At 36.2% G+C, this 132,878-nt stretch overlaps 7 protein-coding genes and 3 long non-coding RNA genes across 10 annotated transcripts; 5 read left to right on the top strand and 5 right to left on the bottom strand.

Annotated features, from left to right (window-relative positions):
• The first annotated feature begins 2,080 nt into the window (after window positions 1-2,080).
• Window positions 2,081-3,301, top strand: LOC108677527. Its single transcript, XR_001931266.2, has 3 exons — window positions 2,081-2,162; window positions 2,703-2,809; window positions 3,120-3,301. It is a non-coding gene; the product is annotated as an uncharacterized LOC108677527 (long non-coding RNA).
• Window positions 3,302-6,892: 3,591 nt separating this feature from the next.
• LOC108677503 lies at window positions 6,893-21,410 on the bottom strand. The gene is made up of 14 exons (XM_018165730.2): window positions 21,305-21,410; window positions 17,776-17,955; window positions 16,347-16,479; window positions 15,754-15,881; window positions 15,107-15,250; window positions 13,567-14,628; window positions 12,616-12,936; window positions 11,070-11,119; window positions 10,426-10,532; window positions 9,783-9,890; window positions 8,983-9,104; window positions 8,065-8,171; window positions 7,435-7,563; window positions 6,893-7,030 (listed from the first exon to the last, which is right to left on the bottom strand). Exons 1-14 carry the CDS (start codon window positions 21,408-21,410, stop codon window positions 6,908-6,910), a joined length of 2,820 nt encoding a protein of 939 aa, XP_018021219.1. The 3' UTR covers window positions 6,893-6,907.
• A 7,771-nt stretch (window positions 21,411-29,181) lies between these two features.
• Window positions 29,182-29,742, top strand: LOC125178850. Its single transcript, XR_007157047.1, has 2 exons — window positions 29,182-29,244; window positions 29,559-29,742. It is a non-coding gene; the product is annotated as an uncharacterized LOC125178850 (long non-coding RNA).
• A 9,833-nt stretch (window positions 29,743-39,575) lies between these two features.
• Window positions 39,576-52,428, top strand: LOC108677522. Its single transcript, XM_047883577.1, has 4 exons — window positions 39,576-39,729; window positions 50,560-50,655; window positions 51,490-51,668; window positions 52,047-52,428. The coding sequence occupies exons 1-4, from the start codon at window positions 39,673-39,675 to the stop codon at window positions 52,099-52,101; spliced, it is 387 nt and encodes a 128-aa protein (XP_047739533.1). The 5' UTR covers window positions 39,576-39,672; the 3' UTR covers window positions 52,102-52,428.
• Window positions 52,429-68,143: 15,715 nt separating this feature from the next.
• On the top strand, window positions 68,144-69,458 carry LOC108677481. The gene is made up of 3 exons (XR_001931260.2): window positions 68,144-68,182; window positions 68,864-68,949; window positions 69,199-69,458. It is a non-coding gene; the product is annotated as an uncharacterized LOC108677481 (long non-coding RNA).
• An 8,816-nt stretch (window positions 69,459-78,274) lies between these two features.
• LOC108677534 (endocuticle structural glycoprotein SgAbd-2-like) lies at window positions 78,275-79,616 on the top strand. Its single transcript, XM_018165765.2, has 3 exons — window positions 78,275-78,339; window positions 78,621-78,838; window positions 79,088-79,616. Exons 1-3 carry the CDS (start codon window positions 78,325-78,327, stop codon window positions 79,491-79,493), a joined length of 639 nt encoding a protein of 212 aa, XP_018021254.1. The 5' UTR covers window positions 78,275-78,324; the 3' UTR covers window positions 79,494-79,616.
• A 324-nt stretch (window positions 79,617-79,940) lies between these two features.
• LOC125178852 (endocuticle structural glycoprotein SgAbd-1-like) lies at window positions 79,941-83,021 on the bottom strand. The gene is made up of 4 exons (XM_047883578.1): window positions 82,974-83,021; window positions 82,438-82,722; window positions 81,783-81,919; window positions 79,941-80,600 (listed from the first exon to the last, which is right to left on the bottom strand). Exons 1-4 carry the CDS (start codon window positions 82,980-82,982, stop codon window positions 80,408-80,410), a joined length of 624 nt encoding a protein of 207 aa, XP_047739534.1. The 5' UTR covers window positions 82,983-83,021; the 3' UTR covers window positions 79,941-80,407.
• Window positions 83,022-85,913: 2,892 nt separating this feature from the next.
• On the bottom strand, window positions 85,914-88,399 carry LOC108677544 (endocuticle structural glycoprotein SgAbd-1). Its single transcript, XM_018165776.2, has 4 exons — window positions 88,344-88,399; window positions 87,456-87,863; window positions 86,830-86,987; window positions 85,914-86,514 (listed from the first exon to the last, which is right to left on the bottom strand). Exons 1-4 carry the CDS (start codon window positions 88,350-88,352, stop codon window positions 86,436-86,438), a joined length of 654 nt encoding a protein of 217 aa, XP_018021265.2. The 5' UTR covers window positions 88,353-88,399; the 3' UTR covers window positions 85,914-86,435.
• Window positions 88,400-116,876: 28,477 nt separating this feature from the next.
• On the bottom strand, window positions 116,877-121,953 carry LOC108677570. The gene is made up of 3 exons (XM_018165805.2): window positions 121,917-121,953; window positions 118,195-118,371; window positions 116,877-117,721 (listed from the first exon to the last, which is right to left on the bottom strand). The coding sequence occupies exons 1-3, from the start codon at window positions 121,926-121,928 to the stop codon at window positions 117,308-117,310; spliced, it is 603 nt and encodes a 200-aa protein (XP_018021294.1). The 5' UTR covers window positions 121,929-121,953; the 3' UTR covers window positions 116,877-117,307.
• A 10,142-nt stretch (window positions 121,954-132,095) lies between these two features.
• On the bottom strand, window positions 132,096-132,858 carry LOC108677492 (the record flags this gene model as incomplete). Its single annotated transcript, XM_018165719.2, has 1 exon — window positions 132,096-132,858. A coding segment is annotated over one exon (417 nt), but the record flags the coding sequence as incomplete, so codon positions are not given.
• Between the last annotated feature and the right edge of the window lie 20 nt (window positions 132,859-132,878).

The following is a 132,878-nucleotide window of genomic DNA, read 5'->3' as shown; positions in this document are numbered from 1 at the left end:
TTTTGAAAGAACGCAATTTTCCCTCAGCTACCAATACTACAGCCCGGCTTCAATAGCTGGTCAATAAAACCTCGTCAGTCGCGGTCACTCATGAGATGAATATCAATAGAGCTGCTCAGTCCTGACTGCTTATAAATATAGCCTTTTACTTTTGGTCGAGATCACAGTTACAAAAACGTGTATTATTTGCCATAATTGTTTTCTTCTCTGGCATTACTTGAAAATTGCTTTCGATTTTATTTTCTCCTCTAAAAAATTTACTCGAGTCACCGATTTATTTGAAGACATTATCCTTATTTTGTGCTTGTAAACTATTTATTATCATGAATGATTATCAATATACGTCAGGCCTATTCAAATACGTGCATGAGACTAACATTGACCTTTGTTTTTTCAAGTAATTTATCTAAATTTTCTCAGTGCTACAAAAAATTTTGACAGTCGAGTAGAAATGCAGTTCTTAGCATTGAATGCTTCTTGAACAAGAACAAGGAAATGAAGTTTTTTTCATACTTAATACTATTCCACTCACGTTGATTTTTAATAGAACTTTAATGTTTGTAATCAAGGTTGAATTTTAGTGATTAAATTTTTATCTATTAATATATATTTGTTAGTTAATCATGAAGTAGAATTGTAACAGGTGATGCTTCTTGCTCATAAATACCCTGACATATGTGGAGTTTATAAGCTTTAATACACGCTCCTGCATAATAAAATATATTATCCTCTCACCTTTAGTGATTCTGTGGCCACCGAATTTACCCCCAAGATTTCCATGTGGATCGTTTACATGCCAGCGTCATCGCAGGTGTGAACTCCCAGCCTCGCCTACGCAGACCCTGAATTATTCATCAGCGTTGAGGTCACCAATCAGAACGCCGACTATTTTTGCACAGTAGAAACCTGAGCCTTGAAATCAACTGGTTTTACTGACGTTCAACTGAAGCAGGTATGCAAGAGTTCATGTCCAATACACTGCGCAATTTAAAAGTTCATGTCCAATACACTGCCCAATTCAAAAGTTCTTATACAATACACTGCCCGGTACAAAACTTCCTGCCCAACACACTGCCCATTCAAAAATTCCTTTCCAATACAATTGCTCAATACAAAGGTTTATGACCAATTCACTGACCGATATGAAAGGTCAAACCTAAAACATTGACGCAAAGGTTCATGCTTAATTCACAGCCCAATGCAAAAATTCATGTCTAATTATAAGGTCCCCGATACAAAGAAGACGTAACTGTCATGCAAGCGCGAAAAATTGACGAAGGAGATAATCTCGGCAATTTGAATGCTCCTCAAGATTTATTCGAGGGTCAGCGAAAGGAAGATTTCAGCGTGGTGCAGTCGTAACGAATTCAGACGTCAATGCACAAGCTTGTCTGTAATTGAGAATGCTTCTAATTAAAAAGAGCCCGTGCCAATATATATGCAATGCACTTCAAAACACCTTGCAAAATTTTCAATATAGATAATTACATGGAGCATACTTTCCTTTGTGATAATGAGACCTAAAATAACACTAGCAAGCGTAACTGAGATTTGTTTGAACTTAGATTTGTTTGGATATAGAATTGATTCACTCCAGTATTCGGAACACCGGAATTATAGTTTACGGTTAGCTATAAGTATAAGATTGTCTCACAGTTTGCTGAGTAAGAATTAAATTTGCGATAGATCAAGATAGCTTTACATTTTTAATAAACTAAATACAAGGCTTTATCTATTCATGGAAGAAATTGGCTTTTACTAATTCGATTTTCTTTCATGAAGTGCATGTTTACAATTTTTAGTTTGCTTCGATATTTTTTGTTTGCCTTTAATTTCGTTTCTGGCAGGTTTAAAACCGTCTGTTTTGTGTTCTAAAATGGCGTTAGGTCAAAGCCATCATATGTTACTCCGCGTTTTTCATGCGAATACTTAACTCCAGAAGGTCATGACTAAATCCTGGTAAGATAATTATAGGTCAAGAGCAGCCCGAAAAACTCCATATTAAATTAACAAATTTCTCTCAGACGAAGGTCACACTTCCAGGTATAAATAGGAGGTCTAGTATTTCATGTCTACCAATTCTGCCATCGCCCCAAAGTGGAGAAGTGAACTCGTCTGCGAAACATTCTAAGACCCCAAACACCAACATGCAGTTCAAAATTGTGAGTAATAAGTCTGCCTATTCTGGAAGATTATATGGAATATTATATATATTATATATATTATATATATTAGTATAGCAGGAGTCGTTCAAGTCACGATAGTAAGAAACAAGCAATGCTGTCAAGCACAAACAAATTTCTTGCCAAAGATGATCATGCCAAAACGAATCGAGTTTTATCAGATTGTTTCTATTTAATATTATTACGACTGTGGTTATTATACTTTCGTGTTGCTTACTTGCTCAGCATGAGGGACTCGATCATTCATTGCACATTAAAGTAAATTATCAAGCCAGAAATGCAAAGTTTTACCAGAAAAATTTCTGCAAGCCTAAACTTTTTAATATTGGAGGAAATAGAAGCAAAGAAGTATTGGAGGCTAGGTGAATCGTTCAGCGCTATAAAATTATTCGAATCTCCAGGAGAATTTAAACGATATTTCATGACTGATTACAATACTCTATTTCTGCGCAGCACGAATTATCTATGGATCAGTTTGGTAGTATTTTTCCATGACAATCATCTTTGTTTTTACTTCAGTTATCTCTGCTGGTGCTGCTATTGTGCGCCTTGTCTGCAGTCGCTAAGCCCAAACCCATCATCATCATCTCGGTTGGGACAACAACAACAGTTGCTACACCGACAAGGTAAAAAACTGCTCCATCTACCATCATTCTTGCCAATGAAGTAAATATTTTTAAAAGCAGATTTAAAATAGGAATGAGTCACGAAAAGATTTTTTATTGTAATATGATTCGCGAAACGTTTTATTAGGACTGGCATACCAAGATAATCGTACTCCTTTATTAGATATTCACCCTAATTTGCAATAAAAAACCATCTGTGGCGTGAATCGCTTTTTAAATTCTACTTGTAAGAGATGGAATAGTAAACTGCAAGCAATAATATTTCATTTTTTTTAATTTATGTCTAATACGTATTATTTTTTTCCAACAGTTTCCCTTCAAAGGGCATCAGCATTGGATTCGGCAAAAAATGAGCGGAGTTCAGCAACAATCTTATTTTTTACTCTTCACTCAATCGCTACGCTACTAGTTGAATTGTGCTCCGTTTTTATTATAATATTTCTGTTGTTTTCTACCCAATGTTTCCACATTTATAAAAACCCATGAAAAACACTTCCTTTTTTTGCTACCTCGTGATCACATTCTCATATATCAAACCTGATTTCATGATAGGAAGTTATAAATAGCTGCTAATTAATATGTGTCANACCTGTCTCTTATACACATCTAGATGTGTATAAGAGACAGGGTCAGAACAGTGTGTAATCCATGCTCAGGTTAGCAATTTATAATTCGTTGATTAAGGTATCTCCTACTTTCTACAGCGAAATGAAAATTTTTATACTTAATTTTTTTCAAGCAAAAGTGAATAAAAGGATTTGATTTTGAGGTAAAAAAGTTCTTTTATAATAGTTCAACAATAATTTGTATTTTTTTCATACAATATATTATAGCAATAGCAGCATATAGGTAACTATATACATTTTATCATACCAGTTATTTCCGGGGCATTGAGCTCTGACTTCTAATCTTGACACTGCTTTTTAGTGCATTTCCTCATTTATGGAAAAAAAGGCGCAATTGTGCTCGTCATGTCCGTCCGTCTGTCCGACCGTGACCACGTTTTCATCGACGAGAAAATGCGCTCTCTGTCACTCACTGCAGTGAGTACTGAGTTATATATACATATATATATTTTTTTGTTTTGATTAAAAACAAGTTTTTTGGAAGGACTGGTCTGTCGCTCGATCTTACGAGAAACTGAAATTTTCTACTATTATCTCCCAACTCTTCTCATAGCGGTATCAGAGATATGTATAAAAAGGGGTCCGAGAACTTTCAGTTGGAAAGAATCACAGATACACTGTCTCAATGTTCCTTTCCAACCAATACTAATAGTGGGGATGAACACATGAAAAAGGCTGAATTTATTCCATTAAGAAATGCCCAGAAATGTATATCGATATTTTAATAACTTTTTGTGTTTGGTTTGTGCGATTTTACGTATTCATGCAGCCTTGCAACGCAAAAACATGAAATATTTGAGCACGCAAGGCATAAAATAACTTAAACGAAAGGATCGGACCAAAAAAAATTTGATTTCCAAATTGGTAGTTCTAAATGTAATTAAAAAAGTGTAAAATAGTTTACTAGTATTTTGAAACGAGAGTCAAATGGGAGTTCTTTGTTTTGTACCGTGTAGAATGTGGGCTTGTTAAGGTTTTCTTTTAATTAAATAAAATATATCAGCTTTATTATTCTTGTCCATATTATCAACGAGTTTAGGAACAACAGGAATGACGGGATGCCCAATAACGGAGCTTTGAAATTGCTGATATTATTGAGCCTGTCAGCTCAACCTGCTGAATGAAACATTTCGAAATATTTTCAAGGAATGAAATAGAATTGAAACTCATTCTATTCTTGGGTTCAAAGTTATTGTTGGTGCATGTTGCTGAACATTTTTTTACATGTAAGTATCACTTCGAGGATTCTTATAATGATTCATTTAAACGTGTGTGTTGCTACTAAAACATATAGTAGTGAAACTGACATTATTTTTTAGGACTTGATGTTAATTTGTTAATTGCTATGACTTCCTTAGTATTAAATAGCAAAGGGTTTTATTATATAATAAGTTTGACGACGTCTGAATAAATATTCAGTCGGACATCTTACGCGTGCAACAGACGCCTTCGAGGGGGCCACAGTTGTCGTTAGCGGTGGCGGGGGCGGCAGTGCCCCCCGAGAACATGCATGTGGCGAGGTTGACGCAGGAACCTGTGGGGTGAATGTCATCCCTGTTGCTGCACAGCGCGTCGTACGTGCTCGACATCGCTTGAATCTCAGCCTCGCTGCCTGTCATCAGAAATTCAGGAGTAAAAATTCATTGCTATAATGAAACTTATTCTATAAATGAATTGATAAACTAGAATGAAAATTCGACCGGCTGCCACAGTCGCCAGGAAACTGTAAGTAAATATGCATGTATCGCTATATTGATATATATTCTATAAATGAATTGTTAAACTTTAATAAAAATTCGACCGCCTGTCACAGTCACCGGGAAATTAGGAGTAAATATGTAAAATATGTAGCCTGATTTCGTATTAAAAATTAGTAGATTTGCTGTTAGGAAAGGTCGTAGTCTGTCTCTTATACACATCTAGATGTGTATAAGAGACAGCTATAGTGCTTCGAAATTGCTCCGAAATNGAAGAAAGATAGAAATGACTGAGCCAAACAGGAGCAGAAACAATGCAAATAAAAGAGAAATAGAAGTGTTTTTAGCATGATAGAAAAACGCAGTCGCCAAAATTCCCAGCGGGATAGAGTACAAATGGAAAACATTAGTTGTAGTTAGAAAGACTTAGACTGCGTGAATTTACGAAAACAATGTTCTCATGTAGCTTACGGAAATTTTTAAGTACATTTTTATGGAAAAAGCATTTGCTTCTGGAAATGACCGGAACGCAATTAAATTTTCAATTCTGTGTCATGTTTTTAAAGTAGCTGCTTCCTGAAAAATTCATAATTTCAAAATTTTCTATTAATTTTTTTTTTCTGGGGTTATAATATAATATAATGGATGTTCTATCGAATCCTTTAAAGTCAAAAAAGTAATGCCATTGTTAGTCGTCATAAGTCATTATTACAGACTGACATATTCTCGAGTTCCGGATCCACGTACAATTCTTGAGGACGTTATTTCGTACACTTGCGAAATTATTCCTTAAATTACTTGAATTAAAAAGTCGCCAAAATTCGTCTCATATTTTTTGGCGTTTGGCATTTAATTATTACGATTTCTTTTGGTGACTAATACAAACAGCAATGCAATGAATCTAAGTTCAAATTTTCATCAATAGTATCGAATATGATTCGTGAAGCATCTCTCATTCGCACACGTAAATTCACATGAATTTCAAATTAGAATTAGATTTGCGATTCCAACTAACTTATGCCCGATAAGTAAGACTTTCATTATTTAGCCTATAACAAAAATCTGATTACAACTTTTTGATTATTAGATTGGTATGAATTTACTCGTAAAAAAGTTACTTGTGTAAACATATTAAAGTAAAACATTGTGCCACGTAATGATAATTGATAAAAAAATATATTATCAGATCTGATAAAAAAATATATTATAGCGGATCTGATAAAAAAATATATTATCAGATCTGATAAAAAAATATATTATCGAATCTGATAAAACAAAAATATTATCGGATCTGATAAAACAAATATATTATCGCATCTGTTAAAACAAATAAATTATCATGTATCTGATAAAACATATATATTTTTGCATCTCATAAAACAAATATATTATCATGTATCTGATAAAATAAATCTATTATCGCGTATCTTACCTCTGAAGAGGTTCCTGATGGGGTTGATGAAGTTCATCTGAGCGACGGACTGCAGGGATGTCGAGGACGGCAGCCAATTCGACAGCGGCGACTGAGACGTCATGATCATGAAGAACATGATTGTGTTATAGATCATGATCATGAAGAACATGATTGTGTTTGACAACATGATTACGAAAACGATTGAGAATCACGAACCTTTTGACACCGACGCAATTATCGCCATCGTTTATAGACGGTAATGAAGCTTATAAAAGATCACCCAAATGCCCACCTTTTGACACCCAACGCAGTTATCGCCAGTGTTTAAAAACATTTATACAGTAATGAAGCTTATAAAAGATCACCCAAATGCCCACCTTTTGACGCCGACGCAGTTGTTATCGTTACCGGACGCTATGCCGATGAGGCGAGGAGGCTTCTCTTCATCTTCGAAATTAATCACGACGGGGCCTCCTTGGTCTCCCTGAAACATCAACAGTTTTTATTATCTTCATAGGAAAATTACCAATTAGTATAATTTAAATCAGACTTAACATTCGTCGCTATTTCCAGGTCTGTTGACGTTTGAGACAATTTTTCATGTATACACACACATACGGGAAATAAGTTATTAATGTAATGAAATGCCGATCCGATGTAAAGAGAATCCTGGGACAAACATTGTTCTAAATTTCTGGAATTATTCCTAATACATTTTCATGTGCCTTATGGGCCTCTATGTATATCATTAAACATTGCCTGGAATGAGCAAGAAATCTGAAAGATGGTTATTAACACGATCGGAAATGCCATGACTTCTGTCTTTTTATTTGTTCATTGGAAAAAGAAATTCTGGGTTTAGGAATAACAAATGAAGCCTAAACACACCTCGCAGAGCTGGATGCCTTTAGGGGTGAGGATGCAGAGCATCTCAGGCAGGATGAACTTGTCGTGGTAGAGCTTGCGCTTCATGGGGGAGTCGTCGTAAATTTCATTACAAGCTTCTTGGTGCAGGTACTGAAAACAGATGAATATGTCGTCGAAACTAACACTGTAGGCTATTATTACAGTTAAAAGTGTTATTTTGGTACTGAATAATAGAAGTATTTGATGTGCTTAACTTAATGATACTCCTCGAGTAGGAAATCATTTTTTAACCTTCATGAGACTAGCTTATTTTTGCTCGAACTTTGCTCCAGGAATAAGTTTTCACCTTAAAAAATTTAGTTCCGTAAAATTTAGGCAAACATTTATAGCACTCCGACTACAATTTGGACATGTTTTACGGCAGAGGCAGGTAAAATTACGGGATCACGATGATATAATGCTAAATATAATGCACCTATATAATGCTCTGAAATTTACCAGAATGATCGTATGTCTATCGCTCCATGAATGTCATGGTGAGCAATGTCTTACATGAATCAGTAGTTTATTAATAATGAGGTTTGAGTTTACTTTCACTTATGTTCGTCCGTGTTATATAAGTACTTTTGACATCACACAACACTCCCGCACCCTTCCATTGATGTAGGTGAGGTGACGTTCGTACGCAGCGAAGTTGAGCAGCGGTGTAGGCCGAACTCCGTGCCCCAGCATCGTGATGTCCTCCCCGACAAGTTCCGCTACAAGCAAGAATGTCGCTAATGAATCTTCAAGTTCTAAATTTATTTTATACCTTAAAGTTTCAGCAATGAAAGAGCACCGATTTGTAAGTTTCATGATCATAACATTTGTAAAACAATTGGAAACAACAGCTTATTTCCCACAGTAAACAATCAACAATGGTCAGACTTCGGTCTCGGCGTGAGGGAAAATTTCTGGGGGTAGACTAAATCCGATAAATTTCCTGCTAAGGAAATGAATTTAATGTAACAAGAATGTAGCTAAGAGGGAGGATGTTCCCCATGTAGATCTTCTTGATATGTGAATCTAAATGTTTGCGATGCGACTATACATATATGTTCTCGAGCACAATTCTCGATAGTATACGTCACTGATCCATAACTAACATAAAATAGTAAGCAAGAGAAGCTTGCTCCAGTGGCGGGCAGGACTGCCTGCCACCAATATAGTCGTGGAAGACCCTACAGAAGGTCTCAGTCCAGACCTTCTCGTAATACATAAAAAAATATAACTTAGCACTCACTGCAGTGAGTGTCGGAGAGCGCATTTTCTCGTCGACGAAAAAGTGGTCACGGACGGATAGACGATCAGACGGACGGACAAGATGAGCACAATAGCGTCTTTTTAGCTCATTTTCTCATTTATGGAAAAAATGCACTATTGTGCTCGCCATGTCCGTCTGTCTGTCCGTCCGTCCGTGACCTCCAGTTTTCTTCGACGAGAAAATGCGCTCTCTGTCACTCACTTGAGTACTGAGTTATAATTTTTCATAAATGTGAAAATGCGCTAAAAATGTCATTAAACACTCACTGTCAGGTCGAGCAATGCTGACAGGCGTGCACTTGATCATGTCCCGCTCTAGCTTGAGCACCGCCAAGTCGAAGGCGAGTTCGCCGTGCTTGTACATGGGATGGAACACCGTCTTGGAAACTCTGCCAGTTAAAAGACAATTTTATTCTAATATGTGCAGTTTAGCGTGTTTCAAAGCTTAGCTTATATCCGCTCTTGTTATAACAGAGACCTTCTTTATTAAACTTTCCTGGAGTTTGTTTTGAACTTACAGGGTTCATTGATATAATAGATACAACTCGATTTCGGAAGGTTTCTAATATGATAGTCTTCAAATTTTTCTTGATCGGTTTGCCACATTTCGTTAAAGATTTTTCTGTAAATGCTATATTTATTTCTCAATCTCTTGACACATATTATTTATCAGTTCGATATTATACATTTCTTCAATTATTTAAATCAATCTCAGATATTTCTCGACTTTCTTGCCGCATTCGGAAATGAACGCTGCTCTTCATCAGATTATTGCGAGGAAATGAGCTTCATTCAACATGAGTTGTGTCACCAGTTCCTAATATTGTACGAAATGTCTTAGCTTCAAAGTGATTTTTTTTGTAGATGTTATATGTAAATGACTAGATATTCTAGTCTAATCTTCTCGTCAGTAAATAATTTTTGATCTTCAGAGAGCATTTCATTCACGATAAAGTATTGCCATTAATAACAGTCGTTTAGATTTGTAGTCTTAGAAATAAATGTTTCACCTGTTTGAATATGCATCATGAATGCGAATGACATCAGAACAATGTTTTTTCACGCACCTGACGTGGTGGGTTTTGTTGAACAGCGTCTCGCCAGAGCGGAATCGTGGGTCTCCTAAGTCATCTTGGTTGAACACAGCGTGAATTCTGTAGTTCTTAGTTTCGAATCTGTAGAAGTTAAATAAGAATTTCTATAAAATCTCAAGCCACAAAAGCTGCCCGGGACTACTAATTATAAATGAAAGAAACACGGCTTGTTTTATTATAGACTTTATTTAAGTCTACCATATTTACATTATAACCACTTGTGATTCTCTTCACTTGCTGAGGATATACTGATTTTTAGTGTGACAAAATGCGCGATATGATGCCGTAATTCAATTTTAATAATCAGAAGTTGGAACGAAAACCGATTGCGTTAGATTGAAATAACTTTGATACGTAATTCGAAATTGTATTTCTTGTTTGATTCTCGTTAGTTGGGCCGGCATGGTTTTAGAATGCTGTCGTTCTTTCATGATTCTATTATAAGATATTTTTGTGCAATTTATGACTAAATTTTCCTTGATGGTTTATCAACGTATTCCACAAATAATGAAGGGGCAAGTTCATATATAATAGTGAAAGTTTTTTATTGAACTAGACACCTGGACCAGGTTTGTTACGGACCAGGTTTGTCTGTAACATCTCTGAAGCCACTCACCCTTTCCTCATGACGCAAGAGGCTGCCGTAAGAGCGAATCGAGGGGAAATGAGAGTCGCGGAGCAGAAGAAATGTTCACCAACCTCGTTTCGTACGATCAAGTACCCCTGAAACACAAGAAATTCAATAGTTTATCACTATCAAGTAGCTCTGAAACTCGTAAAATTCATTAGTTTCTCACGACCAAGAAGCCTTGAAACACGTCAAATGAAATCGGATATCGCGATCAAATAGTCCTTTAGGCGTATCATAGTAAAATGTAAGACGGAGGTCTGAACTGGAAAAGATCCTCCGAAAAAAAATAAATCCGAATATATTGATCAGGAACTATTACATTTTATGCTTTTAACTTAAAATTTTTCACAGAAGGAGAACTTATTTTTCCTCGCTGTGACATTCCAGAAAAATAAAAATAATGCTCTCAATAAACGAGGTAATTATTAATCTCCCATTACAGATTATCTATTAATAATAATTATAATTACCTGTATTACTATAAGAATGTATTGTTTTATGATTCCACAATAATGTTTAGTCATTTAGAAAAATGTGTCACTGCAGTTTTAGTCACTCTACTCAATTTTAGCCATGGAACAATTTGATTAGATTTGGTCCTTAAAATGAGCTGCACTGAAATTTCTTACGTAAAATGATGTGTCTTTTTCTTTCGGTGAGCTCTGCGTTGTGGAGGGACCTGTAACGAACAAATTAATGAATTCCTGTCCAATTCCGGCATGATTGAACTCAATCAAAATTTAACGTAATCTTTAGAAGATAAAATTCAAGTTCTATAAGTAACGATTGCATCTAGTCACTCTAAAAACACGAAAAAGATACATCTATTGGTGCAAACAATTTACCTTTTTAGACATTTCTGTAAAATTATATCGATTCTATGTCCAATCGACCAGCGCAAATAAAAGAATATTCGAAACCGCATCTAGACATGGAGATATATATTCGTATAAATATTCTATTTTGCAATTCTGATTTAAGTTTAAATATTCATAAATATATTTAGATAAAATTCAAAACAATTATGATTTTTCAAGAAATGAATAATAATAATAATTCTCGATGTAGTGACTTAATCAAGCATATAAATTATTAATAATGCATAATTTCTACTTCGCATCAATTAGATTTCAGTGGAAAACAGAATGTGAAAGAGATTAAAAATTAATAATTTCTTTTCTTATGTATACATACGTGCTTGTGCGGCTCCATTGGCTCTGATCTTTACAATAGACTAGAGGAAACTACATTCTCATTTTCGCTTTATGATGTGTAGATGTGTAAAACTCACCTTCAATTTCTCTATTTATTATTAATGTTAAAGTTGTCATGTGGGCAGTAAGTTTTTGATTAAATGTAGGATAGCTTTATATGAAGGTTAGAGTTAAATAGTTCATTCGTATTCACAATCAAAATTTGTTGAAAGTTAATAGGAAATTTAAATTAATTTAAATTAATTGGAAATTTAAAGAGAATGAGCCTTGAAAGTACCACGTCTATAAGCAATAATACATGAGTCAATAATTTATTGAAAATGGTCAGTAACGTGTACCTTTATATCGCCATGACCTGCCACCCATTTAGCCTCATTTTGAACGATCTTGTAGCACACATGAATAGAAAATACAGATTGTTCCCATCTTCACCTCTAATTATTAACGATGGACCTAGTAACTAACGTATACAAACATTCAGGCACTTCAAAATAAAACACATTATCGAGGCTGGAAATTATGGAAGCTAAGCAGGTTTAAATCAGCACTCTGAACTAGAACATATCAGCTAGTAGCCCCAAAAGCATTCCTTACACAGGTTTATACTTATTCATAATTTTGCTGAAAGCCGATGATTTGTTATTCTGAAAGTTACCGAGAAACAGTCCTAATAAGGAATAGAATTTACAGTTTGTTGTTATAAACTGGCTTAAAATTACCACCCACATTCAAAATAGTAATTCAACCTGATTATTCATGTCAAATTCTGGTCTAAGCAATAACTATGTTGTTGATAATGTCACTCACACTAGGCTGAACTTCTTTGGGAAAATTGTTTGTCCTAACACACAATGTACCAAGTTTCACATGAATAAGTTGGCATATGAGGGTTAATTGATGTGTAGTTGGCTGCTCCGGATGTGCTCATGTACATGCAAATCTGGACGAAGATGCCACGTACTTGGACCCTGAGAAGTGACATGATCAGCAGTATTGTGCACTCCTTGAGATTGCCGAAGATTGTTCAAGAAGTTGGTTGCTGCTAATTTGCCTACGTGTTGCGCCAGGGCATTCAAATCGCTTCCGGAGGCCTGAGGCTCCTTGTTGGCATTGGGAGCGTCAAGCGGGGAAACTAAAACCACGAAACCATCATCAATTAAGCTGCTACTCGTCTGTCCGTAAGATGAACGACGTCGAGGCAAGGAAAGCCCGTCGCCGGAGGCTTTTCTAGCCTCTATTCCTTCTTCGACGACTTCCTTGAGCTCAGCAACACTGATGCTATCTGTGATAAGGGCATTTGAATCAAAATAATCGTTGTGGACACCAGCAGCATATATTTCTTAGTAATATGAAACAAGAAATAATGCCAAAATTTTGAGAGAATCACAGGTTCGAACAGCGGAGGGTAAAGGTTTCTATAGGGAGTGGCTGTTGTAAAATTTCTTTCAGCGAGGAGAAAAAAATTCTTGCCAATGTATTTATGAATTACATTGGGGCTTTCAAGTATCTTGTGACGGTCCAATATGAGAGGTCGTCAGATTAGGGTCAGAGACTGAGGGATACCCGCAGAACAACGCTCTTGGATTAGTTATTGAAGACATGAGCTATTGTGCAGTAAAATCGTCCATGTCTCATATCGCCGAACTACTAATTTCTCTCAAACATAAGGGCTCTACTTGCTGTATGTAGCTACGGTTAAATAAAAACTCTGCAAATGAAAGTAATAATTTTTTCCACACCAACCAATGCATAATCGTCAATAAATTATTTTGTACACATCCTAAAATTTTAAACAGTTTGGTAACCATGTTCATTTCATTCATATAAACATTAATTAAATCACCAAAGGAGTCACCATAGTTCAGTACTCTGTCTCCAATATGGAATTGTTTATTTACAAAAAAGGCCAAACCTGCAGTTGAAGTCGATTCGCCAGAGAGTGTTTGCAAGTCAGATTTGTTAGTAGGTGTTGGGCCTGTAATGTTCCCAAGAGTAGGAGAGTAACTTGGTTCAGTAGTTATTGTTACAGTGTCATTTTTAAAATGCGATGACGATCCGTTCATGTCCGTTGGTGACTGACCAAGGAAGGCTAGTATGGATTGATTCTTATCAAAAATTTCAACCATTTTATTAATTTTGTTCTCACTGTTAGCTTGGTTTTTTATCGAGCGATCAGGTAGCCCGGCTGGTAGTCGAGTAGCTAGTGCTTCGAACTGACGATTATCTTGGGGCCGAACATGAGGGTTAGTTTGATGCTCGAGTTTTGGAGCCGGCAGGGAATTCGAGTTCCTCCGGAGTTTAGGATTGGTGGGTCGGAGTTCAGAATCTGCATCGGGATTAAATTTGTCACCGAACAACTGTCTTATGATTTCTTGATCGTTTAATAATTGCGAATTTGTGTTCTGAGGTGACTTCATTGATAAACTTGAGCTTGACGGTCTTGTTAACAATGCTCCTAAGGAGTCTGAGGAAGCCGTACTACTCCGTGTTTCGCAACGAGAGACTCTTGGGTCACAGGCAGATTTCTGAACATCGGACTTCAAAGGTTGCACCACAGCTGCAGGCTCCGAAGAATCCAATATATTCCCAAAAGAGGGTAGTGACGACACCATGTTCCTTAACCAAGTCCATTGACCCAAAGTCTGTGTATTTTGTAGCTGAAGAGTGTCTTGAGGATTCGGGACTTGGTCAGGGAAAAAATCATTTCTTGACTGTGAATCAGAGGAGGTTATCTTTGCTTCCTTTTCTCGACGATAAGTTTGACGTCGCACTCGAATAGGAATCTTTTCTTCTGGGTTTTTTCTTTCATCTTCTACTGGGTTTGACTGAGGTTCTTCGGTTGTTGATGGTTCATCCTTGCTGGGCGGTAATTCCGTCTTAACATCTTCTTCTTTTACGCTTTCAGATGTTTCATTCGTAGATGTGAAAAGACGTCCACGGGGAGAAGTCCTGCTGTGCCTTCGGCTGATCTTAACTGTGAAAAAATATCGAATAGAGAGCAGATAAATAATTCGATAGATATCTTTAACACGAAATATTAAATTCAATGAAGTTAGTAATGAAGGCTCACATCTTTACTGATATTCGCTGATTAACACGGGGAAAGTAGCTTATTGATTTTGTAATTCGGTAGAAGAGTTGTCTGAAATTTAAATTGACTAATACAGAACTGCAAGTGCGTGTTGATAGTTTGACTGTGATTTTCATGCACAAACGTTGGAATAAGACACCAGTAATAAGTATGCACCTATATTAACCATTTCTATTAATTAATAAATAGTAGAACGATTTGCATGTGCTTAAACTTTGAAGAGAATTTCTTATATATATATCTTCAATTTCCTTTATCTCTCAGTATAACATAAATTTTTCCTAACAAATGCATGGTTAATTTGCCCGTAAAATTAATGAACTTGTTTTCATTTGCGCGCGTTCAAGAACGCGATACGTACTTGGTGAGATCATCGATTGGTCGCACTTAATTTGTGTAAGCTTTATCAAATACTTGTGCAGTTTGTCTTGCACGTCCATGTGCATGACCACGTCCTGGTAAACTCTGAAGACCCCAGTCATGCCTTCACGAACTTTGATCAACGCTGAAAAAAAACGCACAAGCGAATATACATTTAATTGAAAATTTTGGCAATTTGTTGTTGAACTTTGATGTACGCTGCAAGCAAAACACACACACAAGCGAATAAACTCTAAAAAGAAAATTTTGGTAATTTATTGTTGCGGTTGATAATTTTACTTACCTTAGGGGAAGACTTAATTTATATATCATCAAGAATTTCGTAGCATCTTAATGTAGAATTCTTCATTATACTAGTTAAGCCTTCTACAATCAAGGCTGAATATTTTAAAATTCATGATGATTCACATAGTCTTTATTTTTCATAGTGGGTAAAATATTCACTCATAAATAACAAAACATTGTTTGAATTTCAATTGATATACTGTAGTTACATGCGTTTTCAATCCTAATCCACATTTTTAGGAGCTCATTCCATTTTATTAATAATTATTAACAGATCACGATTATTTATCATATTATATAATGTAAAATATAAATTATATATTTTCTTAAACCGTCACTCACTCTCGTGCTGATTGAGGTTGCCACAGAGCACGCCGCTGTTGCCCTCTGCCTGGCCTGAGATAGTGAGGGTGTTACCCTCACATATGTCGACACGAGGAGCCGTCAACACCAGGTCAATAAACTCGGCTCTGCACAGGAATTATTTAAACTATTATTTGTTTTATTAAGCAAAAAATTAATATTTATATTATTAGAATTAGAAATTATTATTTTTTTACGTAGAGAAGTGAATCAAGGAATATAATTCTTGTTGAAGTCCAATGTAAAACATTAAATGATTTAACTGTAGCTTCCTCCGTGCGACTGTAACAAGAGGTGACAAGATCATTAGAGCTCGGGTGCCATACATTCTAATGGGTTTACTAGGACAAAATGACCAGGAGATCAAGCAGTGGGCAATATTGACTCAATGAGTTGCTGGTTCTAGACCCATCTAGCAGTAAAAATTCCGAGACATCTCGAATCGGAGACAAAATGGCCTAATATTCAAGGCTGAAACCACTTTATTTTTAAGTCATCAAATTATAATGTGTAGGCTTAACTACGGGTTTCAGAGACCCTTCATGGAAATGCAATGGTGAAGAATGGTGTACCTGATGTAGCAGACGTTGCGGTTGGGAGTGATGTTTATAGTGCAGCCGTCGGCTCTAGGGGACAGTGCAGGATATTTCTCACTCTCCCAGAACGCCACACGACTCACCATCGTGTCACCACACGACAAGTGATCTGTCCACACAATTATTGTATGTTACATAGCAGTTCGTGATGTAATAAAATGTTTTGAATATTTTCCGGATGTTTATTTCCGGATGTTTATTTTTATTTGGGTTTTGAAGTAAGTCTGCAATCAGAATTCTAATGCGAAATAATCTTCACATCATCAGAAAATAACGGCGAAATGTGTACTGATAATCGACAAGAAGTAAGATAATTATTGTAACTGTCCAAAAGAGCAAATGTATTAAATTTTTCGATGTGAAAAACTCGTTAATAACAAGAGAACAGATCTATTCAGGAACCGCCGTCAGTTATCTGTCTACTATGGCAGGACTATGTATTTACAAAGGCATCAAAGGTGTAATGACATGACCAAATACTTTTAGTAATTTGAAGGATAATATATGGAGAATTACCATATAATAAAAGGTTATGTTACCATAATATGGGACAGAAATACCATATAATAATATGGTATTTCTACTTTATTAGGTACAGGCTGCCTTCAGTACAAAAAGTAAAGGCTATGGCCGCAACACGACTTTATGTATTTCAGCGTCACAAAAACTTAAACAGAGACCAATGTCGTTTAATGATTAAAAACAAGTTTTTTGGAAGGACTGGTCTGACGCTCGATCTTACGAGAAACTGAACTTTTCTACTACTATCTTCCAACTTGTTTATACTCATAGCGGTATCAGATATATAAAACGTGGTCCGAGAACTTCTAGTTAAAATGAAACTCAGATACACTGTATCAATGTTCCATGTCAACCATTGCTAATCGTGATATGAACATATTTCGTGAACATATCGTGATGAACGTAGATGAATTTAATCTATTAAGAAATTCCCAGAAATTCTTATAAATATTAAAAAAAGCACCGCAAAACTATAATGACTGTTTGGGCATGCAAGGCCTTGCAAAACTTGAAGGAGAGGATCGGACCAAAAATAAAAATTTTATATTCAAATTGGTAGTCATAAATGGAATTAAAAATGAGTAAAATAGTTTCTTTCGTATTTTGCAACGAGAATCAAATGAAATTTTTTGTTATTGTTGTTATTATTATTGTTGGTGCATTTTACTGAATATGTTTCTACATGTTATTATCGCTTCAAGGGTTCTTATGGTGATTCATGTAAACGTGTGTGCTACTATTGAAACATATAGTAGTGCAACTGACTCCTTCTTTTAAGAACTTGATGTTAATTGCTATAACTTCCTTGATGTTAAATAGCAAAGAATTTTATTTTGTAATAGGTGTGAAGTCGCATGAGTCAATATTCCCTTGGACATCTTACGAGTGCAACAGACGCCCTCGAGTGGGCCACAGTTGTCGTTAGCGGTGGCGGGGGCGGCAGTGCCCCCCGAGAACATGCATGTGGCGAGGTTGACGCAGGAACCTGTGGGGTGAATGTCATCCCTGTTGCTGCACAGCGCGTCGTACGTGCTCGACATCGCTTGAATCTCAGCCTCGCTGCCTGTCATCAGAAATTCACGAGTAAATATCTATTGCTATAATTATACTTATTCTATAAATGAATTGATAAACTAGAATGAAAATTCGACCGGCTGCCACAGTCGCCAGGAAACTGTAAGCAAATATGCATGTATCGCTATATTGATATTTATTCTAGAAATGAATTGATAAACTTTAATGAAAATTCGACCACCTGCCACAGTCACCGGGAAATTAGGAGTAAATATGTAAAATATGTAGCCTGATTTCGTATTAAAAATGAGTAGATTTGCTGTTAGGAAAGGTCGTAGTTTCAAGCCGATAGATTGAACTTGACCGAATCATCCGCGATAGTTTTGAATAGGAAATATAAATTACAATGTTTGATTAACATTTTGAGATTAACAGCGACAGTCCTGAAATATATAGAATACCATCTCGTGCAGCTATTTTAAGGCTTAAATATACACGCCTCTTTGCCTTTTGATAGTTAATGATAGGAGGATTGAAATAAATTTAGCTAAATAATAATAATAAATAATAAATAATAATAATAATTTAGCTAAATAAATATTATATTGATGAAACTACATATAAACAGTCGAGTCTTGCGCCTCGATTCCACTTGCAGGGACTTAGCCTCATGCTTGGTAAAAAAAGTTCTACGAGAGAAAGCGGTCCTCCTGAAAAAGATCAGAAGTCAGGGCATTTATTTGCGAGCGCACTTTCGCTTTCATCAAACTGTATGCTGCAATACCAATGAAAGGGGGCATTTGCTTCAATAAAATCTAGAATACTCAATTTTTTGAGCACAAAGAAAGCAGGCATTACTGAATTAGCCGTGCATAGGATCTTTTATTGCTGCATGTACATGAAATCTGACAGAAGATTGCTTGCCAGGCGATATTTAGTCGAGACCAAGAGTTTAAATGATTCATGATCCAGAGTTTGTATATTTATTTTGTGTGTGTTTGAAGGCAAATTGGAACTAAAATGCGTATATTTTATATATTATATTATATAAATAATAATATATATTATTATATTATGTATATTATATTATAACTCTATTTTGAGCTCTATTTTCCCACAATTATGACAACATTGAGCATGGGAAGAAAATATATTTTTTAAATAATGGATTCACCATACGCTGTTTTCATTTAATTTTTTCTGCAAGTATGACCACATCGATGGCTGAAAGTGAATGGCGAGCATAGGAAAAAACAAGGGTTTCTCCTTGCGAACCGTCGGCATGGCGTGGCCAAGACGACACTGTCGAATATTTAGAAAATCCGGTTTGTGGTCGCATTCGCAACCGGTTGCCGCACTCAGGTCTTGCGGGAAAAGTTTCCAATCTTTCGGAACTAAATTGACATTGATAGGTTGGTTCGCTTTTTGTGATGAATTCACTTTTCTTTGTTTGGCATTGCTACTTTTTTTTACCGACGCTATAGAAACGTGTCCACGGGCAGGCATGAAGCTTTGAATTCCGAGAAGAAAGATAGAAATGACTGAGCCAAACAGGAGCAGAAACAATGCAAATAAAAGAGAAATAGAAGTGTTTTTAGCATGATAGAAAAACGCAGTCGCCAAAATTCCCAGCGGGATAGAGTACAAATGGAAAACATTAGTTGTAGTTAGAAAGACTTAGACTGCGTGAATTTACGAAAACAATGTTCTCATGTAGCTTACGGAAATTTTTAAGTACATTTTTATGGAAAAAGCATTTGCTTCTGGAAATGACCGGAACGCAATTAAATTTTCAATTCTGTGTCATGTTTTTAAAGTAGCTGCTTCCTGAAAAATTCATAATTTCAAAATTTTCTATTAATTTTTTTTTTCTGGGGTTATAATATAATATAATGGATGTTCTATCGAATCCTTTAAAGTCAAAAAAGTAATCCCATTGTTAGTCGTTATTAGTCCTTTTCGCAGACTAACATATACGAAAGTTCCGGATCCACGTACAATTCTTGAAGAGGTTATTTCTTAGACATGCGAAATCCTTCCATAAATTACTTGAACTAAAAAAAAGTCGCAAAAATTCTTCTCATTTTTTAATTTAATTATTTCGATTTCTTTTGGTGTCTAACACAAACAGTAAGGAATCTAAGTTTCATCAATAGTATTCATCAATGGTATCAAACAGTTTCATCAATAGGATCAAAATTTCATCAATAGTATTGAATATCATTTGTGAAGCATCTCGCATTCGCAAACGTAAATTCACATGAATTTCATATAAGAATTAGATTTGCGATTCCAGTTAATTTATGCTCGATAAGTAAGACTTTCGTTATTTAGCCTAAACAAAAATCTGACTACAACTTTTTTGTTATTAGATTGGAATGAATTTACTCGTAAAAAAGTTACTTGTGTAAACTTATTAAAAGCAAAACATTGTGCCCGTAATTATAATAAGCCCACGGGTACAAAATTGTTTTTATTCTACAGGGGTAATATTATTATTATTCTATACACGAATTTTCTTACTATTCTTCAGGATTATGGTTAAAACCAACAATTAACTACAGACGCGATTGGCCTTCGCGCTAGTAAATCACATTATAAAATTGCTAATTTACTATACTCAGTCCGCGTGGAATTTTTCATGCCATTCAACCAGTGGAAAATTCTTCAGTGACAATAAACAGTTCGCAGAGCACTCGACCATCTGGCATCCATGAGCTGAGGCAGCATGACATTACATTGTGGCCTATATTGTCAACTTTGCAGGTTTTTAATCTTACGATAAATTACTAGAAATGACGAAGCAACTTTCTTACGATGAATTACTAGAAATGACGAAGCAACTTCCAGTGTCCTCTTACCGACATACTCTGAGTAGGCATAACTGTTATTCGAGAACATAACTCTATCAGTTGTGCTTCATAATTTAATTCTACTAATGGATTAGAATGAATCATTCGCCGGTATAGGAGAGTAATTGTCGTCTCTAAAATTATGCATCTGCTATACGTTAGTCGAGAAAATGCTTTCATAAGCTTTTAGATATTAATAGCGAAAATTAACTGAAGATCTAGGAATTGGGAGTATGCTTATATTCACTAATTGAGTTTAATTATCAATAGACTTTAATCTACTCAACTTTTATTTTTAATACTTATAATCCATACTACATCGCCGAAATTGTAGCTCATTTGAACGGTACCTCTCCTATTAATTTTTATCATATCATAATGTGTCTAGAAATTGTTATTTAGACGCACTATTGAACACATGTAATCATTTGCCCTATATTGGCAATGAAAATTCAAAAGTGATCAATAATTTCATTAAAGTGACAAAAATTCTGTCTTGGATTCAAACATTTTCTAATAAAACAAATCTATTATCGAGGATCTTACCTCTGAAGAGGTTTCTGATGGGGTTGATGAAGTTCATCTGAGCGACGGACTGCAGGGATGTCGAGGACGGCAGCCAATTCGACAGCGGCGACTGAGACGTACCCATGAAGTTACTTGTCATAAATATGTAGGTGCTTCTATTTAAAACTGTATGAAAATTTTGCTTTGACTGCGGCATACAGTACATCTCCACATTTGATGTTCTTGATGAATAGAGGATACGAGTAACTTCTAACAGTTATATTTTAGGTATTCAACTGAGTTCGATTTTCAACTGAATTATTATTTTAGTTTTTAAAATAACAAGTTGGATGGTCGTGTTGAAGGTGAAATTTTGAATTATGTATTTATTACAAGTTTGAACCCATTATGTTATGGTGGGTCGATCAATAATAAGAAGCTGAATCAAATTCGCTCACTTATTCACATATTTGTGAGGGTTTGGGGAAAATTAATTAGTAATAATACATTATATAATAATGAAGGAATATTAATTATATATTTTCTAATTGATGGGGCATTAAAATTTTATGGAACGATATTTGCCCTTGCTTAATTACATTAGTGAATATTCACTTACTGGTACCTCAATGACTCAATATTTTAGCTAATAAGGCGGAAATGGTCCAATATCTCACACAAAATAAATATCAAGTCATTATAAAACATTCTACATAAACAATAAAATTCGGAAACATGAGAGAAAAATTAGATTTTTTGTCGAAATGTTCTAAAATAAATCGATTGCATTTAATTGCATATTAGTTTCAACTTAAATAAATAAGCGTACGCCATAATCAGTTAATTACTCACCATAGGAGCAGCCAGAGCGGTGATGAGTACATTGTTGTGGGCTCAGACGCCGCTCTAAACAATCACTTCTTGCCAAATATTTATCTTCTTTGATCTCGTTTAGATAATAGAATTACTCAGTTAGTGGTTTCATCACGGTAATGATATAGTAAAGATAATAAGATTACTTAGATAATGATTTCATCCACGTCATGATTTTACCAAGGTACTGATTTACTCGAGGAAGTATTGCTAAATTGTGAACCCCTAAATAGTTAGACCTCAATAAAGCAGTTGATCTTGACCTCCTGTTGCCTAGATACCGACGGCGCTATCAATGGCAAATGGTAAAAACTTTCTTACCACAAAATTAAATACCTAGAAATAAGTTTTCCGTCCAGATAATTGTTTTAATCACACTAAAAACTTTTAAATTTTTTTGTTTGTCGCAAGATATTCTAAGGAGTTTTCGCTTAATTTTTACAATGAAAGTTCCCACGTTAAGTACTTTGTCTGCGAATTTGAAATTTATTCCCTGAACTTAATTCAAAGACGAATTCCATTATTATTCCAATAATATCTATTTTAATCTGGCATCCAAAATTGTAAAGCAAGGGAAACTCTTAGTAAATTCGTCATATCTCAATTCATTAGAGTTCTCTTTACCTTTAAATTCTCAGAATTTTTAAACAAGCTTAAGATACAAATGCTTTTGTATTTTTCACCGAAATTCTCTGAACCGCGTGCGGGAAGAGCGGGTAACCCGACCGGGACGCCACCACAACCCAGACTCCGGGCAGATTTCCGACGGTCCGGCATTTGCAGCAGCCGTCCGGGCATCGTTCCGTGGCACGCAGGCAGCCCGAACAAGAACGTCTTCTTTGCGCATGCCAGTTTTTGCGCACATTTTCACTTGCACTAGCCGGACAGTCGATATTAAAGCCGTCAAGTAACTGGATATTTATACGAATTTTTTGCTCTAGCACGCTTACAAAACTAGTATTGCCGAAAGGCCTCGATTTTACAAACCACGTAATAGTTACAAAATTGAGCCACGAAAGGACGATGGGTTCTGCAGCACGTGTCTCCGCCTCGCCGTACTGTAGTGCAAGGGAAACTATGATAATGAGGGAACAAACGAGTTTAAGTAAGCATGAGCATTTATGATCGAGTGCTTGTAGTTTTTCCTGATATGAAAGCATTTAAGGGGCAACACTGTACGAAAAGATCCCCTTGGGTGCAACTTCGTTTGATGGCATTGATAACAACAAATATTATATAAAACATTTAATATTGTTATAATACGCTAGATGTACTAGGAATTCTCCCAGTTAATCTACTCGCAATACTATTGTATGTATACATGATTTCAAAATAAATAAATGGGGAAAATTTTGAGAAATGACCCGAATGTTGAACCATGTTCCGTTTTTCCAACATGCATTAGTGATAAGAAGTTTTTATCATATATCTATGGCCAAGACTAAATGCACGTACCTCATATTAGCGGATTTTAAGGTTCCGTTTTTGTTCCCATTATCAGTAGTTTTCTTTGCCTTGGGTGAACTGAACGAAAGTTAGCAGTCGTATTGTCGAAAAAGCGGACTCGGCTTTTTATGTAACGGTATCTTCCCTCCGATGGATTAATTATTATCTTTATTAAAATGCATATCAGTGATTTGCCTTAAAGAGGAGTAATGCTTTCACGAAATTTAATTCAGTAGCGAATTAAATGGATTGCTCAAGGATATAGCCGGTTTAATATCTTGTAAAGAGAGTTCTTTTATGGAATAAATGGGTTCCCTCTTACGGAATAATTGGGTTCCCTCTTATGGAATAAATAGGTTACCTCTAATGGAATAAATGGGTTGGTCTATGGAGCAAATGGGTTCCCTAAGGGAATGAACGTTTTCTTCTATGTAACAAGTGGGTTCATTAATGTAATAAGTGGAGACTGTTATGGAACAAATGGTTTGCTTAATGACGTAAACGGATTTTTTTATATTTAAATGGATTCGTAAATGAGTTAATTAGATTCGTTAATGAAATAAACGGATTCTCTTATGTAATGAATAAAATTGGTAATTGAATAGGAATGAACTCATATGGAATGAACAGAATACATTGCGGAGTGAATGGATTCGTTGATAAAATAAACCTACCCTTTTAAGTAATGTAAAGGTTCGTGGTTGAACGCGTTTGTTTCAAACAAATGCGATCTTCTCACTTGATACGAAATTTAGACCATATGACTTCTAAAAAAATCAGGCGTACCAGTTCCTTTGTTTCAATTCAGGGAAAATACGAAAGAGTTGAGTCATAATTTATAATCATAATATATTCTCTGGAATGACAGCTAGAGAAAACTTCAACACCACAGCTTTACTTGCATCATCAAGTTTTTAGCCTTCAAATTGCGGAGAGACGTCGTTCCATCGAACCACATCGTGGCGTCAAGTTAAATTCGGTAAGATTTCTCTGTAACCTGCGAGATGATAGGGACAAAAACCCGTTCTTCTTCTCCATCGCATTCACGAGGACGAGGTTGGGAAGCTTTACATAAATGAAAAGCAAGGGCGAAAAGAGTTGGCTTATGAGTGGAACACCGACAGCCACCTATAATTCACCAATAATTGAGTAAGTTGGGTTATGCATGTATAAAACTGTATTAAGAATGTCGGTGCTCATATTATTGCATTTTCTTAAAATCTTTTAGTTGTTGATGAGCATATATGCGAAAAAGAATAAAATTCATAAAGAATATCAGCTGATTGAACTCGGTTACTGGGTTTGTTTGCGAATATGTCGGATCCATGTACATATACATATGTACAAAAATGTTCGCTTCCAAGTTTGTGTTTCTGTGAAATTGAAGCCTAGCGCGAACAATACAAATATGTTTTCAGGCGCGTTTCTATAACTTTTAAATTTAGCTTTTCGTGGTTATTATCGAGTTCAGAAATTTTATTTCGGCTGGGGAATCAGGTGACATTACAAAGCCGATATTAAAGAACGAGAATTATATTTTTCACTAGGTACTTCTCGATTTTACTTTCAATGCAAAATGACTTTTCGTTTTTCAAATGACTAACTCAATATTATTCGTTGCTGAAAAGCCTAATCTATGAATTTAGTTGCATGTTGTTATAAAAGGTCGTTTATTACCCATAAATGCATGGGTTCAAATTAAAAATTATTAACGGGATTCAATGTAGTAAATTTTCTGTTAATATCCAACCCGAGCAATGCATGCCGGTTGAGCTCATGTGTTTAACTAATATGATGAGATAATAACTTCTGGATTAAATGCCAAGAAAAGAACAAGATAATTGTTTACCAAAAACATCAACCGATCCAGCAAAGTTTGAGTGGAATTTATTACGATTGTAGTTCGCAGAACGAGTTTGAAAACTGGTGCTCGAATGCGGTTTTTACATTGCATTTTACACCTCAGCGTTAGAAGTTAATGTTCCCGTGAAACCTGAATTAATCCAAGCACGAAAGAATAATGATTATAGGAGACATTTTGAACGTCAAGTTAAAGAAGGAGCTTCTTCATTTCTTGCAATAGAAATTGACGGGTCAGTCTTGGCCGAAAAACATGCTGGACAGACTAGCTCTCGACACGCGATTCCCTTACTATCAAACCACGTGGAGAAAGTAATTCTGTTGTAATGGTTTTTAATGAGGTGAAAACCTGCTTTGCTGAGAACATTTCTTCGTATAAAAACCACACCTCACTAAATCAAACCCTGGAAGTTCCAATTTATTCCCGGTTATTGTAATAGTCTCATGCCAAGGAATTTATAACATTACAAAGCTGGTACGACCGACGTTGGCCGTGATCGCACATAATTCCTGCAAATTGAGAATATCGGAATCGCAAATCCAGTCGATCCACATCCCCCGTTATAATAATAAAGCAGTTGTATGCAAATGAGATTATTAAAAAACTGGAATGAAATGATTGGAGTAATAAGTGAAATTCGATTTCTAAAGTGACATATTTAAATTTACATTGAAAATAAGGAACTTTTTTCCTACTCTTAAACCATGGTCACTCGAGAGTTCTATGCGCTCGGTAAAATGCTGGTAAAAACGTTATATTATCTCATTATTACACAGCAGCTTCATTATTATTATGAGATTCAGAATAAAAAGTTTCCGAATCACAAGGATTAACTAGTTTAGGCAACGCCTGGCAAGCAAACTAGTAGAACACAAAACTTGTATCTATGACACTTGATAAGTCTCGGGGATACGTGCACATCGAACAGCCGTGGATAAGCAGGTGCGATGATAGGCGCCCATGCATATATTTGTGGTGCCAGGCTTTAAACACATACAAACCCACAAGTATTGTCGAATAAAGAAAGATTTTTCAAAGGATAATAATGCATTGTAAACCTTTCAAATGCACTGAAATTTTATGTGTAAACTCAATGCGAATTCATTTTAATTTTAATTAGTGCTCCTTATAGTGCCCCAACGTTGAAGAATGAATGAAATTACATTAGTTTTATATACAGTATAGACGACAAATTCTCAAAAACAAATGTTGCGTAAAAAAATACATGTCGCTGAGTTCGTTGAACTAACCAAACCGGTTGCACAATAGGTTCAATGTTCGCTTGCATGTAACTTGCCTGCATAGAAAAAATGAACGAGTTTCTGTCAACCTGAACCCCTTTCCTTTCAAATAATTCGCTTGTTGAACGTAATTGGTTAGCCTCGAGGGTGTCTCTCAAGTTTGAAGCTTCCTTTCATTTCTGTTCCATGCATAAGCCCAGGGAAAATTCTGGCCTTGGCCTGCTGGCTGTTAAGCTTAAATTTATAGCTCGACGCACTTGTTTCTCTTGGTTCAAGATGAACAAATAAGGATGGCAGGTCGTAGACATTTTATCTACAACCTTCATGGCTGTTAGTGGCGGTTGTCGAGCCTTGAATGTATATCTAGTGCATGGGCAGTCTCCGTTGAACTCTGTTAAGCATTTCAAACGAAGAAGAAATGTCAACCTAGTTAACTACATTGATATTTTAACAATAACTCTAACGAGAAGAACGTCCTACAGGGGAAAAAACATTTATTTAAAGTATACATAAATTGGTTCAAATTGAATTATTTATATTAGACTAATTAGAAAAATATATTTTTAAATCAGATTGTGCCAAAAGCAGTAAAAACTATGCTACATAAGAATAATAAGTAAAAAGAATTCTTTCGAGGCTTACTAAATGAAATCAGTTTCTTAATACGTAATTTACATAAAACTGTGTCAAATTGATTTTTTATTTCACGTTTGAATTTGTAGGCAATAATTCGTGTTGCATTCAACGATTTACATTAGAAATTTAAAAAAATATGATTTATTTTTGAGGCATAATTTATTCGAAACAATTAATATGAATCTGCACGTAAAGATAAGTATCATATTTGAGGTCGCATTCTCACACGTTTTAATGTGATTATAAGTTCCATATAGATCGTACCATTTAAAAAAATCGTTTGGATTGTTTTGAAATAAATGGCAATAACTGTCAATCCTTAAATAATTTTTCAAGGCCTGATAGTAACTGGCCGGTTAAGAAACAGCGTCGCCAATATTTATTGGACTTCGTACCCTGGTGCCCTGAATATCTGGATATTAGTTAGGTCACTGCCATTACCTCGCTGTTAAATGCAGAGTAGACTAGCACAGAGTGCGCTTCATGTCGTCAATAATTTCGCTCTTGTGGTATTAAATTTTTGAAAGAACGCAATTTTCCCTCAGCTACCAATACTACAGCCCGGCTTCAATAGCTGGTCAATAAAACCTCGTCAGTCGCGGTCACTCATGAGATGAATATCAATAGAGCTGCTCAGTCCTGACTGCTTATAAATATAGCCTTTTACTTTTGGTCGAGATCACAGTTACAAAAACGTGTATTATTTGCCATAATTGTTTTCTTCTCTGGCATTACTTGAAAATTGCTTTCGATTTTATTTTCTCCTCTAAAAAATTTACTCGAGTCACCGATTTATTTGAAGACATTATCCTTATTTTGTGCTTGTAAACTATTTATTATCATGAATGATTATCAATATACGTCAGGCCTATTCAAATACGTGCATGAGACTAACATTGACCTTTGTTTTTTCAAGTAATTTATCTAAATTTTCTCAGTGCTACAAAAAATTTTGACAGTCGAGTAGAAATGCAGTTCTTAGCATTGAATGCTTCTTGAACAAGAACAAGGAAATGAAGTTTTTTTCATACTTAATACTATTCCACTCACGTTGATTTTTAATAGAACTTTAATGTTTGTAATCAAGGTTGAATTTTAGTGATTAAATTTTTATCTATTAATATATATTTGTTAGTTAATCATGAAGTAGAATTGTAACAGGTGATGCTTCTTGCTCATAAATACCCTGACATATGTGGAGTTTATAAGCTTTAATACACGCTCCTGCATAATAAAATATATTATCCTCTCACCTTTAGTGATTCTGTGGCCACCGAATTTACCCCCAAGATTTCCATGTGGATCGTTTACATGCCAGCGTCATCGCAGGTGTGAACTCCCAGCCTCGCCTACGCAGACCCTGAATTATTCATCAGCGTTGAGGTCACCAATCAGAACGCCGACTATTTTTGCACAGTAGAAACCTGAGCCTTGAAATCAACTGGTTTTACTGACGTTCAACTGAAGCAGGTATGCAAGAGTTCATGTCCAATACACTGCGCAATTTAAAAGTTCATGTCCAATACACTGCCCAATTCAAAAGTTCTTATACAATACACTGCCCGGTACAAAACTTCCTGCCCAACACACTGCCCATTCAAAAATTCCTTTCCAATACAATTGCTCAATACAAAGGTTTATGACCAATTCACTGACCGATATGAAAGGTCAAACCTAAAACATTGACGCAAAGGTTCATGCTTAATTCACAGCCCAATGCAAAAATTCATGTCTAATTATAAGGTCCCCGATACAAAGAAGACGTAACTGTCATGCAAGCGCGAAAAATTGACGAAGGAGCTAATCTCGGCAATTTGAATGCTCCTCAAGATTTATTCGAGGGTCAGCGAAAGGAAGATTGTCGCCAAACCCATCATCATTATCACGACTGGCACAACAACAACAAGTGCTACGCCGACGAGGTAAAAAATAGCTCCATCAACCATCATTCTTGTCAATAATTCAAATATTTTTAACATCAGATTAAAAATATGATTATGATACACGAAATGATATTTTCTTTCAATATGATTCACGAAACATTTAATTAGTACTGTCATATTTAGAGAATCGTTCTCCTTTATCAGATATTCGCCCTGATTTGCTAGAAAAAGCAATCTGTGGCGTGAATAACTTTTTAAATTTTACTTATAAGAGATGGAATAGCAAAAGAGGAAGACATAATATTTATTTTTTTTTATAAATTTGTGCTTAATGCATATTATTTTTATACCAGCGGTTTCCCAACGAAGGGCATCAGCATTGGATTCGGCAAAAAATGAGCGGAGTTCAGCAACAATCATATTTTTACACTTCAATCTATGGCTACGTTTTAATTGAATTGTACTCCGTTTTTATTGTAGTATTTCTGTTGTTTTCTACCCGATTTTTCCACTTTTATAAAAACCGATGAAAAACTCTTTCTTTTTTTTGCTACCTTCTGATCATATTTTCGTACATCAACTCTGATGTCATTATAAAAAGCTATACATAGCTTCTAATTAAAATGTGTCGAGGCCAGTATACTATACTCACATATGGCAGCGGGTGGTCAGATGCAGGCAGGTCGTTGCATCACTGACTCCAGCAGAAAATTTGCTGCAGTAGAAATGTTTATAAAATCTGGCACTAAGTAGATTTTAATCTAAACAATACTAAGGCCACTTAATATGAGGGTGGTCGTTTTGTCATCATCAACAGTACCTTGATCATTACTCACAGATAAAGTAACGAAAGCCAAACTTGACAATTCGAATATAAAAAGTAGGTAACTTTTTAACTTCAATATAATTCAATTTAATTCAGCACAATTTATTTATTGATAAAATAGTGCTACTAGCCTTAAAAAACACGGAAAGAGCGTAAATTTTATTGTTCGAGTCAAATCTTTCATTTAAATGCTCAAAATTTTTATATTGGCAAGATACGAAGTAATGTTATAGCCTCATACAAGTGCATGGTCAGATAAATGTTGATTGGCAGAGACATGATACCGCAGCCTGAAACACAATTAATGGAAAACACTAATTAATTTTCAAATGCTGCTCATTCGCCAGATTATATGTAATGTTGAACAACTTGCAAGTTTTTTCACTAGTTTCGACAGTTTCGACGGCACTGCCCTCTATTCAATAATTCAAGAGATTGAAATTGCAAAGCTAAATTAATGAACTCAATTTTTAAGTCAAACATTTGTCAATTATAGCTTTTAAAACTGGTGCACATATTTTATTTTAAACTATATATGCGTTGATCACTCTTCTAGAGGTCGCCAAATAACAGTAACACACTTTGCAATGAAAATAAGTTTTGCAGAAGTAAACACTCATCAACGATGTTATTTTGAGATGAATTCTAAAGAACATATATTTGAAAACCATAAATTGCCATAATTACAGGTAAAATCATCAGGTTTGCTACTAATTAATAATAAAGGAGATCAAGGCTCTAAAAAATATAACTCAGTACTCACTGCAGTGAGTGACAGCTATAGAGAGCGCATTATCTCGTCGACGAAAACGTGAAGTCACGGACGGACAGACAAACGGACGGATAGACGGACATGGCGAGCACAATAGCGCTTTTTTCCATAAATGAGAAAATGCGCTAAAAAAGTTATCTGATAATTTTTGCTAGGATTAGGAAATATCAATAGAGTGAGCAAGAATCTGCACTGCTGGCGCCTCAGGACAAGATCATAGAAGGGGTCCTGATAGATCACCATTTCCTCATGTGATTGGAGGTTGCGGTTAAATTTGCCTATAAATAAAGATACACGAGTTCGGTATGAGTCATTTTATTGCGGAGCTTTGACAAATTGAATAATCGAACTCGGCTGAGAACGTCTTTGGACGAGAACAATCGGATGCAACAGGCAGGTCAGAACAGTGTGTAATCCATGCTCAGGTTAGCAATTTATAATTCGTTGATTAAGGTATCTCCTACTTTCTACAGCGAAATGAAAATTTTTATACTTAATTTTTTTCAAGCAAAAGTGAATAAAAGGATTTGATTTTGACAGTGGTGCGCACAGTCCGATAATACGCTAACCGCTAATTAGCGAAGATGATCTTTTCCTTAGCCGGTATGTATAGTCAGCCATCAGTTTGGCACACCGGCTAAGGAAAACGTCATCTTCGCTAATTAGCGGTTAGCGGATTAGACGACTGTGCCCACCACTGGATTTTGAGTTAAAAAAATTCTTTTATAATTATTAACAATAGTTTTTAATTTTTTTCACACGAAATGATATTATAGCAATAGCAGCTTATAGATAACTATACACATTTATCATACAATGCATTTCTGAGGCATTTAACTCTAGGTGTTAGTTAACTTTTAGTTATCGCTGCCGTGCACCATGCCGGCTGTCGGTACCATTACCGCCGTTGCCACGGTCCCGGTGACATGGGTGCAGCGGTCCCAGTATCGTTGATGCAATGGCCGCGTTACCGTTCATGCTTCTATTGTGGCAACGGTGAGTTCACGGTCCTGGTTTTGTCAGGGACTATACTTTCAAAACTCGCTAAGTGAACGTAAGTACTTACGCTCTGTTTTCTTGTCTGTGGTTGGTGGATTTTGCTTGAAAGGCCGTCAATGATTGGCTGATGAACTTACGATCTCTTAACTTTTTTTGAAAGTATAGGCCCTGGTCCACGGTCACATATCGCTGATGCCGACGTCTCAGTACACTCAGAGAAACGGGCGAGATTTAGTCCGAATAGCGATGCACTCTGAGCATTGTTTTGGTCATTCTGACCCAGTTTCCCTCCAGAAAAAGGGCGTACAGGTGTTATGTGCTAAAAGTGTGTCATCATTTGTATAACATGACCCTTCACTTTTCTGAGTGTACTTTTGAAGCATAGGCAGCGATACCGTTAATGCTTCGGCCTCGCTATCGTTGTTGCTACGGTAGCGGTATCCATGCTTCGAGAACTAACTGCATATGGCCCCGGACATCTTATTTTAGTAGCAGAAACCACAACAAAATAAGGACATCAAACAAACAGAGGAAGTTTTACATCAAGAACTCTATAAGCCTGTGTGATGAATTATAGCTAGGTGCATGTAATGCTCAATTTTATAAATGATATGTTTTTTACTTAGCCATTATGATACAGAATCTTCTTTTGTCATGTGAAGAACTAATTGGTAAGATGAAATTCACTCAAATGAATTTTTTTAATGAAGTAAACCTTCTTCTACAACCTTATTTTATCCTCTACAAATAGAATGTAAAGGGCATCACTCTATTTTATCCTCTACATCTTGCTTTAGTAGCAGAAACCGCAACGAAGTAAGGACATCAGAGTTAGTGATGCTCCTGCCTAATATAATTCTTCAGGTATAATAATAGGTAAACAGAATCAGCTAAATAAATTTATTGATCGTGTGCTGTCATTGATCACGGGACTTACAATACGCGATGCGCCAAAAATGCGGTTAATTTGTTTCGAGTAGCTTTGAATTATTGATGCATGTGCTTTGGCAGCATGGCAGCACTTCACGTGTTTATATTGTTCCGCAAAATTTACTTGAATTTTCACAGATAGATGCACAATAATTAAGGTACGCTGTATGGATTCTAGGCAATCCATTGCCAATCTAAAATCTCTCGAACAAATGTAAATCCTTAAAATGCAGGAGGTTCGAGTAACATGTAAGGTTTTAGGTCATGATCTGACACGAACTGCTCAGGACCTGAATATTCAAGTGTTATTGCCTAACATGTCATTCATATTACGACTGAAAGTCTTTTGCATGTTACTTATATGTATATAAGCGAGACTTGTTCTGTTGTAGGCACATTCGTCCAACAGCCACAGTCGCTCGTACAACGAAACCAAACGATATTTTTCTTCTTCGGTGCCGTGACGACGATAGCAGCATGCAGTTCAAAATTGTAAGTGAATTTTAGCCTATGTAGCTGATGAATCTGTGTGATTTTACCACGTTTTTCTTAGTTTCGCTTCGTGTCCGTCTGTCATCAAAAAAAGCAAACCATAATTTAGAGCACTTCTGAAGATCCTAGAAACATGAAAATTTGGCATGCATGCTTATGCTGTCTAACAATTCAAGATTTGATCATCAGAAGTAATAATTTAAAAAAAAAGTTAAAAAAATAAAAAAATAAACATAAAAATTTGCGGTTTGGGAATCGAGTTTTTTTTTGTCGAACATCCAGAGTTGCCAACCCTGGAAAATGATTTAAATTGCTAAACTAGAAAGTAGAAAGTAAACTAGAAAGTAGAACTAGTTGCTAAAATTGCTAAACTAGAAAGTAGAAAATAAATAAATATAAAAAACAATTTTAAAAACCACGTTTTTTCTGTTGGTTACAAAACTAAAAACAATGAAATCAAATAAATAAAAAACTTAAAAAAACACGTTTTCTTAACGGACAAAAAAGAAAAACATTAACTCTTACATAATTATTCTTACAATAAGGTAATAAAACGAGGTTGAAAAATACATTTAGATTATAATAGTGCGAAAAATAAAGAAGACGACTCACAGATTGTGGCATGCTGTTTTTTCTCAACAGGACGGGCACTCTGTTCCCCAACAAGCCCACCATCACCGTGGGGCGAAAGTAAAAGTAATTCGGTACAAGCGTCTTCATGTATTTTTACAGTTGCCTCTAGTAAGTTAGCGCCATATAAACCTAGAGATGTGGCTTAATATTGTTGCTGTGTTAAAAAGTTTATATCTCTGGAATTATTGCCTATTTCCTACGGTAATTTCTATTTAATTTTAAATTGGAAAAATGTTATAATTTGAAACTTACTTGGTAAGCACCACAAATGTCTCAGTGTTAACTATAGCATATCTTGCTGGAAATGTTTAATTCTAATTTAAAGTTTTCCAGATGGTTGCAATGAAAAATTTCTGAATATAATTATCTCTCGAATAAATTCTATGACATATACCAACGTTCACCAATTCACCCAAAATGATTTAAAATGTAAAGAAAAGCATCCAGAGTAATCAATTATAAGTAATTTTTCTTTTCCTCAGAGAGGCAAATAAATTACTTTGGTATTGTTTCAATTTATTAGTGTGAATACTCTAGTTCTCAAGAAGTTAACCCATTGAAAAAATCATAATTTCCAATCGCGCGAATAAATTTTTATGATATTCATAGGTCGGTAATACTTGTTTATTCACGAAAGTAATTATGTTTAAGTAATAAGTTTTAAATGTCATATGCTGAATGAAAATAAACATAATAACCGATTTTCAGGTTTATTTACCACAATGGGCCAGATGAGGTGATGCAGAGCGTGCCTCATCTGAGATTTTTTTTTTCGACAAAATTACAATTAAAATAAAGAAAATGTAATTTAAAAATTACATATTTATTTACAATTAAAAAAATTGCAAAAGAAAAACGACAAAATTACAATACAATACGCCGAAAAAATCGTATCCTATTTTATTAGTCGTATGTAGACAATTGAGGATAATTATTGTCATGTTATAAATAAAAAACAATAGGAGCACGATGTTTTACCGTTTTACTTTTGCTCCTGAATAGAAAATCAACAGAGATACAATAAAGTTCAACCAGAGTATTTTTTTCATATATTTATGGACAATTGAAAAAGATTTTTTTCATATTATCATTAAAAAACAAAAGGAGCTCACTGATTTAAACTGAATATGAGCAGAAAACAACCATTTTAAGCAAGTTCTAGACAACAGTAGAGCCTCAAGCTTCCAGCTGTAGTTGAACATTCAACTTAAATAGCGATACTCAAATTTTTCATATCAGCTTTTCTTCATATTGGACAAAAATATTATCTAGAAATTCCCAGTTATCTTATCACGTTTACTCTGCTACACTGAGCGTCTCATTCACTCCAGGTTGCCCAGATAAATCAGCTAAGTTAAAGAAACCTGTTACATGTGTACCTGCTTTACCTGTACCCTTTACCTTTACCTGACCTGTTGCCACAGACCAGGTAAAATTGATGCTACGGTCCCGGTATCGTTGATTAATTAATGAATGCAATGGAAGTTTTACCGTTCATGCTACTATTATGGCATAATTGAACCCACGGTCTTATCATCGTGTGGATTTGGTTCCGGTATAGTTGATTCTCAGTTACCAGCATTGCTAACGCCAACGTCTCATATCCTGTTAATGCAATGGCTGAGGTACCGTTGATGTTTCGCTATCGTTGTTGCTATAGTACCGGTATCCATGCTACGGTAATTAACTGGCCCTGGAGATCTTGCTCCAGCAACATAAATCGCAACTAAGTACGAGAGCATGAAGTACAGATGGTTTTAATTTAAAACTGTCCTTATCTCGACTGCAAATAGAATTGGATTGAGAAAGCTGTTGCTCTAAAATACTTGAAAGGCTAGTGGGCAGCTACCATAATCTATAATAACTTTGATTTGTATCATACATACGGGGGGGGGGGGATTTCACTGCATCAACTGTAGACCTCAGGGGTGCATTTTAGCTCTCAAAATGCCCACTTAGAGCTTGATTTGAATATTTATATGCATTTTACAAATTGTTAAAATATATATAAAATTTTTTAGCCTTATTCAGAATTAATCTCGGGTAGGAATATTACTTCACTGCATCAGCTGTAGACCTCAGGGGTGCATTTTAGCTCTCAAAATGCCCACTTAGAGCTTTATTTGAATATTTATATGCATTTTACAAATTGTTAAAATATATATAAAATTTGTTAGCCTTATTCAGAATTAATCTCGGGTAGGAATATTACTGCAATGTATTTTTTAATAAAGTGGACCTGTTTTTAGAACATTCACTTACCTTCTACATGAGTGTGCATAGCCATTATTCCGTCTTAAGTGAAGATTTAATTCAAGTTAGATTAGATCAACTTTTCAAAATTAAAATTCTCGTAAAGTTCCCGTTCAATAGATTTTTTTAAATTAAAAGAATACGCAAACAAATACGTTTAATTAACTCTATAAGATCATTAATCACTTTACTCGCAACACACGATACACCAAAGTTACACTTAAATTTCGTCGTGTATCTTTAAATTATCGTTTCACGTCTTTCAACAACAGTTGAAATTTTTATATATTTACGCTATATTTCTTTGTATTAACCCAGATAGATGCATGATAAGCTCCGTAATTCGCCATCCTTGCAATCCATTCGCAATCTAATTTATCCAACGATTATATATCCTTTCAATGCAAAAGGGTCAAACAACATGCACGATTGATGTCAGGACCGGCAGAAGACATAAATATTCAAGGGTCATTGCTAACGTGTGGTTCGGTTCATACTACAACTGAAAGTAATTTGCATGTGACTCAGATATAAGCGAGACTTGTTCCTTTATCTGCACACTCTCCTCGAAGCCTCTGTTGCGCGCACAACCTAGCTCGACTTTATTCTTCTCCGAGGCAGTGAAGACGATAACGCAATGCAGTTCAAAATTGTAAGTGAATTTTAGCCGATGATGCTGATCAAGCTTCGTGTATTTAATAGTGATAATTTGATAATTCCAGCAAGGCTTTGGTTTAATTTCAGTTATCGCTGCTTGTTAAAACGTTAGGTATTTATAAGGTCGTAATATTAGTAAGGTTTTGTTTTTAGCTCGTGTATTGCAGCGGATGAAACGATGTGCATTGTAGTTTTTCGTAATATCACAAGGCTTTGCCTTCACTTTAATTGTAGCTGCTGATAAAACTGTGACTCGTGATTTTACATAATATTAGCAAGGCTTCTTTTTTACTTCAGTTTTCCCGGCTGATGCGGCCGAGCTCAATGTAGTTTACTATGGTTTCAGTATGACTTCATTTTCACTTCAGTTATCCCTGTTGCTGTCGCTGCTGTGCTTCATGTCAGCAGTCGCACGCCCTACCGTCACAATAACACTCCCGACCACTTCAAGCACAGCCACATCAAGCACGAGCATCATAAGTGCGCTAACAACAGGAACAGGGGTATTCCCTATAAGCACCGGCACCACCTCAACTGGGTAAGTGGCGAATGATAAATACTGGTATATAATATTATACAATTATTGTTTTTATTATTATTGTACAATTGATACTATTACTATTATTATAGAATTAGTACTTTTGTTATCCATGCTATTACCACTAGATGAAATAGGTCAGAAATACACAATTCAGTTGATATTATTGGTAGTTATTATTGACATTGTTAATTGTGGATGTCAATCAGTTAATATAACAATCTTGGTATTCATTTCATAGCTCTTCATATTTTATGATATCAGCATTTTTCGCTGGAAATAAGACTTATAATTCCAAATGTATTCCTTGCAAATACTTAATGAAAAGAAATTATTTATGATAGATTTTCTACTTATGCCAACTATATGCTTTCGGATTTTCAAGTTTCTTACGATGATTTTTCACAACGAAGGTAAAACATACATTTAGGTTATAATAGTGCGATAAATAAAGATGACGATTCACAAATTATTTTCGTTTTGTTTGCATTTTTTCCCAACAGTTCAACCTCTCTGTTCCCCACCAAGCCGTTCACCGTCACCGTGGGGCGAAAGTAAAAGTAATTAGGTAAAATGCGTCTTTATATACATTTTACGGTTGCCCAAGACATGTTTAACGCCCAATAAACGTATGAATGTTGTTACTAGAAGGTCTCTGGAGTTATTGCATATTTCCAGTGAATTTTAAAATTTCTCATGTGATTTCTAGTGAATTTTGATAATCGAGAATTCTTTCATATGAAACCTGCAGAGTAAGTTACATAAGCAGCGGTGCTCGTTTATGTATACTTTTCTAGAAAATTTCCAAATATAACTGCAAGTTCTCTAGATTGTTGTAATAAGAAATGTTTCTTTCTAATAAATGTTATGATATTTTTCAACGTTCACTTATTCCCGAGTAATTAATTTTTTATAATCAACTGAAAGACAAATATCTTTTTAATTAGCTGAAAGGCGAAATAAATAAACTTCTATCGGTTCAATTTAATAGCAAAAAAAAACTATATTTATCGAGAAATGAACCTGTTGCAAAGATCGGAAGTTGCAATTGGATGCGTGAATAAATTGTTAAATATTCATCGGCAGTTAATTATTTGGCTCACTCATGAACTTGACTTATAATAAAAAATAAATTTTAAAAGATACATATTCGATGAAAGTAAAAATCATAGGTGATAGTCACGTCAGCAGCGTACGCTTTAGGCGAGTTCAGCATTTTTCTGAAAGGAATAACGACAAAATTACAATACAATTCGCCGAAAATGTTCATATCCTATTTTGATCGTCGTGTACGGACAGTTGATGATTATTTTCATATTCATATTTATCGAGGGAATTCAATAGAAGCACGATTGTCTACGGATTTACTGTTTAAATTATTTAAAAACTAAAAAAATGCGATAGAAGGCAACCGATGTGTTTTTCTATTTTGATGGACTATTGACGAAGATCATTGCTATATTATCACATGAGTATAAAAAATCCCACTTATTTAGAATGAATATAATTAAGAGAACAAACATTTTGCTCATATTCTCGACAGCAGTAGAGCCTCAAGCTTACAGCAGGAGTTGTACATTTCACTTAAAGAGAGATGATCAATGTAAGGATGTACATTTACATTTCTGTAATAGACTTGTTTTTCAGTCCGTCACTTAGCTCAGTGCTGGGTCTTTTGAACAAACTTTCCGGCCAAGTTCTCCTACTCTGAGCAGGTGAGCAGCGTTGTTCATGCTTTGCTATTACCACTATTGAAATATTATTTAATATTATTACTATACAATTATTGCTTTTATTATCCTTGCTACCACCACTGGATGAAACAGGTTAGAGATACATAATTCCGTCGATATTAATTTAGACGTTATATCTTGAGCAGGTCAGCTACTATGGCTGAACTTTACTGTAGCGGTAGCGGTAGCACTCGCTACAATCTAGTGGGTGTAGCGGTAGCGGTAGCGCCCGCTACAATTAGAGCATGTAGTGGTAGCGGTTGCGGCCGCTACATTTCAAAGTAGAGCTGATCAGCTCTGGCTACACGTTGCTATATTCTTACAACATTCGGATGCTACACTGGTGCATGAAACGATCATTCAATACATGATGTGGAAAGTCATGAATATTTGAATAAATTAATTAACATTTGTAAGATTTTTCCGTTCTTATTCGGAGATTATGTGAAGTGAAGCATGACACATTTTCATAAGCAGGAGGAAATTAACACCAACGAATGACAGAAACACGATTCGTGCAATTAAAGCTTAGGTACAATAAAAATACGTTAAACTCCGGTGAACGCTTTTTAAACGATCAACTTCCCATGACTCAGCACAACAGACATATAAGACTGCATTCCTGGCATGCTTAATGGCTGTAACTCGGCGTAAGCGCGGCTGTAAACACTTCGTCACGAAGTTCCTGCAAGTGTTGAAGGTTGATTATTCAACATTCTTTCATATAACCCCTTACTTCCAATAGCAGGATGAAATCCAATAGCAGGATGAAATTGTAAATCAGTCAAAAAAAAAAAAAGTAAAATTTGCTTTAGGAATAGGCTTTGATTTTAGGCAAATTTACGCCGAAACATTTTAGATGAAAATGTCCGGACGCCTGATGTTGTCAGGATTAAGCGTTATCCGTAGTGATTTTGACCTTAATTATACCACGAAAATTTATTTCATGTGTTAAAAAGTTAATTTTAATTTATAATCATTTTTATTAAATTTTACTTCAGGTAGGATTATCTGCTAATTCGTCAGCATACGAGACTATTAAATATTTTTATTGATTTCATGTTGAAATTTCGACTTCTGCAACTAATTATTTCGTTCCTTCGATGACGATTCCCTTATTTCAGTTATCTCTACTTGTGCTGCTGTTGTGCGCCATATCAGCGGTTGCCAAGCTTAATTAAGTGCATCGTTATCTCGATGGGCTCTACATCATAGATGACGGCCCCAACGTAAAAAAACACTTTATGTGCAGTCATTGCTGTTCCTAAATTGTAAGCAAATTATTGATGGAATTGATCACTGATCCTTGTTACGAACATTCACGTTTCGAACAATACTAATACGAATAATAGAATTTTTCTTGAACGTGGCGGATGAAATGGCATGTAGCAGGTAAATTGGAATTCTAGCATTACAAATAATTTGATACAACTTAATGACTAATTCATATATTTTTTTATTAAAAACAGTCCAACAAAATGAATCAGCATCTGCTTCCGCAAAAGATGAATGCGGGGCAAAATTACAATTTGCTCTCATTTTTTATATAGTCGCATCTGGAATAGGCACCTAATATTTATCCAAGCATTTCTGTTGCTTTTTTCTAAGGATTTCTAAAAATATACGACATGACATATATCTCCATTTTTTTGCTACCTTGTTATCATGGGTCATTTATTCAATACTAAATGTAGGGATTTAAATTGAATGCGTAAGGCTTGAAAAAATTCACCAGTATATATCTACAGATTTTCGAGTACGGTACTGATCCGCAGCCTGCATTCATGGCGATTTAATTTGAAGTTTGGTGCATCCAACATACGTCAAAATATGAAATGGAGCTCAAGATTGGAATCAATTATTAAAAATGTTGGCGAAAAACTCGATAAAACACATATTAATATTTGGTAACAAGAAAAGCCTAAATCATACTTGAATTCAACTGAGCGATAATTTTTTCAATGATTTTTGTATATGAAACAAATTTGGAGCATGTTATTTTGAAGTCGTCAGTCAAGTATTTAAAGCATTTTGCACAATTAAAATTTTACAGCTTTTTTTCTCACTTCTAAAAGTCGTAGGGGGTGACACAAAAAAATTGGTAACTGTAAAGGCTTATAACTCAAAAAGTATTAAACGTAGAAAGATGAAATAAAAACCGCATGAAAGAGTATAACTTTAAGATTTATTTGGTGTCCATGTTACCAAAGTTCTCTATATATTTCATAGTTAAAACTCATTATTTTTTTAAGATCAAGATTCCCCCTACAATGCAGCTAAATTCTGAACAACGAGTTTTCATTGTCGAACAATTTTACCTGAAAACTTCACCAACCAAAATAAAGAGAGGTTATTTCACCAAATACAGACAAAAAGTTAGTCTCAACGCAATCAAGAAATGGATACGTCACTGGAAAGATATAAGAACGATCTTGAATCAAAACAAAGGTCATTCTGGACGGCGAAGAACTGGAAGATCAGAAGAAAACATTGCCATGATTGAAGAAATAATTAATGAATCTAGTCAAAGTTTGAGGAAGCTTGCAGCTGAAACAGGATTAAAAAGAGACTCTGTAAGGCGCATTTTAAAGAATGATCTAAAATTAAACTCTCGCACTTATTGACCATGATACCTTGTCTGTAGTAACCGCAAATTTTGAAAAACATATTGAGCTGTGTATTTAACAGCGAGGAGGTCATTTTGAATATTTATCGTAATCTGAATAAAACTTGAAGTTATACTCTTTCATGTGGTTTTTATTTCATCTTTCTACGTTTAATATTTTTCGAGTTGAAAGCCTTTACTTTTACCAACTTTTTTGGGTCACCCCGTACAAGTCCGAAAAGACGTTTATCGTGCACGAGTCATTGGCTGCAGTGACTTATAAATTAGTATAATAACCGGTTTCTGAAATCAAAATTGACACCACCCTCACCCTAGATTACGAACGTGCTCACGAGTTAAGAAAAGTGCAAAGAATGAAAAGCTTTTTGATTGAGGTAAAAGGCAAGACACCCGATAATGAATAAATGCAGCACCCTATATATGGGCTTTATGCAGTCCCTGACAGACGTAGATAATGTGTATGTTGATGGAAATCTTTGTGCCGAGGAGTTACCCGGACATCTTAAATCTTCCATCCAATAAAAAAATTGTGCTATTAAAGTTGATGTATCGTAAAAGAGGAACGGGTCTGGGAGTAAATAGACTCAGTTTTTTGTATGTATGCGCAGCTACCTTAGCTTTTTGTCCAATAGCTTTTTCGAAGAGTTTATGTCAGCGCAGAAATGTCATCACGTGCTTCATTATTTGTAAATTCTAAAAACATAAAAATCGGCGTCTTCGGCGATAGCTTGCATTTTGCGTTAAAAGATAAGGTGATTTCATTTACAAAAAAAATAAATAGTATAGTTATAAATTCAACTCTTTCGGTGAAATAAACTCGTTCAATGCCAAGTACAGCTCTCTTTTTGAAAGTTATGAATCAAACAATAGATAAAAAGGCCTTATAAAGCAATAAAGATAGTGTTTGCTCTGGAAGATTTTACGATTCACACAATTTTTGCAAGTCAAAGAAAAGAGCATAACAGTAATCATATGAATTGAACGCTGTAAGGGGGTCTTGAGCTTTGTAAAATTTAGTTATTGTCAATAGGTTATTGTCTATTGTCTTGTAGGTTATTGGGAATTTGGCGAAAATTTCGCCAAATACACAGAGAATTGTTTTAAAAACATTGTCATGAAAAGGCAAGGTTGATGTTAAACGATAGTTAACGACTTGCGTTATAGTTTTTCCATAATTGTTTATCAACAAATTTTCATTTTCTTTTTCTTATACACAAAATGATGTTTTAGTACAAGCAGATAATAACTATAGGTATTTTTTTCACATCAGCTCTCTCCGGGGCATTGAGCTCTCTCTCTTTACATCATGTCAGTGTTTTTGTTTCTGTTTTCGCTACTTTGTGCCTGTCGGCTGTCTCTATCACCACCGTCTCTGCCTTAGGGTCGGTATCGTTGATGCCGCGGTCCCGGTATCGTTGATGCCGCGGTCCCGGTATCGTTGATGCCACGGTCCCAGTATCGTTGATGCCGCGGTCCCGGTATCGTTGACGCCCCAGACTCGGTATCGTCGCTGCTACGGTATTGTATCGCTNCCAATCTAAAATCTCTCGAACAAATGTAAATCCTTAAAATGCAGGAGGTTCGAGTAACATGTAAGGTTTTAGGTCATGATCTGACACGAACTGCTCAGGACATGCATATTCAAGTGTTATTGCCTAACAGTCATTCATACTACGGCTGAAAGTCTTTTGCATGTGACTTATATGTATATAAGCGAGACTTGTTCGGTTGTAGGCACACTCGTCCATCAGCCTCAGTTGCTCGTACAACGAAACCAAACGATATTCTTCTTCGTTGACGTTACGACGATAACAGCATGCAGTTCAAAATTGTAAGTGAATTTAAGCTTATGAAGCTGATGAATCTGTGTGATTTTTAGTTTGTCATAACACTAGAATGTCTTCTTTTTACACCAGTTGTCACTGCTTATAAGATGTATGCCATTTCGCAGCGGATGAAGCTTCGTGCCTGATAGATTTCGTAATATCAGCAATTCTTTATTTCTACTCCAGTTATCGCGGCTGATGAAACTGTGTGTCATGTATTTTTTCGTAATATCAGCACGGCTTTGCGTTTACTTCAGTTATCGCTACTGATGAAACTGTGTGCCTTGTACTTTTTCGTAATAACAGCAAGGCTTTGAGTTTACTTCAGTTATCGCTGCTGATGAAACAGTGTGCCTTGTATATTTTCGTAATATCAGCACGGCTTTGCGTTTACTTCAGTTATCGCTGTTGATGAAACAGTGTGCCTTGAAGTTTTTAGTAATATCAGCACGGCTTTGCGTTTACTTCAGTTATCGCTGCTGATGAAACAGTGTGCCTTGTATTTTTTCGTAATATCAGCACGGCTTTGCGTTNGCAGGCGGTTTTGCAATCACCTAAGCGATCCGCACGAAAACATGCATCTGCGCTTAGAATTTCCGATCGCACAGTTAGGCGAATTCTGCACCAAGACTTAAAATTCCACCCTTACAAACTGGCAGTGGTGCAAAAACTAAATCCACGTGATTTTGTTTCACGACAAAGGGCATGTGAAGCCATCGTTGAAAACTTGCCTAACAACGCACTTGTGTTTTTTAGTGATGAAGCACATTTTCATCTGTCAGGGTGTGTGAATAAGCAAAACATGCGATATTGGAGTGGTGTGAACCCCCGAGAACTTCATGAGAAGCCCCTTCATGCAGAACGAGTGACTGTTTGGTGTGCCTTATCCAGGACTGGCATCATAGGCCCATGGTTTTTTGAAGAGAACGATAGGGCAGTTACAGTCACTTCTGAACGGTACATTCAGATGATTCAAGAGTTTTTCCTTCCAAAACTTGATGAACTTGGTGTAAGAAATGTGTGGTTTCAACAAGATGGGGCCACGGCTCACACAGCACGCGCTTCAATGGCTCTCTTGCGCGAACACTTTCCACAACGCGTGATCTCCTTAAGGGGCGATCTCCAGTGGCCAGCGCGCTCGCCGGACTTAGCCCCCTGCGATTATTTTTTGTGGGGATACTTGAAATCCTTAGTGTACACCAATCGTCCGAGGACCCTAGCTGAACTGAAGAACAACATTCGCGTTGCTATTGCTGACATTGGTCCAGACATGCTTGAGAAGGTGGAGCGAAACTTCCGATCTCGTCTGACAAAATGTATTGAACAGCATGGAGGTCACCTACAAGATGTAATATTCAAGAATTAAACTTGTAAGTAAACCCAACGAAACTTTAAATGTAGCTCTTTGTAAAAAAGAAAGAATTAAAACGCTATCTTTAATACTTTTTACTTTGTGATTTTTTTAAAAGAGTAAGTTCCCACGCCGCACCCTGTATATGGTAGAATCATCTCCAAACTTGGTACACATATGTAAAATCAAAAATGATTACTATTTTGTTCGTGTGAATTTTTTGAAAAAAGTGAAAGAAAACGTGAAATTCATAGAAAACGGCAAAAAAGGGGGTACTATAAAAAATTTATGACTGTTGCAAATTATATGCTACAACATCGAGACACGTATCATTCGATGCGTAAAGACCATATCTAGCGATTCTCGAAATACTTTTTCAATTTTTTCCTTGGTTCTCTTGTTATGATGATTTTTCTGAAATTTTTCGATTTTTCAACAAATTTTTGAAAAAATGCAAGTAAAGTGTTTTTTATTTCATTTTGTTGGACTATTGACGAAGATTATTGTTAGATTATCAACAGAGTATCAAAGAAGCCCACTTATATAGAATGAATATAATTAAGAAAACAAACATTTCGCGCATATTATCGACAACAGTAGAGCCACAAGCTTACAGCAGGAGTTGTTCATTTCACTAAAGTAGAGATATAAATGTATAGATGTACATTTAAATTTCTGCAATAGACTCGTTCTTCAGTTTGGCACATAACTCAGTGCTGGGTCTTCTGAAAAACTTTTCGACCAAGTTCTCCTACTCTGAGCAGGTGAGCAGCGTTGTTCATGCTTTGCTATTACAACTATTGAAATATTATTGAATATTATTATTATTATACAATTATTGCTCTTATTATCCTTGTTACCACCACTGGATGAAACAGGTTAGAGATACATAATTCCGTAGATATTAATTTAGACGTTATATCTTGAGCAGGTCAGCTACTATGGCTGAACTTCCTTTCCACGAGTCAGAATTTCATTGTCATTCATCCACATAATCAAATCATATTTCTCTTTCATAAATCTGTTATGTTCTAACTGCTAAATACTTGCAAACTTAACTTTGTTTGCATACCACCTCAAATGATGATTTGAACCTAAATTCCTTGACCATCAAATTTTCATTTCAGCGTTTTACCACATTGGATAAAAATTTTATCTATAAATTCTTAGTTATCTTTCCACGTTTACTCTGCTACACTGAGTGTCTCATTCACTCCAGGTTAACCAGAAATGACGTGTAAATCTGCTGCATCCAGTAAACCTGCTACACGCAGAGGTGGTCATGTAGCGCGCTACATTTTCAGTAGCGGTAGCGGCGCTACATTTAAGCAATNAACACATAATAAAATTTGCTTTAGAAAAATGCTTTGATTTTAGGCAAATTGACGCCGGAACATTTTAGATGAAAATGTCCGGATGCCTGATGTTGTCAGGACTAAGCGTTATCCGTCGTGATTTTGACTTTCATTGAACCACGAAAATTTATTTCATATCTGTTAAAAAGTTAATTTTAATTCATAATAATTTTATTAAATTTTATTTTAGGTAGGATTATCAGCTAATATTTCAGCATATGAGACTATTAAATATTCGCATTGATTTCATGTTGAAATTTCGACTTCGGTGACAAATTATTTCGTACCTTCGATGACTATTCCCTTTCAATAAAGATGTCATATTAACGGCTGATGCATTTTAACTTTCTACTTAATGGGCAGAATATAACTATCTTATTACTTAATTACAACTGACGAGCTGTCAGAGTATGCCTAAAATCCATTATAATGACATTGGTGACCATTTTCTGGGAGACATATGTTGTATCATGTTCATCATTGTCAGTATCATGTTCATAATCTGTCTACATTACCACAACATTTTGTTGAAGAACATTTATGACGAATTTTGTTCACACATATTTTTGATATACTGATATACGACTACTGATACATCCGCAACATTTAAAACTATTGCACTAGCTACATTATAAGGCATGTAGTTAAAAAATTGTAATAAATTATTCGTACAGGTCGTAATTATAAGTAATAAATACAACTCTGGATTTCAAAACATGTTTCAAAATTCTGGATAACATGTCATCGAACTGCCAGTCGAGCAAATCAATATTGTAAGTAACGTTGAATCTCAACCATGTTATAGTAGCGAATCAAGCAACTCAACATTGTTATAGTAGCGAATCAAGCACCTCAACATTGTTATAGTATCGAATCAAGCAACTCAACATTGTTATAGTATCGAATCAAACAACTCAACATTTTCAACATTGTTATAGTAGTGAATCAAGCAACTCAACATTGTTATAGTAGCAAATCAAGCAACTCAACATTGTTTATAGTAGGGAATCAAGCAACTAAACATTGTGAGTTATAAGTCATAAGACTCGATATTGTAAGCAGCACATCATGCAGTTCTAGATTATTGGTAGCAAGAGTCGCGCAAGCTGCGAAAATAGGTTAACGATTAACGATTATTAATAATTTGGATTCAGGGAGCTGTCTAACACAATTGAATTTAATGTCATTAGTGATCAAACTAATATGAATTGATCCAAATTAGTCAATCTCTCATAGAAATTGAATTGTAATTATTGCATTTTCATGTCATGCAACTAATTTCTAACTCATCACACACTCGCAACATTTTTCTTGTATATAATAAAAAAATTAATACAATGAAGAACGCCCATTTGTTCGGAAATTTCTTCTAAGCCTCAATTGCTAAGCCTCGAGAGTGAAATGCTTGAGAAATTAAAGGAATTGTGCCTGTATCATCAATAACTTTACTATTATTGGAATATCTACAGAAGAATATATCAATATTTATTCCACTAAATAGTAAATATAAAATTTTTCCGTCCACAATATGAAAAATGTTCTGTCTCAATGCCATGTAATTTTTACCGACCAGGCTTTTTTCATTTATTTCAGTTATCTCTGCTTGTGCTGCTATTGTGCGCCATGACAGCAGTCGCCAAGCCAAAGCCCATCGTTATCTCGATCGTCTCTACATCATCATAGACGGCCCCAACGTAAGAAAAAACTTCATGTGCAGTCATTGCCGTTCTTAAATTGTAAGCATATTATTGATGGAGTTGATCACTGAAACGCCTTATTTCGTACATTCACGTTCTGAACAATACTAATACGAAAACTAGAATTTTTCTTGAATGAGGCGGATGAAATGGCATAACAGCTAGGGAGCCTGAAATTTCGACATTAAAAATGTTTCGATACAACTTTATGCCGAATTCATATTATTTTTATACAAATAGCCCGACAAAGAGAATCAGCATCGGTTTCCGCTAAATATGAACGCGGAGCTAAATTGCTATGATATAATTTTTTTATGTAGTCGCATTTGAAATAGTCACTTCTCATTTATCTAAGCGTTTCTGTTGCATATAAATTTAAACGTTTCTAAATAAATAACAATACGGAATAGGATACCTCTCAATTTTTTTGCTACCTTGTGATCAGGGTTATTTATTCAAGACTAAATGTAGGGATTTAAATTGAATGCGCAATGCTTGCAAAAAATCACCCACGCGTAAATGGCTAAAAATTTTCGTGTACAGTTACTGATCTGCAGCTTGCATTCATGGGGAATTGGTGCAGCCTAAAATATCAAAATATGAAATGGAGCTCAAGATGAAAATGAATTTTCAAAGATATAGCAGCTTTGTTCGAAAAACTTGACAAAACACACGATCAAATTTGATGACAGTAAAAGCCTAAATCACAATTGAATTCAAATTAATTCTGAGCGAGAATTTTTTCAATAAATTTTGCATATATTGAGCAATTTATGTTGAAGTCATCAGTCAAGTCTCTCAGGCCTTGTGCACAATTAAAAGTTTGCATTTTTTTTATTTCTAAACTTCGTGGGGGCACTCAAAGCGTGTGTCCCAAGAAGTTCGGAAAGTCGTTTATCATATAAAGAAGTCCTTAATAGGATACAGTGACCTATAAATTAGTATAATAACCGGTTATTTATGTTAAAAGCGACACCACCTTCACCCCAGATTACGTACGTCCTCAAGAAGTTAGAAAAATTAAATGAATAAAAATCTTTTTGATTGAGGTAAAAGGCAAGACAACCAATAATGCATACAGCACCCTATGGGCTTTATGCAGCTCTTGACAGTCGATCGTAGATAATGCTTTTATTGAAGTCAATCTTGATGTCGAGCAGTTACCCGGGCATCTAAAATCATCCATCCAATAAAACAATTGTGCCATTAAAGTTGATGTAGGATATAAGAGGAACAGGTCTGAGAGTATAGCCGCAGTTTTTTGTCTGTATGCGCCACTAGCTAGCTTCTTGTCTTATAGCTTTTTTGACAAGTTCATGCCAATACAAAAATGTTATCACGCGCTTCATTATTAGTAAATTCTAAAAACGTAAAAAACGGCGGCTTCGTCAACAACTTACAATTTGCGTTAAAAGTTGAGGTGATTTCATTTATAAAAAAATGAACAGCATAGTTTTACATTCAACTCTTTCGGTGAAATAAACTCGTTTAATGCCAAGTACAGCTCTCTTTTTGAAAGATATGATAATAATATAAAAAAGGCCTTATAAAAATAAAGGTAACTATAACTTGGACTAGGTAAAATTTAGTTATTGTCTTGTAGGGGCTCTCAATGAGAACCAATTGCATGATTATCAGATATTAGTGAGAATTTGGCGAAAATTTCGCCAAATACACAGAGAATTGTTTTAAAAACATTGTCATGAAAAGGCAAGGTTGATGTTAAACGATAGTTAACGACTTGCGTTATAGTTTTTCCATAATTGTTTATCAAAAATTTTTCATTTTATATTTTTTTACACGAAATGATGTTTTAGCCGATCAAATTATAACTATAAGTATTTTTTTCACATCAGCTCTCTCCGGGGCATTGAGCTCTCTCTCTTTACATCATGTCAGTGTTTTTGTTTCTGTTTTCGCTACTTTGTGCCTGTCGGCTGTCTCTATCACCACCGTCTCTGCCTTAGGGTCGGTATCGTTGATGCCGCGGTCCCGGTATCGTTGATGCCGCGGTCCCGGTATCGTTGATGCCACGGTCCCAGTATCGTTGATGCCGCGGTCCCGGTATCGTTGACGCCCCAGACTCGGTATCGTCGCTGCTACGGTATTGTATCGCTAAAAGTGGCTCTGGAGTCTCATAAGATTTGAGACACCAGTGGACACATGCAATTATCCATTGCTTTATCTGGGGTTCCAACCATGCATTAATATTATTACGACAGGAAGTTAAATAGAAATGATTCAAATTGAATCGATCTGATTATTCTCATACACTTTTCCCGATTCATTTTTTCCCAATGCAATGAAAAAAAAAATAGAGTTCAATTTTACAATGAATATTTAAAGTGCTGTTCTTTGCTATTATTAGCTCATCAAATCCATCATATAGATTGATTGAAACTAATTTGTATTAGTGAAGACGGAATCATAACAAATATCTCAGTACTCAATCTTTGCAAAATACTTACACTCAAGTAACAAAGGTTGTTGGATGTTGGTTGGTATGAGGTGTTGGTTTCACACAGCGTTTCACTTTTGTTTGCGGTCAAGATCTGACATGATCGGCGGGTGATATAAGTGTTGTCAATACATAACACGTCGTCCACATTACAACCGAAAGTTGTCCGCATGTGGCTTATATATAAGCAAGACTTGTTCTGTTATAGACGCACTCGTCCAGCAGCCTCAGACGCGTGCACAACAAAACTCATAGAAATTTGCTTCGGTGCGGAGCAGAAGAATATACAATGAAGTTCAAAAACGTAAGTGTGAGATGCACAATAATAAACAGTAAACGGTCAATTTCCGAACCGCCATTGAAATACATATGTATTCTTTGTTGTGATATTGCTGACCTCCATTGAAAGTGATTTATATATTAGAAACAGAACTAATTTAGAATTTTTTAGCAGCATTTAAGGAGATTTTCCGCTTTTTTGTAAAATTTCAATACAAAAAATACATGTCTGACATGTATTATCTTGTGTTTCAAAGACGGCGAGTATTATAGTCCTGTGACAATGTGTGAAATTTAGTTCTTAAGATTCAGAACATCTTTGGATCACCATGACTTATAATATTAAATTAATTTAGTTAATGACTGTTTAATTTGTTATATCGTTGAAAAATTAGATGCGCCTATTGCAAATCTTGATACTTTATTGAGCGTTTTTATATGAAAATTATCGACAGCATTCAATTTCCATTAAATGATACAACGAAAAAATGTATCTACATTTCAATTCCCACTTCACCTAATTTTCATGCCTAATCACCATGTCATCAGCCAAGGCCAAGCCACTTGCCATGATCTATATTTTTATTACAGCTGTCACCTATAGTGACTTGACATAATAGTGATCATAATCTCATTTGACATGTAATCTACCATAAAATTTATTCAAGTTACAAATGTCGCTTCTAAAGCTGCGCATGATCACTTTCTCATCTACCATGTCCACCGCGTCATCTATCATTTCTCTGATATTTCTTTCGCGAAGCCTGGATGAAATTGGTTAAATTTAAGCTGGTGTTATTTGCGAAGCTGTGCACCTTGTGGTCTATAATAGCTCCACCGTGGCTTTGTTTTACTCCAGTTATCCCTGCTCTTGCTGCTGCTCTGCGCCATGTCAGCAGTAGCTTTTCCTTCAGGAATCCAGCTGTCGCTCCCGTCACTTACAAACACAGACACCTCAAGTACAAGTATTTGGAGCGCACTGACATCTGCGTTGTCTTTTGGAACGTTTGGAACGAGCACAAGCACAAGCACCACCGGGTAAGAGACGACGATGGAGTGAATATTGAAAATAAATGTGAAAACTTAATGGTTGAATATAATATTGATATATACCGCTATATTTTATCAGTAAATCCACTGTCTTATTAAATATTTTCTATATTTAGGTTTTACGTCTTCATTCAATGAATTTTTAGAGATGAATATGGCTTAAGAATAGTTTATTAAGCCATGTAAAATATCGCTTTATTTACCATTAATTCCATTCCTCAATTCAACTCTTTGATGGGGACTTTTATGTTTTTCATAATGAAAATTCAGACATAACTTAAAAAATACTATGTGGAAAGAGTGATGAGGAATAATAACATAAAGATAACGAATCACAGATTATGGCATTCATTTTTTTCCAAACAGATTGAGCTCCCTGTTTAGCACCTCCAGCAATCCCTACACCATCACCCTGGGGTGAAAGTAGAAGTAATTTGGTAGCTGTAATTGTTATGCATTTTTTGTTGTTACCTCTAGCAATTTTACCGTTGTGTAAATCTAGGAATATAATATATGACTGTTATTGTTGTTGTGTTAGAAAAATGTATGTTCCTAGAATAGTTGCTCAAATTTTAGACTTAAAAAATTCAGACTGAATTTCAAACTTAAAATAATCGTGCAGTAAAACATGAAATATTTAGCGCGAAAATAACAATTAGTTCGAATTCGAAATTTTCTCGATAATTATGATTCGAAGCTTCTGATTATAATTACGTATCTCTGGAAACAATGTCACGACGTACGAATATGTTGGCGTTTGCATTATCCTTATAGTATGTCTCCATAATTCAAAACATGTCATGGAATATTTAATTAAAACTCTTTCAATCAATTTCATGCTCCTTTCCATGCGTCGAGAGGGATCTTATTTTGTTTATTTTCTTGCGTGGACGATAGATGACGATAATCTTTTATCACAAAATCAGCCAAATTCGTTAGATGCACGGTTCATATTAAAATATAAGGCAAAACAAGAACGTTTTCGACCGTCAGTAAACAGCTGTAGTCACAAGCTTCTGGCACGCCAAATCATCGGGAGAGGCCCGTCTTGTGTCGTGCAGTTACTGAAATGACCAAGTCAATCAGTAATTGATAGACACAAGACAATTGTATGACACTATGTCGTTACTTGCAATGCAAAGTTATGATATAATGTTCATAATATGCAATCGTACAGTTAAATGTCGTAGAATAGCAGTCAAGCTAGAATAGTTTTTCTGTGAATATCACCGACCGAAAAATTTCTTAAAATTAAGATAGAAATTACAAAATCGACGAATCGATGGCCTTGCAGAGAAAAGAATGATATTAATTGAAATTGGAAGAGGTGAGAACTGTAGATTTAGCTTTATCAACCCGTTATCGGTGCCGTGCATGCGATCAAGTGAAAGTTCAAGCGATGGACTGAAACGCAAGGTTGCTTTTAGTGTATATGATCAAGAGTGCGAGCGTCCGTACAAAGCAGAGGTGAAATCTAAGAAATAAAACGGAACTATGATCGCAAAAAAAATCGCAAAATTAAAAATTTTTTCACATTAGGAATTCATAGGAGAGTGGCATCTAGTTGAAAATTCATGTAATATTCAATGGGACATAAAAGCATTGAATTAAGATTGAGTTCGCAATAAAAGTCGAAAAATATTCTAACGTACAGACGAATGATACAATTTGTGCGATTATGGCCTGTACTTTGAATGAATTATTATAAACTAAATTCAAATAAACAAGTTATTGAAAGCGTGGTGACGTAGTTGGTCTACAGGCAATAATTTGGGCATCGAAGTATAGAATTAAGCCATGAAGACTGTCCTCGTCTGAAGTTTACATGGAATTCAATAGCAGGGAAAATTAATGCCTGGCAAGTATGCAATATTTTCTGCCTAAGAATTTTGGGAGCAGTTCATCATCAAGGGAAAATTTATGAACAGAAGTTGACTTCACATCAGTAATGATATAAATTGGTTTCTTTTATATCAAAATATTGATGGAGTTTGTCCCCGAAAAGTCTTCTTTGAAAAGAAGGGATAAATTTCTAAAAAGTTTTCTTCGGAATTCCCTTCAATGACGAAGGACAATTTAGAACATGGCTTCATTCTCAATTTGCAATCTCACATCAGTCGATGAAAAGATATTGGTCAAATAATGAACAGGTGAAATATTACCACACATCACATGTAATTTACAAAGAAGCAAAAAGCTCCTTGCTTCCAGGCAGGGCGGGAGAAGTTATGAGAAAAGTTTAGCGCCTCTTCGGCCACCTCCAAGAAATTCAGACGTGTAACTTTTCATGTAGATGAGGAATCAAACTTTGCACGGTGCTCACTGATCAATAAACCTGAGTAATTTGGTGTTGTTTTTTATCTGGGGCCATACTTTCAAAACACGCTAAGTCAACGTAAGTACTTACGCTCTATTTTCTTATCTATGATTGGTGGATTTTGCTTGAAAGGCCGTCAATGATTGGCTGATGAACTTACGATCTCTTAACTTTTTTTGAAAGTATAGGCCACTTTCATTCATACTTTTTGAAAGTATGAATGAAAGGACACTGAAATGATATGAAAGCGAGTAATAAAGCTGAAACACCAGTATTAATAGTTTAAATTATCAGCCGGGAACCAAGCACGACAGAAACTGACTCCTGAATTGTTAAATACTAAGCAAATAACTTTCATTTTTTCGATTGAATCATGAATTATTTTGAGTCATCTCGGTCCTGAACTTTCTTTAAGAACGTTGAAAAATTCCCAGTACGCAGGTTCAGTAAATTAGCTTCCATTCGTTCGAAACTCAGAAAAAATTTCCATGGAAAGCACTTGACAGAAAAACTCAATAATACAGAAATAAACCTTTCTATAAAATGTAATAATTGTAATTTCTAATAAACCTTTCTATAAAATGCAAAATTTTCATTTATTTAAAATTAATGCCTTTCAATTAAACTAAGAACAATAGTTTTTTGAAGTTTATACAATATACATATAATCACAAGAATTAGGCTTAAACTGATGTGAGGGATACTTTAATTAAATGAATGATAATACACCGAAAAAAGAAGCAATGGTCTTGCGGGCTCATGCTCTGCACGATCGTTTATAAATTCTTGTAAATTAGCTATTAATGAGAATATCTGTGGTCGATTTGTGTGCACCAAGAATCTAAGGTTTGTTCCAATCTAGAAAACATACTTAGGTAGAAACACAAAAAACGCTCGAAATTTCGACCTTGAACTATTGGTTTCTTCCACAGCAACGTAGCGCAGGAAAACAACCAATATTTACTCCTTCTACTCCTTTCGGAGTTTGCGTAAGTCCAAAACAAACTAGTTCCTTCATCAGGACCATCAAGGGAAGTCTGAGTGAAAGGTTCCTCAGCGCAGTTGATCATTCAGGCAATCACTCTGCTTCTCGACCTTTTGCCTTTGCTTAGAGACTTTCTAAACTTATTTCGTCCGCACCGGGGGAAGAAGAATTCACATTGTTGGAAGTCAAATGATTTTCACAAATATCTTTAACCAACATTTTCATTCATTCTATTCCGAACAATGAACCAGTTTTTATATTAATAATGAGAGCCATTGTGTATCTTCGAATTATTATGAATGAAACGCATATTTAAAAGATATTAACCAGTAGAGCCGGAAATTTTTTTGCTAAGATTGGTTACAATCCATTTTCAGATATGTATATGCAACATTAGCAAATATCTGCCTTAAGAAATTCAGAAAATACTTTTTAGTCACTTTAATTGAAAAATGCTTATAGCATTTAGAGAATGCTTTGTATTTTCTAAATGCAAAAAGATTTAGAAAATACTTTTGTAAGATTTTTTTAATCAACTGAATGGCAAAAATCTTTTTAATCAACTGAAAGGCGAAATAAATAAACTTCTATCGGTTCAATTTAATAGAAAAAAAACTATATTTATCGAGAATTGAACCTATTGCAAAAATCGGAAATTCACAATGAAATTGGAATTGAATTAATTCCTATTTATAATTCCTTCCTATTATTATTGAAATTGGAAGCGTGAATAAATTGTTATATATTCATCGGTCAGTAAATTATTTGGCTCACTCATGAACTTAACTAATAATAAAAATAAATTTTAAATGATACATATTCGATGAAAATAAAAGTCCTTGGTGATAGTCACGTCAGCAGCGTACGCTTTAGGCGAGTTCAGCATTTTTTGTGAAAGGAATAACGATAAAATTACAATACAATTCGCCGAAAATGTTCATATCCTATTTGTCTAGAACCTCCCTTGGTAAAGTGGAAGCAGCAGTCGTAATTTATTTACTCTGAATTGCAAATATTTGCTCCACAGAACAGTCGAAATATGTACTTGTCACTCATTCCTAGCTTCTAAGACAGAATGGTATGTGAATTCATTTGCTCAGTGAATGAATGCACATAGCAATGCTCGCAGCCGAAAAATATTGCGTTACTCTGCTGTACAAAGTTGACTACCTACCCTGGCCCAACTCGTTAAACAACGAGCTACGTTGGGTTAACCTAAAAATTCCTACAGCCGTTTCATGCATATTTCATTGGTGCTGAAATGATTCGATACATAATAATCCAATCAAAAGCTAAAAAAGTGGTCAAATGATACAAAATTAATCCACTCAAGTTTCATAGGAACTTTTTCAAATTATATGAAAAAGTTAAATTCATGCACATACACAACTCTTTTGTACTGAAAAAATAAAATATTTACCATCAGCTTTATATTGAAACGGGGATCTTCAAATTGGAAGGTGCCCTTGGGGAGCGATGGGTTCGTACGAGAGCTCTTCAAGCGAACGCCTTCCCATGACTCAGCACAAATGACATATAAGACTGCAGTCCTGGCATGCTTAATGGCTGTAACTCGGCGTAAGCGAGGCTGTTAATACTTCGTCATGAGGTTCCTACGCGTGAGTATTTGAATATTTGAGCATAATTTATCATGAATAAGAACTGCTTAAGTCGGTCAACTTGTTCAGTGCATTCCAAGTACCTTCTATAAATTGCCTGCAAAATAATCTTTCAGTGGATGTTATACAGTATAATTCAATTAATAGCTGAATAACCTCGGTATTTTTTTTATCGTTATCTGAATTTACCGCATTCAGAAATATTCAAGGAAACAAGAGAATATCATTACAATATAATTAAGAATAAAAATGCAATTTATATAGAATAAACTTTAGGCGAAGCATAATGACAGGCGATCAGCCCCGTAAGAAAAATTGATCTAAATTCAAGTTTTATTTTTATGGCCTTCGACATGCGAACAACTTATGATACAAGTTTTTCTTGGTCATTCTACTTGCGTTCAAAGGATAAAAAAATGCTTTAGCATTTGAGTTTATCTCAACATGCGTCTGTAGCAGCGCTTATAGAAAATGCAGCGCTTATATTTCCCGCTTTCAATTGTTGCATCGGTCTGTGTTCCAGATTTCAGTTTTTAGTGTGTGTGTCATGAAGATAAAACTATTCTAATGAAAAATGTAACGATTGTTCACTGAGTCGGAATTGGATAAAAGTCTTCATGTAAATTTTGTTATTATTATTTTCCGAAAAAATTTCAAGTATTTTGCCCATGCTTTGTATATTCCCTCAACCGACATGTATATTCGACAGTACATCGCTGCCGTGTGCCTGCTGCTGCTCGCTGCTACAAGCGCCGTGGACGCGTATGCGGATCCTGTTCAGGAAACATTAGCTCAGTGAGCATGAGAAGTTTTTTTTCAGGATTTGTGTTTCGATTGAAATGAAATTTGTAATCATATGGCATCCCGACTAGTTGTTGATTGATGACACAATTGCAATTCTTGATATATAATACTGTTGTTAACGCAACATCTGCCTTAGGATACTAGCTTAATTCTGTGGTCTTGCGAAACCTCTTCGTTCAAACGTCATATGTCGGCTGCGTAGTAAAGACCGAACTAAGATCAGGAACGATTTTGGTGAGCCTAGTTGTCATGTTCGAACATTTCTTTGCTGTTCATAGAAAGCCTTAGTAATTACTTGAATAATTTTGAATGTTGTTTATAAATTCAATAACCTTCTTACTTCGAATAAATTTTGTATTTGTACCGGTTTCTTTCCGGAAAACATGACCTCTGGTTATATAAAGCTAAAATGAACCCTGGACGCACGCGTATTCAATTAATCCTGCCGTAAACAAGGGTTGCGCTGTAAAGCACTGAATAATCCGCAACAAATAATATATCGTTTTCTGATCCATACATGTATTATTTAGAGGGCAAAAGCCACACAAATAGAATTTATATTCATCATTTCCCACAATAATTATATTCCACTGAACTAAGACTTTGTTTCTAACGCAGGGTCGCCTCGCGGGACGCCAAGAACATCGTCGAAACGATCTCGTATCCCGGCTACTCGAACCCGGCTACTATTACCATCTATTAGCTACAACTGTAACATATCCCGGCTACTCGAACCTCTGCTCAAATAACTTATTTACTCCTCTCAATAAAAATTTCAGCCAAATGATTATCGGCTAAGCTCATGACACATAACAAAATGAGAAAAAAATTGAACTCCAATTATATTTTAAAATCAACAAACACGAAAGCCGAATATTAAATGGTGAAGAGAATTATACTCATAAATAGTTGACGAATATAATTCCTAATTAATTAAAATTAATAATGCATGCAGTTCAATTTAGGTCCTATTTTTCACTCTGAAGCACTTTGTCGTTGGGCAAAAGCCACCACCAATCATTGTTTTTCAATATTAAGTGTTGTGCAGAAAAGACGCTTCGGAAGCGTGAACGTTTGAACTTTGCGAAAGGCGACTATGATACACTTCGTGAAACGGTGAATGCGGCGAATATTTCGGACTGTATTAAGGCTGTCTCTTATACACATCTAGATGTGTATAAGAGACAGTAACTGGGCTGATACGTGGCAGCTGCGGTTTAATGCTGACAAGTGTAAAGTACTTCACCTCGGGAAGAACAATGAACAGCAAGATTACAGTATGAGAAGACATGGTTGCAACGAGAGAGTAATGATTGAAAAGTCTAGTGTGGAAAAAGATCTCGGAGTTTATGTCCACAAGGAGCTGAAATTTTCTAAGCATGTTGAAACGCAAGCTAACACATCCAACAAACTTCTTGGACTAATCAGACGCTCATACGAGTTCCTAGATGCAGAAGCGATGAAGCAGTTGTTTATTGCTGTCGTGCGCCCGAATCTAGATGTTTGGAAACGTTGTGTGGTCACCGAGATTTGAAAAGGACAGAAATTTAATAGAGAATGTTCAAAGACGTGCAACAAGGATAATTCCAGGCTTGAAGGGCAAGTCCTATGAAGAAAGATTGAAGATTATGAAGCTTCCAAGGCTCAGTTATCAACGTCTGCGTTGGGATCTCATTGAAGTATACAAGTATACTCATGGTTTATACAAGGTCCCCTAAGGATTACTAGAATTTGAAACAAGAACCAACACCAGGGGCCACGGCTAAAAGCTAAAAAACTGCGCTGCAACTTCTCCACGCGACAAAATTTCTTCTCGCTTCGAATCACCGACATGTGGAACAGCCTCCCCGATGACATCGTTGGCGCTCCAAGTATGAACGCGTTCAAGAACAGACTAGATAAAGCTATGGAAAATATATGTTAAGATTTGAAATGCCTAGCTCCTTATCGAACCCGGTGGAAGTCTAGTAGCAACTTCAAACAATCGTCAGTCATGAAAAGATCCGGTCAAATGTGACGATTTTAGATCTTCTGTGAACAAGGCACGAAAAGGAAAAGAATCGGCGACAGGCCACATCAGGCCTACGCTTCAGCGCCGACATCACTATGTTATTTCACTATGTTATGTTATTTGTCACGTTGGTGCATTTTCTCAAAAATTTACCGTTAATCAGCGAATATTGCATTATGTTTATTGCATGGTTTGTTGCACTGTGAGCGTTTATTTAGTAAGCTAAATGAACCGCAAAGTACGGTTATACGCTAATACGCTAACCAAAGATGCACTCATCCATACCTATTAGTCAGACAAGCTTACAAAACATGAATTTCGGACGACATTTAATCAAAATTTTAGCATTATTCTCTCTAATAATACAAGACATGTAATTATTGATGTTCATTTAATCAAAACATTAAATTTGTATGGGTTGTCAAAAGACTCAAATCTGTTTTCCCTGTATAATGTACAGAAATATTACCGGCAAATATGAAGAAATACATTGGAGTAAAATATTTCTCAAAAATTAATGGGGATTATTTCAGAAGGAAAATGAAAGTTTGAAGTGTATTAACTAAGATTGAACTCGGATGTAAACTAGTCTATGACCCAGAAACCCTGCTCGCTGTTGTTTTATTGAGAGAGGTGTTTGAATTAAAAACGTTGTGATATTCAAGTGATGAATTTATATAATCCATCAAGATTAAATGTGAACATACTTTCTGTATCAATATAAAATATTTTTATTATACACTCACGTCATGAATTCAAATTGTGCCTAGTAGTTTAATAAATTTTAATCTATCGTTGAAACGGCCTACTCTGTATTTGTGTCGTTGAAATAAAAAGTAGTGTTTTAAAAGATATTTTTATCCTTTTTAATAATATATAAGGAAAAACAGCCCCATAGCTTTACAGCACCCGTAAATTCAATGTAATTTTATTTTCCTGCAAATTGACGTGGCTGGATTCTCGACGAATAAGGCTTTGCAATTTAATTTTTGAATTCCACATTTGTGAATTTGAAATGTGAATAATCGGTGCATAGTGTTTTGTCCGAATGAAACACTACCGGCACTAGCATAACTTATACAGAAATTAGCTCATTACTGATCACTGACAGAGCAGATGTAATAGAGCGGAAAACATGAGACAATTGACGGTTGAGCCATTTATGATTGCAGGCCAGCGCTTGCAAGTAAAAGTTTTTTTTCATGAAATACCCGATGAAACCATTTTTCTCACAAACCTAGAAAATAGCTTTAATTTACTATGTACTTCAAGGGCCAAAAACGCAGAAACAAGAATAATCTTTCTATAAAATGCAAAATTTTCATTTATTTAAAATTAATGCCTTTCAATTAAACTAAGAACAATAGTTTTTTGAAGTTTATACAATATACATATAATCACAAGAATTAGGCTTAAACTGATGTGAGGGATACTTTAATTAAATGAATGATAATACACTGGAAAAAGAAGCAATGGTCTTGCGGGCTCATGCTCTGCACGATCGTTTATAAATTCTTGTAAATTAGCTATTAATGAGAATATCTGTGGTCGATTTGTGTGCACCAAGAATCTAAGGTTTGTTCCAATCTAGAAAACATACTTAGGTAGAAACACAAAAAACGCTCGAAATTTCGACCTTGAACTATTGGTTTCTTCCACAGCAACGTAGCGCAGGAAAACAACCAATATTTACTCCTTCTACTCCTTTCGGAGTTTGCGTAAGTCCAAAACAAACTAGTTCCTTCATCAGGACCATCAAGGGAAGTCTGAGTGAAAGGTTCCTCAGCACAGTTGATCATTCAGGCAATCACTCTGCTTCTCGACCTTTTGCCTTTGCTTAGAGACTTTCTAAACTTATTTCGTCCGCACCGGGGGAAGAAGAATTCACATTGTTGGAAGTCAAATGATTTTCACAAATATCTTTAACCAACATTTTCATTCATTCTATTCCAAACAGTGAACTAGTTTTTATATTATTAATGAGAGCCATTGTGTATCTTCGAATTATTATGAATGAAACGCATATTTAAAAGATATTAACCAGTAGAGCCGGAAATTTTTTTGCTAAGATTGGTTACAATCCATTTTCAGATATGTATATGCAACATTAGCAAATATCTGCCTTAAGAAATTCAGAAAATACTTTTTAGTCACTTTAATTGAAAAATGCTTATAGCATTTAGAGAATGCTTTGTATTTTCTAAATGCAAAAAGATTTAGAAAATACTTTTGCATGGTTGTAAATTCCTTCAGTAACAGACTTGCAAAACAATGCATGGTTCCTTGTAGATCATTACCTAGTGAGCGTTACAGTCACCACGTGTTACGATTCAAATTGCCTAGTCGCAATCCTAATAAAAGTGTTTATTAATTAGGCGTCCGAAGTTCAAAAATTGGTATGAACCTCAATTGAATGAATTCATTTAATTTTAAAAGTTTTTTGCTAAATACAAAAGTTACTTTTGATATTTCGCGCATTTTTTTCGATATTGATAAAAACAAAATTTGTTAATAGGAGACTGTGGGGAATAAGTATATTTCCTTATAATGGTTTAAAAATGGGATGGAAAAAATTATGTTCCTGTCTGTGGAAAGACTCAAATAATATTTACTTTTTGCCATGTCGATGAAAAAAAAGTTCACCAGGGACATTAAAATCGTAGAATTGCATTTGCCGCAGGCCGTCATTTACTCGGTGTGGCAGTTAGTAATCTGGTATACAAGTAAAGTGACGATTGAAGCATAGAAACATTTATTTGTGTTAAATAGTTTCTACATTCACCATTGAACAATGGCCAAATGAATAAATAAGTGACAGTTAAAAGGATAATTTATTAAATTGAGATTTGACAGTTTGCGATACTTCACTAATGCCAAATTTTGAAGAAGTAAAGTGGAAAATTTTAGACACAAGTGAGCATGTAGAGGCTATTAAAGGTCAACACAAAATTGAGTTGCGTGACCCGAGAGGGAAAAGTACTCTCGTAGACTGATGAGCTGAAGGGAACACACTTAAGAAATCCGCCTTCCCATGACTCAGCACAAAAGACATATAAGACTGCGGTCCTGGCATGCTTAATGGCTGTAACTCGGAGCAAGCGAGGCTGTTAACACATCATCATGAGGTTCCTACGCGTGAGTATTTGAATATTTAAGCTTAATTTTCATGAATATTAAGAACTTAAGGAGGTCAATTTGTTCAGTGTATTCCATGTACCTTCTATATATTGCCTGCAAAATAATGTGTCAGTAGATATCGAATTCGTTTATAGCTGGATAAACCTGGATTTTTTATCGTTACCTGAATTTACCTCATTAAGATGTAATTAAGGAAACTAAAGAATATAATTAGCATAGAATTGAGAATAGAAATATATTTATATAGGATGAACTTTAGGCGTAACATTATGGCAGGCGACCAGCCCCTGAAAAAATTAATCCGAATTCAAGTTAAATTTGTATGGCCTTCGACATGCTGGCAACTTATGATACAAACTTCTGTTGGTCATTCGTCTTGAATTCAAAGGAGAAAAAATATTGCATTAGCATTTGAGGTTATCTTAACATGCGCCTTTATGATTATTCTGCTATCACTTAGAAAATGCAGCCCTTCAATTTCCCGCTTTCAATTGTTCGCATGTTGCTGTCCTGCGCCCGAACCTAGAGTTAAGAAACGTCGTGTGGTCATCGAAACTTGAAAAGGAAAAAAACTTAATAGAAAATGTTCAAAGACGTGCAACAAGGATAATTCCGGCTTGAAAGGCAAGTCCTTCTTAAATTGTCATGAATAAGAATGGCCTAAGGCAGTCAACTTGTTCAGTGTATTCCAAGTACCTTCTATATATTGCCTGCAAAATAATGTGTCAGTAGATATCGAATTCGTTTATAGCTGGATAAACCTGGATTTTTTATCGTTACCTGAATTTACCTCATTAAGATGTAATTAAGGAAACTAAAGAATATAATTAGCATAGAATTGAGAATAGAAATATATTTATATAGGATGAACTTTAGGCGTAACATTATGGCAGGCGACCAGCCCCTGAAAAAATTAATCCGAATTCAAGTTAAATTTGTATGGCCTTCGACATGCTGGCAACTTATGATACAAACTTCTGTTGGTCATTCGTCTTGAATTCAAAGGAGAAAAAATATTGCATTAGCATTTGAGGTTATCTTAACATGCGCCTTTATGATTATTCTGCTATCACTTAGAAAATTAATTCCTTCAATTTCCCGCTTTCAGTTGTTGGCATGTGTGTGTTCCAAATTTCAGTTTTTAGTGTTTCATGAAGACATAACTAATCTTATGAAAAATGTAATGATTGTTTGTAATTGTTTGAAAAATGTAATGATTGAGTCAGAATGAAAAAAAAGTCTTCATATAAATTTTGTTATCATTAGTTTAAAAAAAAAAACTTTTCTGAAGTATTTTGCTCAAGCTTTGTGTATTCCCTCATCCGACATGTATATTCGACAGTGCATCGCTACCGTGTGCCTGCTGCTGCTCGCTGCTACAAGCGCCGTGGACGCGCTTGCAGATCCTGTTCAGGAAACCGTAGCTCAGTGAGCATCAGAAGTTTTTTCAGGATTCATGTTTCGATTGAAATTAAATTTGTTATCATATAGTATCACGTAATCCCCGACTACTTGTTGATTGATGACACAATTGCAATTCTTGATATATAATACAATTTATTTTACTAATCTATCCTCGTATTATTTAGAGTGCATGAGCCACACAAATAGAATTTATATTTTTTAATTGACATAATGATTATATTCCATTTAACTAAGATTTTGTTTCTAACGCAGGGTCGCCTCGCGGGACGCTAAGAACATCGTAGTAACGATCTCATATCCCGGCTACACGAACTTCTACTCAAAGAACATATTTACTCCTTTCAATAAAAATTTCAGCAAAATAACTTTCGGCTAAGCTCATGACACGTAACAAAATGAGAAAACAATTTAAACTCCAATGATATTTTAAATCAACAAAAACGAAAACTGAATATTAAATGGTGAAGATAATTATACTCATAAGTAGTTGACGAATATAATTCTTTATTAATTAAAATAAGTAATGTATGCAGTATATTTTAGATCCTCTTCTTCACTCTAAAGCACTTTTACGCTGGTGTTACTTGTCACGTTAGTGTATATTCTGTATAGTGTATAACGTTGCACAAGATAATCAATTCTCTGTCATCCGTCCAATCAGATAGTCTTGCATTGCATTGCATTTTTTGCACGTTCATTGCATTGTTTGCACGTTCATTGCATTGTTTGCACGTTCATTGCATTGTTTGCACGTTCATTGCATTGCGTGGTGCATTGTGAACATTTATTCAGTATGTTAAATGAGAAGCAAAGTGCGGTTATACGCTAAACAAAGAAGCACTCACCCGTACTTTTGAGTCCGACAAGTTTAGGAAAACATGAATTTCGGATTACATTTGATCAAATATATTGCTAAAAATATAAGACTTACAACTATTAAGGTTAATTTAATGGTAATCGAAACTCTGCATTTTTTATGTGTTGTCAAAAGATTCAAATCTGTTTTCCCTGTATAATGTACAGAAAAATTTCCCGTAAATTTGAAGAAATGCCGTCAAGTAAACTTTTTATGAACAATAATTCATGAGAATTATTTTAAAAGGAAAATGAAAGTTTGAAGTGTATTAACTTAATATGAACTCTGATGTATACCAGCTGATGTCCCAGGAACGCTGCACCTTGTTGTTTTATCGAAAAAAATGGGTTTGAATTCAAAATATTGTGATATTCAAGTGATGAATGTACATAATCCATAAAGATTAAATGTGAGCATACTTTCTGTTTTAATAAAGAATGTTTCTTTATTACACTCAAAACACATCATGAATTCAAATTTTGCCCAGTAATTCAATAAATTTTAACACACCGTTGAAACGGCCTACTCAATAATTGTAACATTAAAATAAAAATATAATGTTTCAAAACGCATTGTAATCTTTTTTAATAATATAGAATAAAATAGAGCCCAATAGCTCTACAGCACCTGCAACTCCTATGTAATTTTATTTTTCTGCAAATTGACGTGGCTGGATTCTCGACGAATGTGACGAATTAATTCCACATTTGTGAATTTGAAATGTGAATCATCGGCGCATAGTTTTTTGTCCGAATGAAACACTACCGGCACTAGCATAAATTATACAGAAATTAATTAATTAATTAATTATACAGTACGTGCAATGTCAATAGATGCTTAAATCGATTTTCATGATGGCAAAATTTTAACGTTGCAAGTGACAATTATAAACTCGATGGTCAACTTTTGGGAGGATTGAAAATTTGAGTGAAATAAAGTAAATAATTAGTGTAAATCAGTTTTGTATCCTCGACGACTGACTAATTATTATAACACGATCTTTTGGAGTCAGATCAAAGCAGAAGAGTTTAACTCGTTGTGAACACCGGAATTGCGAACTGAGGTCGGGTAGATCCTGCATACCAATCCAAGATTCAACAGCAGACCTAAAAAATTACTGCGACTGATATCGAGTCTCCTGTGTTGATCTCAACTCCAGTAGGATGCGATGCCCGATGTGGTTTTTATTGGAACCGCCCTGTTTTTCCTCTGATTACGAAAGATTCGCTCTTCCCAGACTGATTTTTTCAACAATTTCATTTTTTTCTGAAGTTGCATGTTTGGGAGTAGAATCTATCCGGTGTTCCGGGAATGAAGTATTGGAGTCTCGTCTCCCTATCGCGTCAATTCCCGCCTGCGGGCTGAGTTTAAGGTGACGAAACCGACAGTTATCTCATTTGCAACCTCCATTTTTCATAGTATTCCAGCATAAGAACGGATGATAGTATTGGCAGTATTTCCCATTTTTGCCTCCGCGTTGGTTTTTGCTTCCAAATGTTGAGAACTTGCGAGAGATCTCAGTGTGCGGATACGTAGAGCTCAATCTTTTATTCTCTCGATCGCAATTGCCATGAAGATACCTCCAGCAGATGTGTTGCTTTCCAGGCGGAAGAGCAGTGGAGGCATTTAAATGCCCCGTGGAATTGAGGGTGGTGTGGAAGACGGGTAGGGTTTACCCGTTCATCCCTCCTTCTGTAGGCGGCGGTCAAGGGGTGGATTGCGAGTAAAGGGAAAGAAGGGCGAGGTACGATTTCAGACAGCAGTGATGAGGCAGGCGGGGGCAGAGGGAATAGAAGGTGGCAACGCCTGGGCACGGCGAGGGAAACACTCACGTGAAGCTTATTTCGGATCCCTTCACACCCTAGAACTCCTTGCACAGCTTCGACACTTTACTTGAACCACTCTTCATTTTTTACATATTTTCTGCATATCTATAACGCCCTTGTCTTTACTTATGTAGCAAGTTGGTATACTGGGAGTAGAGAGCATTCAAAAGTGACCGAACAGGCTGCATGAATTGCATCGCAACGCAAATTTACCGTAATTTAGTTTTCTTGCATTCAAAGCATTCTCCAGATGGTTGGCTTTTCCAAGTTTTAGCTGCCATTTTTACTAGTTCACAATACTGTTCTCTGATATGTTCTTGTACTATCTCATTTACGAGTTCACTGAACCAATATACTGGTCGAAATTTGTAATATTTATTCTCAAATTGGGCAGATATAGTGAAATCTAAACTCTTAAGAGAAAAAGCAAAATTATGTAAAATGACACTTTTAATATCCACTCGTGTTATCAATTCACACTCTCTTCACTGACTTCACACTGAATTTCAGACTTTTCTCTGAAACACTCTAGTACAAGATGCATGTACAGCCACCAGCCGACAATAGAAAAAGTCAAATCAGGACCGGTACATCGGTACATGTCACGTCCGTCTTCAGTCACGGCTCAAGCATCGAAACAATCAAGCAATCCATTTACTGCCTATCAAAACCATAACTAGAGATCATCCCACCTCACAGCGAATCATTACTTTACATATCAATCCATATTGGTACTACTTATCAAACGCATCGCTGAAGTGCTTCCCATCTCACGACGCATCATTGATTTGCATCGCAATCCATTTACTACTTATGAAAAGCATCACTTTTGATAATCTTAGGGGCTGCCTCGATTGATAGTGGTCTAGAACCTCCCTTGGTAAAGTGGAAGCAGCAGTCGTAATTTATTTACCCTGCATTGCAAATATTTGCTCCACAGAACAGTCGAATTACTTGTCACTCATTCCTAGCTCCTTAGATAGAATGGTATATGAATTCCTTAGTATCAGTGAATGAATGCATATATACCAATGCTCGCTGCCGCAAAATACTGCGTTACTCTGCTGTGCAAAGTAGACTTCCTACCCTGGCCCATCTCGTTACCCAACGAGCTACGTTGGGTTAGCCTATAAGTTCCTACAGCATTTTCATGCATAGTTTATTGGTGCTGAAATAATTCGATACATAATAATCCAATCAAAAGCTTAAATAGTGGTCTAATGATACAAAATTAATCAACTTACATTGTATAGTTTTTATGAAAAAGTTAAATTCATACACAAACACAACTCTTTTGTACTGAAAAATTAAAATATTTACCATCAGCATTATATTTACACGGGTATCTTCAACTTGGAAGGTGCCCTTGGTGGAGCGCTGGGTTCTTACGAGAGCTCTTCAAACGAACGCCTTCCCATGACGCAGCACAAAACACCTTTAAGACTGCAGTCCTGGCATGCTTAAATGGTTGTATCTTGGTGCAAGCGAGGCTGTTAATACTCCATCATGAGGTTCCTACGAGTGAGTAATTTAATATTTAAGCTTACATTTTTATGAATAAGAAGGGCTAACGTGGTCAACTTGTTCAGTGCATTCAAAGTACCTTCTCTATATTGAATGTAAAATAATTTCAGTGGATGTTAGATTTCATTAATAGCTGAATAACCTTGGTATTTTTATCTGAATTTGCCTCATCTAGAAAGAATCAAGGAAACTAGAGAATATAATTACAATAGAATTTAGAATAATAATGCAATTTATATAGAATGAACTTTAGGCGAACCATAATGAGAGGCGATCAGCTCCGTAAAAAAATTGATCTAAATTCAAGTTATATTTTTATGGCCTTCGACATGTGAACAACTTATGATACACAAACTTTTCTTGGTCATTCTACTTACATTCCAATGATAAAAAAATGAATAGCATTTGAGTTTATCTCAACATGCGTCTGTATGATTATTCTGCTATCACTTAGAAAATGCAGAACTTCTAGTTCCCGCTCTCAATTGTTGGCATGTTTGTGTTCCAGATTTCGGTTTTTGTTGTATCATGAAGATAAAACTATTCTAATGAAAGATGTAAAGATTGTTCACTAAGACAGAATTGAAAAATAGTCTCCTTGTAAATCTTGTTATTATTATTTGCTGAAAAATTCAAGTATTTTGTTCGAGCTTTGTATATTCCCTCTTTCATTTACAGTGCATCGAGAGCGTGTGTCTGCTGCTGCTCGCTGCTACAAGCGCCGTCGATGCGCTTGCGGATCCTGTTCAGGAAACCGTAGCTCAGTGAGCATCAGAAGTTTTTTCGGGAATCATGTTTAGATTGAAATTAAATTTGTTATCATATAGTATCAAGTCATCCCCGACTACTTGTTGATTGAACACACAATTGCAATTCTTGATATATAATGCTATTTAATTTCCTAATCCACACATGTATTATTTAGAGTGCATAAGCCACACAAATAGATTTTATATTCGTCAACTCCCACAATAATTATATTTCACTGAACTAAGCCTCTATTTTCAACACAGGGTCACCTCGCGGGATGCTAAGAACATTGTCGAAACGACCTCGTATCCCAGCTACTCGAAACCGGCTACTTTTACCTACTATTAGCTATTCTACTGTAAAATATCACGGCTACTCGAACCTCTACTCAAAGAACATATTTACTCCCTTCAATAAAAATTTCAGCAAAATAACTATCGGCCAAGCTCATGACACATAACAAAATGAGAAAGAAATTGAACTCCAATTATATTTTAAAATAAACAAACACGAAAGCCGAATATTAAATGGTAAAGAAAATTATACTCATAAGTAGTTGACGAATATAATTCCTAATTAATTAAAATTAATAATGCATGTACTTTAATTTGGATCCTCTTCTTCACTCTGAAGCACTTTGATGCTGGGGTTAATTGTCACGTTAGTATATTTTCTAAAAAATCTACTGTTAATCAGCTAATCTTGCATTAAGTTTTTTGGTTGGTTTGTTGCACTATGAGCGTTTACTCAGTAGGCTAAATGAACATCAAAGTGCGGTTATGCGCTAAACAAAGATGCACTCTTCCATACCTACCTATGAGTCAGACAAGCTTACAAAACACGAATTTCGGACGACATTTATTCAAAATTTTAGCATTATTCTCTCTAATAATACAAGACATATAATTATTGATGCTCATTTAATGGGAATCAAAACATTGCATTTTTTATGGGTTGTCAAAAGACTCAAATCTGTTTTCCCTGTATAATGTACAGAAATATTACCGGTAAATATGAAGAAATACATTGCAGTAAAATAATTCTCAAAAATTAATGGGGATTATTTTAGAAGGAAAATGAAAGTTTGAGGTGTATTTAACTAAGGATGAACTCGGATGTAAGCTAGTTTATGACCCAGGAACCCTGCACGCTATTGGCCCGTATGCTAAAAAGGGCACTAGTACTACGAAGTAGCACTACCCACTACAAGCCGTAGTGCGACATGGAACACTACGGTTGGCATGCTAAATAGGGCACTAGCACTATTTCTCAAAAATTAATGGGGATTATTTCAGAAGGAAAATGAAAGTTTGAAGTGTATTAACTAAGATTGAACTCGGATGTAAACTAGTCTATGACCCAGAAACCCTGCTCGCTGTTGTTTTATTGAGAGAGGTGTTTGAATTAAAAATGTTGTGATATTCAAGTGATGAATTTATATAATCCATCAAGATTAAATGTGAACATACTTTCTGTATCAATATAAAATATTTTTATTATACACTCACGTCATGAATTCAAATTGTGCCTAGTAGTTTAATAAATTTTAATCTATCGTTGAAACGGCCTACTCTGTATTTGTGTCGTTGAAATAAAAAGTAGTGTTTTAAAAGATATTTTTATCCTTTTTAATAATATATAAGGAAAAACAGCCCCATAGCTTTACAGCACCCGTAAATTCAATGTAATTTTATTTTCCTGCAAATTGACGTGGCTGGATTCTCGACGAATAAGGCTTTGCAATTTAATTTTTGAATTCCACATTTGTGAATTTGAAATGTGAATAATCGGTGCATAGTGTTTTGTCCGAATGAAACACTACCGGCACTAGCATAACTTATACAGAAATTAGCTCATTACTGATCACTGACAGAGCAGATGTAATAGAGCGGAAAACATGAGACAATTGACGGTTGAGCCATTTATGATTGCAGGCCAGCGCTTGCAAGTAAAAGTTTTTTTTCATGAAATACCCGATGAAACCATTTTTCTCACAAACCTAGAAAATAGCTTGGATTTACTATGTACTGCAAGGGCCAAAAACGCAGATACAAGTATAATGCCCTCAAAACGAAAAATGTAAACTCGAGACTGTAGGAGACGGCAGCGCGTCCGCATGTTTGGTAGTGTATGATGATGGATTGGATGACTGGGGGGAGGGGAGGAAAAGGATTAATTATTGCTGAACGAATTTATTGCATAAATAACTGTTCCATGTATCTCGTGCGTGTAACATAGCTGGAACAGAGGTGCATGGTTATTATTGCAGCCTTATCCAACCCTTTATATATAGTGTGCACTGCTGACTTGAGAAGTCCTGACATACGAGAGCCTGCTTTTTTGGCTCTATGAATGAATTTGTGGAACACTCACCAAGAAGGTGCTTGTCTTTACAATGCAGCTTCATATCTGCACCTGCTACGCTGACAGCTGAGTTGGGTGATACCTCCTTACCTCAGCCCTCACAGGAATTCGAGGTGTACGGGCCTCGAATTCCTCGAATATTAAGATGACATGCATATACAATACATTACTATACGGCATTCACTCGGATACACTACGATCAATGTTACTGGGTGTACATGGCTGTATGAGTCTCAGTAGATGTAGGCAGGCTAATATAAAAGTTTATGGCTTATTCTAAGGAATATGGCTCTTTGTTCGGGGGATTGTTCGTAATGAAAACTCGTTGTGGATTGTAACGGTTTCCGAAAACAAAGAATGAACAATTTGAACACAAAATTGAGTTCATTCGAAGTTATAAACAATATAGAGCAAAATAATCCAAGTTAACAAGCAATAAAATGATCATGACATAAGTAACTGACAACATACCAAATTGCTGAACAATCTAGGGCAAGTTTGGTTAAAACTGAATTTGCCTGAGCTCATCAACTCTGGTCCTACCTAAAAGGTCCCAACCTTATGTGCAAGGGAGAAGTATGTTCAGTAAAAAATTCTTTTCATAAATAAAATTATTTCCTTGAACCTACATTTTGAGTAACAAACGTTATCGGAAGAATATTGTTCGGTCCTAAAAACTTTAATCAATGAATTATCTGGTCATTAGCAAAATTTTCCACCCGGGTTTAATCAATGCGAGTAAAGATGAAATTAGTCCTTATTACAACACTTCTCTTTAACTTTACTTCTTGTTGTTTGTCTGTCTGCTATAAATCTTATAATCGATATTTAACACACTTTTACCTCTCCAATCGATCTGAAATTTTGCACACTTGCGAAAAGTTAGAGACAATGCATGATTCTATTGACAGAATAAATAATTTGGAAAATTAAAAAAAATGTTTTGGGGATTTTAAAAAAGTAAAAAAATTTGTCTGCTACATTTCTTATAACCTATATTTAACACACTTTTACCTGTCCAATCGATCTGAAATTTTGCACACTTGCGTAAAGTTGGAGACGATGCATGTATCAATTGACAAAAGAAATAATTTGAAAAATTTAATTTTTTTTAATTTTTAAAATAAAAATTTAAAATTAATATTTTTAATATTTGATAATAAAATTAGAGATTCAATGTACATGTGTAACATCGGAGACACTGAATTCTTTAAGTGTTATCTTTAAAAAGTAATTTCTAAACGCACATTATTTTTTATTCTTCTTTTTACATTTGTTTTTTGGGTCGTTTCCAGGGACCTTGATAAAATCTAAATGGCGCGTTTTCGAGTTCTGTTATATATTGATTTCCTTGCAAATATCCCAAAATAAGAGGTATTATGGATATGTCTTCCATATATCTCTGTTTAGGCCTAAATAATATTAATCTAACCAGCCAATGTATTCATTCAAAAGCTTCAGTTTGTAACAGAGACGATATTCACTTAGCCAATAAAATTCGTTTTTTTTTATAATATTAATTATCAAACAAATGTCTTGTAGAACAGCTGCGTAGGCCTCACACACATTCTTTACATATTTGTCATTATATTTGAATATTTTACATACATTTTCTTAAATTTTTTTTACATTTCTTAAATTTTTTATACATTTCTTCCATTTTTATACATTTTCATAAATTTTCTGTACACTTTCATTAAACGCATTCTGTAGAACTATGTAGCTCAAGATTAAATATTTGATGAGTAGGAGAACACACAGATTAGCGGAACGGTTCCATAGAAGTATAACCTGTTTAGGTATATTAATTTCAGTCCGTACATAAGCGTAAAGGCAAATAGTTTTTTCCGTAGTTGCTTAATTTGAAAAACTTTCTTCTATGTAATGTAATCATCTATATATGTAGTCTGTTTTAATGGTCCCTAATCATTTAGACCGCATCTCAATGCCCGGTAAATTTTTATAGCTTATTTGTTATCATTAATCATGTGAAAATTATTATACCTCTTACTCATCTCAATCCATTTACTACCTATCAAACGCATCAATCTTAAGGCCTGCCTCTATTATTAGTGGCTTAGAACCTCCCTTAATTGGTAAAATGAAAGCATCAGTCATAATTTATTTGCTCCCAATAGAAAATATTTGCTCCACGGAACAGTCAAAATACTTGTAAGTTGTCACTCATTCCTAGCTCCTGAGACAGAAAGGTATATGCATTCATTAGCCAGTGAATCGCTCTCACCAATGAGACATCAATTGCAGCCAAAAAATACTGCGTTACTCTGCTGTGCAAAGTTGACTTCGTACCCTGGGTCAACTCTTTCGAGCTACGTTTGATTAACCTAGAAAGTCCTACACCATTTTCATGCAGGATCATTGGTGCTGAAATGATTCAATATATAATAGACCAATCAAAAACTCAAATAGTGATAAAATAATACAGAATCAATCCATTCACATTAAATAGTTTTTACGAAAAAGAGAAATTCATTCACAAGCTTAAATCTTTTTGCCAATAAAAGCTATTTACCATCAGTTTTAAATTGAAACGGGGATCCTGAAATGGAAAGGTGCCCTTGAGGACCGATGGGCTCTTGCGAGAGCTCTTTAAACGAGCGCCTTCCCATGACTCAGCACGAAAGACATATAAGACTGCAGTCCTGGCACACCTAATGGCTGTAACTCGGAGAAAGCGCGGCCGTTAACACTTCATCATGAGGTTCCTACGTGTGAGTAAATGAATATGAATATTAGTTTATTTTCACACGCTCGCAGAAGTCATAAAACGGTACCGGGATGATCTGAATTTGAAAATTTCTTCGTTTAGAGTGGTTTTTAGAGTGGTTCGTCATTATGTCTATAGTTTATATAATTTCATTTGGCAAATTGACTACATCTGTGTCAAATAGTTTATATGTAATGATAAAAATAATTCAGTTGAATCAATGATAAAGAATCCACATAAAAATTTCGAGACCAAAAGAATTCTTTACAAAAGGAAAACAATTTGTCTCTTACTTATCTACGAATGTTACATTTGGTGTAATCATGCATTTGCACTGATGCATTTGCCTTTTGCAATAAGTTCCTTTATGCAATGATTTCAATGCACCAGTCCAACAACAACAGCGCTCAATTCTATGCTCGCATCGCCACACGATCATAAAATTATTTATGCAAAATTAGGATTTGAAATTGAAAACGATTTATATAGGGAAATGATTTATCGGGAAATGAAGAAATTTTTCAAAAATGTCGATAATATACTATTTCTTTGTCATAATCGTCTAATCGTATTACGGCAGCAGTCGGCCAATATATTGTTGCTCTATATCACTGCTTTGAATAAAAAATACGTGGTATAAATTTGCAATGGCCCGAGTAATAAATAATTATTTGTTACTCAATTATGGCTTCTGAATCATTTTATAATTGTGCCTTCTGAGTCAATACTTTTGTGTTCATGGTTAACAATTGTAATGCACCACGCACATTTCATAATCTTCCTGAAGATCATTGTTACTATTCTTCATTCATGTATTCCCTTAAGCCAACTTGTTATATTGTTTCATTTTAACTAATTTACCCCATTTATAATTTGATATGATAATATATCTCATTTTAATGTACATATATGTACCTTTTTATGCATAGATAATTTAATTTATTTCATTTTAATGTAAGTGTCCATATATATAATTTGTTATGTTAATTTATTTTCTGCACGCCATGCCAGTTCATCACAACCATATGCCTTCTCCTCGCTGCTGCTGGCACCGTTAGGGCGCTGGCTGAGCCTGTACAGCAGACCGTCGACCGGTGAGCGTACGATATTGGTGGGAATTGTCATCCATTTATAAAGTATTATTGATAATTGGATTCCATTTATAAAGTATTAGAGAAAATTGTACTCCATTTATAAACTATTAGTGATAATTGTATTCCATTAATAAAGTATTAGAGAAAATGATACTCCATTTATAAACTATTAGTGATAATTGTATTCTATTTACAAAGTATTAGAAAAATTGCTTTTCCATTTATAAAGTATTAGTGTTAATATATTCCATTTATAAAGTATTTATCAAATTTTGGTTTAATTTTGAAAATCCAGTTTAATTCTTAGAACCAGCTTATTTTCTTAAGATGCCAATTAAAATACGTTAATTTAGTTATGGTTGTCAACCATGCGGTGACTTGTTAAAATTAACGAATATTTCTCACGTGTGACGTGAAATGTGAAAATATATTTTTTTCTTTATTTTCTAGCGTATTGCTCAGCAATGTTTCATAGTGAAAAAAAATACGGAAGCCTTTCTGTTGGGGTCTTGGAGAGCCGGAAATTTAAACGCCCTGTGGAATAAGTAGATTTTTAAAAAAATTATTAGCAACTGAAATTTTTTGTACGTATTTTCGTCCTAATATTCAACTCCCTATGGCAAAATTTTTTGTTCCAGATATCGAGACCCCAAGAACATCGTCATCTCTATCGGTTTTCCGACCTCCGTGAGTGTCTTCAACAAATCCAAATTTAATCCCTTCGGACTGACCATCGGGAGCTCTGCAATAACTAAAACATTTGGCTAGATTGCAGCACAGAAAAATTTACCATTGAAAAATAATTTTTTTCACGAGTGGGTTGAATTTGAAAATTAAAAATAAAGTTAAGATATCAGGGAAAACCACGTCGTTATGACATAGACACACAAAGTCCTGATATGCCAGTTCATCTTTTCCCTCCGCGAAGTGTCATGTCAGGATATGCCTTTTCCCTATGCGAAGTGCCATGTCAGCGAAGATTATTCCTACAACTTATCGTAGAACAAAAGCAAACTTTAAAACTAAAGTTAAATGAGCTATATTTACAATCCAACTGATTTTCACACACCCGTCAATTTGAAGAGAAATATTACGTCACCTTGAGTCAGATCTAAAAAAAATAAGTATGTACACAATCCTCACTTTTAATTTTTAGCTGGTTCAACACCTTAAACTAGGCTATTGACTAATATATACAGTGACTGATGAATAATTTTAGGCAAAGTTGTTGGTAAATAAGTGACGCGAATGAAATAAAATGTTTAATTTTTCAAGTGTAGACACCAAAATATAATCATCTGTGATAATTATATAATTACAATGAACTATCCCTACACATCTTGTAATCACCTAAGAATAGGCTTGGTAATTTAGTGATTAATATGCTTACGACTCAATTAATTTGAATTGTGTTCAGAACTGGCCATTAGATGGGCTAGGTAAGTTTTTTACAATCACGATTCACGAGAATTTGAATACTTGCTACTGCGAATAATGTGCTCAGCAATCACCAATTTACGGGCAAATAAAATTTGCGTCCGAAGTTTATTGAATTTTAATAAAAATTTAATAGCAAATTCTGAAATGCGGGGACATTTTATTTTCGAACGTTTAATAAGGACATCCGTTAAGCCTGATGGGAACTACGAATAAAAATTTTGATCAGATACCAAATTAAATGCTCGTTCGTTCTCAATAAATGAAATATTTTTTGTATAATTAAAAAAGCATCTAATGTTTTTCAATACCCCTTGGAATTTTTTGAAAGGAAACACCTTGGAACATCTTAAATAATATCAATAACATTACTTGGACTTTCATTGACAGGGAATGTACCGCGTAGGGAACACTGAGAACACTCTATTTATAAACACATATGTGCAATATTCGTGTAGACGATTTTACTTCTCTGATAGTGCCGTACCTTATGATTCAGTTTTTTAACGCGGTGAAAATTCTGTCGATCGAGAGTGTAAGCAAATCCATTCAACTAAATTTACAAGTCATCACCGTTGGATGTAATCGAAAATTGCCTGCACTTTCACTGGCATACATGCACTTCTGGCCTCCCTTAGACCTAGAGCTGCAGTTCGACGACAGATCTGGACACCAAACAACCGGCCTCTAACAGCAAACAACCGGCCACTAAGAGCAAATAACTGGCCACAATAGCAAATAACCGGCCACAAACCGCAAATAACCGCCCACAAATAGCAAATAACTAGCCACTAAAAGCAAGTAACCGGCCAGTAATAGCAAATAACCCGGCGAAGACCAAATAAAGAATTTAATAGCAAAGCAAACAGCCAGAAATTTCACCATTTCTTATATGAGAAAACGTTTCGGAGTCCATGCTCCATAGACAGATCAAAAACCAAAGACACCAGTACAAACAATTAGCAAACTAAATTTGCATTGAAGATATTAGAACGTAAATTGTCAAATGAAAACAAATAAGAATTAGGTAAACATGAGTTTGCTAATTGTTTATAGTTGTGTTTCGAGTTTTTGAACTGACGATGGAGCTGGACTCGATCAAGACTCCGAAAAGTTTTCTTGCATAAGAAATGGTGAATTTTTTTGCTGTATTCTTTGTTTTGAAATTTTTGATAAACTTGCGACTTGAGTAATCAAGTGATCTTGATTTTGAGACCGAACAAAAGCTCGCAGTTGTGCTATCTATCATTATAAAAAGCAGATATTTTCTAGTAGCAGTAATTTCTTGCTAGAAATTGTTGTACATTTAAAAAATTTAGCCTCATAGATACATTTCATATCGAATATCATTTTGATATTCTTCATCGAATCCCAACAACAATTATTTGACATGTAGCATGCATTTCATTTATTAATTCATTTCCTATTTTAGTGCTGAAATGATACTCATGTTCAAACATTTTCCTGCTTAATCCGCAATGTGGACCTAGTGAAACCAGGGATGACAAACTCCCTTTATAGTTCTACAAATGTCCTCGGATATGGTTTGCTCTCGGTGTCCTTGTCATAATTTTACAACGTAACCAAACTACGCACAATAATGTTACATAATACAACGTTGTGAAGGAACACAATTGCTGACCGCTATTAGGCCATTTACTTGTCCCTATATAAGCCGAGGTCTAGGATGCTTTCCAATCAATCGATAAACGATCGACTCGACCGACATACTCTACTAGAATTCGATACTAAGATAGATCCTTCATATGAAGCTCCCAATGGTGAGTTGAAATGTCAAGTATTTCTGTGGAAAAATCCTGTTAGGCCTACTGTTCAATGCTTGATAAAAAAACTAAATATGCGTGAAAATAAATAAAAATTATAATATACATATACTACATAGATATGTATATACATATACATATATGTCAATGAGCTTTTGAGAAATCTTAGTTAGTTGAAAATACTGTATGATTTCAGGTATTTAAATATTTTCAATGTATATATAATTTGATCCCTAAAAAATTCAGGTAAATGTTACTATTTTCGATTCATGGAGTAGCAGAGCTGGAGCTTTGCGCTCTTGGTTCTGCCGTGTCTGTGTCTGAGCCGACCTCAAGAGAAGAACTCCGCCCAGACTGTCCAAGTAATTCAGCATGAAAGCTTTCCTCCTGAAGGCCCAAACTTCAGCTTAGTTCTGGAGACCAGCAACGGTATCAGGGAGACTAAGGAAGGCTCTGAAGGACCAGAGGGAACTTCAGTTATAAAAGGCTCTTACAGGTATTTTTCTTTAGCGATTTTATGAGAATCAACGAAAATGTCGCCTTCAATTCGAATTAGTTTCACTAGAAATTTCGGATCATTTCTGATTTTAGTTATCGTGTTAATCGACGAACAATCATTGTTAAATTTATAACCTCATTTATAACTTGGAGCACATTTTCTAATGTTTACCATTGACTTGATCCCTCCGTTCGTTTTTGAATCGTCCAATAGTAAGTTTGTGACTTTGCTTTTTTCTTTTGGCAGTTTCCTCATGGAGGACGGTAGCATTGTAATGCTCCATTACACGGCGGATGAGAACGGCTTTGTTGCAGAGTCACCTATTCTTCCTAGCTCTCCTCCTCTGCCCCTACACGCGCAGCAGCAAATTGCATCTGCTGAAAATGAAAGACTGCAAGAAGCACTTCAGCTAAGACAACAACCACCTGAATTTCAGCCACTGCCTCAATTTGACCAATCAACATTTCAGGAACAACCACCTACGCAATTTCAGCAGTTTCAACAATTTGACCAACCACAATTTCGCCGGCAAGAATCTCCCCAGCTTCAGCAGCTGCAACAATTTCAGCAGTCGCCGCAGGTTCAACTGCCACTTCAGCGACCGCAGCTGAGGAATTGGCAACAACCTTTCTTTACGACAGGAAATCGATAGAAAATTTTCCTTATTTTCAAAAAGTTGGCTGGAATTGGATACTATCAGTTCCCAAATTAAATTGCTAATTTATACAATTCATGAATTCGTTCACAACATATTCAAATTAAAAAAATGATTATGTATAAGAACTTATATTATCAGTCTGCTTATATCGCAAGTGCACAAGGAATTCTTTGCTTGTGCTTCTTTCTTTGCTGTGCTATCTTTCTTTGCACGGTTGTATTATAAAGGAATTCTTTGCATTGCTGTTTTTGTTTGTTTTCTTTGCTTTTAAATTCTTTAAAAAAATGAGAGATAATTTTTCACTTTACCTGCTTTAAAATGGTCAGTGAGGTGGTCGATCACACATCCTCATTAAATTAATTAATTTACAATCAAAATAAGTAGTTTTCCTGTGGAGGTAGTTTCCATCTTCTGAGAGTTCAGGGCAATTTAAAATTAATATTGTTTTGAACCTTCCATTTATTATCAAAATACCACTTTCTTCCACACACACCAAATAATGGCTAAATTTCAAACTATCTCACACAGTCTTGGTCAAATATGGTCGCCATTTAAGCTTCAGGCTATTTTGAAATCACATATCATAATGATTGATACGAGTTTCGGAACGCCAATATAAAAGATCGGAATGATTACAGGCTGTTGTTCCAGCAGCAATGCCAAAACCAACACTGATACATTAGTACATGTCAGAAGCGCTTCATTTTGCATGTTAATACCTTTGAAAATTCATGTACCTACTAAATCGTGGGAATGTCGCTTCATTTTGGTTATTATCATGTTTCATAATAGCGTGACCTTTAACATGATTAATCACGTATCACCTATGTCTTTTGATTATTAAAACTCCTAACTTTCAATTTCAATTTAAAATTCCCACAATTATTACATTCTGGACATTTTTAAGTCTAAACTCGGCCGACTTTGCTCTTTCTGAGTCTGGAGAAGAGTTGGCGAGCTCTCTCGTGCTCCTCTTGCCCCCGTCTGATCTGCTCGGCGGCGTGGGGCGGAATATTCCTGGGCACCGGCACCGTGGCGTAGTAACCATCGCGGTCCGCGGTGTATGTCACCACCACCGGGAAGCCTTCCGAGTCAAAATATCTGAGCACGAGAATAAAATAATAATTAAGTGCAATGATTCCCAAACTGAGATAAATAATTCACTTTACGAGTACTTTATTGAAGAATCTTGAATGACTCTTTGGATAATTTACCCATTTTTCGAGGTGATTTAGGGGTAAAAATATGAGTAATTAGTGTAACATGCTGATCGTGGCATGTTACGATGGGTAACAAGGCAAAAAGTTTTTAATCCTCTGATTTTCCTAATAATTTCTTAAATGGTTTACTTAGATCTGCTTATCTAATTTAAACATTATTGAACTCTGCAAAAGACAATGCACGAGTCTAGCTGATCCAAAACTATACTGTTCGGCTACTACTGATGGAATTTCCAAAGGCTCATGAGCGTGAGGTTTCTTTTAGGCCTCTTGATGCTTTGACAGCAAACCTTGGAATTAAAAACATAGTGACTGTTAACTTAATATTTTCAAGCTCACTGTTTAAATTACCCTATTATTATCATCGTTACCCTATTTCTATTACCTAATCAGTGCTAGAAGAGACAACGCACGAGTACAATCCATATTACTGTTGTTTCAGCTATCAAGGTCAGTGCACGAAAAAAAAAAACAATATTGATCACACTCAGTTAACTTTTAACAAGCAACGGACGAGTAGGAGCCCGTATATGTGTTGAAGCACACACTAGATAAAGTAGAGACAATCAACGTACGAGTATGAGCCCGTCTGCGTGTTGAACCACACACTAGATAAAGTAGGGACAATCAACGTATGAGTAGGAGCTCGTTTGCGTATTGAAGCACGCACTAGAAATACTAGGGACAATCAAGGTTCGAGTAGAAGCCCGTATACGCGTTGTAGCACGCACTAGATAAACTAGGGACAATCAACGTACGAGTAGGAGCCCGTCTGCGTGTTGAAGCACACACTAGATAAACTAGGGACAATCAACGTACGAGTAGGAGCCCGTCTGCGTGTTGAAGCACACACTAGATAAACTAGAGACAATCAACGTACGAGTAGGAGCCCGTCTGCGTGTTGAAGCACACACTAGATAAACTAGAAGCAATCAACGTACGAGTAGGAGCCCGTTTGCGTGTTGAAGCACACACTAGATAAACTAGAAGCAATCAACGTACGAGTAGGGGCCCGTCTGCGTGTTGAAGCACACACTAGATAAAGTAGGGACAATCAACGTACGAGTAGGAGCCCGTTTGCGTGTTGAAGCCATCAGCATCAGGCGCGATGTTCTCCACAACCTTCACGCCGTGGTCGGTCTCGTACAGTACGGCCGCCCGCCCGTCCGCGGTTGGCTGCACGCGCTGCATTTCAATAACCTGGAAGTTTTAAATACTTAATTCTGTCCAAAGATAAATTTGTTGAAATTCCTAATATAATTCATGATATTAGGGCTAATTTATTTTGTATTCAGCAGCGTGGTTCAGTGCATTATATGAATAATATTTTGAGCAACATTCAATATGAGTTCCTCGTCAAACTATGAAATAAAATAACTTTATTGGTATACTTGATCACGCGAATGGCATAATAAAAAAATTACTGATGGAATGCCTTTTGAAAATAACAGAGAATATTATATTGAGAAGGGCCCGTATGAGTATGAGATTAAGTTTTGCTAGTATATATTTATATAGAATTCGATAATATACTGTAAAAGGGTACAATTTCATACCGTTTTTGTTTCTCATCTCTCAATACAGACGTTTCGAAAGTCATTGCTTCTACTAGAAGTGCCTCCCACCTCTTAAATCGAAGAAATTTCTGCAGCTATTTAGCTTCAGCGTAAGTTTTAGATAAATCTGGTCAAAAGCCTAGTTTCTAGATTATTTTATACCTGAGAGTCCTGTGCAGGCACGATATCGGCAGGAGAGAGGCTGCTGCGCGGGTTTCCGAGGTCAAAACGGGAAAAATCATCCGTATTTTGATGGAAAAAACCGTCTCGGGTTTCCGATCCGATGACTCTTCGGTTTTCAGGAATAAAATCGTTCCGGTTCCCCTGGAGGAAATCTGTGCGGAAGAATTGCTGCTCTGCTTGACGCGGGGCGGTGTCGGTTCGTCCGTCGAATTGAAGTTGCGGAATTGCCGATGTCGCCATCACCAGTGACAGTAAAACGACGATCTGTTTCAAATAATTTATTCTGAATTTGAGTGTAAAAGCGAATGATGTTCAAACTGTGAATCAAAAGTAAATACAAGGCTTACAGTCTGTCCTCTAAAACAACAAAACGTGGAAGCAAAATGTTCAATTAAACTCAAATGTGCGAATGAATAAAGAAAGTGTATAAAATTTAGGCACTTAGAATAACACTGTAAAATATGTTCATTTTTCGTGAACATATTTTACAGTAGAATCATTATAAGTAAACTCACGCAATTCATGTTGTCAGGATAAAGGGACAATCTCACTCGAGCAATTCTTGAATAAGAATGTTGTGAATAAAGTCAGTTACCTTGTTTTTATACGACTTTTCAATTTGACGTAAGGCCTAAAGGGTCGAAGCATGTAGGCCTTTCGCACGATATGATCAGCCTGTTGCGAATATCTGAAGCACAAACCTAAAGGTTTTATAGGTTGTCCTAATCTAGAATTAAGAGCAAGATCGTGTTACGAGAAATCGGCTTAGAGCACGTCGTTCTTGAACTAAAAAGACTTAACTAGTGAAAAACTTGTTACAGATTTAACAACAAATATGTTCATTGAAATATTTTTGACTAGTTTCCAATGGCATTTCATGCGTGAGCGAAATTTTAATAAGGAAGGTATAAACAGAATTTGTTATATATTATTTTTTTCATAAGAAATAATAATGATAAGTAATCTTTGAAATTTGTTCTGTTCAAGAAGTTTGTTTCTTTCAGATTGAGAGTATTTGAGCAAAACTTCTTTGAGTGCTTGTGAAGTTGGGCAAGAAATTGTCTCATAAAGGACGAAGATATCTGCCAACGTAAACAGTAAAAAATCCTATGAATTTATTTCCATTTATCATTTGATGTGAATTTTCTGAGATATATTCACCAATTAATTTCTTACGTAAATATCTCGCGGCGATTTTTGCCTTCTGTTGAAAGTCTGTTTTATTTCCAAATGCAATTTAAAGGTGAAGTTCCCTTCAAGAATTGGGTAGAATGAAATTTTAATTGATTACATTAATTACTCTAAAATTTATTGAATATTATTTTCTCATGCCTTCTCTGTTATTATTTTTTTTACCTGCCTAGTCCCAACTGATCATCATGACAGTAAATGGTGATGGAATTTCCAAAGGCTCATGAGCGTGAGGTTTCTTTTAGGCCTCTTAGAAGCTTCGACAGGAAACCTTGCAATTAAAAAAATAGTGAGCGTTAACTTAATATTTTCAAGCTCACTGTTTAAATTGCCCTATTATTATCTTATCCTCGTTACCCTATTTCTCGCTAATTATTTACAATTATTTAGAAACTAAACAATTTATTCATATTTTTTGAAGCCAATTTCCACATGAACTCAGTTTGATGAATTGCGCCAATGCAATTTAGTGCAAATGCAAAGTATGTTAGTTTGAAAGTAAAGTTTAAATCGGCCTAAAATATTACATTGAATTAGTTGCCTATTTGATATTGACGGAAATTGAAATAACGAAGTAAACAGAAAAATATTTTACTCCTCGTCTAGGTAAAGAGATGAATAATCCATGAGGAAAGGAATATTTTTTCTCAACGCGATGGAAATTCTATATTAATTTTCTCAATGTAATGGAAAAACTTTTCTTTCAGTTTTAAACTTTTATTATTAAAATTAAATTTTAGCTGTGCATGCTGTGAGTTTTAAAGCTTGATGAACATATCATTTTACGAATAAAAGTATTGTGCATCATATGACCTGTTTGAGTTGTATTTATTCATGACAAAGCAATTTTTGAATATTATGAGATGTAAGTTTAGTGGTTAGTTTTGATGCTTCGCAGCATTAATTTATCATTCGAATGTTATGTTAGTTTCATCTGCACACTAGTCCGGTTTCAGTTAAAGGGTTATTTTAAATTGAATTTTTGTTGTTACATTCTATTATTTATTTGATGGTATGATATTTTTCTCGCACTTATGATGGATTCTCAGCCTGCTCAGTTTTTTCTAGATTGTCGCTAAGTTATTACAGTTCGAATCAATCTTTTGCAATAAATCATTTCTAGCGTATAAAGTAATCGCATGTAAAATTATATCGCTTGTATTAGTCGCAATAATAATAAAAATCGACATCGCAACATGAATAACGTAAAAGATTCAATTCAATTATTCAATGCACTTCTCAAATCCTTCAGTAATAAGTAACAGAAAAATAAATGTATTTCTTATTTGAATTTAACGGCTTAACGAGAGATTTAAAAGAGAGATGCTTCTACGAGCTTTATTCATCTGTCGCTGCAGGAGCTTTCAAGGCCATATTTTTGAACGAAAAATTACATGTCATAAGGCAAGGAGCTGCTGATGTCAGTCATTCTGACATATTTTAATCAGTTCAGAATCAGAGAATGGAATAAAGTATAAAACAATTCAGAATATTGTCTGACAGAAATTTATCACGAATCATTATGCTCATATAGCATTTTATGAACTGCTTGCTTGAAATATATATGCATCAGCGTATAGATTCTGCAAATCGCAAAGTTCAGAAAATTTTGCAATTGGTTGCATGAGTTTCCTCTCCGGATTGTTGTTTTGGAGTCTAGCCTGAATTACCGTTAGTTTATCAATACATTTTTCTAACCAATGACCTATTATTCATTTCCTTCATGCTACAGGGTTCTTATAATGTTCTTCTACATTATTTGCGTGGACTTTGAAGTTCATTTAGAAGTTATTATTTTTACCGAACGAAGAAATTATTCGAATTTTCTCGCTCGCATGTACACATGCCTTAATACAACAGTATTTGCGTCACTATGCTCGTAAATGGCATAATTCAGTGCCATTCAACTCTAAAATATTATATAGTCATTTTAAGTATAGAATTTTGATTTTCATGAGACTCATAGAATTTCTGAAAGAAAAGTAAGAGCAATTCACACGAAAACTTTAACTGTAAACAGAACAGAATTTGATACGCGAAGCCTTCAGTGTTTGCATTTTTTTGACAAATAAACATTTTAGCTCATTTCCAGAAAAAAATCTCCATCAAAATATATTCAGATGCATTCTTTTGGGACGTGTTATCTTTGAGAGAGTTTTATGTCTTGAAACTTTCATTTACATTCAATTTTGTATTTGTCAATTCAATGACATTCGGTATCTTGTAGACAGGAACAAGATTCAGTAGAAAAAAAAAATGATAAAGACTTTTCAAAATTTGCACAACGACAGACATCTCAAATGATTGTCAAAGCTGCTAAACACGCGCCACGATTTTAAAGTTTTTGCGGATCTAACCAAATGAAAGAGAAGGTTAAAAATACTAGACTTAATCTCAAATTTACAAAGGCAGATTCTAACTAACAATTGCGGTGTGAAAAATTGGCTCAAAATTAACTTTTCTTGACCAGATAGACGAAACCAGCTAAAACATAGGAACTACATGCACCAATACCCATCATTTATTTAACCGAATGGTGGTGTATAAGTGTAACGTAAGTGAAACAGGAATAAAAATCCTCATAAAATAAAAGACATCGTTTATTAATGATAAATTTATCAACCTGACATATTTTTTATTAAAAGATGAATTCTTCAACTTGAAACCCAAGATTGTGTACCGTGCCCTCAATTTCAGACTACATTTAAGGTTATTTGAATCATCCCAATGTTCATATATTTTTTGAACGTGCGGTCCTGAAGCTCGTTTTTATTCACTGTTGATGTTTACGAAACTCGCGAGCGGAATCCGAACCTGTCAGCGATGTACGAGACGGAGACCGGTGTACCGTCTGGGCTGGTGTAGCTGAGAAAAATATAATATTTGAGACAATATTTGTTACAAATTTGGTAGAAAAACGAATGCATGTTTAGTTTTAGAATTTTCTTTCTTTAATTTGCAAATATTACATTGATGCAATTCATACATCAGTTGGATAAACAATTCAACAAATCAATCTCACAATCAAAATTTTTTTTTGTACCTGCAAATGATGCATTTACCTCATTAAGTCACGTCAACATTTAGAAATTTCACTGTGACATAAAATAATAAAATGATTACTTATTCTATGAGAAATTAGGAGCTTATACGCAAATGTTCTCTGAGACTGTAGCGTACCTGTACGAGCCTTCCATGACGTTAAAGCCGTCTTTGTCAGTGTAGGATTTCTCCTGGACTTTAATGCCATTGCTTGTTTCGTAGGCGTATGACGACCGACCGTCCGACGAAGGCTCACTGCGTGATTCCGACAACACGTACGCGCGAGCCTCGCTGTGCTGAATGCGGGAATTACGAAGTGGGCTTTAGTTTAGATTTGATGCGGCGTAAAATGGGAATATACTGTAATAAGTTTTTTAGTATATGCAATCAAAATAAATGAAGGTTAGTTCTATGAAAGGGCTCAAATATTTTTAGTCTATTGGAGTTTTTAAACGCAGAAATTACAGTAAATAAAAATAATGCAGCGTTCAATCTGGCTAATGTTAAATATGAGCCCGAATAATTATTATTTTCCCGCCTATTGCAAACTTATTTGACTTAAATATATTTGAAATTTCAGTCATCCATTACTTGAGAAATTTCTTATTAAAATTAAAAGAGACAAACACAAGCATTTAATGAAATTAGTGCAAGTGCGATATCTTGGGCAGCGTACTTTAATTGCTTTACTTTGTCTTTAAATAACTTTCACTATCGACCTCATCGATTTAACATCGATGGCATATCATTAAATTCCGGCTCACCTTGTTAAGATTTATGTTCTGTTGCTGTTTTTCAGAGACCAACACCGGCAGGTTTGGCTGCAGAATTTCAACTTCGGGCTTTGGCTGTACTCCAATGAAGTTCTTCTTTGAAGGAGTTACGGGATCCTTGACATTACGGATCGGAATTTCAGGCGTTTGGGCTACGAAGGAAAATCCTTGCGGGATTTCAAAAGCTGCTGGATCATCATTTGGGAGAACGTCTCTGTAGAACCCTACTTCGAAGTGCGGATCAGATTCCACCGGAAAAGGTTTGAGGTCATTATCATGGTGAGAGTGCGATGGAAGTCCCAATTTTATGTAATTCGTCGGCAATTCGTTGGAACCATCTTCAACTTCCTCTGAAATAGGGAGCCCGTGTGCGAGCAGCACAGAACACAGCATGATTACCTGAAATGTTTCAAAGAATAGATATTTTTGAGCCCAAAATTTCGATAAAGATTGTACGACAAATGAATGAATTGTTGAGCTCCAAATGAACAATTTTAGCTCCAAATTGTTCATTTGGAGCTCGTACGTTAGGATAGGAGTAAGGTTGAGAAACAATAAACAATAAGCATTGAAAGTAATAAGTTTCAATTCCAAGAGATTTGAAGCGACGGCACGCGGTCGTTTATTTATTATTACTAATTAAATCAAATATCATTTGACAACGTCAAACATGATATCTCTTGGGTATTATGAAGATTTTATATACTAGAGAAATCGCTGCCTCGTTGTTTCACAAATCCTGATTTGACAGCAATTTTTGTTATTTGCAAAGCTACATAAGTAATCAACGAAAGCAAAAGTATATCTTTTAACCGTCCCAATTTCATAAATAGTTTTTAACATTCTAATCTCTACGTACAAAATTTCAAAAATCCTTACCAGTCTCATGATGAGCAATATTCTCTAGGAATTTACAACTCGAAGTCATGTAAGGCACTGTCAAAGGACCTTTCATTTTCTGCTTTATATTGAAGCTTGCTAAGATAATATCAGGCTTAAGCTAGGCTTATTTTCTAGACAGGAAAAATTACTTAGCAAGAAGACGCGTCGAGACGAGAAGCTATCTCGTCACGCACTCGGAGTTTTTTGCGTTTAACCCTACCACTACCAGGCATGTGAGAACTAATCAACAATATTGAGCTTTAGCGACAGGGAAAGGCCTAATTTTCAGGAGGACCTTTAATTTATTGAGTAAATGGCTATTGAATAATGATTGGTCGGTAGTGAAATAATGAATTTCCAACTACGTAATTTTTATTTCACTTGCATATCATCGATACCATTCGCATAGATTTCAAGTGGAAAGTGACTTGTTTGCACTCTACAAATCTTCTTGAACAGGGAGAGTTAACAATGTCATGCGTTTTAATTAGTAAAAAAAATCTAAAAAGACTAAAAAGTGAGCAAGTTATAACAGTCATCATGAAATATTCCGCTAAACACTCATTTACTCTATTAAGATTCCATCTTTGACACTTATTATTTTGGTATTAGGTGCCTTCGTCAACCGCATAAATCCGAATTAACATGTATATTAATACTGAAAATACTTTATCCTGTGTGAAGATATAATTAAGGAATTTAATCGAATAAGAAGTTTGTTCTGTAAACTAAGTGACCGGCCTTTTCAAAACGTGCAAAGAATCGTAGAGTATGACATCCTTCTCTCATTTTCTGTCAGCTCATAGAGAAAATTAATTTCCTATGGTATACTGAAGTAAGTGTAATTGCTCCATATTTGCAAAATATCGCTAAGTCTCATCACTAGAACTTAAAATGGATATAATGCAAAATTATTTTAAATCCTGGGTCATTAATACAGATAATAATCTAAATTTGGAGATGTTTGTTTTAATATCTTCTCATTTTTAGCGCATTTTCTCATACATGGAAAAAATGCACTATTGTGCTCGCCATGTCCGTCTGTCTGTCTGTCTGTCTTTTCTCAGTCGTCCTAAAATGATTTGCCTTAGTGAAATATTCACTAGTTTTCCCCAAAAAAAAATTTAAGCTTTCATTTCTTCAAGTAACTTCTGTGGATCAATAGCAAACACATTTCTGGAAATAATGCCACAGTACAACTGTAATATGATTTTTCGTGTCTGGTTCACATAAATAGTTGAGCCAGGAACTCGACGTCAAACAAGACGTGTATATTTTAAACACATCACAATATTTTTCCATGTATGACTCGGTAGTGTAGAACTATCGTGGCTCAAACCCTTTTGTCTACTGACACCTGAGCTCTACTCAAGGGGATTCATATCTAATGGCCTACATAAATGTTAAGCTATTGCCAGCTGAATTAAAACAGTTCACAATAATTTTAGCATCGCTCCTGCCAGAGCTGACATCAACTGTGAACAGGCTTGTCAGATAATACCTTCCATGTCAAACTCAGCACTTGACAACGTGCCAAGATTACTATTTCATACGCTTTACCCTCGGGGGGACAGATGTTCCTTGCGTTTTTTTTAAATCAGCGAATAATGCTCTCAGTTTGTGTATACATAATTTGGAAGAGGTTAGGGGAAATGTGAGGGGGCAAATCTTCCTCTGACAATTTCCAAGCTTCGAAAGTTTAGTTGTTTAATAGTTAAGGACATGTTGATCATTCACAAAATATAAACAGGCCTAACCTTTTAAAGATTAGAGTGAGGGAGGAACTTAAATAACTCGATGGATAGAGCGTCTTTAATTTGTATATTGTTTGGATTACTCACAAATCCATGAGACGCGAACATTCCAAATTGTACGAGCAGCATTCCAAATTGTACGAGCAGCATTCCAAATTGTACGGAAATAGAATTATAGCTCGAAATTAGGCATATAATTTATTTTCGACCTAGCATTTTCTGCATGTTGAAAAGCGCTTCATTCACTATGTGTACACAATCCAGAACACTAGGTAGATGCGTACATAAACATGTTGCGTGCAGCATCAGATAACCTTTTGTTTAAAGTCGCCGCAGAACCTGCATTTTTAGGGCCTGTCTGTTGATCAACACGCGCCCCTCATTATACGCTAATACAATCGCCGGAAAACATGATCGAGGCACACGCAAAAATAGTTTGAATTTTAATATAAATTACCGACTTAGTATGAGAAAAGTTTATTTTTAATGCATGTATTAAATGGATTCGGTTGCATGATTAACGCAAGCCAATAAGAAAAGAAGGAAATCATTTTATATAAGCTCCCTGTTCAGTTTAAACTTAGAGTGAGAGAATGAATTGCTAAATCATGTTCGTTTTCTTATTGCGAACTAAAGGTAGAAGTGAGGAATTTTACAAAAATGCTTGAACCTTGTTATTTTTGGCATTCTTATGCCACAAATGAATCTAGTACCGCTTAGACGTTGCCTAATAAATGCAAAGATTCTAAACAAATTCTACAAATTGTTCATAAACAGAAAAAAGAGAGAGAGAGGCTAACGAACTTATGATAAAATAGTTAATCTCATTTCATCCAGCCCTGGTTTTTGAACCAACTTCATATAAAAGCATAAACAATGTTTCACTGGCGGCATGTAGGTGCAAAAATTAATCAAGAATTTCAAAATCACGAATCTTTCACCTTTCTCCTGAAGATCAATCATAAAAATTAGACTCTGTCATAGTGCCGGGAAAAACACGCTTAAAGCCCATAATAAAATGAATGTGAAGTCCGCGATCGCGCGCGCTAAAGAAACATAAAGAACCGAGCTTGAATCTAACCATGGTTTTGTCGCGCCTGGGCCGCGTTCACGATGTAATGGTAATTTTAAACGCCTTGGTAGATTAATATTATTTCCGCCTATGAATTTATATATTTTCTATATAATTCAGCTGTCTAAAATCAAAACCTGAGAAAGTTACTGAAAACTCAGCAAAGTTTTTTCCAGCGTGAGAACAAGTCCGGTTAGATGGAAATGATCAGCAGTTTTTTGAAGTGCAGCATCGGTGTGGCAGTCTCACGCGTCTGCTGCAAGGGTCACGAACGTGTCTATACCAAGGCAACAATTTGTCGCGATGCCGGCGGGTGATAGGCGCTTTAGAGTGAGTTCTGCAGATAGTAAATAGCCCTAATTGAATTAAAACGACACGTATCGGGACTTTGTGATAGCCAGCGAGCAAAGCTGAGACCAAGGATATCTTGGCGTTTCGAAGTCGGAGAAGAAATATGTTCTCGTTGATCGTGTCGAAGAACAGTCTTTTTGAAGGGATTGTAGATAGAAAAAGATCCCGAGGGCCATGAGAATTCTATGCTTTAGGTTGCGTCATTATTATTCTTCAGATATTTGTGCTACGGAAAAGTAGAGGGTCTCTTCATAAATTGGTGAAAAATATTCGTACTCGTATATGCGTCACATATTTACCAAATTACATCGTTAATTACTTTAATTGTCATCCCGTTGTGTGATCAGTCATAAAATCGGAAGGATTTAATCTCTTGTGAGCTTTTACAAGCGTTTTTTTAACGCAAAGTTGAATTGCGTGAAATTTTAATCCGTTCAAATATTCTCTTGGTCATGGACAAGAAATAAATTGGATGTAGCAATAAAAGTTGAAGCTAAAAGTTCAACAAAGTTCTTTAAAATTTAATGTATACATTTTCAAGCAGACGAATGACTTCCTAAAAGCCTAATTATAAAAATGGGCAGTGTAAAATTTATTACGGTATGGGTATGAAATTGAGACGATTTAACGGATTTAACGTTTTAAATTTCACCAGATCCACCTGAATTTTTGTACCAGAACTGCAATATCCACAATTTGACGTTGACGCGAAGCTGCGTGTGAGGCGCGGAGAAGCCATTAAGGTAAGCCATAATTTGGCTCGCTATATAAGGGTTGCCGCTCCACACTTTAGCACCTATAAGCCTTGTGGTTTGTGTTGCCAGTGTTGTAAGGAGCATCAAATTACTGGAAGAAAGCTTTTTCGTCCTGACGTGCCCCTAACAGACCCCAGTCAAAACCCGTGATGTTTGCTTTAAAAGACCCGCCCTCGATCGCCTTGCAAGCCAAAGGTTAGCTCTCCGAGTCGAGGAAAAAAATTAAGAATAACATTGTGCCGCAGGGCAGCTTGGGCGAGTCAGATGTGTTGGTTGGCAGGATTTGTCGAGCGACTCTTCCTAATCTATGGACTACGTATCTTTTTGTTGTTGTATCAGTTAAGTTCCGATTCACGAATAGTGTAAACGTCAAACTCAACGTTTGGTGATCACACCTCCAAAACCTGACAGTCAACCTACTGCATCGAAAAATGGAAACTCGTATGAGTTAATAGACGAACATTTGTTCCAGTTCTTCTTGACTATTGCACTTATTTCAGTTCCTGCTATCGACTCGTATTCTGCACATCAGTCGTTCTGCTATCTAAGGCCGGTCGACCGATGTCAGAGCGATAAGAAGGTCCACGAGCATCGCCATGTTTGGTCAAGGCGGATGCATGTAATTCTAGCGCACGTAGCATTGATGTTCTCATACATTGATCACGCGTCGCTAAAAAATCCTGTTGAATCAGTAACGCGAATGCGGTCTCTTGTCAGTTGTCGCATCGCGGCTACGCAAGATTTTTCGTGGCTTTTCACGTGCACCTTTCTAAAGAAAAGTGATATATTTTGAATACATCAGACATCTTGACACGGTTTCCAATGCTAACAAATATTAAAACAGCAAATTTACACTTTTAGCTATTCACATCCATATTATTTAGAGTTTACTTTAGAATTATGCGCGGATCGGAAATATGACAGATGAGTGCGCTTGTTTACGCACCTCCTAGTAACGCAAAGAACAAAAGCCTGAACAAATGGATCACAATGCTTCACTGCCAGCAGTCTTCTTGGCCATCAAAAGGTATTAATCTGAGCTTAGTGTCAGGCAAAGCTGTAGGCCTTACGAACGATGGCTGCAACCTTAAGATGGTCTGGTAGATACTGCGAACAAAATGGGAAGCTTGGGATGCCATAGTGCGATATGATATAACGACCTACTTGGAAAAATGAAAGTTAGGAAACGTCATCATCTAAGTTTAAAAATGAATGCCCCCACATTAAAGTTTGTAGGCATGAAAAACGCAACAATTCATCTAGTCAATGCCATTATACCCATTAGAAATCCATTTGAGAACAATTTATCCAACGATCTTCCCAACGTAAGGCACCTTGGAGAGTATGAGTAATGACTAAAATGTGGGCTAAAGCCGACAATGGGGCTAAGAAAATATGTTGTGAATATTGGTAGAATATGTTTAATATTATGTGGTTTCTTAGGAACAGCCAAACCCGTGGAGCCGTTAAGATTTTTTTTATTCAGATCAAACATTTATATATTTATTTACATATATATTTTAACCAAGCTGACAGCTGTACACGGGATTATATGGAAATTATAAGAATGTATTGCCATGGCACAGGAATGATATTGATTTTGATTAATTTTATATCTTAGTGAGAAGTCGATAATTCATACAATATTGTGCAGCTTCACTTTCCAATTTACAACGTGAAGCGATAATGCCAATTCTAGTCCAACCATTACATTATTCTAAAAAAAAATTAGTCAAGCAGATTGACAGGTATTTCAAAATTCAAAATTTCAGAATAGTTTTGAAGCGAAATTGGCAATAGTATTATGGAAAGGACGGAAATCCATCCACGTAGGCGGCATGCCAGAGAATACATATTCACTCGCAGGACTTTTCCGACGATTGAGGTAAGATCGTTTAAAATCTTTGTGCTGTTAGAGTCCTTTTAAGGACCACCATTGCTCAGTCTTTATGCTGGATGATCGGCCACGCATGCATGATTGAGAGGGTGAAGGGAGTCACCCGTTCCCATGGAGATCGCTACATCATCCATCAAATGAGCGAATGTTTCGCGATGCTTCGGATGAATTTATTAATTTACTTACTTACTTGATGTTTGAATTTAAACATATTGGTATATTACGCATTAGACGATAAATTGTGAGACTGAGGGTTTTTGATTTGAGAACAAAATAAATTTTTCGAAAGCATTTTTTAGACAATTTTTTTTTTAATAAATTTCTAGCAAATTTCCAGGCTCTAATAAATGGGACGCGAAAAGGATGAAAGATAAAAATTAGACATAACAATATACACATTATAAAGAATAATTTTTTTGTTTATTTTATATTAATTAAACCAAACTTAAATTGAACGAAATCAGATTTTACATGACGCAACACGCAAATACAGCTCAGGATTGCAACGTACCATAAGTCACTATTAAAACATGAAAGTTATCATGGAAATGTCAATATGTTAATATAGGCGCAGAGTCAATCTGCTGTGTTGCAAGAGGAACTCATTTGCATGGAAGGCGGTTCTGATGACCTGAAACTTCTGTTGATTCGCAGACATCGCCGGCATTTGCCAGAAGAACGTGCGTGGGCAGCAGCGTCTGTACGTGCGGACGATTTTAAACTTGTGATATTTGAAGCACACTGAAGTTTTTGTGTGTCTGTGAACCAGGCAATTCTTCGAATAAAATCGAGGTATTCTCGATGCCAATAATTTTGTATTAACGTTAATTATTATTATTTTTAATAAATAATAATGTTGCGTTGAAGATTTACGGTAAGTGTACAAATTTAAGTTTAAATTAAAATTCCGTTAAAAATTGCTAAGTGGTAGAACATTAATAAGCACTGGTAGAGATCATCTAGAAATCTTGTGCTTTAGCTTTCGAAATTCATAAATGGAACTCTAATATGAAAGTAAATCAATATATATATATATTGCCAACCCAGTGGTTCCGATCGCCAAAGAGGACCGAATTAAAACTATTACGCCACCCGAAAATAACCTGTAGATAGCAGGTCTGTTTCATTTTCTAAGTGTACGACATTACTTCAAGATTTGCATTATACCTTTACAAACGTACGTCATTCTTTTTGATCCTTCAAGCCTTCATCATCTACTCTCCAAATATTTCTTAAACGATTTTTCCAAAATTTGTAACATATGATCGTCTTAGAGGTTACGATCACATTATATATGTTGAGAATAATTTTAAGCCAGGTCACAATTTCTCGGTGCAGTGAGCGCCATGTCGACCACCGGTACGCCGCCCTACGTTGGGTGTGTCCGGCGTAGGGCTCGTCTCTCTCAACCGAGGCGCCTAAACAAATTCAAAAAAGCCTGCGGGTGTTGGGAGGCCATTGCTCGGACAACGGTTGGCCGCCCCTGGGATGACCATAATTTTGCAGGTGGGGGCGGACTCACATATACGCAGCACAGCCTGAATAACTGCCCGAGAAATCCGCTTACTTAGTCCAGACGAGGGCGGTGCTTCAGGAAATGCCTATGCATTCGATTTGCAGAGCAAACTTTACAAACAACATTTGTGCGAAAGAAACGATGAAGGTTGAGCATTTCCATTAATTGAACAGATTCGGACAGTATAGAAATTGGTCGAACAAGCGAAGTTAAAATGACTAAGTGGTAATATGCAGATGATTTGCATTACTTAAATTTATATAAAATCCAACAAATGATCGAATGAATAAAAAAGCGACATCGTTATCATCCATAGTTTCCATGCCTTAAACAAAATGATTAATTTCAAGGGATTCGATTAGGAAAACTATGTTTCATTATTATTGTTTGAGTTCTAATTTTTAGATATATTTAAATTTTATGGCAAAAATTTTATACTAGTTGGATTAAGACCAGAGAACGACTTTTATTAGAAGCTTTCCAATTCATATTTTTTAATGTCGAATACTATTTTTTGTTGATGTTGATAGATTTAAATTAGGCCCCCGAAACTTATTTTTAACATATTAACAGCGCTTCAGATGCAGAAGCATTCATTATCAAATTATAAGACCCAGTGAATAATGAGAGGTAAGGATCAATATGTGTACAAAATCACCTATATGGGATACTATTCATTAAAATTACTCTGAATATAATTTAATTCAATTGTAAGCAAGTCTACTCCTCGTTTCACACATAAAATAGGAATCTTCTGACCAGGTCCTCTGCCATCTACACTTATTGCGACCGAGGACAGGCGGGTTGGTCGCTTATCCTCTCTTGAGGTCGCCAGGCAATTGGAGTTCAGTTGGCGGTAGGACTTCGTCTCGTCAGGGTGTCTGCGGTGCTCGCTTGTCCTTAATAGGAACCCTCGGGGACCTGCAAAGTGTGAAATATTGAATCTTACGTGATACTGGTAACAATGAATTTAAACAATTATGCTGCCTGTAAATATTTGTTATTTAAATTTACAAATTTATTTCTCATACGTGCAATTCCTCGGAAAATATACACGAGAGACTTGAGTGTCAAATTGAAAATTATTGTTGAAAATATAATTCTGCAGTTTATGTGTGTTGACTTAAGAAGACAAAATACATTGAAATTCGAAAATTTAGTTGTCAAATGTTGAGTAACTTTTCAAACAAATCTTGCCCCACTTCAAAACAACTTCACTGTTTTAGTGCTTTTGGACTTTTTTGGAGCCCGACTTCTGAAATAAGCATGCGTAGTAATGTTCGCGGGAGTTCAAAAGCGTATGATGTAATATGCGCTAGGGTGCAGAAGTAATAGGCACCTCGCACGCTGTAAATTTGCGAGAAAATCACTTGAGAGATCTGACAATTTATTCCTTTAAAAGTATCATCTCATGTCGACCTGACTATTTGACACTTTAAAATTACCACCCTTGAAAGATCTGACCGTTCTTTCTAGTAATTTGCAACTTTTGTTAGATTCGACCATTCGTTCCAATAAAAGTACAACCGTTGATATATCTGGCAATTTGATTTACTAGAAGTACTAATCTTGACAAATCTGAAAATTTGTTCAATTTTAAACGCTAGCATTGATAGGTCTGCCCATTTTTCATGAAAAGTAATACCCTTCATATTCCCAACATTTAAATTCACTGAAAAATTATTGCTCATTCCGAATGCATAATAATTTTAAGAAATGAAACATATGTTCAACTAAATGGTTTATATCTTGAGTGAACTAATTAATCTATATATATATATATATAACATGCATCGATCTATCTTGTCTCTAAATTATTCAAATCCTAGGATTTACGGCTTAAATTGCTTAACGACCGGTAAATGTCAAAATAACTAAATTCTCATTAGAATGGGGATCTGACCAAGCGAGCGCTGGCTCCTCAACTTCACACAATACCGCTTTGTATTTGAAGCCACTATTTTTTGCCACAGTTGTTGGCTCGTGGTTTACTTAATTTTTTATTTCGCTATCGGATGTCACTGTACTTGACGGTGCTCAATGTCAGGGGCGTTTGAATCTGTATTATTCTTGAACGTCATAATGACAAATTAAGTTTTAATTAGCATAATCATTCTCATTTGTATCATCATAAAGACAAGGAACGCGCAACAACAACAATTTACAAGACAAAGGTCTGGTTTACCCTTCAACGTGATGAGGCGTAACCGCCCTCCAAATGTAGGCTTGTCGAAAGCATAATTATGTTTGTCTAGGACGACCGCCACCCACCAATCAAATCCGTCCTCATATGGACAAGTGCTGGAACCTCAGCGTTGTTTCCGCTGCTGCCATCGTATTTTTTATGTTATTGAACAACACTTGATTTGATGATCAGAAACTTTATTGCTCTGAAAGAGAATTGAATTATTCAGAAGCACTGGTGGGAGAAAGTTCACAATGCGTGCATATGAATCATTTCTGATGATTCTTAAGAGACTTCTTGAGCTCTTGAACCGCTTGAGTTTTGGCAGAGCGTTGCTTTGTTTGGTGTTAATTGTGAGCTTGGGCGTACTTTTAGGCGTGAAGTTGAGCCTGAAGTCAGTCATCAGTGAGAGACAGGAGAATCCTTTCATGGGCAAAAGGTTGCCTCGTGCGCTCAACCGCCAAGAGACCATCACAGAATTTGACGTTCCTGATGGAGCGTACGACGTGCATGATTGGTCTCAGGAAGACGTGCATCGCATCAATTTAATTCGTCCATACCCATTCCACAATTTCCGAAGCAGACATTCCAACAGACACTTTGAGAGTGTTGATCATCGACTCTCGCCCTCGAAATGCGAAAAAGAAAATTCATTGCTGAATTTATCGGTAATGGCTGACATTGTGCTTACGGGAAAGTTAGAATGGCTCTCATCGGGTGTGACAAAGACTCCCAACGTGCATGGTGCTGGTGTCATCGGAGGCGTTCGAGTTATAAGCATTATCAAAGGCCCTAGAAAACTTGACGGTAAAATGTTGGTGATATCTGGTTTTGGAAGTAATGCTTTCTGCAATACCCATTCACGCGTGAACGACACCAAGATTTACTTCACTGTTCTCAACAAAGCACGTCAGTTGATCCTAAGTGCGTCACTCTTCAGTGTCACGCTGAGTAACTTGATGGAACTCACTTCACGGACAGCAGGTATGACGAGTACTTATGTGACTTCTCAAGAAATTTTTACCCTTGTAATTGAATTTTTTGCGTGTTTTTTTCTTTTCATTGCTTGCTTCTCTTTGCGGATTGGCATTTTGAGCAAAGTTGATTGCATAGAAAATTGATTGTAAAATTCCTTAAGTGCTTTATATAAATTTTAATTACTCGATGTTGTTCTTAATATGGTGGCTTGCGATTTACATTAGCTGTTTTGGATGCGTCTATTGACATTAATGAGATAATTTTAGAGAATTGCAGACGAGTCCGTTTGAAAGTTGGCCCAATTTTATGGTCGCTTGGATCTTTTTTCGCTTCAGACGAGTTGCCGAAGTATTTTTTTTTATTTAAATTACTTTTTCGAACAACATAATGTCTCCATTTTCTATATATACTTAATTAACGGCATTTTGTGAACTTATAATTCTACATTTAGGACAAACTTTTCAAGTGTTCCATGTTTATTGCTGTGCAATTAACATCAAAGACCCGTACCTGGACAGTTTCCTGTCCCGTCTTTACCTTAAAAGCAGTGAAGTTTCAAGAGTACAGATTCACTCTGTAGCTCAGGGAAGCAATAAAGATCGCTATGGCTGCTTAATTCACTGAATCCTGAATAAATTTAGTGTCGGGTGCCATCATCCGAAGATTAATCTGGAGGGGGCTTCTCATCACTTTGCCCATGGTGGAGCGCCTCCTTTGTTTATCTACTTTTGGGTCGTTATCGCGTGTTTTAGGCGACCATAATTACGGCACTCAGGTAGACGGCTTATCCGGTAAAGGTAAAGCCATGGGCGGAACACGGCTACGATAGATGACTTGGAGGGGCGTGAGCCCGGCGCTCTAGCGCACAGGTGGTCATTCCCAGGCGCAGCGTATCGGGAGTCGCGGCGTGGCAAATCATACGCGAACGACTTGGCCTTTGCGTAAAGAGTATGAAGCATTTAAGTGATGGGACTTCACTCAAATGGGGAGAATTAATAATTTCTGTTTAGAGCTGGAAAAAAATTCTGTTGCAGTGCCGAATATATTGCTAAGATGATTGCGTTTGGGGTAGAGGTAGTGGTGTGTTGAAATTGTAGGCATGCAGATTTACATGCATTAACATAGGCTTGTATATTTCCAAACATTAACCAAATAGCTCCTTAAAATCGATTAAATGTTCAACGATTAAGCGAGTTTGTAGAGAAATCGTTTAAATGAGTTTATCAATAGGATGAAAAACTTCAACATTGTTCGTTTCCAGGAACTGAGTTCAGATTTTCTGATTTTAGAAATGTTGGTCGTTTTTTAACGAATTCTACTTTGCAATCCGAAAGTTAGTATTCAAAACAGGGCGACCTTTGCGCCGGAAACAACAACCCAATTTTCAGTTCCCCGGGCATAAAACTTCGAGATCACGATTACCCAAATGGAAGGGCGTGACCAACCCACAGTCACATCACCGTAATCCGGCGATGCCTAATAAACAACTGCCCAGCCCTGGTCCTGGGTAAGATTAGCGCTAATATCCCCTGTGTTTGCTAGTGAACGCCGCGCAAGAGGATGGTACCGATGGTGGTGGTTAACTAATCACGTTCCGACAGCATAACCAACTCGATCACGAGCGCCTCAAAGAAAGGGTGAGGGGAGTTACTCTTGGGAGTGGTTAGGTAGAGTATCTTAAATTTTTGAAATATCACAAGCATTCCAGTCCATAATTAGCTATGTGAAAAATAATTGTTTGAAATCACCCTAGCCCCGTCACTGCCCTTTGATGACCCTAGTCCTAGCCCTTGAATGACCCCCTAGCCAAAGACTGACCCTAATCCATGCATGACCATGTCCATGAATGACTTTAGTCCTTGCCCATAGATGACCCTAACCCAATAATGACCCTAGTCCTAGCCCATGGATGACCCTAGCCTTATTCCATGGATGACCCTAGCCCTAGCCCATGGATGACCCTAGTCCTAGTACATGGGTGACCCTAGTCCTAGTCCATGAATGACCTTAGCCCTAGCCCATGGATGACTGTAGCCCTATTCCATGGATGACCCTAGTCCTAGTCCACGAATGACCCTAATCCTAGCTAATGAATGACCCTAGTCCAAGCCCATAGACAACTCTAGTCCTTGACCATGGATCACCTAGTCTTTAGATAACTCTAGTTCCTGACCATGGATGCCCTAGTCCTAGCCCATGGACGACCCTAGCCCTATCCCATGGATGTCCCTAGCCCTAGCCCATGGATGTCCCTAGCCCTATTCCATGGATGACCCTAGCCCAAGCCCATAGATGACCCTAGCCTTATTCCATGGATTATCCTAACCCTAGCCCATGAATGCCCCTTGCGAGACCCCTGGACGACAGCAGGGCGGAGGCAGGATAAGTGCAGGCATGACCGTGCAGCGGAGGGCGTCTTGCACGCTCAGTATGGCAACCTCGCCTGCTGCTCCCACACGTTTTCCTCGATACCTTGAACTGCGGAACCGTGTTTCTTAACAGCGCTCCAGCATGTAAATCCTGCGCCAGCCTCTCCGAAACAATTTATTCTTGGTATTCACATGAGATAACTGGGAATGTATTCCGTACTTAGCAGCCTTTATGTAGCCTTACTATTTGGGAGCTCGTTGTTGGCAAATGCGTTTCGATGAGCATTTAGCCCATCGGGAACTGTTCTTCTATACATAAATGCGAACTACAGACAATTGAAATTGAATGATTTTATTTTTTATTCTTTTTTTTTTAAGTACGGCGTTGCCCGAGGTCGATGATTCCTGACATTTCGGAATCGTGTCATCCCAAATCTCGTCATTCCCATAATCCCAAATCTAATTCATTTTCATAATTATAAATATTACTAAATATATACTAATTAAATAAGCACCCATTCAAACCCGCATTTTACATAGAAGACAGGTCTTTTACATTTATCACTCTAGTTTCAAAATATGAAAAAATTAGTTAACACTTTTTAAATTACTCGTAATTTACTATTTGTAGTATTTCATTTTTTATGCAATACTTCCTCTCTTTCCTCCATTCTTTTCATAATTTTCACTAAGCATTAAATTTCAGGTTCTGCTATGATTTCGACATGAATGTATTGCATGTACGTATACTGGATTTGCGCCTAATAGCCCTTGAATATTTCTGATGTAAGCCTTCAAAAAACAAACTGAATTGTGCAAATATATATTTTATATTTATTTTTCATTCATTTAAACTTTCAGCTCAAGCCCAGAGTGAATTGTGGCAATCTGATGCTGGGTCAGAAGGCAGACTACGAAATACTCAGCCACCTAATAGGCATTAATCGTAGGTCTATCCTCTTTCCATTAGCTCCTTTAATGGTACTCTAATCAGATGCTCCCTCTACATGGCCCCCTACAACTTTGCAGTGAGTTTGATTAATAACGCGTAAAGGGCATCCAAGCGGGGCTTCTTGATTGGAATTCTGTGGCTCCCGCTCTGCGTAATTGTGCGTAGGTTCTCAATAGAGTATCAGCGCTCTGCGTAATTGTGCGTAGGTTCTCAATAGAGTATCAGCGCTCTGCGTAATTGTGCGCAGGTTCTCAATAGAGTATCAGCGCTCTGCGTAATTGTGCGCAGGTTCTCAATGGGGTATCAATTATCTTCTTATTTGTGCATGGGCAATGGAGTTTCATTATTGTATCACTGTTAGAGTGTCCCAATGTGCCTGCTGATTTATTATTTTCTTTGTACACAACACACCCGCAAATTATCAGAATTTTCATGTATACGTTGATACAAAATATTACGTGTATTATTTTTTAACTGTCCTTGCGAGAAATTTGTTCAATCGAACACCCATTTACGATTCATAACTAAGAATTTTTAATTTTGATTAAGATGGCTTTATCCGAGAAATAAATTAGTAAAAAACTGAACAAATGGGAAAGTTTAAATTAAATTCTATATCATTTCACTGCTTGGATTTCATTATTATTGACAACTAAGCGTTCTCCGCCTGTCAATTTCCTACATCGGCATCAGTTTGTCGCCATTCATCCTTCCATCTTCGCTCGGTCTTTGTAAGTCGGCGGCTGTGGTTGTCATGGTCTGTCTTCTGGGAGACATAAGTCGTGCTTTCACTGTTTGGAAAAGAAACAGAGCTTCCGTGTTTCTGTTTTCCCTGTTACCCCCGAGCGTATTGTCCTGGGCGCATCCACTGTTTGTTGAAGCTTAGTAACGAGAAGCTACCATTATATATCGCTCTGCAGGCCCACGACGCGCTTGCTTCCTATCCCTTCATGGTGAGAGTCCTTTAGTCCACCTTTTAACCCTGAAACTGGTTCTGTTTCAATGGAGAAAACAATCATTGAGATTTTTAGTTCTATTTTAATTCGGCAAAGCCAAACTGTTTGGTATATTATAGTATATTAGTTCAGTTAATACTGTTGCTATTTATCATCATAGGAGTCCAAAGCTTTATTAAAATAAATGATGAAATTATATAATTCTCAATTCATTTTTTAAGCCTCCTAAGTCAACCTATGTCATGGGCAAAAGCTTGAACTTTCAGGCTCTCACTGAAGTTAATTTCTGGCCTCATATTCCAGAAGACAATTAAGACAAATAATGAAGCCTGTCGACGTCCATACGTCGGTCGATTTTTATATACTAAACGAGTAATAGATTGAAATTAATTTTGTTGTAAATTTTGCCTGATATTTTTTGTTGCGTTTACAGGAAATTACTTTACGGCGTGTAGATTTTCTGTAGGCTTCTCATATACGTTTTGGGAAAGAAAATTTGTGCAGCTGCACCAGGTCGAAAACAAAATGAATTTCGGGCTTGGAAAATAAAGCTAATTTGACTGAATGTTTCTGGCAAATTGCAAGCTATCGTTGAAGCCGACAATCGCTGCTGCTGATGATTGCACGAGTCGCGGACGGGCACGGTACTCAGACGGATTTAAATTATTTGTGAGGGTCAACGAATATTAGGTCGTAAACTAATATAAAAATTTTGCAGCCAAAGTCTGTCTTATTTTTTCAAATAATAATTAATAAATTAACTGTTAAAACATGCAAATTATTTACTGCCACACTCGTCAATTTTCTTGAGACTAAATTTGAATAAATTTTACATCGCTGCTAATATTTTTGCATGCTAATTTCATACGAGGTGTTCAAATGCGCTACTATGAGAGTAATTTATATTTATTTGTACTTAGTGTACAATAATTTTCCAAATTTGGTGCTCGGAAATAAAACTATATATAAAAGAAATGTTGATTTGCTCACAGAATTGCACATGATTAAATTTACTGATGTGTCTCCTAATTTATATTCTATCGCAGTGTATTTGTGACGTTTTTTAGTTTTTAGAATACGTGAGGTTCTTCATAAAATCCATGGAGCATCTGTCATCATTTTCTTAAGAAATTACAATGCTGGCTTATTTTCGCAAGTGTTTTTGTATCTTCTAATCTCACGCCTATCTAGGAACCCTCAGCAACATAGAATATATTTTACGCAAGCCCAAGCCTCTTCGCTTTATGCGACTTGATCGATCAAATCTTCTATACTGACAAATTCTTTTATGAGAGTTGGAAAAGCTTTCGGTACTCAGAAGCGAACGTAGGTCTTCTATCCCAGCCTTCATAAAAAATCTTTAAACAAACGGCCTTAAGAATTCTCGAGCTCTATCTGAAGGTCAAACAAGAGGCAGTTCTTAAAAATCTCTATTGACCAACAATCGAGAAGATGTTCTTCCAGCGCGCTTCCATATAGAATAAAAAATGTCTCGAGAATATGCGACTGACTTCTTGCAGCGGCGATCCTGCATACTGATCACGTATGCACTTACCATGTCTTCCCTTATTAAAAATCATAGGTGAACCAAGAGCGGCCGAGTCTTGGACATGGAATGGACGCTGAAAAGGTGACTATTAATTTGAATTTCGGGCTTCTGACATGCAAGAGTTTTACTTTTTATAGTTTGCAGAAAATAGAATAAAAGCTTATAAAAATTCTATACGACTACAAATATATAGTTTTTTTTTTTTTGTAAATTCGGTACAAGGTAAATTTCATGTACATTGAATACGACTGGAACTTTTAATAATATTGAAAGATCTACTGAACTTGTTCAGGAACACATGCTAAAATATCAATTTACTGCATTGCGCATCTACCCAGCAGTCGCGCGTTGCAAAGTAGATTGGCCTCACGTACAACCAGGTAGTATCCTACAGTCAAGGTTGACTGTTGTCTATATGAAAATACGACGCGTGTTGTTTGTTTTCTAATTTTAAAGTCGATGCAAATGAACATCTGTTGAAACTGTAACCATCAGTTTTATTTACTTCATGTTACTCATAATCACTGCTGTCTCATCCAGTTGTTCGTGGGCAATTTATTTCGTTATCGAAGAGAATAATTTCCGTTTCCTAGCGTCATCCGTTGAACATATTTTGATCAAGGGAATTTAATAAAACGTACTCTATAGTTTCGGACGGTGATCATGCAATTTTGCGGTGATAGATCTGCACAGTACCATGCAAGCAATAAAATAGTTGGAACCAAGTAATATTGTATGGCACCATTTATCTAGATTATTCACCAAAGGTTATCGAGATTATTCTGTACTATCTGTACTATCTGTACAGATAGTGTGACGAGTAGAGCGCGGAAATAATGAATGAATGAATTGAGTAGTTATGATGCTTGTGTCAATTAGGTGCATCCTGATCCTGCTATACGAGGTCATGCAGACATGACACTACCGTGCACTGTACTGACCTGCAGTGCACAGTACGGCGTTTATGTGTTATAGTTATGTGTTATGTTTGTAGTTATGTATGTTTGTATAGTTATGTGTTATGTAGTGCATATATGTTATAGTTTGCACTGTACTACATGCAGTACACTGTCACTAACAGTTCTAAGCTTGTATTGCACTAAAATATGCTTCACTGCTTTGTAGTACAATGATCTTTTTCCTTTTACGGCATTGTATGATGCTACACCATCCTTCATTTTACTGAATTGTATTTCACCGCATTATACTATGATGCACTTTTTTCTTCATTAACTGCTTTGAATCAATTAATATTCCAGATTTAACTGCATTGAACTGTGCTTCACTGCATTATATTGCAATCTATTATGTTCCTCTCTCTTACCGAGTTATTTCAGACAATACCAGCTCTTACCAGCGATTACACATACTTCTGTTGCGGCGCATTATATTTACATATATTTCCATACTAACTTTTGAAACGTCTCAAGCTACCATGCATCTAATGATCCTTGAGGTTCTATTGCATGCGCGCATCTTTATTAATTTTAAATGCATATATACTGTTCATTATTGCGTTCATATGCACAGAACTTTCTTTTAGTGCACTGGCAGATGTGTACTTCATAGAATTGCAATCCCCAATGTAGATCGTTCCCCAAGTATGAACTAACGTATGAATGTGTACAAATCGACAACATAGTCAATAAATTTTGTATGCTATCACTTTTTAATATTCGCTTCAAATAAATTTGAATGAATTTTGCCCAACTTCCTCTTGCCCACATGCTATCTTTGACAGAAATTAAAAAGTGCCTTTTCAATTACTCGGATATTAGTCACGGTCATTGAATGGGCGATATATTTGACACAAGTAAAAATGCAAATTTTTCTCAAAATTATAGTTATCAAGTAAAGTAGTATCAGACATTGGATACTCAACTCAAATCGGCTACAATCGTGCAGACAATAGTCAGAATAAAGCTTAAGTTACCCCAAGCCGCCGTATTTGTGCGAGGTCTCGTCAAAACAGTCTGGCGCTGTCGCCAGAACTTGCCGTATTTGCAACAAACAATTACAGGCGAGTCCCAGGTTCTCAGTCAAGTCGGTGCGTATGAAAGGCGGACTCCAGCTCGTCCATTTCGCGCTTTTATGCGAACAATAGGAGGCCTCGCGTGATGTGTACTCAGGCATAATTACCTCCACTGAATGGATTAATTTTATCATGAAGATTTTCAGATACGCTTCCAACCAGCTGCGTCTGATACATCTTCTCTTAAAGTCACAGGTTAAGGATCTAATTGAGTGTAATTGAAAGTTGATCTTGGGCCCATAAATCTAGATTGCAATTTTCTCCTCTCCGTGCAGATACGCATTGCTATAAACCAAAAGAAAATAGTCAAGTTTGGTCACCGCACTAGCTTTACTATGGAAACTAGCGATAGTTTTACTCGCAAATTTTCGTACTAATATTTCATAATATTTTCCGTCACAAACAATGATACAATTCGATTAACAAATAGTAAAAAATTACAATTACACACAAATAGACTTGGAGCAAAAATTACCCGACTTGAGTAATGCTGAAAAACATCGTCTTAACATGAAGAAAATCAAAGCAGGAGTTCCGTGCATGTCGTACAGTATACCTAAGCCACACCACGCGCTGTCTGTCTATTTGCCAGCCTGCGCAGCAGAGGACAACGCCCAATGCTTTCTAATGTACCGCTGCCTCTTCCCTTATATGGACAAGTTTGAGCGCACCTACACATATGCCTTGCATGCATGACGCAGGCATGCAGCAACGCACTAATTGAGGCAATAACCTAACGAAATAACAGTGGAATAAAAGATCCATCGTACAATCGATTCATTATAGGAGCTCATGAATTATTTTCGTGTTGCGAGTCTGCTAGGTAGTGAAATTACTGGTATTTTCCTTGCTTCAGGTCTGAAATATTAACATTATACACATACATCATATGACGTCCCATGCGGCAACAGAAATAATACAGTTTGCTGTCATTCTTACAAAAGAATTTGTTGTAGGTTTATGATTGCAGCGTTGTATACTTGGCAATGCCAATAACGCATTAACACTTGAGCGTCATGGGTTGCTGACAGCATCATCGAGCATCACTGCCATTATAATCATCAATAGTGCATATATGACTTCTCTGCCATTAAGAAGCCTTGTAAAGCTAATGGTTATTATTCTTAAATCATTCAGTACCTTTTTAAAGCCAATGGTTATTATCCCTATAACTTATAAGCCATACAACCCTCTCGGAAAGCTAACGGTTATTATTTCTCATTCATTCAGTACCTTTATAAAGCTGATGTTATTATCCCTTAACCATTCAACTCTCTCGGAAAACTAATGGTTAATAACCTGCAATCATTCAGTAAACTTGAAACTATAATGGGCTTCATTTTGCATATTGCCTTTAAATTGATGTTTTCTATGCATGATTAAATTTGAAAAGAGTTGTTTATTCAACATTTATTGGGCATGAACATAAAACCTTGAATGAGATGAAGAAAAATCTCTTTGACTGGAAGTTCTTAACACCATCGTATTCCTGGATCTGCTATAATTCATTTTGGATGATAGGACTTTCAAATATTTATTCCGTGTTAAAATACAATATGTATTTTTATTTACTTTTAAAATGTTCATTTCGATTATAATGTTACAATATTGTAAATTGTAAAAACACTTGTAAATCGTGAAGAAAAAATTTCATTATGTATTCCCGTAACTTTCATTGCATTAATTCAATAGTTTTTAACAGATTTATCCTCGCACTGCAACAGTTCGGGGTACAAACGATCCCGATGAACTTGTTCCCAGCTCCAGGAACGGGGGCAGAAGACTCGACTCAGTTATTTTAGACCAGCCCTACAACACATTGGCATTTGTTGTGAGGGGAATGAATAACCAATTGAATAACAATTAGTGTCGAAATTTTTTTTATTCAGACTGTTGGCCCCCCTATGTTTTTGTGAAAAATTATCATAATTTTTAACTATAAATGCATAAATGTGATTTTTTTCGCTTGGAATTTGATAATTCATTGCACTATAACTATTACTTTGTAGCTTTGCTGAATGCAAAAGTATCTACTTTTCTTCTTTATGCTAAATCTTCAATGGTTCAACCATCTGATTTGTATAAATGCCAATAAATTTATATTTTTCATTTTTATTTTGGTGAAATATCCGTGATACTTCATGAATCCGTGATACTCTATCAAACTTCATTTACATTGTTGATTTGAACAATGGAAACGCTAGGCTCTTCTTAACCGATGCAGTAAGCGACTCATTATCCTTATGTGAAACAACATAATATGGTGTCAATACCAAGCTCAGGTCTCGTCTATTTCAGTGTTGTGGCTAAATCCTTGCAGTATATTCGCTGTGGCATTGTGAACTATAAGAAATTTGTCGATGAATTGGCATTGTTAACCGTCGTTCCGTAACGAGTTGCGCGATAGATCGTTAATGTTTTATTTCAGAATACCAGGATGAAAATAACGTAAAAAAACCGTGATGCTTAAACAGGAACGATTTATGGTATTAGACCCTCGTGACAATGGACCCTCGTGATACTGTCTCAGTGAAATTTTTCGATTCAATTTATCGCCAGAAAATTTCACCTTAATAGTTCACTGTCAATATATAGCCCCATCAAAATAATATACATAGGCACATTTTGAATTACGGGTTTCATCGATAGACTGATTATGAGATGCACCTTAACAATTGATTATAACCCATCACCTTTCAAATTTTTACGATTGAAATGAAATGATTTGTGTTAAAAGGTATGTATCCCCGAGCGACTTTTACGTCCTGGACACTTGAAGCAGGACACTTCAGGAGCAGGGCTGATTTGAACAATGGAAACGCTAGGCTTTTTTAACCGATGCAGTAAGCGACGCATCATCCTTATGTGAAACAACATAATATGGTTCAATACCAAGTTCAGGTCTCGTCTATTTCAGTGTTGTGGCTAAATCCTTGCAGTATATTCGCTGTGGCATTGTGAACTATAAGAAATTTGTCGATGAATTGGCATTGTTAACCGTCGTTCCGTAACGAGTTGCGCGATAGATCGTTAATGTTTTATTTCAGAATACCAGGATGAAAATAACGTAAAAAAACCGTGATGCTTAAACAGGAACGATTTATGGTATTAGACCCTCGTGACAATGGACCCTCGTGATACTGTCTCAGTGAAATTTTTCGATTCAATTTATCGCCAGAAAATTTCACCTTAATAGTTCACTGTCAATATATAGCCCCATCAAAATAATATACATAGGCACATTTTGAATTACGGGTTTCATCGATAGACTGATTATGAGATGCACCTTAACAATTGATTATAACCCATCACCTTTCAAATTTTTACGATTGAAATGAAATGATTTGTGTTAAAAGGTATGTATCCCCGAGCGACTTTTACGTCCTGGACACTTGAAGCAGGACACTTCAGGAGCAGGGCACTTGAAAATAATCATACATCATCTTCGTTATAGGGACGTTCAGGTTATAAACGTGTAGTATTTTTTTTAATTAAGTATATTTGTGACACTTTGGGTGGGTAACACTTTAGTGCAATGAGTGGTTACACTTTGTAGTAATAATTGAGTTCCTTTAAGAAGATCTTGTGATATAAAGAACATACTTATGAATTCCGTCGATTTCTTAAAAGGTCTCACGGCGCTGGCTGAAGCCATGAGGTGGTCACGAGCGTGGATGTCATTCTATGAGAAGCGCTGATGTCATATATGGAGCCACTCCTTAAACTCGGCCGCTTGCTCACAGCGTCATAGTTTCCAATATTTATTATCATATTCAATTTTTAGCGCATTTTGTCATTTATGGGAAGCGCTATAGTGCTGGTCGTGTCCGTCCGTGACGTCCGTCCGTGACTTTACGTCACGGACGGACGAGAAAATGCGCTCCCTATCACTCACTGCAGTGAGTTATATTTTTTTAAAACGATGGTGCAATATAACCGTAAATTCCAGTTATGATTCATTATTGACGCTGATCAGGATGATCAATGCATGATGCTTATCCAATCTATTAACATGTCTATGATTGCGCACTTGTAACTCGAGTTTGCTTTGTAATAGCGTCCTCTGCAAATATGCTATCTGATCAGGACCACTGATTTTTTCATGATTTTTTATCATCTAAAGTACATTTTATAAGGAAAATCACAACATTACTGCAGCAAAATGCAATGTTGGCGTTTGTATCTGATGATTAACGTTAAAAGAATGACCAGCGTCTCGCAATAAGCGCGTAATGAATTTACTCCATCAACTTGGTGCAGCAGGTGAATATATAAGGTGCCACGCTATAAATGGGTTCTAGGCGAGTTGACCCCCGAGGTGAAAGCTATTTACGGCACAGAACAAATTTCCGGTGTTAATTATTTTCATCAAGAGAATCATAAAGTTCCCCTTAATAAGCGTGTGGGAAACGTGGGTTTAGCTAGATTCGACTAATTAGTTTGTATTCCAAGCTGTTGCATACGTCAATAGAGAAATGGTGCCTGCCGAAAGCCTAACCGTGATTAATTACGTGCCAGTCACTCTGCTAAATGCTAGATTAGCTGATGAAGCAAAATAACATTTATGAGCCGAGTATCTAATAATTTTTGCATCAATAAGTACTTTAATTACCTGTAAGTACGTTTGCTCAACGAAATCTTAAGAAAACACGGTCTGAATCATTTAACTGTGAAAACGATAACAAATACTGTTATTCCAGACAAAAATGCGTTGCCCTCGACTACTAACCGATCACTTATAGTACAACGATTCTAGACCTACAGCCTGTTTTAGTCACCAAATTGTATCTTCGTACATGTACTAAACACACGGCGCCTAGTATACAGTATCTGAGGTGTTAAAAAAATGATCGTGATGAAAGGATCTAGAAGCCAATATTCTTGACGGTAATGCACTTAGCGCTCGCGATCTTGTGTCGTCGAATGCCTTGCATCGCTCCTTATATGGCAAGCCCGAAGATCTTTGACTGTGCCGCTGGTCATTGCTGCGAACTGACGACTGTATCCTTGATACCATCACTGCAAAGAGCGTCAACATTTCTGTAAAAGGCTTACGCCGGCAACTTGTTTGCGATTCAGATACACGCGATCGTTACGCCAAAGTTAAGAGAACGGGTGTTTGATGGGACCTTTTGTGGATCATTTGTGCTTAGCCGTACTTTAATGGCAGTGTAAGGTGCTAAGTTTCAGTCGAAAAATATTAATCTGTTGGATATTATAAGTTATTTCCTCTTGAGCTGTACGCGGTAGATGCTCGACTTTCCTGTATCTGTGGAAATGAATAATATTCAAATTCATTATTTGTAGATAGTCAGCGGCCTTGTACATCAGAAATCATCTTTACAGTAGCAAAAAAAACACGTTCTGTCGTAATCGTAAATAGTCTGAAATGAAATAACAGAAGCCTAAAGAACCTAACCGTCATAGTGACCGGTAAAATAACAGAAGCCTGAAGAACCTAACCGTCATAGTGACCGGTAAAATAACAGAAGCCTGAAGAACCTAACCGTCATAGTGACCGGACAGTTCTGGAGTAACAGGAGCGGGGCATAGCTACGATGGGCGGTGCCGGAATAAGCTAACTCTTGAGATCTCCAGAGCTTCGTTGACCGCTCGAGTTCCTCTTCTTGCACTTGTTGTTCCGTTTCAAATTTCTGCTAGCTTGGCGCCACTGCTTCTTCAATTTCGTGCTTTTTATGTAAGTTAAATCATTTTTAAATGAATTTATGAATTCTTAAAAATATTTGTTGAGTGAACTGTGGGGATGTTGTTCTATGATGAAAAAATTATCTTAAACGATAAATAAATGCCATTTCTTCGGTGTGCGTATAATTTTTTTTATACTCAGATAGTTTATATTTTTTTATGAGCACAATATTGTTTCATTGTGGCCACAATATAATGTAAGCATCTATATGTTGGTTTCTCGAGTAATTTAATTTATTAGTTTGAAGAAAGTAAATAATTCCATGCGTGTCTTGAAGCTGCGCTCGAGAGACGACTATCAGTGCCACTGTACACAGCATTTGCCGATCTAGAACTGCCATCGCAACGTGTTTCTGTGAGGTTCTATTTCATGAATGGCGCCCGCCTCTACATCAGTGATAGCATCGCGAAACCAAGAGGCTCGTTTAGAGGAACTTACCCACTTACCCTATCATGTCGACTCGGGAAATGTCACCAAAAATAAAACAGAAAAAATCGAGGTGAAGTTGTGTCGCTGAACGCGATATTGCTTCCATCACGTTAGCAACGTGCGATGAGAACAGTTTGAGGCTTCGTTGTAAAGTCTAACTCGGACCAGACGCTGCTATACAGCCGACTCACGAAACGCTTACCGATACCTTGAATACATTGAAATATTACTCGTAATTCCATCTCATGGACGCAAAAAGTAACACAAAAAAGTTAACCCGAACTCAGAAAATAATGATAAACCAATATATTATGGAACTCAGATTGGTTTAGTAACTTTTCACGAAAATTTGGAATATAGTAAAGTGGATCGAACTCAAAGTTTTTAAGGTACTAAATAATGAACAAATCCGATTAGCCAAACTACTAATCTCTGGTCATGATAGTTGAATAAAATTGCTAGGATTATCTATTGCGAGGCAAAGAAAGATTATCTGCTAAGGGGAGCGTTTGGCCAAAATGTTATCTCGGCTGTTTACAGACGGATCACTTTAAAACTTGGAACACATATGTAAAACCCAAAAATATACAGCTTTTATTCATGCTAATTTTTTCGAAAAAAATGAAAGAAAACGTGAAATTCTTAAAAAACGGCCAAAAAAAGGAGTACTGTAGAAAACAATCTCCTCCTAGGATTTTCAAGCTACAACATCGAGACGCATATCATTCGATACGTCGTAGCTTTTTTGAAATTCGAGTTTTTGTGGGTAGGGGAGCTTTTTTTCGTAAAATTTTCGAAATATTTTCGATTTTTCCCATTTCCGCCCCCCTTTTCTCGGAATATTTTCAAATCTATAACGAAATTGAAAAAAACTACAACCAATCGCTACATAATTTATTTGTGAATCGAATGTTATATTTCTCTTCGCTGTTGCTTCAAAACTGTAGGAGAAGATAGTTTTCCAGTGACAATAAGTTAAATTTTCAGTGGAGCCCGAAATTTCTGTCAAGGATGATGGAAACGACGGCGCAAAAACCATCCCAAACGACTGCAGAAGGGTTACTTGAGCGGAGAGTGTGAAGACTAGCTATTTAAAGTGCACTGCGGCAATTATTCCCTATGTTAAATGTTAAAGAACTCCACCACTCCTAACCCTTTCGCGATCTGTCGTGAATGAATAAATCAACGTACAGAGATGGTTTTTGTACCGTTGAATAGGTCAGAATGTCAGCTTTAAGACAAGACTAAAAACTGGAAAAGTCAAAATCCAAAATTTTAGGCCAGACGCTTTAATTTTGAGCTCTCTATGTAAATGTTAATGAAGTAAATCCAAAATTTTCTCTCCGCTTTGTTATGGTCTATGTTTCTACCACTGAAAATGAAGTTTCAGGTCTAGATGATATCTCGGTATGGCGGGTATTCTGAACATTTTGTCTTATTAATGCTGTGCCACATATTCTATTAATTGATGTGCTGTGGGACGTGGGTAGCAGCAGTGCGGGTAACTTCACGAAGGTGCAGTATCCCCAATAACTTTCGTTTTCTACTTCATGCTGAGAATTTTAGGAGAAAACATGAGAGCGTAAACACAAGTTTTATTTCCTCTGCGATTATGATCCAATTCAAAATTACTTATTACATTGGCCTAGTAGGTCTAAAATCGGGCGTTCAAGAATATTATCTACATTAATACAACAGTACTAAAGCATGTGAGGACATTAAAAAAGATAGAGCTTTGTCTCGATTCATTTTCATTTTTAGGAGAAAATACTTGAAATTTTACTAAATACCTAATTTTTTCATCTTTATTCTTACCCTCAATTTGCAAACGCTAGCCTATCGCTGTCATTATTGCAGTATAATTGAAAATTTTGTTAATGAATGGTTTACTTAGAGAGTTGCTCTGGACGATAATATCTCAAGATAGAAAAAAGACTAAGTTGTTTCCAAGATTGAAAATTTCTTATTGTTATGCCCCTATATCAGTATATGTAATGGAAAAGTTTCAGTGAGCTTTTGGAGCACGGAAAAAATTGTTGCAGGAGCTGCTTCCTTTACGTTTGCTTTCGCAGAACATCCTGTGTATATTCTTCGGTATAATTTTTTATACTCGCATATTTTCTACTTTTTTATAAGCACAATATTGTTTCATCGTGGCCTCAATGTTTCGTAAACATTTATGTGTTTGCTTGGTCAATACAATTGATTTTTAAAAAATGTTGGTTCCTCAAATAACTTTACTTTCAAGTTTGAAAAAAAAAACAAATTAAATAATTTTTAAATAAATAATAAATAGTCGTCTCTCAAGCTGCGCTTGAGAGACGACTATCAGTGCCACTGTACACAGCATTTACCGATCTAGAACTGCCATCGCAACGTGTTTCTGTGAGGTTCTATTTCATGAATGGCGTCCGCCTCTACATCAGTGATAGCATCGCAAAACCAAGAGGCTCGTTTAGGGGAACTTACCCACTTACCCTATCATGTCAACTAGGAAAATGTCACCAAAAATAAAACAGAAAAAATCGATGTGAAGTTGTGGCACTGAACGCGATATCGCTGCCATCACGTTAGCGACGTACCATGAGAACAGTTTGAGGCCTCGTCGTAAAGTAACTCGGACCAGACGCTGCTATACTGCCGACTCACGAAACGCATATACAGATACCTCGAATACATTGAAACGTTACTCATTATTCTATCTAATGGCGGCAAAACGTAACACGGAGAAGTTAACCTGAACGAACTAAACAGTGATAAACCAATATATTATCTATAGGTCAGAGTGGTTTCGTAACTTTTCATGGAAATTTGGAGTTTTATGAAGCGAATCATTCTCCGAGTTTTTTAGGTACTGAATAATGGACAACTTTCGATTAGCCAAAATACTAATCGGGGGCGTTTCTGTGTGTACAGGGGGGGCGGTTATTTATCATGAAGTTATTTTTGAAGATGAAGTTTTTTATCATGAAGTTATTTCCATTTAATAATCTCGACGGTATTTATCTAAGTTTTAGAACATACAAGCATTTTACACACTCTCACTATAATATAATAATTGCTCCTTAAACACTGTTCATATAATTACCGTCAACAAGGTAGGAGCTTTTTTAACTTAGCTGCAGTTGTTTGTTTGCCTTGGGGTCAAAATGTTTTAATGTCGAGCTAATATGCATTTAGGCAAGTGAACAAAATATTCTATGTTCCTTATGAATTAAAACTTAGTGTGATTTCTAAGCAATTGACACACATTATACAGGGTTATTCTAAATGATGGGCTCAATTTAGTAAATTCGTTTTTATTCAGGCATAAATTTAAAATGATTAATTAATACAGCAATGTATAGAGAATGATTACAATTTTTTAACCATTCAATTCAATATTGGCATCTTGTGTGAAACTTTTGGATCTGTCACTTTTTGAGCGTTGGGTAGGACGCATAGGAAATGAACTCTCTACATTTCTGGCAGCCGAGATCACCTGATCTTACCCCATTTGACTATTTCATATGGCTGATATGGGGTTATGTCAGGGAAGCTGTTTACATCCCGCCTCTACCAACAACTTTGTTTACGTCCCGCCTCTACCATTGAACGCAATATTCGATCCGTGACTTTGGAATGATAATATTTTCAAACTCTCAAGTTTTAAAATGATTCTGCTAATACATGATAGTTGAATAAAATTGCTAGGATTATCTATTGCGAGGCAAAGAAAGATTATCTGCTCGGTTAACCCCCGTGTTTTAAGAATACGCTTTAATTTTGAGCTCTCTAAATGTTAATGAAGCAAATCCGTCATTTTCTCTCCGTTTTGTTATGGTCTATGTTTCTACAACTGAAAATATGATTTCAGGTCCAGATAATATCTTGGTACGGTGGGTATTCTGAACACTTGTTCTAATAACACGTGAATATTTAAAATTTAATGCACTGCATGAATGAGCAGTGCGAGTAACTCCACAAAGTTACAGTATCCCCTATACGTAAAGTTTTCTACTTCATGGTCAGAATATTGAGAGAAAACATGAGAGGGTAAACACAAGTTTTATTCCTCCGCCGTAATGACTCAATTCACGCACATTGGACATGCAGTTCTAGAATCGGGTGTTTAAGAATATTATTATCTACACTAATACAACAGTAATAAAGCACTTGATAACATGAAAAAATATAGAGCTTGGTCTCGATTCATTTTCATTTATTTGAGAAAACACTTGAAATCTTACTAGATACCTATTTTTTTAATCTTTATTCTTAGCCTCAATTTGCAAACGCCGGCGTTTCGCTGTCATTATTGCAGTATTTTTGAAACATTTGTTACTGCATGGTCTACGTGGAGAGTTGCTTTGGACGATAATTGCTCAAGGTATAAGAAAGACTTTAGGCTATTTTATTAATTTTTGTCTCAAGATTGATCATTTCTTATTGTTTTGCCCCTCTATGTAGTGGGAATGCTTCAGTGGGCCTGCATTGTTTCCGTTCGCGTATGCTGTGCAGCGTTAGCGAAAACTGGGGCTGCATACGGTACAGCCACAACCTGTTGTACAACTGGTGCTACATGCACCACAGGCGAGTGTTGGTGCACCACATCAGCAGTTTTAACCAACGGGAAATGATGCACCTGCTGTTGGTGAGTGTGATGACGCACAACTTGAACGGGCTGGTTCACCTCCACCTCGTGGTGATACACGGGGTAGGGCTGAGGTACTGCATAGGGCTGGGGCACTGCGTAGGGCTTGGGTACCGCGTAGGGCTTGGCCACGTAGTTGTGGTGCACGTCTTGCACCACCTGCTTCCTGAATACGGGCTTCTCCACTGGCACGTTATACTGGCTGTGTACCGTCTTTTGCTTGAATCGGTGCTCAGTGATCTGAAACCCAATTTATTATGTTAAGTTAGTTGGAGAAATTATATTATTAGTCTGCTGGAAACGCACGCTCACCACGAATTTGAAAGCAAATAAAACTCCAGTATATTCAGCGGTTGTTGAACGAGTCTCATGTTCTCAAATAAAACTGCCACAGAAAACAATTTTTCACAAAATGCGTGACGAAGGAACATTGAAGCTCCCTGAAGTGATAAATTAACCATAGACATGTTTGATTATAGTTTGATCTTCTGAACGATTTTTGGCCAACTCCGTATATGCATCTCGCCTTTCACAATTTCCACACACATAATTTGCGATAAAATTGCAACGCTAACGTTAAAAAAAATAAAGTCAAGAGGAAATTTAATCGGTGCTTCTATTCTACACGCATAATTTGCAATATAATCGCAATTCTACAGCCAAACGTAGTAGAAAATCTAGAGACAATTGAATGGTAGGTACGATCAGGGCACCTGGGGAGTGTGTGTGTAGACTGGCCGCCCTTGCGGTACACCGGCCAAGGCGACGTTCGCGGTGAGTGGCCCGACGTTCGAGATCGTCGCTCCCGTGTACGTCAAAGCTGCAGGGTTGCTCACGACGCTCACGACGCTCTCGCCACACGCAAAAGCCAGTAGAGTAGGTAGGATAAACTGTTGAAAAGAATATAGTTGCTGTTAAATTGAGTATTCTTTCAATGGTTTATAATCTGAATACAATAATGTATTCAGTGAACGATTACTTATCCTTAAATTACAGTTGAAACGAGAACCTTGCATGAACTCTTGACTAAATAATTGATCAAACCTGAACTACTACTACGACTAGTTATAGGCCTGGCATAAGATTCATATGCTCACATTTATGGCTGATTGTCAAGCAATCATTCTCATGATTCACTGGCCATCAAAAATTCAGGCTTAATCCCTAAATGTCAATCACAGGCGTTAGAATTGAGTGTATTGTGCCACCATGCACTGTTCGTGGTGAATGAGTGAGGTCAGAGCCAGTGAGGGCTCGTGGTGTCTCAAGTGGTCTCGTATATCCAGATAACAGTGGTCTCAGGGGCAAGATCAATGTAATTTCTTGTGAAAAATAATGGAGGTCTTTTGTTGTAAGATACAAGTTGTCTCGTGGCACAAGATAACGGTGCATGGTCTTGTGTACAAAATGAGAGTGGTCTTGTGTACAAGATAACAGTGTCAACTGTTATCTTGTACACGAGATCACTGTTATCTTGTACACATGTGTACAAGTGGTCTTGTGTACAGTGGTACTTGTACACATGTACATATGTGAACAAGATAACAGGGTTCTCGTGTACCAGATAACAGTGGACACTGTTATCTTGTACACAAGACCACTGTTATTTTGTACACAAGACCATTCACTGTTATCTTGTGCATAAGACCTCTGTTATCTTGCACACAAGACCACTCTTATCTAGTGCACAAGATCACTGTTATCTTGTACATACGACCACTGTTAATTATCATGTAAACAATGTCACTTTTATCTTATACACAAGACCACTGTTATCTTGTACACACGATCACCGTTATCTTGTACACAAGACCGCTCTCATCTTTTAATCACTAATAATTTTGATTTAATCCAATTTAATCTTGCACCGCAAGAACACTGTTATGCTGCACCGTGAGATCACTGTTCTCTTGTATCACATGAACACTGTTTTCTTTCAGCATTAAATATCTGCTATATCTTTCAACACATTCTCACTGTTTTCTCGCGCAACGAGGCCAAAGATGCTTTGCAGCATAAGAACTGGAGGGGTCTTCAGTTTCCTTGCCACGTGAGACATCTGATTGCCTGTTATACGCGGATGCTGTCACCTTTAAAACGGGATTACTGCTACCTTGAAGGACGAAATGTATGCCATCTTGTTCCACCAGACCTCTCTTATTTCACTTATCGAAACCATGCACTGCTAACTTCAAACTCGAGGCCTGCATTTAAAATCAGTATGAGACATCCGTTATCTCTCCACTCCTGATTTCTGTAAACTTACTGCAATAATCACTTGTCATGCGAAGGCTACATCCTTCTACACCAGTCCTAGCTGCCATGTAACACCAGAACTCCTATCGATCCGTGTAACAACAGAACTCTCATAGATCTAGCTGCTATGTAACACCAGAGCTCTCATTTATCTAGCCACCTTATACACCAGAACCCTTTTCGATCTAGCTACCCTGTAACAACAGAACTCTCATAGATCTGGCAGCTAGCTACTCTGTAAGTTTGTAACACCAGAGCTCTAATAGATCTAGCTTCCCTAAATCACCAGAACCCTTATCGATCTAGCTACCCTGTAACAACAGAACTCTCATAGATCCAGCTACTCTGTAACACCGGAGCTTTCATAGATCTAGCTTCCCTTAAACACCAGAACCCTTATCGACCTAGCTACCATGTAACACCAGAACCCTTATCGACCTAGCTACCATGTAACACCAGAACTTTTATCGACCTAGCTACCATGTAAACCAGAACCCTTATCGACCTAGCTACCCTGTAACACCAGAACCCTTATCGACCTAGCTACCCTGTAACACCAGAACCCTTATCGACCTAGCTACCCTGTAGCACCAGAACCCTTATCGACCTAGCTACCATGTAACACCAGAACCCTTATCGACCTAGCTACCATGTAAACTAGAACCTTTATCGACCTAGCTACCATGTAAACCAGAACCCTTATCGACCTAGCTACCCTGTAACACCAGAACCCTTATCGACCTAGCTACCATGTAACACCAGAATCTGCTTTCGTGAAAAACCGCCACCACGAACAGAGAAGAAGAGTTAGCCTGGTGCTGTTTTATGCAACTAATCAATAAAGCCCCAAAATTGATGAGACTTTGGCGTTGATGAACGCTATGCTGTGAACAAACTGCAGGGTTTAACTTGCCCTATATATCCTTCCGTCTATGGTTCCTCAACATTGATGAACGCAATGCTGGGTATAATTTTTTTTGGGGGGGATCCTGACCAATTATTCTTTAAATATTCTTTCGCCATTGACGATTAACTCCTCTTTGATGAACTCGTTGAACAAACAACACAGTTTATTCTACCATTACTATTTACTTAGAAACAACTCAATGTAAATGAATATTAGTCACTGGATGAAAGTATAAAGATGGAAAAATCTGATGATGGTCATAAGTTTAAAGTTAATCGTACAGTCAATTCTAACGCCTGTGATTGACATTTAGGGATTAAGCCTGAATTTTTGATGGCCCGTGAATCATGAGAATGATTGCTTAACAATCAGCCATAAATGCGAGCATATGAATCTTATGCCAGGCCTATTACTAGTCAATGTAGTAGTTCAGGTTTGATCCATTATTTAGTCAAGAGTTCATGCAAGGTTCTCGTTTGAACTCCAATTTGAAGACCACTGATCGTTCACTGGTCGATGTCAAATGTATGTAAATAATGTAAACTAGTCCGCATGAACACTTCGTGCGACCGAGTATACCGTCGATTGGAGATGACAAGTCTACCTGGATTAAAAATTATAGTTAAAATGTGAAGCAAATAATCTTATTTTTTTTTGTGGATACAATGAGAGTACCATCTTCTTTACTTGAAAGATTCTATATGAAACTATTAGTTTTAATTTCTCATTTTTTTAAATGTTTTGCATTACTTTATAATATTCTCTTGGTATTTTTCAGTTTCATAATTTACTAAATTCTTGCTAAATAGTGTCTGCAGCGTTTGGTAGTCTATGAAAGTATCTGAAAGTTTCTTCGTTGTTCAATTATAAGCTATGCAATTATTTGGGACATATTTTGTTTCAATTTTCAATGTGTTCATTTTTAAAATACTATCAATTTTAATGAACTCTTCAGTGAATTAATAACATTCTTTACTAAACCAAATGGTTTTTATTCAAAAACTAGCTGTACGAAGGGAACCAATTCCAATGACGAGATTTATTTCAGATTGTATATCCTTAAAGCTTACATTTTTAAAATCAATGTACAAAATTAAATTATTATTATGCACAATTAAGGTGTGCAAAAATATCCAAATGTAACGCTGAAAATTCCCTGTCAATATACCACACTTTCTAGCTATCAATCTGTTTCGGCATGTTCATGATATAAGAAATTGAATTTAATTTAATTTGGCATGTTATTTATAAAAATAATTTTGCAACACTCACCAAAGACAACATTTTCGCGGCTCGGTAGTGAAGGAGTGGCGGGTTGCGCGCTCACACCTTGGTTTATAAGGCCGGCGGTGGGGCGGCCTTGGCAGGACAAATCGTCCTTGGAGTCGAGGATGTGCAAAGGGGAGCCGTTTGCTGCCGCGCCCAAGCCGGGCGACCGCTCCCTCCCCTGCGGCGCCCAATCCACGCCTGAAACTCGCTGGCTCAGAAATGGTATACGCGGCAGTTTATTAAGTAACGAGTTGATAAATAGCGAGGATTATATTAATCATAAATGTGTAGTGAGTATTAAATGTGTAGAAGGTAGTAGCATATGGCCGTATCTGATGATTTAAAAAAATATAGATTAGTCAATTATTGATAAGTTGCGGGAATACGTTTAAAAGGCAGTGAAATTTTCAGATGCCCAATATTCATATGGTTTCAACTACGAATAAAGCATACCTGAGCTTGGCTCTGTGGAAGTCTTGATCATGATTGACTGAATTAATACTCGTAATTTTGTTGCGATTATAACTGTGCTTTCTAAAACATACTTTAGCAAGGACGAACGAACAATGCACCATGTCAACGGAGCTCTATATATCTAAAAATTTTTCTAGGTTTTCACGTGCTCCTCATCATTTTTTCTAAGATTTTACGTGTCCTTCATCATTAAACATGTGTTCGAAAATTAATCAACTGTCCATGTTTAGCTAAAACTCTTTAAATGTTCTCGTATTTGTCACGTATAATCCCTTCTCGGTATTTTACAAGTTTATAACCACATATATTGAAAAAGAATCGATTAATAATACATTCTCATTTTTTACTTATAAGGATCTCGATAATTCGTTTGTTTGTTTCGAACCTTTCAAACCTATCGAAAGAAACTTTGTTGTCTGATGAATGGAATTTTGGGAATATCAAGACTTTTCTGCATAATTTCGTTCAGTCATGCATGAGCAAAGTTTGTTCGTTGCACAGCGGTCCCTCTTTATATGCAATACATTCTGTGGCCGGAGACAGTAATGCATCTGTTGCTGGGACAAAAATAGGCCTTTGCAGGTCCCGAATGAATATTGCTCGTATTGTGTAATAATATTTCTTGAGCTTTCTGTCACGTCGTTGACTTTTAAAAGCGAAATAACTCATCTTACTCAAGGAGACACCAAAGATTGTAATTGTACCGAGGTGCCTCAGTTTTTTCATCGTTTCTTATACTGCACTTATAGACAGGCACGAATCTTGGCTAACTTGTATCCTAATTAAAGTAGATAAGTGCGAGATAGAAACATGGGACTTGATCAATCTTTCACTTCTAAGATTCACATACTGTATAAGCAATCATTTAATATTACATTCATATTAATTTATAACTAATTTCTTTTCATTAGTGTTTTATTAAACCTCTTAATTACAGCATTGACCTGTAAATACCGGAACACAGCTTGGTCGATTAGGTCGATGTTATGTTAGCATGCAAGTCAGAGCTGCGCAGTGTGAATTTGTGATGAACTTCAACGTGTCGGATCCTACGCATTACGTGTGCGCTTCATTTATTGCAAAATCAATGCTCAGGCCATGATTTATGACCTGCAGTATGAATCGTTAACTCGTCTGTGCCATGCATGAGCTTTATTATACTTATAATTTATAGGTACGAACTATATGAGGGTTTTGATTTCGCTCACTGCACACCGTATGTCCAATGTTGCCGCCGTAATTTTCCACCCTTCTCTCTGGCGCTAATTTATTATCGTCTCGGGATTATGACCACGTGCTGTTTCGCATTTTATTCATATTGATGTTATTGTTTTCCGTGCAAGTGTAAGAGATGCAAAATGTAAATTGTTAAATTACTTTCGTGCTATATAATTAATCGGTTGCTATGGGCACATAATAAATTCCTGAATTTGATATGCTGGGGCTTATTCGCCGCTTAATTAAATATTTTTTTTAAATGAGTTTATTGGGTCATTTCAGGGGCCAATTCTATGTATTGTTTGATCGACAGAGACTTTTGGGATTCACTGACCTGTGCTTTTACTCGAATATCTCCCTTAAAATTTTCAGTTCAGAAAAAATCGACAATTACAAGTGAGCTTAAATGCATTAAAAACATACATTGTAGTTAAAAATTATCCATCATGTTTATTTGCTTGAATAAATTATATTTCCTCTAGACTCAATGTAGAAGTGACGCCTCGGCTTTTTGATTCAGTTGCAATTTCCGTGCAAGGCTCAAGTTTGAATAATTTCCCAGCATATCAAGTTTAATTATTTTTACGTTGCTATTGCGCAGTCAGCGCTGCAACTTCACTTCAATTTTAGTGTCTGTCTTTGAATATAATAAAATATATGAATGATAAACCTGCAGTATAAATACTCCAAAAAAATTCATTGATCCAACTTCTGGTCGTTAGCAGTGCATTGTATCTTTTTATTTTATTTTTGCGTAACAAGCTTTGATTGTCTTTGTTATACAAAGCTCAAACGCTGCTTCACTTTCATTGCAAAAAAAAAGTGATCAGCAGAATTCCTGAGGATTCGCTCCTTGACGGTGAAAAAAGTCGACTTAGTTGCCTTTGGGAAGGCGTTGTCAAGGACACCTGCATAGCGTCTGCCTGTGCTGAGAAATAAACTGAGGACAAACCAATTGACAGCCTGCTTTTCTTTGCGTTGTTTTATCAATTGTTTCAAAATAATATAGTGTGTTGCATCATTGTCGACATTATTTCAATATCATGTGTGATATCACACATATTCATATTATGCAGTAGGAATGGGCTAGGAATTTCATCAAAAACAACAAAAATTGCCCTAATTTTGCCAATTTATATCCTTTGAGATCCTAACGTCGCATTAAGAGGGACTTTTCTCTTATCACTGTTTTGCTCGCTAATCATATCTTTTAACTATTCAATAATCGTTGTTTACGCTTCTCCCACATTTTAGTCACACGTAATTCTTATTTTTTAGGCGAGCATCGCATGACGAGCAATGTGTCTGTTAAAATTTCGTTAAATTTGTTCACAAATCCCTTTGAAGTTCTCTAGTATCAGAGGGCTATTCGGTTCTTATTTTGACAGGAAATTAGCCGTTAGATTAAGTTATTACGCCGCAATTTGTTGTGCAATTTTGGTCAGCGAGAGGAAGGATTTCACGCAAATTTTGTCGTTGGCAACAAACAAATAATATTGCACCTTGGATGCATCCATTCTAATTACTGCATCATTACGGAACCATTGTGTGTCTTCATTGTTCTGCCTATCGTTGAGATCTTGGTATGTATGAAAGATTAATGCGAAATGTTATTGCTTTTTTGCATATTGCAGTTGGCGATAATAAAATTAGTTTCGTCTACACTGATAAAACGCGAGACAAGCTTGTGAACGCTATAGTTCCTATTACAGTTGATTATACACAACTCAGGTGATCAGAAGAAAGGATTTTACAGGTTTTTACAGTGGGCAACAAAACTCAATGTATTTACTCAGAAGTCGTGAATTTACTCATGTACCAACACCACGTTATATTTTTTATGCAGAATAAATTTGCTAAGTCAAATTGCAACTCAAATCAAGAAAAAATTTTCGACAGCAACCTCGTGAAAAGCTGTTTGTTTAATAAAACGCCGAAAAACGCCAGGCCGTTCATCAACAATTTCTGTTACATCAGCATAAGCAAGAAATGACTACAGTACAATATCATGACCAGCAGCAACTGACTAGTCAGCAATACAAAGCGCTCATGATGCCTGATTTTCGAAAATGTTTACTTCTTCGCCTCCCATTTTCGCCTCCGCTTCTCTTGTTGACAGATCTATAGGACCTCGAAGTCGCTGCACAGCGATCACGGCTTCATTCGTCGGTACCGGCGAGCGAGACCTGACTTTATCGGGACAAACTTTGCTTTCGAGTCCGCTTTTAGGCGTGTCCGGAAAAGCGCTCCATTTATATCCGAAGCGCAGAGTTCAGACCAGTAAATTCTCCCCGTTTTTGGGTATTGTCTTTGTACGTAGTTTGTTTTCATTCAAGCTGGTTCCAGTATTTTAGTATTATCAACGATTTAATAGATATATATTGAAAAAAATCATGTCAAACTTATTTCATTTACATGCATCTTTAACCTAAATTTATCGTTTTTGTTGTAATATTACTCGCCTTAGAAATTGGTTGATCCAGTAAATCTTGTTTCGCGCTACAACCTAACAAAAAAAAAGTCTTGTTAATTGAGCCCTCACCAATTAACAACAATCCAAAATAGTTCTAAAAAGTTCATAAACTAAGCATCATTTTTTCATGCGATTCAGACTAATAGTCTGATGCGATTCAACAAAGTTTTTCGAGCTCAGCCTCGTGTTTCTACCATCCAAACGAATTGTTCTATTGAATTTGCGAGCTAAACGTCTTCTTTTCATAAGATTCACTCGAATAGTTCTACAAATGTTTTATTTTGAGCATTTATTTCTTTACGCTGAGAAAGAATACTCCTAAAAAGTTTCTAAGCGAGGCATCTTCTTTTTTCGATACAAACGAAAAGTTATACATAGTTTTAATGTGACCGTAGCATATGTAAAAGCTAGGTTGTTCGTCGTCTCGGAGTTGTCCTTGGATGAACTTCCTGCATCCTGACATTCAAATTTCGGTTAACTGTAAAGAGCAAAGACGACGAAGCCTGCGAATATTTTGTTCGTTAAAATAACAATAATATGCAACTTCATCAATTTGTCACTCTGGAATTGATATAGTTTGTGTTGCCACTGTTGATGCATGCATCGCAAACGTGTGGGATGAGAAACATTACTTGGAACAGAGTTTAAGTGATCGTTCGTTCATAGATATAGATATATACTATATTCGCCAGAATTATGTATATTAAGCAGTTTTCAAGCTGAGCCACAATCTACAGCGTGAATCGTTATGTCTTGAATTACCTAATTTTGGTTACCAATTAAGTTATGGCACCTTCGCCTGTAGATTTTTTCGTAAAATGGCCTCTACACGAAACAAATACGAAACAATAAAATATTATCGCAGGCGAGATATCTTTGGATAAATAGGAAAAAGTACTCTTTAGCTGCAAGGTGCGAGCTCAGCCGATGTAAATAAGGGGCGTGTGCTTGTTTTTGCGTTGCTTCTTATTGCTGAATACGAGTTGACAGAATCAAAATTGAAGGAATTTCGCGGCACCGAAACTTGATGCGCTGCGAACGAGGCTCATTCAAGTAACTGCGTATCATCCCGCAGAGAGACCTTCTATTTCCGGAAGACCGAATATCGATCGGCTTCGGAAATGAACGTAGGCGCAACTCGGCGCTCTGCCATACCCAATGAAATGAGAGAAAATTGTCAAAATTTTTGAGGAAATTTTTTTGCGCAAGAAACAACTGCAGGCTTGGTCGCAAAACCGAGGCTTGCGATCGCGAAACAACACCGGCTGCTCTCGGAACTATAAACTATACATGTTTACAAATGAATCTAAATTTAGCTATCGGCTACTACATACATTAATTATAGATATTTCAACGTACGCCATTTAGTACATAATCCGATTAGCCGAACAGTGTTCGTGGCGTGCATAATTGACATTGCATTAGTGACATGGATGCGTCGGGAGAACTTGGAATGAGCTTCCTTCCGCGTAAGATTCTATTATACCTCATTGTATTAAGCGTGCCTTCTATCTTAATGCACGTGTATTCCACCTTACTATCTACCTCGGTTTAATTAACAAACATAAATGAACTGATTGTATTTATAAGCTGTGTAGCACCTAATAAGACCTTGAATGAGTGTCTGTCGCTGGAGCAAAAATAGACCTAGTGATATTTTAAATGTAAACATGTATGAATTTGGCAATTTGCTATTGGACAAATGAAGCCTATAAACACAATGAGGCACTTAACACACCTTAATAGTGAGGCCTTTCAAGAAGCTGGATTTTAAAAGCATTCGATTATGTTGAAGAACTGAACTTCGCCTCAGGTAGAGCTGTAAACAAATTTCCACTATTAAGCGAGTAACTTATGATTTCATATTGACATTTTTCGTTAACATTTGCCCCATCCGTTAACTCAAGACGTTGAGGCTCTTAAGATCTATTCGAGAAAATCAATACAGCGATCGAGAAATGATCCATATAATTAAATGGCCGCTTGCGTTGCTGTGCGCGTAATGAAGCGAAGCTCTCGTTTGTTCTGCTTCGATTATGCAAATATCGACTGGGCTCAAGAAATTACGAGAAAGATGCTCTTTGAACGAGGAAATCTGTCGAGTTTGCTTCCAGGATAGAAATTCCGCTCACTGGTTCCATGTTTTTATAGTACGCGATGGTTAGGCCTATTGCTTTCACGTGAATAAATTACATAATTACAATGAGATTGGCAACGATTTCTCCATTAGTTAAGTTGAAGGGTAATCGATATTATGTAATGTTTTATAAACGTATTTTAGTTACTTAAATTTTATGATATAAATAGTGAATTATCAAGATCCTTGAATTTATACCCTGCAGATATCGTATTTATTATCATAGTTAATTTAAAATTACTGTTAGTTAGAATAGTAAAACTGTATCTTTTCACTGACATTGATCATTCTTATTCTATTCTGGCTTGAAGACATGCGAACTTATTTAATATGTATATTGTAAATGTTTACTGGTTTCAGAATTAATCCATTTAAAAGAGAGGGGTACGCATGAAATTTTCAATTGAGCTCTATTACAAAAAAAAAATATCTTTCATGTCCGGTTGTGCAAAATTTATTTTAATGCATGTACTAGCGGGTAATTAGTGTTGTAGTCCTTCTATTCAAAAATTCCTTTCATTCAAACTACTTCGTAGGTAAAGCAATCTTGGAAAAATTCCAGACTGGCTTTGAAATTTCAAGTTTGATTTCGTTCTAAACCGCAAATAACAACCTTAAAATTCTTCAGTCCTCGAAGGAAATAAACCCTCGACTCTCTGCGAACCAACTGCAAGCATGAAAAATATTTATAAAGAAAGATTTTCAACGGAGACCATCACCGGCTTTGAGAACAACTATGAAAAAATACTGAAGGAAAATAGAACACTTCTTTAATGTCGTGGGCATTTAATTGCTTGGCCAATACGAGTCTAATGTTCTTTCGATTGCTTGAACTTTCGATTACTCTAATATTCTTTCGATTATTATTCTTTCGATTACTTATTCTTTCGAGTACTTGAACGCTGGGCACAGAAATCTTGATGCATAACTTACAAATCATCCTTCTAAAATTGTATATTTTTGCAAGCACGTAACTTTATCGGATAATTCCTGCAAGAGTTGATGGTCATCTAAGTGCTATCGCTGACGTGCCATAGTCCCAGCAATAGCCGTTCAATGCATCACGAGAGAGAAGGCCTCGTGTCCCACGGAACGGCCTCGGTGGCAATCCTTACGAGAAGCAGGGAAGAAAGAATCCTTTGTACTAGAGAGCGCAGTATTTCTGAGGCTTTTGTGAGCCCCTGTTTACTCTTCCTTATCGGGTAAAGTTGGCAGCCAAGTCATCGCGGTGTCGGCTTATTACGGACACGCCGCAATCACCGACGCGTTCGCAATAAGAGGCAATAGTGCCTTTTTGGCATCCCGGGGCTCAGACCTGCAACGCGACACCAATAAAAATCCTAGGCATTTATCATGGACTTGTTTCGGATTTCTCTTAATGCCTCTAATGACCGCGAATGGCTTAGCAATTCTCAGCGAGGTTTTCTCGGAACACACTTGGGAGGGAGAACGCCTACTACTGAAATGTTCCGGAAGTTTGTGTGTCAATCATGTTTTGATAATTAAAACTTTGCAAACTTTGCAAAAAATATTGAAAAAATTATTAAATATTGTGAGAAGACAGGATTCTGTGTGTATCGTCAAATCTCTTTTTATTTTAGCATTTTATATATTAATACTAATAATAATTATTTATTTGTCAACCCTATAGTATAATTGATTTTATTCTAATGGTTAAATAACTGACAAAATATCCCACCCAGCGCTTCAAGCTAAAAATCCGTATTTGCAATATATTTATGAACATCTCTGAGAATAATCAACATATTTCAAGTTCCATACCAGGGAGGTCCTCGGGGAGGGGGTGTATAGGGTTTACTTAATCCTTATGAAGAAATCCTGATGCGATCGTTTGTGCTGCTGGGGAAGAATCCTGCGTCGAGAGATCCTTAGCTGTAACGACGACCACGGATCGTCGTTGATGCTTCCTGTAGCCGAGATATACGAGCAGTACAAGGATCCTCGTGCGTTATAACACCGCACGATCAAAGTTATCGAAAAAAACACGATCGCCAAATTCACGAGAAAGTGAGAGCTATTTCAAAATTTATCCCACAGAAATTCATGATTTTTGAATGACTTTGTGAATTTTTTTAATTCAATAAAGGAAATGGTGCGATGAAATTCAAAGTGCAATTATGACCTTATTTTTAAATCCAGACATGGCTCTGTAGTCAGTAAAAATGTGTTGATTTTTTAATGAATCTCACATTATATGCGATCAGTGTCATCAAAAATTAGTTCAGTTCAACATTAACATTTTGTGAAACAATATTATTAATAGAGGATGAATAATAGAGGCGAATCTAAAATATATTGGCAAGTTTACAACGGAATTAAACATCACATGAACCCAGAAATTACTTTCCATAATCAATCGGATTGATGAGTTTGCTATAACGTTTCGCTGCGGTGGCACCGGGTTCAGGCGCTGCTTGGTAGCGGAAATTCTGTTTACGTCCCGCCTCTACCAGAAACTCTGTTTGCATCCCGCCTCTACCAGCAACTCTGTTTACGTACCGCCTCTACCAGCAACTCTGTTTACGTCGCGCCTCTGACAACAACTCTGTTTACGTCCCGCCTCTACCAGAAACTCTGTTTACGTCCCGCCTCTACCAGCAACTCTGGTTGATCTGAAGAACCCCATCGCTACTCTGAAGAAGTAGAACACGTCTCGGACAAATTTACGGCCGGACTTGCGGCCGGTCTCGCGGCCGGACTCGCGGCCGGTGTCCAAATTCAGTGTACATCGAATATCTCCCAAAGTACTGAACGTATCTCAATGAAACTTGGTACACGTATTCATTATGTACAAATTTAATAAATCGGGTCCATCATTTAGAATAACCCTGAGCATTGCATGAAACTGTAAAAAGTATGTTAGAAAATTTTTATTTTTTCTTATTCACAATTGCATAAGGAAACCAACACTCTCATGAATGATACATTGAACTATTTTGTAGAATCGGACTAAAATTGTGATTTTATAATGAAAAAGCACTAAAGTCGTAGTGGTGTATACGATTATGAACAATTGAATACCGTATATCTGAATATTTCTTAGATATTCGTCAAAATCGATGTTCGATACGTGACTTTAAAATGAAAATATTTTCAAACTCTCAAGTCTTGAAACGATTATCATAATTCATGATAAGTGAATAAAATTGCGAAGATTATATTATCTATTGCGAGCCATAGAAAGAGTATCTGGTCGGTTAATTAAGAGTGTTCTAAGAATACGCTTAAATCTTGAGCTGGCTGAGTGTTGAAGCGAATACATTTTCTCTTCGTTTTGTAATGGTCTGTGATTCTACCGCTGAAAATAAAGTTTCAGGTCCATATATCTCGGTACGACGGATATTCTGAACACTTATTCTAATAACACTTATAAATTTAATGTGCTGTGAGTAGCAGCAGTGCTAGTAGCTCCACAACGGTACAGTTCCTCCAATAAGTTTCGTTTTCTACCTGATGGTGAGAATATTAAAAGAAAACATGAGAGCATAAACACAAGATTTATTTCCCCGTAATTCATCATTACTTATTACATTGGATTTGTTGAATCAGGCGTTGAAGAAAATTATCTACATTAATAATACAGTATCAGAGCGTGTGATGATATGATATAATATGCGTTATAAATTACTTTTTAGAGACAACACTTCTAAAGAGGCCAGTGTCTGCGATGTTACACATGTACAATGTATTTCTTATTTTATTTTTAAATATTCAAACATTATTTATAATATTTTTTCAATTTTTAAAATTATCCATTCTGTCAATTGATTAATGCATTGTCTCCGACTTTACGCAAGTGTGCAAAATTTCAGATCGATTGGACAAGTGGAAGTGTATTAAATATTGATTATAAGATTTGTAGCAAACAAACAAACAAAAAGAAGTGGAGCTTAAGAGAAGTATTGCAATAAAAAGATTGAGCTTGGTCCAGATTTATTTCCGAATTTTACTGGAGAAAATACTCGAAATCAAACTATAAATCTAATTTTTCATCTTCTTGGCCTCAATTTGCAAACACCAGCCTATTGCTATCACGATTGCAGTATTATTGAAAAATGTCTATGAATACTGACTGGTCTACTTAGAGAGTTAATTTGGACGACAATTTCTCAAGGGAGAAGAGAGACTTTAGGTTGTTTTATTGATGTTTATTTTCAAGATTGATCATTTCTTATTGTTTTGCCCCTCTATGTAGTGGGAATGCTTCAGTGGGCCTGCATTGTTTCCGTTCGCGTATGCTGTGCAGCGTTAGCGAAAACTGGGGCTGCATACGGTACAGCCACAACCTGTTGTACAACTGGTGCTACATGCACCACAGGCGAGTGTTGGTGCACCACATCAGCAGTTTTAACCAACGGGAAATGATGCACCTGCTGTTGGTGAGTGTGATGACGCACAACTTGAACGGGCTGGTTCACCTCCACCTCGTGGTGATACACGGGGTAGGGCTGAGGTACTGCATAGGGCTGGGGCACTGCGTAGGGCTTGGGTACCGCGTAGGGCTTGGCCACGTAGTTGTGGTGCACGTCTTGCACCACCTGCTTCCTGAATACGGGCTTCTCCACTGGCACGTTGTACTGGCTGTGTACGGTCTTTTGCTTGAATCGGTGCTCAGTGATCTGAAACCCAATTTATTATGTTA

Source organism: Hyalella azteca, unplaced genomic scaffold, assembly GCF_000764305.2.
Source record: "Hyalella azteca isolate HAZT.00-mixed unplaced genomic scaffold, Hazt_2.0.2 contig13277, whole genome shotgun sequence".
NCBI classification, from domain to species: Eukaryota; Metazoa; Arthropoda; class Malacostraca; order Amphipoda; family Hyalellidae; genus Hyalella; species Hyalella azteca.
The sequence above is the reverse complement of the archived record's forward strand: the minus strand, read 5'-3'. Positions and strand labels throughout refer to the sequence as shown.

What these genes read in the sequence shown, in the direction of transcription:
- LOC108677544 (XM_018165776.2), bottom strand. An exon ending in AGAACATAAATCTTAACAAG is followed by an intron (nt 86,988 to 87,455) that starts GTGAGCCGGAAT and finishes TCCCGCATTCAG; the next exon opens with CACAGCGAGGCTCGCGCGTA. An exon ending in GTCATGGAAGGCTCGTACAG is followed by an intron (nt 86,515 to 86,829) that starts GTACGCTACAGT and finishes TATTTTTCTCAG; the next exon opens with CTACACCAGCCCAGACGGTA.
- LOC108677503 (XM_018165730.2), bottom strand. Translation starts at nt 21,410, where the DNA reads ATGGGTACGTCTCAGTCGCCGCTGTCGAATTGGCTGCCGTCCTCGACA. An exon ending in TCTTGCGTCATGAGGAAAGG is followed by an intron (nt 9,891 to 10,425) that starts GTGAGTGGCTTC and finishes TAACTTCTACAG; the next exon opens with ATTCGAAACTAAGAACTACA. An exon ending in AAGGCATCCAGCTCTGCGAG is followed by an intron (nt 7,031 to 7,434) that starts GTGTGTTTAGGC and finishes TTGATGTTTCAG; the next exon opens with GGAGACCAAGGAGGCCCCGT.
- LOC108677534 (XM_018165765.2), top strand. An exon ending in GTTATAAAAGGCTCTTACAG is followed by an intron (nt 78,839 to 79,087) that starts GTATTTTTCTTT and finishes TTCTTTTGGCAG; the next exon opens with TTTCCTCATGGAGGACGGTA.
- LOC125178852 (XM_047883578.1), bottom strand. An exon ending in TGCCTGCACAGGACTCTCAG is followed by an intron (nt 81,920 to 82,437) that starts GTATAAAATAAT and finishes TAAAACTTCCAG; the next exon opens with GTTATTGAAATGCAGCGCGT. An exon ending in ACGCAAACGGGCTCCTACTC is followed by an intron (nt 80,601 to 81,782) that starts GTACGTTGATTG and finishes TCTCGTGCTCAG; the next exon opens with ATATTTTGACTCGGAAGGCT.
- LOC108677570 (XM_018165805.2), bottom strand. An exon ending in TCTACACACACACTCCCCAG is followed by an intron (nt 117,722 to 118,194) that starts GTGCCCTGATCG and finishes ATTGGGTTTCAG; the next exon opens with ATCACTGAGCACCGATTCAA.
- LOC108677522 (XM_047883577.1), top strand. Translation starts at nt 39,673, where the DNA reads ATGGCTGTAACTCGGCGTAAGCGCGGCTGTAAACACTTCGTCACGAAG. An exon ending in ATACAATGAAGTTCAAAAAC is followed by an intron (nt 50,656 to 51,489) that starts GTAAGTGTGAGA and finishes GTTTTACTCCAG; the next exon opens with TTATCCCTGCTCTTGCTGCT. An exon ending in ACAAGCACAAGCACCACCGG is followed by an intron (nt 51,669 to 52,046) that starts GTAAGAGACGAC and finishes TTTTCCAAACAG; the next exon opens with ATTGAGCTCCCTGTTTAGCA.